General features: G+C 40.1%; 1 protein-coding gene across 5 annotated transcripts; it reads left to right on the plus strand.

The window, feature by feature from the left end:
* Positions 1-23,091: 23,091 nt before the first annotated feature.
* On the plus strand, positions 23,092-100,217 carry GK (glycerol kinase). Of its 5 annotated transcripts, XM_059156950.1 has the most exons (22): positions 23,092-23,342; positions 34,662-34,735; positions 36,804-36,910; positions 46,467-46,544; positions 55,658-55,741; positions 59,320-59,396; positions 61,456-61,593; positions 64,736-64,845; positions 65,303-65,369; positions 66,448-66,465; positions 68,175-68,210; positions 68,589-68,656; positions 73,271-73,313; positions 73,755-73,835; positions 86,485-86,563; positions 87,581-87,677; positions 88,199-88,283; positions 89,020-89,140; positions 89,252-89,395; positions 92,375-92,455; positions 96,224-96,310; positions 98,169-100,217. In XM_059156950.1, the coding sequence occupies exons 1-22, from the start codon at positions 23,265-23,267 to the stop codon at positions 98,177-98,179; spliced, it is 1,764 nt and encodes a 587-aa protein (XP_059012933.1). In that variant the 5' UTR covers positions 23,092-23,264; the 3' UTR covers positions 98,180-100,217. The 5 variants fall into 5 exon arrangements, with proteins under 5 accessions (XP_059012933.1, XP_059012934.1, XP_059012936.1 ...); XM_059156951.1 differs by lacking the exon at positions 66,448-66,465; XM_059156953.1 differs by lacking the exon at positions 96,224-96,310 and having other exon boundaries at positions 23,093-23,342.
* Positions 100,218-144,179: the final 43,962 nt, after the last annotated feature.

Genomic DNA, 144,179 nt, shown 5'->3' on the forward strand with positions numbered 1-144,179 from the left:
TCGCTATGTCCACGTCAGTTCCTTAAGTAGGTTACAGGTCATCCTGCACATAGACACCCCTTTTTTTATTGCCTATGTGAATGGCAGTGTGAACCTTTATTTCTTTTTAAGGATTTTATTGATTTTTAGACAGAGAGAGCATGGGTGAGGGAAGGGGAAGAGGGAGAGAAGATCCAAGCAGACTCCCCGCTAAGCACGGAGCCCACTGGGGGGCTCTATCCCTCAACCCATGAGTTCAGGACCTGAGCCAAAACCAAGAGTCTGGCGCTCAACCAACTGACTGAGCCATCCAGAGGCCCCAGCGGTGTGACCCTTTACAAGTACAGTCCATGGAAGGGATTAAGATACTCTGGTCTACCTGTTAGACACTGGATTTTGTATACTTCCCATAAGCAGAGGTAGTCTTGGGCAAAAATTGTGAAGGTTATGTCATTTATCCTCCAGCTTCTATCTTTTCTTCCAGATCCTCTCCTTGACCTTTTGCCCAGTTTTCTTCTATCGGCAGGAGCCAGATCTGAGAGGCAAGATTTAGAGCAAAGAGCACAGCTCTGGCATCAAAAAATCTCTGTCGTCATCCTTACTCTGCCACTTTGAATTTGATCGACCCCAGACTGACCTGGTTTCCTCACTTATAAACAGGGGTGAATGATCGCTTATTGAAGGCTGCCAGAAAATAAAACAAATAGGGAAGTATTTATGTAATTTATACATTTAGGTTATTAATGTATCAAGATCTGAACATAAATATTTTATGTATTACTCCTTACGGTAGTTTTTGAATAATCCCGGGGTCTTTGCATATGCTGCTGGCCATGCTGGAATGACTTTTGCCTTTTACCCTCAGGATTCAGATTCTAGAAGGCTGGTTCAAATTCCCATCTTAGAGGCTCCAGTAGTACTTATGTTTACTTCTGTTTGGTCTTTACCATGTGTCGCAATTCCCGTTTACCAGTCTGCATCTCCCTCTAGATAAACCAGAGGCTTTAAGAAGAAGATACTTGGAGGACATGCAGTTTCATAGGTCCAGATAAACTATAGGACGTCCAATAGATACTTGGTACCCAGGGGAGAAGAGGAGTAAGAATGGATAAAACAAATATGGGTAAAATGATAATACAAGACAGATGAGATGTACTCTGGAAGGTAAAGTAGGGACGGGTCATATTTGCTTGAGGAATCCACTTCATGGAAAAAGTGGAACCGGAGATAGTCTTTGAAAGATGAGAATAGTTTGACAGGCAAACATTGACAAGACAGCATCCTAGATGATGGGAGCAGCCCAGTCAACGGCACAGACAGAAACGGGGAAAGAGCAGACTGTCTTTGGAGGGAATGGAAAGCACACCCATTGGCAGGGGTAGAGTACAGATAGGGAAGTTGGGGGGGGGGGTGCGGCTGGAAAGGTAAACAAGAGCTTACTTTGAATTTGGAGATGAGGAAGTTGAAAGAGTTTGCACTGCTGTTTGGCCCTTGTCCATGCCTTCCCCTAAGTACTCAGAACAAGCTCCTCCCCCTTTTCTCCTAACACTTCCAGTCAGGCCCCAGGCTCCTGTCTGCCATCAGTAACTAGCTTACATCAGGAACCTCTTCTGGGACTATCAGAGTAAACCCCTGCCAGTGATTTACTCTCATTGCCTTTTCCTCCCACAATCTGTTTGGTGTCAAAAACAAACAAACAAACAAACAAGCAACCACCTCTGTGGTCATCCTTACCAGGTCTTCCAACTTTGTCACCCTGATTTAAACAATCAGAATCTACAGACATAGGACTGCTTTGAATTCACTTTTTTTAATGGTTACATGATTTCAATGTGATCCATACATGACAAACCACTAAGGTGAAACATGAGAAATCACCAAATGAGTCACTTGGACAAGTGGTGTGGTGGGCTGGGTGCAGGAGGCAGAGGGTTTACAAGACAAAAAAGACAGATGAGTTAGCAGGACCAGTCCATGGGTTTTTTGTTTTTGTTTTTGTTTTGCCATGCCCTGAAGACTTTCAATAACCTTGCATCTCTGACCCTAGCAAAGCCTGACCAAAGCAGGCATGGGGCCTGAAGTAATCTTGTCCTGTTAGCCTTGTGCCAGTGCTTACTGTCATGTTAACACCTTGCCTCTGACCTCTTACATGTTGGCCAGACATGACCATATATCTGTGTTGCCTTCTTGATGTGCACAGCTGTTTGCTCATTCCAGGGAGTACAGCACTTCCCTGACCAACCTGGCTGGCCCTTTCCACTGTAGGGCCCTGACATGGCCTAGAGATTGCAGCTGTGGCACTATATTGAATGTTCTGGAATGATAGTTTTGATCCAGAGCCAGTCACTATCCGGCATCTCTCTAACCTACCCTGCCGACTGCTGACAATCTCAGAAGCCATTCCCATAAGTAAGTGAGCTCCTCTAGCCCTTGGACTGCTCTCTTCCACCTCATCACCATTGGTCTCCACCACAACTATCTTTGCTGGGCCAAAGATAAGCATGTCAAAGACATGAAAAGGGACAAACATACTAGGTTGCATTGCTGGCCCCAATTTTTCACCCCTACCAGCAGGCAGGCACTTGCCATGGTCTCACCCTGGGTGTAGTGAATTTCCGTGCCACTTGACTTTGGCCTTGGCCATGTAACTTGCTTTGGTGAATAATATCTATATGGAAGTGCCACCATGACAATTTTGAGCCTAGGCCTCAAACGAGGAGCCAAGGCCTTGCACGTTGCTATTTGTTCTCTTGCACGTATGCCATCTCCAGAGGATGAACATGCCTAAGAACAAGCCACCTTGACCAAGGGAAAAAAAAACACACATGGAGCAGACCCACCCTATTCAGTATGTGACATGCGGTGAGAAAAAGGGCCACCCTAGCTGCTACATCCTGAAGCAGTGACATCCAGCTGAACCTAGCCTTGATCAGTAGAACCTCAGGCAAAGAGTAGATGCACAAAGACTTCTTGTCTACCCTATCTGTCCCATGTCACCACTGCTGACCAGATCAGGGTGACCACCTGATTAAAAGGAAGCAAAAGGTACATGAGATGAGCTAATCAAAGCATCTTTTCAAGGGTTTGTATGTGGAAACAAATTTTAATCGGTAAGGGACAGGGCCAGCTAGACTCGGAACTGGAGGTGTCATTCAGAGCCCTGAGCAACCTCATAAACAGAGAGGGAAAGCCAGTCTTGAGAATGAACTGAGAAAACAGGACACATGTTCAAAGAGTTTAAGAGAGGGGCACCTGGGTGGTTCAGTGGGTTAAAGCCTCTGCCTTTGGCTCAGGTCATGATCCCAGGGTCCTGGGATTGAGCCCTGTATCAGGCTCCCTGCTTGGCAGGGAGCCTGCTTCCCACCCCCCACCCCCCGCCTCTCTGCCTACTTGTGATCTCTGTCAAAAAAATAAAAAATAAAATCTTTTATAAAAATTAAGAGTTTAAGAGAAGAGTCCCAGAAAGACAAAAACAAAAAGATGACTAGAGTAAGCTCAGTTCCCAGAGGCCTCTAGCACCAGCATATACAGAGCCTCATTGAGCGGCAGGTCTTGTGTCTAAGAAGTTGTCAATCTTGTCATTAAAACCATCTGTCATCTCCCACTCAGTGTGTGCACGTGTGCACATGTGCCCATGTACACATGCACCTAGGTATACACAGCGTTTTATTTTTAGCTAGCTTAAGTGGGTTTTGTTCCTTGTAACTGAAGAACTGGACTAAGATATTTTCCATAGTGGAGGAAGAGGAAAGAAGAGCAGCCAGTTGTGTGGTTGGCATCCCGTCGCATGATAGAAAACCATACCAACATGACGTGTGTCATGTAGCTTTTGTTGCATAAGAAACCACCTTGAAGTTAAAGGGGGTTCAACAACAAAATATGGTGCTGGCAATTTTGTGGAATATGATGGCTCGGATCTTTGGGACATTCGTGATGGCTCTTCTGGTCTCGTCTGGCTGGGCTGATGCTGGTTGTTCTAGGATGGCCTCACATTTCTAGTGATTGCTAAGCCGTTTTTCTAGCAGGGCCTTAGTGACAATGACTTGTCACTCCTCTATGGGGGTCTCTCACCTCCCAACAGGCTAGCCGAGGCTTCCCCACATGGTGGTTTGAGGACTACCAAAGAGGAAACAAAAGAGGAGTAGCCCAAATGAGGAAGCTCATTTTAAGTTTCTGTTCACGTCATGGTTACTAGTGTCCCCTTAGCCAAGACAAATCATGGCATATAGACCCAGAGTGATGGAGACTAAGCAAGGGCCTACATGCAGAGTGGAGTGAACACTTTGGAAGCCCCTATTGCAACAATAGAGCAAAACTACAATGAACAGGGAGGGATAAAGGAATACTGCCAAGAAGCACCTGAGTACAAGGGCCAAAAGCCAAGGGTGTGGTATTTTTAAGGGAATGAGTCTAGGAAAACCTCCATTTTGCTATAACTCAACCTGTATACCTTTGGAAGGGTGCAAGACTTTAACTGGGGACTTGTCACTCTACAGTCATGGAAACATTGGTCTTAATAGTTATAAAATAAACTATAAGTATCTCTAGTGTTTTACCCTCGCTGGAATGCCTCATTTCCATTTCCTCCTTTAGAAAAGAAGCATTTCAGTAGAATTTTAACAAGGGCAGAAAATACAAAAGATTGAAAATAAAGTGTTCCCTGAGTATAGTTTACATAATAAGCTCTCTTATACTTGGTAGTAGAGAAGACTCCCAAATAATAAACATTATTATGGGGGGATACTGTTCTGTTGCAAACACTTCACTGGGGTACCACCAAAAGCCCCAAATCCTTACTTGAAATGGGGCTTGTCCCTTTAAGTATCATAACCACATAGCTGTGAATCATAAGTTAAATGTAGTCACTCTGTTCCCTATTCCTGAACACGTATGTCAGCCTGGGTATCCATATCTGCAAAGTTGGCAGATAGGAGGCTTCCAAAGGTCACAGCAGTATGGACTCTGTCACCTGTGGAATATGCAGGCATCCCAAAGTGTCTAGACATTGGCACTAGATTATAGCAAGTTCTCCTGAATAGGCAGAAATGTCATATCTCCCCATCCAGAAGAAGAGGGAGTCATGAAAGGAGAGCCATACAAATGTATGCTCTTCTCGTCATACAAATGCTAATTTACAAATAGAGGTTATTTCTCCTTTAACTATGTTCCTCTTGCTATGTTGCCTAACTACAAGTCAGCAATTGTGACATCACCATCATTGCCAGGCAGCCAGACACAGGCTACAAAGAGAAAATTTCCATTCGTAGACACACTGCAGTGTTACTAACAGCACTTAGGGAAAATGATATGAAGGGTAGTGGAGAAGTTAAGGTATACAGTATTTGAAAACATAAGTACAAAGTATGTAGGACAAATTTCTGAAGAGCAGGGATTTGTGGACCAACTGGTTTTGTTTAATGAAGATTTTATTTTTAAGTACTCTCCATACCCAGTATGGGGCTCAAACTTACAACCTAGAGATCAGGAGTCACATGTGTACTGACTGAGCCAATCAGGCACCCCAAGGGACCAAGTGTTTTTAAAAGAAGAAAAAAAACCCTCTGTTCCCCATAAGCCAGTGATTTCATGTGTGCCAATATTTTTGCAAAATTTTAAAATGACCTTTTAAAAAATTAAATGTCTAAGCTTATTTAAGTACAACCAGAATGAATTTTAATAGAATTTATTTTATCATAAGCAAGGAAATAGCCAACATAAGCAATGTGGTCAAAAATAAAGAAGGTCAAAATCAGAGAATTGAAATGGCAATGAAAGGGAAGCAGGAGATTTTTCAACCTAGGTAATGAATGCCCAGTAATGTGCAGTCAGCCAAGGAACATGAGTAGAGGGCAAAGCCATTCAAATATGTTGAAACTATCTCTACAGGTTTTTAAATAGACTTTATTTTTTAAAGACTTATTTATTTGTTTGAGAGACAGAGCACTAGCAGGAGAGATAGAGGGAGAAGGAGAGAGAATTCCAAGCAGACTCTGCACTGAGTGTGGAGGCCAGTGTGGGGTCTGATCTCACAACTCTGAGACCATGATCTGAGTTGAAACCAAGAGTTGGTGGCTGAACCAACTGCACCACCCAGGTGCCCTAAAATAGACTTTATTTTTTTAGAGAAGTTTTAGGTTCACAGGAAAGTTGAGCAGAAATAACAGAGATTTCATATATACCCCCTGCCCCCATATCCACAGCCTTCCCCATTATCACCATCCCCCACCAGAGTAGAACATTTGTTACAGCTGACGAAGCTACATTGACATATCATCACCCAGAGTCCATAGTTTACATTATGGTTCACTCTTAGTGTTTCCATTACACGGGTGTAGGCAAATGTATAATGACATGTATCCACCATTATAGTATCATAAAGAGTAGTTTCATTGCACTAAAAATCTCTGTACTTTTAGGGATGCCTATCCATCCCTAAGTCTCCCCCACACATGCCCAACAACCCCTGGCAAGCACTGATCTTGCTGTCTCTGTAGTTTTGCCTTGGTCAAATTGTCATTTAGTTAGAATCACACTGTAAGTAGGCTTTTTAGATTGGATTCTTGCACTTAGTTATACACATTTAACTTTCCTCCATGTCTTTTCATGGTTTGATAATTCATTTACTTTTGGTGCTGAATAATAGTCCATTGTCTGGATGGACTACAATTTATCCAGTCACCGACTAAAAAGCATCTTACTAGCTTGCAAGTTTGGCAATTATGAATGACGTTGCTATAAGCCTCGGGTGCAGGTTTTATGCGGACATAAGTTTTCACCTCTTTGGGGTGAATACTAAGGAGCATGATTGCTGTATCATACAGTAAGAGTATATTTAGTTTTGTAAGAAACTCCCAAACTGTCTTCCAAAGTGGCTGTACCATTTTGCATTCCCACCAGCAACGAATGAGTTCTAGTTGCTCCACATCCTTGCCAACGTTTGGTGTTTCTCTATAGCTTTTAATTCCTCATTCTCTAACATAAAGAGATTGATGACAGAAATAAAGACCTAAGTTTTATGCACAGTGGTGAGGAATGGAACCTGGGTGAATGGTAGAAAACTCTGAAAAAAGACCACAGGGTCACCTGGCTGGCTGGGTTGGTAGAGTATGCAATTCTTGATCTCAAGTCATGAGATCAAGATCATGGTCATGAGTTCAACCCCCATGTTGGGTGTAGTACTTACTTTAAAAAATAAAATTTAAAAGATTGTAGCTTTTTTTTTTCAGTGACGGCCTAATTATTTATATATATAATGTTTATATGTTTGCTTTCAGAAAAGAGCACAGTTGATTCATTGTAGGTTGGTTCATTGTAGGTTGCTTAAGCTCTGAGTTCTTTGGCTTATTCTCTGAGTCATCAGTAGCAGTAAATTCATAAGACATACATGTGTACCTCACCACTTGGTGCGCAATTTCCTACATTTAAGTGACCTTGCCAAGTAATTGAGATCATTGCCTTTATTTTCTTCAGCTCTAATAAATGGAGTTGAGCTAGACAATTTGAAAAATTCTTCCCAGTCCTTTAAGAAATTACATCCATATGTTTCTTCACAAATAAGAAGTGTCCCTGAAGATAAGTGCTTTCAGTGGAATGTTTCCTAAGAGAGGAGAGTTTCCCAGTAAAAAGGCTATGAATGTACTTAAATGAAGATCGTCATTCCTCTTTCCTTACATGTCATTCCTGTGTTTCTTCCAAAAATTCCAAAAATTCCATAGTTTCTTCCAAAAATTTTCCTAATCAGGTTTAAATATGGAGCCTAAACAACTAAACTATAGTAACCTTTGCTTTTCAAAAGCATACTTTTTAAAAAAGAATCAGCAAGGGGTGCATAGGTGACCCAGTCAGTTAAGTGTCTGACTCTTGATTCGGGCTTGAGTCATGATCTCAGAGTCCTGGGATCGAGGCCCATGTCAGGCTCCCTCCTCAGTGGTGAGTCTGTCTTCCTCTCCCTCTGCCCTTGTGCTCTCTCTCTCTCAAATAAATAAATCTTAAAAATTAAATTAAATAAAAAACATCTGCAAATGAATGATTATAATCCCATTGAGAATAGAGAATGCCCTCATTCAACATCTATTTTTGTGCTAAGAATAGCCCTTTATGATCTGTCATGATCTGTATACTAGCTGGGCTCAGCTGGGTGGTTTTTATGCTCTGGGTGATATTGACTAAGGTCACTCATTCAACTGGGTTGCTCATTCAGTAGCTGCAATCAGCTGGGAGCTCTACTGGGGCTGAAATATCCAAGATAGTTTCATTCACATTTCTGGAAGTTGGTGTTGGTCAGCTAGAGTGCATAGTTCTCCTCCATATGGGTTCCCATCTGCTGGTAGGTTCGATTGGCTCTCTTAAAGCATGGCAGCTGGGTTCCAAGAAGGAAAGACTCACTCCTATGCAAACACTTATCAAGTCTCTGCATCATGTTTGCTGATGTCCTGTTGGCGGTACAAGTCACATGGCCCAAGCCCAGTCTCCTCTGCACCTGTGAAGACATAGAAGTGACTTGTGATGACTGGGTAGAGATGGGAATTGTTGCAAGGAGATGGATATGTGTTTAAGATTATGGATGGGTTTTGTCCTGCTTATCAAAGGAAATATTACTATTTCATAATAATGTTATTAATATGGGCAACCTTTGATACAGTGTATGCCAAAGAACAAATTTGGGCTCTGTATATATATATACATATATATATGTATATATATATAAATTTGTTCTTTGGCATACACTGTGTCAAAGGCTGCCCATATTAATAACATTATATATATGTTATATATTAATAACATATATATTTATATATTAATATTATATTATATTATATATTAATAACACACATATATAAGTTTGTTCTTTGGCATATATATATATAAAAATTTGTTCTTTGGCATACATATATTTATACATATACATATGTTCTTTGGCATATATATATTTTTGGCATATATATAGTTAAAGATTTTATTTATTTATTTGACAGAGATCACAAGTAGGCAGAGAGAGAGAGGGAAGCAGGCTCCCCACAGAGCAGGGAGCCTGATGCAGGGCTTGATCCCAGGCCCCTGAAATCATGACCTGAGCTAAAGGCAGAGGCTTAACCACTGAGCCACCCAGGCACCCGCAAATTTATATTTTGAAATGGTTTCTACAGCTGAGATTCTGTGTGTACTGCCCTACTTGTGACAGTTGTCTGTGTTTATTTTATATCTACCAGCAAAGCCTAGAGTAGAACCTTAAAATAATGAAAGAAGTGTGGGAGGGTACAGCACAATGTTATTACCAGAAAGTATGATTCCATGATTATTCATTCATTCACTCATTCAACAGTCCCCTATAGAACACCCAGACCCTAGTGCTATAAACAATGATCAGGACAAAATCCCTGGCATCAAAGAGCCTAGGTCATTGCATTCTGAGGGGTCAGGTTAGGGAGAAGGTGGCAGGAATCTGCATCTCTAACAAGCACTTACATGACTCAGACTAACAGTTTTGAACCTCTGCCTTAAGCCTTTCTCTACCAATATTCTAAGTGTATTATTTGTTAGCAAAGAACCAAGATTTGGGAAAAATGTACTAACACAAGATAAAAGACAGATTTCTCTTAATACGGTTTTGTCGAATCCTAGAAAAATGGAAATTAGTGTATCCATAGTCCCGTGGTTCTCAACGTGTGATCTCTGTATCGGTAGTATCAGCATTACCTGGGAATTTGTTATAAATGCAAATTATCAGACCTCACCTACTATACCAGAAATTCTGGGCTTGGGATCTAGCAACCTGGGTTTTAACAAGTCCCATATGTGGTTCCGATATGGGTATAATTAGTAAATCATTGCCATATCCTAATTCTATTAGAGTTGCAACATTGCATAGAGTGATACATAGTTTTAGGTACCTACACTGAGATTATTAACTTCCATGTGAGTGGATTTTCTAATTTGCCTGAGAGGAGAGGAAGTCTCCTAATAGGGCTTTCTTAAATCAAGTATGTTTAAATTCTTAATGTCTTTAACTCCCTCTACTAGCTTGGGCAAATTACCTCTTACATCTGCTAAATCATCTCAGACCCATAAAATAAAGGAGTGTCTGAGCTATTTATCATAATCCTTTCCTACATTAACTTTCTCTCTTATGCTTTCCAGACCCATGTCAATCCCCATCCAAGTAATCATTGCTAGAATAGCAAGAAGAGATAAGAAAAGTCTAGCTTCCCAGATAGAATAGAAAAAGAGGGCAAATATGGGAAGACCAAGAAGCATTAGCATTACTGGACCTCCCCTCTCCATGGGAAAAAAAAAAGATTTTCAATGGAAATGGTGTCTTTCTTCTTATATAAATTAACAGCAGGAAATGCCAGAGGAGGAATCATTGAAACACCTAGAGACTCTCCAGTTGGAGTTGACTTTGATTTCTTGCCCAACCTGTCAGAAGTCATCACAATGAACTTGAGACAACTCAAGCTGCTTAAATCGTCTGTCTGAAGGAAGCCTCAGTGTTCACCTCTGGGTTTCTTTGGTGGAAACAGATTAGCCAGAGAAAGAGCATCTCGCCTTTCATGATTAAGGCTGCTTGCAGAACCCATTCACACAACCTCCCATCCAAGTCAACGACATTTGCCCTATTTGACAGATGAACAAAAGGAAGCCAGGGAAGAAAATTAGTTACTCAAGGTCAGGAAGATCAAGTGTTGAATTCAGGGCCAAGATCAGACCAAGATCCTTAGCATTTCAAACCAGTGTTTCCTCCACTGCTGTACTTTCAGATCTGGAATGGGTGGCGGGGTGAGCAAGGTGGACTAGCGTCCTACCTTCTTCCTTTTTATTTATTTTCCTGGCTTCCCTTCCCTCAGACTGCACTTTAAAACAGCAGTAGGCCTGATGTCAGGAGCTAGAAATTCTAGTCCTGGTTCTGCCACGGAAGGCTGGCTGGTCTCAGACAAGTCATATATGTTTCCTGGGCCTCACATGCCCCATTGTTACTCTGCCTCAGTAATAGTACAAAAAAGGAAATCGGAGTATGTATTGGCTGATTTTTATGTTTATATAAATTTGAGTTTTCAGACTGCAGCTAGGGTTTGAAGGGTTGAGAAAGAGCAGACAATGGGAGTAATTCCAACTGGATAAGAGGAAATAGGACTAGGAGGTTCAGAGTAAATATTTAAGGTGTGGAGATTAGATAAGGCGAGCTAGACTCTTCTGTTTAAGACCCTCCCCTTCGCCCTTCCCAGATCTCCAAGTGCGAGCTCAGGTATGTGTAACTCCTGAAACCTTAAGTCATCCTTTGTCCTCTCAGTTTTGTTTTGGTGAAAGGAATTGGGATGTGAAATACAGGGTGTTGTGGGAACCACAGGATCAATATATTGAAGAGTCTCTCATGTATACCTAGCCCCACTTATTCTGAAATGTTTGAGTTCTTTTTCTTAAAGATTTTATTTATTTATTTCACAGACAGAGATCACAAGGAGGCAGAGAGGCATGTGAGGGTTGGGGGGGAAAGCGGGCTCCCTGCTGAGCAGAGAGCCCGATGTGGGGCTCAATCCCAGGACCCTGAGACCATGACCCGAGCCAAAGGCAGAGGCTTAACCCACTGAGCCACCCAGGCGCCCCAAAATGTTTGAATTCTGATCCCACTATACTGGTAGGCAAATAATTTGCTGTCCTCTTAGAATCTCAAGAGTCAAAAGTATGTGAGAGTTGGAACATGGTCACTTTTTTTTTTAATGGATTGATATGGTATATTCAGTGGCTTTCTTTTTTATCGCCTTCTAGAATCAAGGAAATCCTTATCCATATCATTTAATGCCTTTTGTGGTGTTTAGAAGCAAGTTAGCCTACGTCCTGTATATTTGCCAGAAGGCCTGTCTGTGTCTTCTTCCAGGAAATTCAGAAATACTGATTCATCTGCCCTCCTCTCCTAAGCAGGCCAGTTTATCGGTAGTTATTAAGTCCAGCATTTCTGTAAGCAGGCCTCATGGGGAACACCAGAATCTGATAATTATACAGAGTGTAGGAAAATTTCTTTCCAGAGCAAGTGTGGTTAAACTATAAACACAGAGATGGACAAGAGAGTGTGGTGTAGGGACGCCTGGGTGGCTCAGTGGGTTCAAAGCCTCTGCCTTTGGCTCAGATCATGATCTCAGAGTTCTGGGATCGAGCCCTGCATTGGGCTCTCTGCTCAGCAGGAAGCCTGCTTCCCCCTCTCTCTCTGCCTGCCTCTCTGCCTATTTATGATCTCTGTCAAATAAATAAATAAAATCTTTAAAAGAGAGAGAGAGAGAGAGTGTATGTGGTATAGAGTAAGGGGTAGAGGGGGAAAAACAGAAATGATGTTCCAGAACCCGGATTAGGGAAAAGGATGGAAGGAAATGAAAAAGTAACAATAGTAGAGTCCTTTTGAAATTGACAGCATGGCAATTATTTTAGTGATTTTCAATCAGCATCTTTTAAAAATTGGGGGATTGTATACAATTTCTGGACACAAGAGACTTCCTTTTGAAGCTCCAGTTTTCTGTCCAACTAAGGAACTATCAAACTGGGCCAGAGGCAGCAATTCTTTTACAAGCAATTGCTCATAAAATTTCAACAGAACAAGTGGCATTCAGATTATATGAGGCCAATAAAGTGAATTAATACATACCAGGGACAGGTGTGTTTGAGGGCACCAATAAAATAATCAATAGTGTAGAAATCAGAAGCAGCTCCAGCAGTTGGCACCAAATTGCCAGGTTTTTTTTTTTTCTTTTTTTTGTCTAAATCATGTAATTACTGCTTGCTTCTTTCTCATAAGAACCCCTTGCTTTCCCCACATGAGCAGGACACCTTTCCCACTCCTCTGGAATTTGTGCACCTCAATTGCAATTCTGAGATCAACAAAGGCTTGTCTTCTTTTTCAGTTTTGCCTCCTTTTCTCAGTTGACATAAATGGTGTGAGAACAGCATGGAATCCGAAGGGATGCATCACTCTGACTCAGGATTCGAACATGGTACTTGCATAACCAAGCAGCTAAGGGTTCTGCTGGTGAGTTCTCTTAGGTCTAAACCTCCCTGTTTCCATAATTTTCTTTTTAAGTAAGCTCTATGCCCAAGGTGGAACTCGAACTCATAACCCCAAGATCAAGAGTCACACGCTGTACCAACTGTGCCAGCCCAGAGCACTCCACCCCTTATCCCCAAACTTCCTTTTTTTTTTTTTTTGGTTGAGGCTCAGACCCAGGTTTGGGGTATCTTTCCCATGTAGGCTTTTGTCTGTCTGAACTATAGTTACTCTCTTCTGTCTGGTGATTACTCAATGGAGTTTTCAGTTTGGAATATTGCTGCAGGAGGGCAGCCCTGCCCGGCTGGGTGTATGTTATAGGGACATTTCTTATAAGTTTCTGTCTTATTGGATCAATCCTACTTGTGTTACAGTGGCCACTCCTGGCATCTTCTGAGATTCCAAAATTAGTCTATTTGCATGCACAACTGGAAAGGGAAAAGAGACCAAGTAGCTTGAGTAGGAAGCATATTTTACTTAGTTTTTAGAGGCCTCTGAGAAATTAAATCATTCTAATTAAATCATTCTTCCTTACCCCCAAAATAACCTAACTTTCTAGAGCCAACTCTGACCTCCCTCAGAGATGATCTAAACCAAAAAAGTTTCTGAGAAACTGCCACAGATGTTGCTCTTTCTCTACCTTCTCCCTCCTGCTCTTCACCCATATATCCTAGGATTTTCTTAAACATTTATTGATTCATTTATTTTGAGAGAGAGAGCGAGAGAGCACATGCACTTGAGTGGAGAGGCAGAGGGAAAGAATCCCAAGCAGACTCACCACTGAGCATGGAGCCTGACACAGGACTTGATATGAGTCTCGATCTCAGGACCCCAAGATCACGACCTGAGCCAAAACTAAGAGTCAGACAGTTACCTGACTGCACCATCTAGGCTGTCCTGTATATCCTAGTTTTGTAGAACTTCCATTCTATAATATCAAGCTGGAGGTTCCTCTGGAGCTCCAGTCATTCAAACTCCTTCTAATCTTAAACCTAATGAAGGAGGTTCTAGGACTTCATCAATCAAATTATATTCCTTGGACCAAGGCAGAATTGTGAGCTGCTACAAAGGACCTTCCCAATGCCCTTGAAGACCTTCTAGGATTTGCTAAGGAATTACCTGGTAATTCTGACCTTTATCAACTTATACACATGCTTGTAAGTGAGGGGAATATAAGGGCATGAATGGGAAAAGTAGGCTGGACAAAGCCCTTTGATGATTTTTCTAAGTGAAAAGCTATAGGTAAAACAGAAGCTTTTAAGCTAGCTCAAGATTTACATAAAACTATCCCTAAGATTTTTCAAAAGACTATAGATTGGAGAAGCAAATCAACAACATACTCAATGGCCAAATGAATCTGGTTTTTGATTATTATACTTTAGAAAAAAACTTTTAAACAATACTTTGGTATTGACAAAAGTAATTGTGGAAACACTTTTCCAAAAAAATTTAACTCCACCTTTGCTACCTAAAAGACAAAGTTGGCCCCAACAGCCTAAGAGCACTCTCCCTCTAAGGACACAAACAACAGGGTGGGGAAACAATGCTCATATAACACAATAGGGCAGCTCTGAGGACAAGAGGGGATCTTTCCTTACTTCTACCCAATACCTTAGGGCAAATAGATGTTTTTGGGAATAGGGTGAGATGAGGTCTCTCTCTCTCTCTTTTTTTTTTTTTTTTTTGAGTGAAGTTGACACACAATATTACACTAGTTTCAGGTGTACAACATAGTGACTCAACAAGTTTATACATGACGCTACTACATTCACCATAAGTGTAGTTCCCATCTGTCACCACACACCACACAACTCTAATACAATACCATGGACTGAATTCTGTATACTGTGCCTTTTATTCCAGTGACTTACTTCTTTCCTTACCTAGAAGTCTATCTTCCACACCTCCCCTTCACCCTAAAGACATGGGAGCAACACTGCCAGTGTTAAGCCCCATCAACGTTCCTCTCCCCCTTCTTCGGAATACAGAAACACTGTAAGTGGTAGGAATGTCTCATATACCATGACAGTTTTGAAATTCGTACCTATTGCTTTTCAGCTGGGGCCCTTATAAGGCACTCATCAAGTCCTTCTCGTCCCTACAGACCCTATTTACCTGGCAAGAATGTTTAAAAAGCAGCTCTGTAGTCAAAAGTTGGCCAGATTAGAAGCTGGTATTCAGCACCTGATAGAAATTTTAAGGCCTCCCCCTAAGTTACAATTAGAGCTACATACCCAGAGGGAAAGAAGCAAACAGGATAACAGTGTCAGAAGGGTAGATCAACCTGTGATGTCATTTAAGCCGCAACACAGTTCCTCGAGGGATTAAAAGCTATGGTCTTTATCTATAAATCTTGGCAAAACTAGAAATATAGCCCCAGAAACAACTGAAAATCAATCAGCCTCTCCTTTTCACTAAGCGGAAAACATCCACTATTTAGCTCAAAAGTCTTGTGATATCTCTGGGAACTCATACGTAGATCAGCCTCTATTCCTAAAACTTGGTTGACGGGGGAGTTTTTTAAAATTACAAATGGCTCTAGAAGCACCTTTGCCCAAAATCCAGCCCAGAGTTTCCATAATGTTACTTGTCAAGGACAGATACAAATAGTAAGTGCCTTCTCCACAAATATTAACAGAAAAAGTTTAAGCTGAGCAGGAAGCCTTAACTGATTGATTCCATGTGCCAGAAAAACACTTTGGATCCAATTTTTCTTTTATAAACTAGTGAGTTCTGAATTATCCTACTTGTCTCATGGCTAAAAAAGTTATTCTACGTTTTTAAAAAAGATTTTATTTTTAAGTAACCTCTACCCCTAACCTGGGGCTCAAACTCGCAGCCAACTCCAAGAGTCCCATACTCTTCCGACTGACCATCCAGGCTAAAAAACTTAAAACAATAGCTTTAAGGTTACCATTTGTGTTTTATTGTTGTTGTTCATAGGTGTTATACACGTGTGGTATTTACTAACCTCTGGGTATGGCCAAATTTAATTTATAAAAGAGCTCTGTTTAATTGGCTTAAAGAACATTAGTGCTTATATAAAGTAAGTTCTCAGAGATGTAATAGAAATGAACCCAAATATGTTTCCAATTCATGTGATCTAAGATTAATCCTTAATATATAAAAGCTAATTGAAATTGGTTGGTTTAATTAAAACAGGTATGTTTTTAGAGTTGCCAGCATTAAATATAAAGCTTTTATTCTACCTAGGTTTGCCAAAAGTCAAATTAGCTCATATTATCTCTGTTACAGAATTTATGAGCAAGGAATATAACTTAAAAGGTGATGGCTAGCTGTTTGATGCCTTGTGAAATTTTCATGACTAATCTAAACATAATTATTAAGAACAAGTGAATTAAATAGATGTATAGATATTATGCTTAACTATGAATCATTGAACACTACGTCAAGAACTAATTATGTACTATACAGTGGCTAACTGAACATAATAAAAATATTTAAATAAATAGATGTAAGTAAGAGAAAAGTTTGTAAATGAGCTTTTCAGCAATATTTATGTCTACTTAAATAGTTTTTCCAAATCCTTTTTGGTAACTTAAAATCTTAGAGTTTTGTTAAGTTAAATTACATGATAGATAGTCTATATCATTTCCAAATCAGATAAAATAGTGAAACATTAATTGCTAAAACATAAGCTTATTTACTTTTGACAGTTACAGAGAAACTAAAGATACTTAGGTCTATTGGTAAATATGTTTTGTACTATACTGAGAAATTTACTCTAAGAAGGCATATGTTTTTAAAAATTATGAAATGTATTCATAAATTTGCCAGTCTAAAGAATGCTGGTATAGGGGCGCCTGGCTGGCTCAGTCAGTGGAGTGTGCAATTCTTGATCTCAGGGTTGTGAGTTCAAGACTCACATTGGGTGTAGAGATTGCTTAACAATAAAAATCCTAAAATAAAAGATGGGGACCTGGCTGGATAGATTGGTAGAGCATTTGACTCTTACTCTCAGGGTCATGGGTTCGAGCCCCACACTGGGAATAGAGATTGTGTTTAAAAATAAAAAAAATAAATAAAATCTTAAAAGAAAAAGTGTGCTAGTATCACAGTTCACAATTGCTTACTTCTTAGTTTTCATTAGAAATTAAGGTTTCCAGGGTCACCTATGTGGCTCATTTATCTGTCTGACTCTTGATTTCGGCTCAGGTCATTATCTCAGTTGAGAGATAGATCCGCATGTCCAGTTCTGCACTGGGTGTGGAAGCTACTCAAGATTCTCTCTGTCTGGGTGGCTCAGTTGTTAAGTGGCTGCTTTTGGCTTAGGTCATTATCCCAGGGTCCTGGGACTGAGACCAGCATCGGGCTCCCTGCTTTGTGGGGAGCCTGCCTCTCCCTCTCCCACACCCTCTACTTGTGTTCCCTCTTGCTGTGTCTCTATTAAATAAATAAATAAAATATTTTAAAAAAATCTTTTAAAAAAGGATTCTCTCTCCTCTCCCTCTTCCCCTCACCCCCTGCCCACCCCTCACTTGCACACTCTCTCTAAAAAAAAGGAAGAAAAGAAATTAAAGTTTCCTGGAGTGCCTGGATGGCTCAGTTCATAGAGCATGTACCTCTTGATCTCAGGATCATTTGAGCGCCATGTTGGGAGTAGAGATCACTTAAAAAAGAAAAACAAGGTTTCTAAAAGTTAAGAATTCTACTAAATATAATTTAGCCTACTAGAAATAATAAGGAAACATTTTCATATGCCAAGAAAGTAGGATGTTATGTGTTCCATAAGGAAAGATATGAGAAACAGAGTGTGTTTTTTGTTGAGGGAAAAGAAAGTTTTGTGCTAAAGCAAGGATGATTATTTAAAGAGGGAACACAGAGACAAAATCTGAATGTAAGAATGAACATTGTAGAAAGTTTGTGAAAAGGGAATATTTGAAAAAAAAATTATGCATGATCAGGACAACAATTGGAATGAATGAGTTTTTTTCAAGACCCAAAGAAAGTCGTTTGCTCTCCAGTCAGGTGCCCCTGGAATGAATGAGTTTTAATGTCAAAGGTACACTGGTACAAGATTAGAATTGATTTCCTCTCACTGTTAAAACAACAAAGTTTTCTTGGATTATTGGTCCACTCCCAATAAGAAAGTATAAACAAAGGTTTTTGTCTTTGACTTACTCCAGGTAAAAAAGTACTCTAGGTAAGAAAACTGAATTTTTTAAAAAATATTTTATTTATTTATTTGACAGAGAGAGATCACAAGTAGACAGAGAGGCAGGCAGAGAGAGAGAGGGAAGCAGGCTCCCTGCTGAGCAGAGAGCCCAACGTGGGACTCGATCCCAGGACCCTGGGACCATGACCTGAGCCGAAGGCAGTGGCTTAACCCACTGAGCCACCCAGGCGTCCCAAGAAAACTGAATTTTTGAGGTGTTTTGTCTTTATCTGGTCTTAGATTACTTAAGGAAACTGATCTTCTCAATATTAAAAGAGCTAAGTTTTGTTAACAACTACGTAACCTTCTCTATTTGCTTTTAGAATCTTTTATTGTCACCTTAGATAATAATTAAAAGAGTATTAAGTTTTATAATTATCTGTGATCCTATTTAGGCAGATGTTTTAAAAACTTATGTTATTTTTAACAAACTTCCCCCAATTAAAATTCTAAATGAAGTCTTTTTCGAATAAATTGTCAAATTGCCAAAGCACAGTCAGGTAAGTGATGATAAACCTTGGGTTATATTGTATGGGTGAATTGCTATTACTATAACTGCTCTAGAAATAATAGTAAATTCCGAAAGTTTTAATATGTCCTGGTACAATGTTTCACTTGTAATTCAAATGATTAAAGTGTTGTGTGCTGCAGAAATAACCACATTTCTTTGTCAGCTGCATTATAATGAACTCTCATGGAACTCTCCTTGGATCTTGAACCATGGCCATTCTGAATCTTTTGTCATTTACAGTTCTTGTTTTATACTTGATGCTCTTGCAAATGTGTTTCAGCTTCAAGGAGATTCATGGAAAGGACCTTTGATAAATACAGGTTTCTGATAGCAAGATGGAACAGGATACAGATTTCTGTAACTAGTGTGAAGTGTGGATTCAAACAAGAAGAATTAATAACATGCACCGGAATAAACTGAGGAAGATGATCACAGTTTTTATGAGTCTTGTTTGAAATGTTGCTGGTTTTCTAATGTTTGCTCTTCCAGCTTTAAGGAAACTTTCCCTCTTAAGCTATCTATGAACAGAAATTTGATTAAATATTCCTTTGTGAACAAATATGAAACATTTGTGTTTTTCTCCCTACACGACCCCTCCAGAGTTTAGAAACTCAGTGAATATTTGTTTTCATGGCAATTATAGTTATTGGCAGAATTTATTAAGAATCTGCTCTCCTTGTAACAGAACACCATTGTAAACATTGGTTATGTTACCAAGGCTTTGACTGGAATGTTGTATTTGAGAGAGAAGTGCATAGACTCAGATATGACCAAATAGCTTTAGGGAACTAAGGCTGACTTTATGGAGCCAATGAAGCCCCTTGGAACAATAAGCCTGATACCTTGCTTACAGGGTTCCCTGCAGCCTTACAAGATGAGTAAGGAAGGTCACTCCCTGGCAGGTGCAGGAACCTCAGGATATTTGGGGGACCTCAAAAAGGGAGGATTCACCCAAATCGATAGCTATTAATGATACAAAAGTCTAATGGCAAGTTATTGGCATTGGCTTCTTAGCCTGAGGAAGCTGCTGAAAAGTCAATCTAAAATTGCTTATGAAAAGTTTCAGCAAAGCAGATTTAAAACAAGCTATAGAATCCATCACTATTTTTGCTACACTTCAGAAAAGAATCAGGCCAAGGTGTTGAAATTGGACTTATTTTACAAATTAGTATTCATTTGGCTGTCTTTGGTGGAAATGAGGGTGATTTTAGAGACTGTTAAGAAACAAAACCCAACTGAATAAATCTAAAGATCTAATTGGTTTTATTAAATAATTCATGAATCTAGCAAAGAGAGGGAAGCTTTGAGAAATTGTACAAAATGGAGGGAAAGAAGGTGGGGCCTGAACATTATTAGTAAAAGAAAAGGATTGTTCTAGGTAGGGTCACTTTCCCTTGGGGGAAGAGCAGGAGGTCTTATCATGCAGATTACTTCTTCTTCCTTTGGGTGGGGGGAATGGAGAGGCCCCACAGGACAGACTCCTTGGCATTGAGGAAGAAAATTCCAGACTGACCCATCAGTTAAGATTACATTTCTGGATTTGCAATGAGGTGGAATGAACTAGAGGGTATTTTGCTAAGCGAAGTCAGTCAGTCAGAGAGAGAAAATTGTCATATGATCTTACTCATATGTGGAATTTAAGAACAAAACAGAGGATCATAGGGAAAGAGAGGGAGACAAATGGTTAAGAGGCTCTTTAATCATAGGAAACAACCTGAGGGTTTTTGGAGGGAAGGGGGGAAGCAGGATGGGGGTAACTGGGTGATGGGGACTAAGAGCAGGTGATATAATGAGCACTGGGCATCGTATAAGATGGATGAATCACTGACCCCTACCTCTGAAACTAATAATATATGTTAATTAATTGCATTTAAATTTAAAAAATTACATTTCTGGGGGAGATTGAAACTGAAATTACATTAGTTATTAGGTTCCAGTTTGGGAACTTGGCATAAGTCACACCATTTTGGGCCTGTGGTTTTCTTCTTAAAGAGGGAAAAAAAAAACTGCAGTAACATACATATTCAGATACTAGATTCTAGTTCTGATTGAGAGTTGTTGTTTCCCCATAAAACTGTACTGGATCCTGAATTCTTGTGTCCTTAAATATCTGGCTGTGATTCTCCAACTAAGGTTTCTAGTTTTCCTTCCTTCTTTTGACTTGGAATCACTGAGAACTAAAATTGCTGTTTTGGTAATACCTGAGTGGCTCAGTAGCTTAAGCGACTGCCTTTGGCTTTGGGTCCTGGGATCCAGACCTGCATTGGGATCCCGCTCAGCAGGAAGTCTGCTTCTCCCTCTGCCCCTCCCCCTTTTGCTTTCTCTGTCTAATAAATATTTAAAACCTTAAAAAAAAAATTGCCGTTCCTGAAGCCCTGCAAACTGGAGCTAGACAACTTGAGATAAACTTCAGAGAAACTGTCACAACAGCCCATGTTTAGATGGTCTTCATGCCTTTTGCTATATGGGCCATTCAGAAAGATCACCAGAGATACTCAGACTGCAAGCTAGGAAAATTTATCATTGTGCCACCGCCCGCTCTCTCTCCCTCTGAAGATGGTATGAACTTGACATCTAGAAATCCCACTGGCAGCACTCAGGACCACAATGGTTTTATAATTTGCTCCAACCAGTAACATTTTTTCCTTTGTTTTTCTTTTGTTTCCATAAAGAGGCTTTTAAAAAAATTACCTGATTGCTTGCACAGTATGGGCCTAACTTTGGGAACCCCCTTTCAAGACCACCTCCCTAAATGAGACACAACTGTTTAACTTAATATACCTATTTTCAAAAGACTAGTTCCTGAGATACAGAGCAGACCTCTTAAGGTCCAGAACAGAATATTTAAACTCCAGTTAATGGGGGATAATATTGATCTCTGATATTTTTCCAGAAAAAAAAAATCTTGATCAAAATGCTCCATTTTTCTTTCCACCTCATGAACTCTTGAAGTAGGCCAGGAGCAGCAACTGTTTTACATACAGTTAGTTGGTCATAAAGTTTAAACACAGGAACTGGCATTCAGATCCTAGGAACCCAGTCAAGTGAATTAATACATACCAGAGACAGTTTTGTTTGATGGCACCAATAAAACAATACGATAGTAATCAGAAGTGCCTCCACTGGTTAGCACCAAAGTAGCAGGTTTTTTTCACTTCCTTATCTAAATCATACAATCACCCCTTCCTTCTTGCTCATAAAAACCCCTTGCTCCTTTCATGACCAAGACCCTTTTTTGATTTCTCCAGAATCTGTGCACCTGAACCGCCATTCTGAGCCCCCAAATAAAGGCCTTTGTTGTTTTCAATTTTGCCTCCTTTACTCTGCTGATAAAATGATATGCAATAGAATAAGACAATGCAGAATGCGTAACATGGAAAGATAAATTGTTTTAGAAACATTTCTCAATAACGTAAATATGCATACAATATATTTATGTATAAATACATGTATTAAATATAAAATGTATGCGGACATGCGCGCGGACACACACACACACACACACACACACATCTGGAGTTGTCAACTATTTCTCACAGCAGGTTTTGATTCAAAGTTTGAAAAGCCCCTGAAACAGAAGACTCAAAAGGATCCTGGCAAGGTAAATTCAAGGTCAAATGAGAGAGCCCCTTTCCTCGCCCTTTGCAATGTAGAGCAGTTAATGCAGGGAGAGGAAATTGCGTGGGAGGGAGGGGACACCGGAGCGAGGTCAAGTGAGGAGCAAGGGCGCATCAGGACAGGGAGGTACTGGATTCCCGACTGTCAGCTCAAGTAACCAGGAGGTTGATGCTACAGGCTTCCCTTAAATGCTAAACTGAAAGAACTTCCGCGTTCCTTGTCCCTGAAAAGCGTACAAAGAATGGGAATTCGCTGTGCTCCGGGAGGCCACACTACATGGGGCCAGTTCCCGCACAGGGAATTATTATCCAGGGCAAGGAGAGGGGAGGTGGGCGGGGCGTGGGAAGAGCGGGAAGGCCTGACCAGTTCAGTCGAGAAGAACGACTCACGTCGTGCTCTGCACAGCCCACCAGAGGGACCAGCAGTTCTGCACTCTGGGACCCATTCGCGGAAGGAAGCCCCAGGAGGCGGGTTGGGAGTTGTGCCCTTTTCCAAGAGCCAGCGGCGCTCCCAGCCAAAGGGCAGCACCCGCCTCCGCCCCCGGCCCTGCAACAGAATGGCTGAGCCGCTGGGTCGCAGGAACCCACGTGACCTGCTGCGCGGGCCACCGCCTCCGCCGCGCCCAGGCCCCGCCCCCGTGACGTCTCACCGCCCTCTGATTGTCGGAGCGTTCCGACTCTTTCCGCGTTCGCTAATTGGCTCGCCCGGCAGGCAGCGCTCCCCCCGCCCTGCCACGCCCCCGGAGTCGTGGAGAACGCGTTTGGGGGCGGGGTCTGGGTCGGAGGGGCGGGGTGATAGGGTTCCGCGCGGGTAAAGGGGCTGCCTGGAGCACTGTCCGAGCGTTCTGTCGTGCACGCCGCCTCGCTTTCCCGGCTCGCCGTCTGCCCCTCCCCCGCCCGCCGCCGTCGCCGGGGAAACGGGCCGCGATAGCCCGCTGACCCGAAGCTGGTTTCATGGCAGCCGCGAAGAAAGCAGTTTTGGGGCCACTGGTGGGGGCAGTGGACCAGGGCACCAGCTCAACGCGCTTTTTGGTGAGCCTAGGGTGACATTTGAGGAGGCGCTGAGCCGAGGCGGGAGCCCCAGAGACCTCGGGGCTGGTATTCTAGTCCCCATCCCGCGCCTTCCCCGACCCCGGGCCCGGTCGCTAGGCACAGGGTGGAGGCCAAGGCCCCCAGACCGGGACCTGCCACGCTGGAGCTACCCTGCGTGGGCCTGGGGGACCTCGGCCTCTCGCAACCCCCGCGGTCGAGTTGAGCAGCTCTGGCCTTGGTGGTGGAGCCGGGTCACCTACTAATAGGGGACTCCACCCCCAAAGGGAGCTATGACTCGCCGAGCATCCGTGCAGAGCGGCCCGCCTGCAGCCAGGGACAGGTGGCCACATTGACCGCTAGTGCGGGCTTCCCCAGGAGCATTTGGCCTGCGGGGCGCAGGACGTCCTTGGATGGGGCGAAAGCTGTGTCACGGCTTTGGTAGACTAACACGGCGTCCTTTGGAGCAGTAGAACGAATATAGTATTGGCGTGGGGATGCGTTGTCATCCTCTCCCACAGAAATTGCAGAAGGTGGAATGACGACGTGGGGGGGTGGTGGGGGGCGCAGAACACCTTAGGAAAAAGTCACACTACACTGCTTTTACCGGCATCTTTACTTAATTTTGGAGACTGGAAAATTTCAATTTTTGATACTTTGCCAGTTACAGATGGTTTACTCCGTGCTTCACAGCGTAAAATGACGGGAGAATTCTGTTTCCCTTTTTATTTACCATGTATGACAGCAGTTTTATCACACGGAGTGCTAGTTAAGGGACTCTGCTTATTAATATGTTTTGTGTAATTAGGAAACTTGTTCTTAAAGTGATGCAAGACTGAGTTTAGTAAGATAAAAGTAATTGAAATAAGTGGTGGTTAAGAACTCAAGCTTTCAATGGACATTGGACTCATTTGACAGGTTGATGTAAATATTGAATGATTATTTAGCTCTGTCTTTACTTCAAATCATTTTTATGCGTTATTTTGTATGTGTGTATACTGTGTATATATGTAGACATTATATATGAAGTTTATATGTTTCTTCCCAGTTCTGTTAAGCTGACCACTTGACTAAAACCTGCATTTGTGCCTTCATTTTGATACTTGTCTCTCTTGTCTAAAGTGAAAAGCTTTCGGTACTATTTTAGTTTGAGTCTCCCTTAATGACTTACCCTGGTTTGAGTTACCAAGATGTAGTTCTACTGTCTCTTATATTGCTTATCTTTTGATCACCCAGGGCAGGTTTCACTTTGTCTTATTTTCATATCTTATTTTTACTTTATCTTATTTTCATATAAATGTAAAGTAATCCTGAATCATAAGTAAAATAATCTGTCTGACTGGATTTGATTAATATATAAAATACACAATCATCATTACCATCTCCCCAATTTTAGAAAGATCATTAAGACATGTGTGTTGGGGTGCCTGGGTGGCTCAGTTGGTTAGGAGTCTGCTTTTGGCTCAGGTCATGATCCCAGAGTCCTGGGATTAAGCCCCACAGGGAGCCTGCTTCTCCCTCTCCCATGGCTTGTGTTCCTTCTCTTCCTGTGTCTCTCTCTGTCAAATAAAATCTTTAAAAAAAAGACATGTTTGTTAACTGTGGGTTAATTTTTGAAATTATATTTAAGAATTACCCACACAATGCCTGCAGGGGCCAGCCAGGTAGAAGAGAGCAGACTCAGGCCAAAGGGGATAGCCTACAGCTGCCAACCAGGAACACCAGGCAATGTTGCCAGAGCTTCAGATTTTTTAAGAAAAGCTGATAGTCTAAAATTCTCAGTGAAATCTTTCTCTTAAATGTTGGCAACTAGTTCATAAAGCCCAGTCGGGGCCAGACTCAACATGGTGATTATTCTCAAGTTTATACAGCTTTTTCCCTCTGTGAATATGGGTAAAGAATTTCATAACTTTGTAGGCTTCCTTTTTAGCAGCCAGCCTTACTGTGCTTGTCTTCCTTTTGACTCTTTTGACGCTTCACTGTTGACATCGATGTAGCTCAGCAGTCTTACCTATTGTAGGTCATTCCTCAGATTCTGCTGCCCAAGAGGCATTTTTCTGCATTGGTGGGGAAAGAATTCATCAACTTCAAGTTATCACAATAATTTGTTCAGTGTGTGATATGAACAACCTAAGCCCCCGGAAGCTGGGTTCTCTCTACGGGGCTCTGTATGGCATGATCTCATTGAGTAAGCTAAGGTGCAAATTCAGATTCCCATCCTGCTTCTAGAATGATACATAAAAGTTGATCAGTTAAGTTTTCTGCTTCTTTGCTTCTTTAATAAGAAACAAATATGAAGGCATGCCTCACAGGTACATAAAAGATTTAGATATCATGTGTGAAGTCGAACAGAACTTAGGAACGGTTTAGCGAAGTGTTTTCTTCTTTGGTTATAAGGAAAGTGGTTGCTAAACCACTCCCTGCAAAATACAGATAATAGATTTGCTGAATAAGTGCTTCCATCCTAAGGTGATTCCCAGGAGTTGTTCCAGTCGTTTTGTTCCTTGTTGTAATTATGACTCAGAACTCATTGCTTAGCTTCTCAGGAAAGAATACAGTGGATGTGAACTGTCATAAGGAACCTTACAAAGTTAAAGGTGTTTGAACAACTTCCTGACCATTATTCATCAGATTTGCATACCTCATTCCACTTTTATAAGACCCAGAACCTCTGCAAGCTTTCTTCTTCCTTTTTCTGTAATAGGAATGTTAGCTTTCTCCAATGATGGACACAAGATTTCTTTATTCATGCTCTTTCATCCGAGCAAATTGCCTCCTCCTCTGTTCCTCATATCTGCTGCCTGAAATTCCAGTCTGCTTCCAAATGGTGCCTTAACTGCCATCTCCTAGCAGGTCTTCCTCAAACCTTTGGAATTTCTATCCCTTCCTATACTACTTTTCTTAAACCTCTCTTCCTAGCTCTTATCACCTGCTCTGTATTAAAATCATATACCTGCTCTGCTTCGGAGCAGGGACCTCTTTTGAAGTCTTGTTGGTCTCTGTGTTCCTTAAAACATCTTGGTCAACACCGCAAGTGAACGTGTGTTTTGTCTACAGGGAGCACTTGCTACATATTTATTGAAGAGATGTTTATTTCTCTTTAATAGGTAAACTGAAATTTGATTCCAGTTTTGTTGTCTTTTTTTTTTTTTTTTTACCTTGTCAAAAAAATCTTAAAACTTCTTGACTTGGGTATGTTTATTTAATTTCTTCTATTTTAATAGTAGACCTGCCTTTTTAGAACATGCTCACTTTTAGTTGTCAGAGTCCCCCCTGCGACCCTATGCATAGACTTTGTGCTAAAGGAAGAATTTCATACTTGTCTGATAGGAAAGTGAACTGAGGTTGGCACATATTTACTCAGATTACAGAATAGGAACTTCTTGGAAAGAGAATCAGTGTAACAGGTTTTAAGGAGAGGCCATTTCTTTAGAAGACTATAAAGTTTCAGCTGAAACAGTCAACTTCCTTCTTTAATTTGGTAACTTTGTTTTTCCCCCCGATTAAGTTGGATGTTACAAAAAGCAAAGACTTGGAATGTGTTGTGACTTGAAATGGTGTTAGATGCAGCAATTGAGGATTTTTCCAGCATTATCTCATTTAATCCTCCTAACAACCATGGTGTAGGTAGTATTATTAGGCTCCTTTCCTGTGCCCAAGGTCACAGAGTAACCTGTGGAACTAGGTAGGATTCAAGGCCAGCTCTGTCGCACTCAGAAGCCTGTCCTCCTAATTCCTGCCTTAGGCTTCCCGGCTGCCTGGAGCGCTGTGAAGGGGACATGAGAGCCTGGGGAAGCCCACTTACCCAGCTTTCAGGTGTCCATTCAGAGTACAATCACAGATGAGTCTTCACCAAGAAAAATATATGTACACATTTGTTTCGCAGTATGTAAAAACAAGACAAAACAAAACAAAAAACAAAGTTGCCTTTGAATAAGTCTTTCTGGTTTTGATCATCCGGTGACTCAGATTCAGTGGGTCCTGGGCAGGGCTCAGGTGTAGTCACCCTGCATAAGGGTTGCACAACCATTTTGTTCCAGTAGCCCGCATGTCCGAAACATGGCTAGATCTATAGTTTGTGCTTGTTTTGGCATGAACCATTGCCTTGGCCCCGGTTGTTCCATCAGACTTTGAGATCTCCTAAGGCTTAGGGACCTATTTCCACATTCCTTCTTTCATTCGACATATTTAATAAGCACCCATAAGGGGCTGGGAACTCATGAAATTTGGTAAAAACTAATCTGCTCCTAGGTAGGATGAGGCCACTGTTGTGGTAAGTTCTGTTTCTTTTGTGTTTTCTTTTTTCCACCAGGTTGGCTTATTTTCTTGCCTATCACCTTACACAAATGGCAAGAACAGGGTCTCATCACAGAGCTGCCACCCTCTTGTTCTCTTATCTCCCATAAGCATTGCATGTTAAGAGCTTTCAATTTTGAGCTCTTTAAAGGGCAGGATAGTATCTGTTTTTTTCCTCCCCAAAGCCCGACACAGCACTTCACATGTATGTATTGGGTGCTCCTTACATGATGACATCTGAGCCCTTCAGATGTGTTAACTAGATTTCTAGGATTGGATGACTAGGAAGGATAAAATTTGTGGAGTCTTGGAAAAAGTCTAATTTGGCAGCTAAGGCTATGTTAGATATAGTATATGATATTTAATATGGTTTCATTTTAAAGAAAAACATAATGTCATTTGCCGTCTTTTCCTTACTTCTGTGGCTTGTTGGAAGATGCCAGGATGCCTTTTGTGGTCAAGTTGGCAATGTGATAGGTTTGTAGCCAGTATTTTTATTTCAGGTCTTCTTTCAAGTTTATGTAGTATCACAGAGTTCTAGAGGGGGGAGTTTACATTCCTGAAAAATGTTTTATCACATAGTGAAGCTGCGTGTGGTGTAAAAGTGTAGTCTAGTGGGGAAATCACGTGAGGAGGGAAATGAATGTGCATGTTTATGATGGCTTAGTTAGTCATAGGATGAGTGAGCAAGAATAAGTGAATTCATCTTAGGACCCCAAGGGACAGTTGCTTTGTAAGGACAGCGTGTTGTCTCTTCACCGCTGTCCTTCTAAGATGAGGAATACCTGCATTGTTTCAGAAAGTCCTTCTTAGATAGTTTTTTATAAAAGTAATTGTCCTTGTGTCTTTACTTTTTAAGCCTCTCTCTCTCCTGCAAAGCTAGAATTGAGTCATGATTTATGCTTAGTGTTGACTAGAGTTGGTAACTTCTAATTCTACCACTTGAAGGCAATTAGTATCAGTAGCCCTAATAATAATAATAAGCATTAGTAGTAGCTGCAGCAGTAGTGGTGACATTTTGGGTGTGTATGCTATGTGCCTGCACTGCTAAATTTCTACATTCACTTCTTTCTTCAAATTTTTTTTTAATTTTTGAGATTTTTATGTCTTGAGAGAGCGAGCATACACACAGACACACGCATGTGTGTGCACACAGGAATGGGGGAGGAGCAAGGGGGAGGGAGAAGGGGGTGGAAAAAATCTCAAGCAGACTCCCAAGAGAAGAAGGGAGCTCCATCCCAGGACCCTGAGATCATGACTTGAGCTGAAGACTCCAGTGCTTAACTCACTGAGCCACCCAGGCATCCCTTAGTATCATTCAGGACTTAAATGGTCAGTATTCCTTTTATTTTCTTTAAACCTCTCTTCAGTTTGTAATTGAGCTCCCCATAAAACAGAATCTGGAACTGGCAAGTGATTTGGGCTTAGAGATGCATACGGTGGCTTTGAGTCCTCACCTCCACCGGTCAGTGGGGCTGCCAGCTGGTTGGCAGTAGTAGCTGCAGTAATAGTAATGAAAATAGTCATGGCAGTACCAGCGGAGGTCTCGCCATTTGGATGCGGAGGATGTGCCTGCCCTGTGTGAGATAATTTCCATAAACTCTTCCATTTGATCCTTTGATGGATGGAAAAGTCAAGGTTCAGAAAAAGTTAAAGTCAAACCACTGACGTGGGCAGAATTGGTGATTGACCCTGTACCCCCAGCGGTGTGTACTTCCCGGGCCAGTGCTCTTTGCCTCTGTGTTACACCAAGCATGAAGTTCTCATCCGCCTCTCTGACCAACCCAAAATTCTGAGAACAGATCCACCTCTTTCTCTCTCTTTCTTTCTAAATTAATATATAACCGACATGTAACCTAGTATCAGTGTAATGTGTACAAGTGTTGTTTGATCCATTTATGTATCATAATACAATGACCATGATAGCATTAGTACCTCTGTTATGCCACAGAATTATCATTTCTTTTTTTGTGGCGGGGACAATTAAGATCTAGTCTCCTGGCATCTTTGAAGCTTTTAATGCAACACTGTTGGCTCTAATCACTGTGGTGTGTGATAGAGCTCCAGGACTTACCTATCTATTAGTTCCAGGTTTGTAACCAGGTTTGTAATTCTTCAAGTTTACCACCTAAAATAGAAGCAACTGCCCACTGGGCATATCTCTGTCTATGCCCAAATAACACCCCAGACAACACATGATCCAAAATGAACTCTGCAATGTCGTTAACCCCTTTGTGTGCCACAATGACCCTTCCTACCCTATCCTGTGTCTTGTAAACATTGCCAAGGCTAACCTGTCCCATCATCCATGAGTTTCCCCATTTCCTTTACTCCTCCCCCTGCAAACCCTTGATGCATCTAATTGCTTGTATCGTAAATTAAATGAGTCTCAGCAATGCCCTTCAGTTTCTTTCAATCCTCACTGCTGCTCCCCCTCTGACAGGAGCCCTCTGCTGTCTCACCTGGATCCCCACGGACACATGGTAGCTGCTTTCCCCCCCTAGGTCTAGCCTCCTATCCCTTCCTAGGCCTACACACACTCCCTTCCAGTCCACCTTAAGTCCTAGCCTTGAAGTCACTTATTTTAATAGCCCCTCTCTCTGACCCCTATGGGTCTGAGTGAGGTGTCCTTTCTCCTTTTATGTCCTAAAACTTGGTGTTTGCTGACACTTAATGGAGGACAAAAGGGTCGTAATTCATATTAGCGTGATTTTGTACTGGAAAAGCACTGAATTGGCATTTAGAAAACTCAGAGTTTAGTCCTGTTGGTGATTATTATCCAATCTTCTGGAGCTTACTTTGTAAGTACATATTAGGGCCATGGGGTTCAGTTTGTGTCATACATTTGTTTTTTACCTTAGAACTTCATTGTTAAGCTTTTTTCTTTTTCTTTTTTTTTTAAGATTTTATTTATTTATTTGACAGGCAGAGATCACAAGTAGGCAGAGAGGCAGGCAGAGAGAGAGGGGAAAGCAGGTTCCCCACTGAGCAGAGATCCTAATGCGGGGCTCGATCCCAGGACCCTGGGATCATGACCTGAGCTGAAGGCAGAGGCTTTAACCCACTGAGCCACCCAGGTGCCCCTCTTTTTCTTTTTTTTTTTTTTTAAGGTTTTTATTTATTTATTTGACAGAGATCACAAGTAGGCAGAGAGCCAGGCGGAGGCGTTGGGTGGGGGTGGTGAGGGAAGCAGGCTCCCTGCTGAGCAGAGAGCCTGATATGGGGCTCAATTTCAGGACCCTGGGATCATGACCCGAATTGAAGGCAGAGGCCTTAACCCACTGAGCCACCCAGGCGCCCCGTTAAGTTTTTTTCTGAGAGGGCCTAAATCTGGAAGCTAATGTCGATAAAATGTGAAATCCGAGGTATGGCATGGCCCAGAGGCTCAGCTGGAGCTCCCTGTCCCTTCTTTTGAGCCTCTGAAGGGTCCTAGAGATGTAAGCGGCATATTTTGAAAATATGGACTCACAGGATCACAGCGATGTCTTCCAGGAAGTACAGATTCCTTGTGCCTTCAAATGTTCCTTTTAATTAATTTTCTTTTTTTTTTTAAGATTTAATTTATTTATTTGTTAGAGAGAGAGAGTTCAAGAGAGAGAGCACACACAAGCAGGCAGAGTGTCTGGCAGAGGTAGCGAGAGAAGCGGGCTCCCTGCTGAGCAAGGAGCCCGATGTGGGGCTCCATCCCAGGACCCTGGGACCATGACCTGAGCCGAAGGCAGCAGCTCAAACAACTGAGCCACCCAGGCATCCCAATTTTCTTAAAGAAAGCCTACGACTCTGTGCTGTTGTGCATCTGAAGTTTTTTTTTTTTTTTTAAGATTCTATTTATTTATTTGGTAGAGACAGAGCACAAGTAGGCAGAGAGCTGGATGTGGAGCTTAATCCCAGGATGCTGAGATATGACCTGAGCTGAAGGCAGAGGCTTAACCCACTGAGCCACCCAGGAGCCCCTGCATCTGAAGTTTTAACTGACTTTTAAATTCGGTGAATTTCAAATCTGAAAAGGGAGAAAAAAGTGAGGAATATCTGCAATTTTGAGGTTTTTCTCCTTTGCCACCTAATGAGTTTTAAACAATGACTATGCTAGAACTTTTATAAAACAAGCTATATAGCCACTGCCATCTTTGGTTGACAGTAGCTTTTGGGATCTGCTGGAAAACATCAGACTAGCATTCTTGCTCCTGGGCGTTGTGTTCTCATAGAGTTCATAACCCTCTAGGCAGAAAGTATTGTGAAACATCATTAGCCTTCTTCATACTTTTGTCTATCTGCAGACAAATGGACAGTCATTAAACATCTTCACGTGAACCTAGATGTATGAGAAAAATAGTACTGCAGAATTTCACCATCCTGTAAAATAGCCACTAGCCACATATGGCTATTGCCCACTTCCGATGTGGTGAGTCCAAATTGAGACGGACCATAAGCATAAAATATATACTAGATTTCAAAGACTTGGCTTTTAAAAAAGGTAGCAGGTCTCATTAATAGTTTTTGCTGTTGATCACTTGTCAGAATGATAATTTTTTAGCTCTAGTGACCTAAATGAAACATTAGTTAATTTTACCTGCCTCTTTTTACTGTTTTTTTTTTTAATGAAAAAACTTAAAATTACATAAGTGTTTGCATTGTATTTCTCTTGGACAATGCTGTAGTAAGCAAGTTGATGATTCTAAAAATAGGAAACCTAGAAAGTGTCCCACAAATATGGAAGTGTTCACAGGGTCAGCTCCTAAACCTCTACAGATGGTACCTCTATATTCTGCACAGTTTCAGAACTCTGAAAGAGTAAGGCGGTCCAGGCTCCATCCTGTTACATCCAGATGGTTTGTGATTACCAGCATCGCAGTCTAATAAGCCGGATGGAATGTCCCAAAATCCTTCCTTTTTCTCTGCCTATTCCAAAGGCCTACAAATCCATTCATGTGAGGGTCCTGAAGTTAGCCTAGTGAAAACTACTAGATGATTGAACAGGGATCCTACTCCATTCAGAGCCCCACAGGTGTGCTGTTGCGGTCTTTGTGAATCCAGCCAACCAGAAGGGACACCTTGTCTCCTAACCCAGAGTCCTTTGGGGATTTGTGAGTAGATCCTGGGAGTCATAGTAGTATGGATAAAAATAATACAACTGTGGTTCTCTATTAGAGATTTCCTACCACATAACCATTTCTTATTTGATTTGGTAATTTTCTTCCAATAAGTACTGGGTAGACCATATTTTTTCAGGCATTCAACAAATGTTTATTGTAAGCCCTATGCCAGGTACTACTCTAGGCCCTAGAGATAATTCCAAATAAAACAGAACAAATGGAGTGAACATCCTAGAGATACACCCTAATGCTAAGTTGAAATTAGAGGGATATTATTTGGGATTCTGTCAAGTGCCTTTTATTTATGACATGTCAAGTTAACCTTTGACTTGTAGGATATTTTATCTCTTCCAAGGACTTGAGAATTTACCTTCTTGCTTTCGTTGCATTTATGATGTCCTCCCAAAAGGAAGATAGTACGCTGGGGAGGGAGGGCCGCAGCTGCTCACAGTGTGTCTTCTCCTCTTACTTTCTCTTTCATAGACTGCATTGAGCAGGTAGTTTTCTCCCACAGGAAACCTAGGCATGGAAACGCTTTCTTAACTAATTGGATGTAACTTCTCCACTGTAATTACAGTGATTTCGGAAGTTGAGTTTAATTAAAATAGGAATCACGACTCTGAAAGCCTAAGGACTCTGGTACTCAAGTATAGGTTCAGGCATGTGAAAAAGAGTGTATAAGAGAAAAGGTGGCGGAGTTTTTTTCTTTTGAAGATTTTATTTATTCATGAGAGACAAGGGTTAGGTTGAGACAGAGGGAGAAGCAGGCTCCCTGCTAAGCAGAGAGTCCGACTTGGGGCTCGATCCCAGGACCCCGGGATCATGACCTGAGCCAAAGGCAGAGAAGCTTAACCGAGTGAGCCACGTAGGCACCCTAAGTTTTTTTTTTTTTTTCCCCTGAGTATTGTTTTAGCAGTAGTAAAATTGAGGAGGATTGTACAGCACTTCTTTGGTAGGTTTCATCCATTGGTTTAAATGATTTGTACCAAGGGGCGCCTGGGTGGCTCAGTGGGTTAAGCCTCTGCCTTTGGCTCAGTTTGTGATCTCAGGGTCCTGAGATCGAGTCCCACATCGTGCTCTCTGCTCGGCGGGGAGCCTGCTTCCCCCTCTCTCTCTGCCTGCTGCTCTGCCTACTTGGGATCTCTGTCAAATAAATAAAATCTTAAAAAGAAATTTAAATGTTTTTACCAAAGGTCAAAAACTCATGACAGGTATGTCACACGGAGCACTTTGCCAGATAGGCCAGGAAACACTTTTGCCCTGTTGATAGGGCTCTGTTTTTACCTTTATGAGAGCTAGATGCATTGCTGTGCTTCCCTTTGAAGGAATCTGTGCAGTGCCCTTCTCTGCGTGGGCATCAATGACTCTCAATCTCTGTATCCAAGATGGAAGCAGGATAGAACCTTACAACGTCATCATCAGCGTTTTATCGCCTCTCTCTTATTCTTGGTTTTCCTACTCTCTCTTGAGATCCATGCTCATTAATTGGTTGATGTATTCAGTTTCCTACATCTGGAGTGAATTTTGTTTTGTTTTAAGAGTAAGGAATTGTCCCTTTAGCTTCATGTCCAATCGATTTCTCTTTATCATGACTCTATCTGAAGAGAAGGTAGAACATCCTGTGTGGCCTTAAAACTGATGAGACTGAGGCACTGGGTGGCTCAGTGGGTTAAAGCTTCTGCCTTTGGCTCAGGTCATGATCCTGAGGTCCTGGGATTGAGCCCCGCATCAGGCTCTCTGCTAGGCAGGAAGCCTACTTCCTCCTGTCTCTCTGCCTACTTGTGATCTTTGTCTATCAAATAAATAAACAAAATCTTAAAAAAAACCTGAGCAGACTTTTTCTGTCAGTGACTGAGAACTTCTTGCTGAAAAGCTCTGAACACCTTTGCTCTCTACGTGCATTTTTACCCTAACATTGTAATATGTTTTTCAGGTTTTCAATTCAAAAACAGCTGAACTACTAAGTCATCATCAAGTGGAAATAAAACAAGAGTTTCCAAGAGAAGGGTATGTTTCCTGCTTTAATACATAAAGATACCTCATGTCTATTAATCCATCTCGCCTTCTAAACCTTCTGGCCTTGTAAAGCAAACTTGACCAAACCTCTCCTGGGAAGACTTGAGAGAGAGGTTTTAGTCAAGGAAAGAAGTAATACCTTGGTGGCCCAGCAATAATAGTGATTGATGACTTGGGAATTCAGTGACAGGAAAGGAAGGGATAATAAAGTAAAGGAGTATTAAATATCGGAAATCCCGCACTGACTTTGAAAGCATTTAGTTCTCCGTCCATCCTTGGTGAAGCACTGCTTTGCTGATTGCAGTGTAAGCATTCATATCTCTTACCATCTAATGGTGAAGTCATCCTTCTTGGGAATAATGTGCGTATGTAGTAGTTGTGATTAAATAGAATGTTAAGTGTATTATTTAGAATTTAGTGATGTTTATGATGTACCCACTTGGAAAAGCTGTGGCAGTTTCTTATGAAATCAGCCACATATCTGCAGATTCTGCTCTTAGGAATTTATCCAAGAGAAATGAAAGCAGAAAGCATATGGCTATAGAAAGGCATACATGAATGTTTATAGCAGCTTTATTCATAATACCCCAAGCTGGAAACAACCCAAATGTCTGTCATCTGTGGAATGAATAACAGTGAAATACCGTGAGGCAAATTTTAAAACACGAACTGATGCATGCAACAACATGGTTGATTTGTATTAATATCATGAAATATGAAAAAGGCTGAACGCAACGGAGTATGTACTACCTGCCTGTATCTAAGATACAAGAAGAGACTAAAGTAAGATGATAGAAACCCAGAAACTGGTTGTCTATGGAATATGTGATTGACTTGAAGGAGGCATGAAAGAACTTTCAGGAGTGACAGGAATAATTCTAGATCTTGACTGACCTGGGGTATTTGTTAGATGGATACATACATTTGTTAAAATTCAAGAAATTGTGAACTTTCTATCTATTTTACTTTAAAATTTAATGGATTTAAGAAAGTAAAAAAACTTGATGCCCTACCAAATTTTGGTATTTCCTTTCCATGAAAAATGTTCTCCTTTATTTTAGAAAATTACTTTAATAGTAAAAGCTATTGATACGGTACCAACATTAGAATGGCTATCCACAGGCCTAATTCCAGTGCAGTTTGAAGAGAGAGAATCTGGGTCTTAAAGAAACAGAAGTTAGAAATATGTGGAAGGAAGTTAGGTTTTTAGAAAAAGAATTTAGAGAATTCAAAGCTCAGGAAAGCATGGCAAGCTCAAGGAAGACCAAGAAAAAAGGCACTTGAAATTCCCTTGTACTTGCAGATTGGAGGGTAGGATTTTTAAAATTTGGGGTCCTTTTTACTTGTGGTTTTCCTTGTCATTTGTTTTTTCCACATTTCTCTCCTGTGTCATTTATTATGAGACTTTTATCTTTCCGAAGTCCTCGTACCTTACCAAAATGGTACTGGCATTGGGCCTGAAAACTGAAAGCAATCCCTTGTCTACATGAGATAATTACTGGAAGAAATTGAAATTTTTCCCCTAAATTCTCACAAAATAACTTGGGAGAAAAATGGCAAAGGAGATTAGTATACTTTTCCTTTTGCTTCATGAATAAATAAATAAGTACATACCCAAATAAATAAGTAGATCAATCAGTCCATCCATCCCAAGATTCATACATATATTTCACTCTACTTAGAAATAGCTAGTAACTAGTGAAAACATGTAGATGGTTTATTAAAATTCATCAGAGCCACAGGATATAAAGAATTGGGGAACTAATTTCTTACTGGATTTGAAAAAGTTATTTAAAGTAGGTAGAATGTCTGCTATTTGTGGTCATTACTTGCCGTCTTTCAGATGATTAATTACTATTTGAAGAATAAGGAAAACACAAGGGAATAGACTGGTGTTTACAATCATTTGTTTAGAATATTGGTGATGCTTTCCTTTCCTGATGTAATTTTTGTTGATTTATGCACCAGTCACACCCTCATACGTGCACAATTCTAGAGAAATAAATGACACATGTATTGCTTTCTTGTGGACTAACCAAATACATTCTTTTGTTCAAAGATGGGTGGAGCAAGATCCTAAGGAAATTCTGCAATCTGTCTATGAGTGTATAGAGAAAACATGTGAGAAACTTGGACAGCTCAATATTGATATTTCCAACATAAAAGGTATTTGAATAGAATATTTTTCTCCATGTATTATTATCTCAATCAAATTTGTACATTGCTTTATTCAGCACATAACCGAGTGCCTGTGCAGTGGCAAGCATCATCTCTGTGTGAACCTAGCATGCGACAGTAAATGAGAAGATGAGGTCCCTGTTCTTATGAAGCTTGTATTCCAGTGGGTGTGAGCCCAACAATAAGAGCAGACAACTACAAGCTGATCTCAGATACTAAGAAGTCCCATGCAGAAGCTCAAACTGGGTGATACAGTGGTGTGTGCCTGGAAAGGCTTACTTTAGTTTGGGTGGCTAGAGAAGACCTTTTTGAGGAGGGGACACATTTGCTAAGGTCTCAAAAGCCAAAAGGGGCCAACCATGCAAATAGCTGGGAGAAAAAAGTTTGAGGAAAAGGAAGCAGCACGTGCTGCAGTGGTCCTGAGGTGGGAATAGCTTAGTGTATTCCTGGGTCAGAAAAAGGCCAGTGTGTCAAAAGTGGAGTAAAAGAAGGATGAGGGCAGAGGTGCACCCGGGGTTTCAGTAGGAGCAGAAATTGGGGAAACAGATAGGGCCTTGTCAGCCATGGTTAGGAGTTTGGGTGTTACTCTTAGTATTATAGGGAGCTGGCCATGAGAAAGTTTTAAGCAAGGTGACAGAATGGCAGTTTGCAGACAGCTTCCTCACTACAATGTTGAGCTTTGTGGTTAAGTCGTGAAGGTCTGAGTATGGACACAGGGAGACCAGTGTAGGGGGTGCTGTGGAAGTCCTGAGAAAAGAGGATAGTGACTTGACTGACAGTGGTGGCAGGGGAGGCCGAGAGAGGGGGCAGAACTTGACAGTGTATTGGAAGTTAGGGTAATAGAGTAGTGCTGTGGAGGGAAATGATGGGTCAAAGATGATGCTTGGGGTTTTTGCTGGAGCCCCCAGATAGATTGGGGAACAGCTGGCGGTGGGGGATTGGAATCAAAACATTTTAAGAGACTCTCCCTGAAATAATTGAGAATATTAGATCACTACAGATCTCTATTAATTCCAAGTAGTTATATTGTTTTTAAAGATTTATTTATTTGAGAGAGAGAGCACACACAGCCAGGGGGAAGGGCAGAGGGAGAGGGAGAATCTCAAGCAGACTCCGCCCATTGAGCCGCCCATTCACCCCCTTAGCTAGTTGGACCTTATGTAAGTAAGGGCAGCCATCAGTTTGGAGTAATGGTGCCTTGATTCACATCACATTGGCTCTGAGATTTACTAACACTCCTGAGTCGAAACTTCAATTACTTATTTTGGTAGAGATGCTGAGGAGAACCTTTGAATTTTTTTTTCATACTTTCATCTATTTGTATAAATAAAACTTACTTTAAAAAGACTGGACGGGATGCCTGGGTGGCACAGTCGTTTAAGCATCCAGCTCTTGGTTTCAGCTTGGGTCGTGGTCTCAGGGTGGTAGGATCAAGCTCTGCTTTGGGCTCTGTGCTCAGTGGGGAGTCTGCTTCAGATTCTCCCTCTGCCCCTCCTGCTGGTGCTCTCCCTCTAAAATAAATGGATGCGTCTTAAAAAAAAAAAGACTAAATGTTATCAAAACCATTTATTGAGCAGACTCATGCACTGGATATGTTAGGGAAACAGTGGAGCACAAATGTCTTGTAGCTAAGAACCAAGTGAGGGAGACACATATTAATGCAATCACAAATTAATGGAATATCTGACCCTTGGTTGTCCCTACATCTGTGTGGAAGTGCTTCAGAATTCCTTTAGAGTTACCTTCACCAACTTGTAGATGAGATGTGCATCAAAGCAGTAGCTGGTTGTATCCTTGTTCTCATAGCTTTTACAACCTAAATGACCTAAACATACAGGAGGCATTCAGTAGCACACTCTATTGTCAAAATATCCATACCAAAGACATGAAGAATCTAGGTGACTTCTAAAGCCACGTTCAGGATGTGGATTCCAGGGTGATCAGCCTTGGTTTTGATGTCATTCTACCTTTCTCATAGGTAGGATCGGCTGCAACAGGGTGGCCTTCTAGACCTCGAGGCTTGGGTGCCATTCCTTTTCGTCCTCTTTTTTTTTCTTTTTTAAAAGATTTTATTTATTTATTTATTTGACAGAGATCACAAGTAGGCAGAGAGGCAGGCAGAGAGATAGAGGGGAAGCAGGCTCCCCGGTGAGCACAGAGCCTGATGTGGGGCTCCATCCCAGGACCCTGAGATCATGACCCAAGCTGAAGGCAGAGGTTTAACCCACTGAGCCACCCAGGTGCCCCTTTCTCTTGTTTTTGTGATATTTTTGAAGGTGATGCATACCTCCTATTAAGTGCCTTGCCTTCCCCTTGAGCTAATTACACTCTCTGTGTCTGGCCCTTGTGAAACCCATACCTGAGCCAAAGTGACCCGGCATTTCCTTCTCAATGAATACCAGAGGGTGGCCAAGATAGAGACTGTTCCACACACCCCCCATTCCAGGTCAGTTGTGCTAAATTTTATTTTAAGTTAGTTCATTGAATTGGCACTGCCAAGGGCCAGACTTTCGCTTGCCTACAAAGAAGTCTAGCTCGCGGAACACTGATGCTCTGAAAGATCTTCTGTCACCGAAACCTAGCTGCAAATGAGGGAAAAGAACTTTTTGGAGGTCATGTAGCTATTTATTAGTGTTAATATTAAAGCACAACTCCCCTGTCTTATGAGCCAGTGCTCATTTTCCTGAGCCATACTGCTAACTTCACAAACCACTTCTCTTTGTTTTTTAAACCACTTCACTTTTTAGTTCCCATGTAGCAAATAAATAGCTGAAGACCAATTTATTGATAGTCTTAGCTTTAATGTTAAGAGTGTAGGGGCGCTTGGGTGGTTCAGTCAGTTGAGTGTCTGCCTTTAGCTCAGGTCATGATCCCAGGGTCCTGGGGTTGAGCCCCCATATTGGGCTTCCTGCTCAGCGTCTCCCTCTGCCTCTCTCCCTTGCTAGTGCTCTCTCTCTCTCTCCCTCCCTCCCTCCAACAAATAAATCTTTTTTAAAAATCATTAAGCATTTATCATAGCTGGTTATATTTCTTTTTTTAAAAGATTTTACTTATTTTTTTAAAGATTTTATTTTTAAGCAATCTTTACATCCCTCTGCACCCAGCATGGGGCTCCAACTCACAACCCTGAGATCAAGAGTCGCATGCTCCCTGATCGAGCCAGCCAGGTGGCCCTAGCTGGTTGTATTTCTTTTGAAAATTCTCACTTGATTGGTGTTAGTTGTCCTCCACCAGAAACCTGGTGGATTTCAAGTCTGGATGAACAATGTCTCCCAAATTAAAGTTCCCTTTCCAGCTCAACAGCACGCAGGAGTCCAAGACAAGTAAATAGGCTGCTTCTTGAGGAGTTGGGAAGCTCTGTTTGCCTGTGACTAGACTGAAGGAGCTACAGAGTATATAAAGAATTCAAATATCAGATACTCTTCATTCATCTTCCTGTGATAGAAGCAAAACATAACATATACCGCTTTAGCCCTGAGAACATAGGGGTACCTGGCTGTTCTGGCTGGTAGAGCATACAGGTCTTGATCTTGGGGTCCTGAGTTTGAGCCTTAGCTTGAGTATGGAGATTACTTTAAAAAATAAATTTAGGGGCGCCTGGGTGGCTCGGTGGGTTAAAGCCTCTGCCTTCAGCTCAGGTCATGATCTCAGGGTTCTGGGATCAAGCCCCGCATCAGGCTCTCTGCTCAGCGGGGAGCCTGCTTCCCCCCTCCACCCCCCACCCCCCACCTGTCTCTCTGCCTACTTGTAATCTCTGTCAAATAAATACATAAAAATCTTTTAAAAATTTTCAAAAAATAAAAAAATCCGAGAGCATACAATTTTCAGTGATTAAATTCTCTTCTATCATATGTAGTTACCATATTGTTAGAGGAAAGAGAAACCCCACATCTGCTGCTCAGCCCTGCTGAACGTATCCACACTCACTTCTGTCTTCTCTCTACTCCGGGCGGGGACAGCGTCTTAGAACATCTAAGGTGTCTTAGAAAGGCACCTTGTTCTCCAAAATAGCTTCCCAGCTGTGGCTACATCTCATTTCCAAATGTTAAAACTTGTGTTAAGCACACATTTTTCAGAGGCTGTTTTTCTTACAAAGCTTTAGACCTTTTCCCACACAGCACTTTTTAGTGGCCCCAAAGCCTTCCTCCAGGGCTCTTACTATTTCACTTCTGGTCGTTTTTGCTTTGTTTTTTTCTTTCTTTTCCTAAAAATGTGTTCCAATTATAAATTAGGATTTTATTTTTAATAATTTTTAAGTGGGCTCTAGGGCCAGCATGGGGCTTGAACTGATGATCCTGATATCAAAGAGTTGCATGCTCTACCAACTGAGCCAGGCTGGTGCTCCTGATTTTATTTTATTTTATTTTTTTATTTTTTATACATTTTTAAAAAGATTTTATTTATTTGACAGACAGAGATCACAAGTAGGCAGAAAGTCAGGCGGGGTTGGGGGGGGTAGGGTCGCTGCTGAGCAGAGAGCCGGATGTGGGGCTCCATCCCAGGACCCTGAGATCATGACCTAAGCCAAAGGCAGAGGTTTTAACCCACTGAGCCACTCAGGTGCCCCTTTTTTATACATTTTTTAAAATATTTTTTATTATTCATTTGAGAGAGATAACAAGAGCACAAGCATGAACAGGGGGAGAGGCAGAGGGAGTGGCAGAGGAAGAGGGAGAAGGAAACTCCCCGCTGAGCAGGGAGCCTGATGTGGGACTCGATCCAAGGACCCCAGGATCATGACCTGAGCAAAAGGCCAACTGAGTGAGCCACCCAGGCGCCCCAGAAAATTTCCTTTAAAACAAAACAAAACAAAACAAAATAACAGGGGTGCCTAGCTGGCACAGTAGGTAGAGCATGTGACTCTTGATCTCAGAGTACAAAGACAAACACTGTAGGACTTAAAGTACAGAGGATTTTAGGGTAAAGTGACAGGAAGTTAGAACACTGAAAAAGTTCAGAGGTACTGCAGAAGGCCTGTGTGCCCTGAGTAGAAATCAGTAATGGAGATGTATTTATGGCTGTAGGAGAATTCCTGAGAAGCTTTTGCTGGACTTTGACTGTCTGCAAGAAAAGCAGTAGTTACTTGGCACAAAGGAATCAAGATAGAAGGGAAAGAAGGAATGGTCAGGGAGGAACCTGTGACCAATGAGTCAGATAGAATATAGCCCTAGATTGCATTCTGAATGTAAGTTAAGAGTGAGCCAATAAAGAAGGGTAGTCTAAAGGGCAGAGAATATTGACTCAGAGACTGTAGCTAAGTGAACAAGAATTAACCTAGTGGGGAGGAACAGGAGATTTTACTGGACCATGAATTCATTGTGACCCCACAGTGTAAAGTTGTCACTAAAACTATCATGTTCACAGTATTCCATTGCTGAGGTCCCACTGAGTTCTCTGGCCTCTGTTTTGTCCTCAGTACTGCTGGGCAATTCCTTTATGGGTCCTGCTCTACAATTATTAGTCCATTCTTTTCCTCAATAATATCGATGACAATGAGGGGCACTTGGGTGGTGCAGTCGATTAAGTGACCAAATCTTAGACGTCTCAGATGGGATCGACCCCTAAGTCAGGCTCCACGCTCAGTCTGGAGTCTGCCTGAGAGTCTCTCTCTCTCTCTGCCCCTCCTGCTTGTGCTTTCTCTATCTCTAAGATAAATTAATTACTTAAAAATAATAATATTGATGACAATGGAAGCAGTAAGGAGCATTTATTAAGCAGTTACTATGTGCTGGGCACTATCGTAATAAGCGTTAACCTAGGGGTTCCTCACTGTAACCCCATTTTGCAGAAGATGAAACAGATTGAGATCCAGGGTCATGCTGCTAGGAAACAGGAATTTGAATTTGAACCCCAGCAGTCTGGTTTCAGAGTCTGAGCTCTAATTAAATAGTGCCAGAAACCCTATGATCTTATTTTGCTTGAGCTCATTTGAGCAGATAACCTTGTGTTCTACTTCACAGAGAACATTGAGGCTATGGGGGCTTAATTCCTCATTTCCTATTCCTGTACGTAACCTAGAGCTCTTACCCACTTCCCCACATCCCAAGGAAAGCAACAGCCTTTTGTCTTCTTGAGGCTCCTCCCTCCACCTGTGCATTCATCTCATCCCCTCCTGTCACGACAAGAATCAAGACCATGTCCAAATGATTTCTAGCTCCCCTTCTCCCCCACCACATTCTCCTTTGTCTTCCATCTTTATTCCTACAAACATTAGTGTCTTCTGATACTAAGGAAATGCCCCCCAAATCTCTTCCTTTTACCCTATGCCTTGAAGTTTCTTGAAGTAAAGACTGTCAGTCATCTGTGCCTTTAGAAAAGTTGTTCTGGTAAGTAAATTTGCTTTGGATATAGGTTATTAAACTATTAGCTAAACTCTCTAAGAAAAAAAGGAAAGGGCTCAAATAAATAAGAAATAAAAGGGAGGAAGTTACAGCTGATACCAAAGAAACACAGCATCGTAAGAGAATGCTGTGAACAATTATAGGTCGGTAAGTTGGACAACCTAGAAGAAACTGATACATTCCTGGAAACCTACAGTCTTCCCAGACTGAATCATGAAGAAATAGAAAACCTGAATAGGCCAAACAAAAGCAAAGAACTTGAATCAGTAACCAAAAACTAAACAAAAAGGCCTCTGCCCAGCAAAGGAAACCATCAACAAAAGGCAATCTACTAAATGGGAAAATGTATTCGCAAATCATATTATCTGATAAGGGGTTAATATCCAAAATTACAAAGAATTACAACTCAATAATAGCAAACAAACAGTCTGATTAAAAAATGATCATGGGACCGAAATGTCATTTTTCCAGAGAAGTCCTACAGATGGCCCACAGCATCTGAAAAGATGCTCATCGTCACTCATTATCGGAAAGTACAGATCAAAACCACAGTGAAATATCCCATCACACCTATCAGAATGGCTGTTGTCAAAAACACCATGACAGCCATTAGGGAGCATGTGGAGGAAGGGGAACCATTGTGCTCTGTTGATGAGACTGCAAACTGGTACAGCCACTGTGGAAAACAGTATGCAGGTTCCTCAAAAAAGTAAAAAACAGAGCTACCATATAATCCAGCAATTCCACTTCTGGGTATTTACCCAAAGGAAATGAAAACACTAATTCGAAAAGATAAACACACCCCTCTGGTCATTGCAGTTATTCACAATAGCCAAGACAGGAGCGCCCACAGTGTCCATTGATGGATGAATGGGATATCCAGTGGAATATTAATCAGCTATGAAAAATGAACTCTTGTCATTTGTGACCACATGGATGGACCTTAAGTATAGGCTAAGTGAAATAAGTCAGAGAAAGACAAACACTGTAGGACTTTACTTTTATGTGGAATTCAAAAAACAACACAAAACTCATAGAGGCAGAGAACAGATCGGTGGTTGCTGGTGGAAGGGGGCAAAATGGGAGATGGGAGATGAAATACAAACTCTAGTCATAAAATTGGTAAGTCATGGGGATATATTGTACAGCCTGGTAACTATAGTTAGCAGTATTGTATTGCATATTATGTAACTTTGTATGCTGACAGGATACTAGATTTATTGTGATCTCTTCGCAATACATACACCTACCCAATTCTGTTGTATACCTGAAACTGTGTTCTGTGTCAGTTATAGACCTCAGTAAAGTACATACATTTTCATTTTACATATGCCAGTTTTCATTGCTGTTACAAAATCTCCTTAAAGTAAAATCTAAGTAATTACTTTCTAATTTAGATTTTAGTGTATTGTTTTAAAGATAAATAGTTGTTTTGAGCTTTAAAAAGATTATTTAACACAAGGGAAGTATTGGTCCTCCTCAGGTCTCTGCTGGTCAGAACATTCCTATTGTGTTTTTGTTTTTTTTGTTTGTTTGTTTGTTTTTTTAAATTTTTATTTATTTGACAGAGAGATCACAAGTAGTCAGAGAGGCAGGCAGGGAGAGAGAGAGGAGGAAGCAGGCCCCCTGCTGAGCAGAGAGCCCGATGTGGGCTCGATCCCAGGACCCTGGGATCACGACTTGAGCCGAAGGCAGAGGCTTTAACCCACTGAGCCACCCAGGCGCCCCTCCTATTGTGTTTTATTCTGGGTGTACAATTTAAACAGTACAGACAGCAAGTTGCATGTTCCTAGGGGTGGTGGCGAAGGGATTTTAAATGACGCCACATGGAAGGGTGCCCAGCTGGCTCTGTCAGGAGAGCATCTGACTCTTGATCTTGGGGTTGTGAGCTTGAGCCCCATGCTGGGCATAGGGATTACTTAAAATAAAAATAAATAAACCATGCCATACGGTGGGAGCAGTGGAAGGAAATTAGACTGTTTAGCTTACACAGGGAAAGGGAAGACCTGGGGTGGGGGGCAATATAGCTGCCTCAAGTTTGTGAAAAACTTGCACGTAGGAGAAGTATTAACCTTCTACCATATATCCCCAAAGCCTGTAGCAGAGATCTGTAGGTGGAAACTACAAGGAAGAGGATTTTTTTAAAATAACAAAGTTGAGAATAAAGACTGGTCTGCCTCAAGAGAGGTAGCATTTTATCACTAGAAGGGCTGTCCGAATGGTCACAGGATGAATGGTTTTCAGGGAAATTTAAGAGGAAGACCTGTTATTGATTATAGAGCCTTTAAAGTCAGTTCTCACCTTACACTCTAGAGAGTTCGATCCTTCAGCCTGATGTGTTCAACCCAGGCTGCGTGGTAGAATTGTTGTAAAGGAGAAATACTGATGTTCAGATCCTATCTCAGTCTGTTGAATTGAAATGTTTGGGTCATGGCCTGGGCACTGATATTTTTTTTTTTAAAAAGCTCTCTGATTGGTTCTGATGTACAGCCGAGTCTGAGAACCTCTGCTACAGCTGAATCAAGCTGAATTGAATAAAATGGCATGGGTTAGTATTTTTACCTAGAATAACTACGGACTACAGTGTTTGAGTTGTGCGAAGGTCAGTGTAATGTAAATGCCATCACATATTGTTGTATTTATGCCTTATTCAAATTCATATGTCTTTGAACATATTCCATTACAGAAACAAAACAATTTCTGAAGAACCACAGTAGGAGGTTGCCCAGTGTGAAGGATTTTAGCTGTAGCTGTTCTCTTAAATTGTAGGCGTGTGCGTGCCCCCAGAGAGAAATTGCCTATAGCAGTTTATCAGTAAATGGATGAGGTGATTATTGGTCTCCATAGAATAACGAATTGGGTATTATAAATCTGAAATTAGTGCATTCCCTTTTTTATAAGTTCACCTGGGAGCCTTTCGTTTGGATACAGACCTTGGTCCGTGTTGTCGTGTGCTCGTGAAGTGGGGAGCAGTCTTGCAGAAATATAGAGAAGCACTTGACAGTGGGTGTTTACTTCTCCCAGAGCGGCTCACAGACAGTATATTCATTGCCACTACAGAAGTGCCAAGTGTTTTTTCAAATAATTGAGTTTTGTTATGCTTGTTAAAAAAAAAAAAAAAAAAACACATGAGAACTATTCTCCTGAAGTAGTTTTCTGCTTGTTTAATTTATATTCCCTTCTGTTTAATCTTCTCTTTGAAGCTATTGGTGTCAGTAACCAGAGGGAGACCACTGTAGTCTGGGACAAGTTAACCGGAGAGCCTCTCTACAATGCTGTGGGTAAGCTGTTGTTCATGGATGTCAAATGCAAGGCCTTTCTCCACTTGCAAGCACTGTTCCCCTGAAATGTGTGGCTGAGAAAGCATGCAGCCGTGTTTCCTATAGTCGGATAGGATGACCAGAATAGTCCTCTAAGAAATGAGTTGTTCTCTTATTTGCCACTGTCAGGTATTTATTGACATCTTGAATCACATCTTTCTCCTTTTCCTGATTGTTTGTATTATACAAATGGTTCAGCGTTGCCACAAATGTTTTATAGTCCCTGCTGTTTCTGACGCCTAAAAGAGATCATGCCTCCTCCCCTGAAAAATCAAAATTACACATGTTCACAGTCCTCTCTCTGTGAGGTACTTGTGTACCTGTTCTTCCCGTCTAGTAATTGGAATTGACTCATCTGAGGTTATGAAAATAAAATGTCTACATTTTAGCTCCTTCTGCTACACATCAGGCTATTTCAGCAGGGGTTCAAGAACTCAAAATTGCAAATAACACCAACATTAGGTATCATATCTTACTTAAATGTGAATGACCATGAGTATAATATAGCATACTCTTGCATGTGACATTTGGGTGGTAAATGACACTGTCAGTTGCTAAAAGGAGAAGTTTGTTGTAAATATACTGTCACTGAAATGCATCATTCTGTTCACAAATAGCAAAACAAAAGTTTTTGTCAATAAAATACCAGGTTGTGAGGTAGGGAATGGAAGCAGAAGCAGAGATGGGATGATTTCTAGAGTGACCTGTTTTTACTTGATAGTTATCTGAGTAGTATAGTTACTTTAGTATTGATTGGGAGAAAGTGATATTCAAGCAGAAAATACACTAAAATGGTGCCTTGTAAGAATAGCATGAAACCTTTAGAAAAAACATTTATAAAAAATTAAGGCATTTAATGTTACTGTGTTATCAGAGACCATTTAGTTTGTCTTCTCTACTTGGTATAAAAAAATTAGAGGCTCAGAAATGTCAAAGAATTGCAACCATAGGTCTGTTACACAAAAGTACATGTTTTAAATCTTTATTTTGCTTTCATTCTCTTGAGCAAATCATGTTGAATACAAGCAAAGCAGGACATGACAATTTTCATGACTGATACCCAGGGGGTACCCTTTCACGGATCACTATTTTCCAACTTCTTGAACTAGTTAGGGTTTTACTCCCCCCCCCCCCCCTTAGGGAAAAGGAAGGACCTTCTCAAAGGAACCAGAAAGTTCCTGTTAAATTCTAACTTTGAATTTTAAAAATGCAACTTTGGACTTTGAGTTGTCATTTTAAAATAATGCAACTAGGTTAGTTGAAGTTATACTTAAAAGATTTAAGTAAAGCTTTTATCAGAAATACTTTCTTTTCTGATGTGCTTATGTACTCGTTTCCTTTTCTTCTACCATTGTCCCTTTGTGCCCCATCCTATGTGCTTTTCAGTACTAATTCCTACTGCATCTGTAGAATGTGAAGAACCTTTTTTCAATCCTGAGGCAGGCTCTTGTCTGAGAACTTAGGTGTTTGGTGCTATACTGGGTGTGTTATAGAGGCTATGAGTTATTGGCCGGTTTTACAAACATTTTGTAACCTAGTTTTGGTAAGAGACTAACAAAATTAGGGAATCATTGATAAACTATGCTGCTAAAATGAATAGGAATTAGAGCAAGTGCATGTTAGTATGGATTTTGAATTTGGACATACTGTTGGGGGAGCTTGAACTCCGTCCTAGACCTTGAAGAATGTGTTGGATTACATTAGGAAAAACAAAAAATGAAAGCTAATGTGAATAAGTTATGAAAATGAAAACATCTAAACATACCTCACCAGAGTCAAGAGACTGATCTGATTTGCAGATAGGATGACTTATTTATTAGTTTTAATAGAACTAACGGCGATGATAATGCTCAGTAAGTCCTAACATTACTGTGTACTACACATTGTGCTAAACACTTTGCCCATATTATTTAATCTCAGTGATCCCAAAGCAGATTTTACATGCCTTTTCTTACAAATGAATTATGGGGGAAACAGCTACATAACTTGTCCATGGCCATATAGCTGTAAGAAGAGGTAAAGGCACAGTTTGAACATAACTCTCTCCAACCCTCAAGCCTGTGTTCTCGTTTGGTGAGAAAGGGGTTGGTGAGGCTATGGAGGGCACTGAAAACCGTACACTGGGTAACATGGGACAAAATGAGTAATAAAAGAAAGTTACCTTCCCGTACGGTGGAATGGGCTATTTCCAATGCACCTCTCGAGAACAGCTCGAGAAGTTGTACAAAACAAAATAAAACTGTCTGAGGGACTGGAAGGCTCCCAAGGCAGTGAGGAATTATGGGACCAAAATCCAGGAGAGAGGGAAAGCCCAGAGAGATAAGCCTGGCATTTGTTGCTGCTTATTCCTTAGAAATACTTGTAGATTCTTAGAGCGGTATCTGAGGCTAAGTAGCGTTTTCATAGGTTCATGGAAATAGGGAGGCAAAAGGTAGGCTGGCAGGAGTAGAGATAAATGTGGGCAAAATCTTGCAACTGTGAAGGGCCACCCCTTGAAGTAAGGTAAAGTAGGAATATACTACCCATCACAGGACTTAGAGGCCAGATTCAAGTAAGTTAAAGCACTGAGTGGATTATGGTGATCTACAATTGTTAATGCGCTTAGCCTAACTTCCTTTCAGAAACAAAAATGAACCCTTCCTGGAGGAAAATTATCTCTCCAATTTTTCATATATGATTTCTAGTTTTCTATAAAAAATAATTAAGCATACAAAACAAGACACGGCTAAAAACCAACAGAAACAAATAATCTTAGAAACCAACCCATAAGAAATCCTGATATTAGAGTTACCAGTCTTTAATCATAATCAACATGTTCAAGGAATCCCTTGACAGGATTGATGATCTTAGCCAAGAGTTGGAAAATTAAACACAAATTCTGGAACTGTATTAAAACTCAGTTGATGAGTTTTACATTAGATTAGACACAGTTGAAGATGAATTAATTGATTTGGAAGAGAGATCAGAAGTAAATATCCAGACTAGAGCACAGGGAGACAAAGGTTTAGAAAACCGAAAAGAATCTGGGAGAAAGATGGGGTAAGGTGAGGAGGTCTAACATACTTGTAATTGGAGTCCCAAGAGAAGAGGAGAGAGAAACGGTAAGGTTTTTCAAAACTGATGCAAGAAACAGATTCAAGAAGCACTGTGATTCCCAGGCAAGATAAATAACACAGAAAGTTATATGTAAACATATGCGGAGACCTGAAGATAAAAAGAAAAACTATGTAGCCAGAGGTTATGACCTTCAGGAGAACCCACTTTGAGGAGAATCGACTTTCAGTTGATTTTTCAATGGTAGCCAAGTAAGTCTGAATACCGTAGAATGAAATCTCTAAAGTGCTAAATGAACATAACTTCATCTAGGATTCTGTACCCATGAAAATTAAGGTGAAATACAAAAGCAAAGACAAAAACTGCTAATTTGGTGGTATAAAACAGTAACATCTTAGGAGGTTCAAAATTTATTAAGAATTAAAAGACATGGCAACAGTTGTACATGAAAGGAACTTGGGGTAGATGAGTCTATAAACTGTTTTTGAGGTCCTTGTATTGTAAAGGATGCATGTTGTAATAATCTCCAGGGTAAGCAATGAGAGTAAAATAATGTATAATTAGCAAGTTGATAGCAGAGGAATATTGAATGATTTTTTTAAAAAAGGCAGGAAAGGAAAGAAAAAGGAATGTGAAACAGGAAGGAAGGAAGGAAGGACAAATAGAAGACATTTAAATCCAAATAAGTACGTAAGTACATTAAAAAGGACGAGATTCGTTGGGACTGGTAATCAGTGGATGGGATTAGTGCCAAGACAGTAGAGAGAAGGCAAACTGGAAAGACCTTTCTGAGGGAGTCACAACCTGTATGTTAGTAAATCAGACGGGGCATAAAGATAAGGGGTGGCGAGGGGTGGTGGGGGGCAGGGCTGCAAGATTTTTAGCCTCAGGAAACAGACAGAAATTAAGATTTAATGGCTGTCAGTCTGGGAGAAAAGTGGCTGGCTTCTTTGAACAAGGTAAATATTAGACTTGTAATCAAAGCTCATTTCTGAGAAATTAGGTTCGTGGCTCTTGGATAAAGAGATTGTTCAAATGTAAGATGGAGACTTCAAGTCATTAACAGAGAGGTGAAAGTCTCCTTTTTATTACAGATGACATCACTGTAGGAATGAAGGTAAATGACTCAACAAATTTCAAGTGCCCTTCTGTGTACATACAGGTTCTGTGAAAAGCTCTACTAGGCAGTTGGTGACGAACTGGGCAGTCACCATGCTTGCCTTTGAGACTCATGGCTCAGGAGAGGAATCTAGAAGTGAGAAGGGAAAGCGAATAGAAAAGGAGGAGAAGGAAGGAGTAATGAGCTGAGAAGGGGAGCCACTAAATTATGACAAGGATAGATTCTGCCTCACATTTCATGTCACCCAGGGAAACGCTCTGGTGTCATATCTCCATGCAAGTCTCAGTTGAGAATATCAACAGTAAATCTACAGCAGCTTTCTCTTAACACAGGGTGGGATTGGAAGAAACAGAATCAGATTGTCACCTATCTTTGTCTTTGAGCTTCGTCTTTGTTTATACCACAGTCTGTGCGTTTGATTCTCTCTCTCTCTCTCCCCCTCCCCTATGCCTTTCTCTTATAAATCTTTCACTCTAGGCCTGTCCTCTTCATCTCTCTTTACTTAATTATGTAACCTACGAGCAGTGTTTGTTATAGACAAGCCAACCAGAGAAGCAGTCTACACTTCTTTTTCTTAAAAATTGCATTTTTTATGTGGCCTGGTTTATGGTCCAGAGGTCCTTAATAAGCCATCAGCTTACTCACCCCCCAGTACCTGTTCTATCAGTGGACCTGAAATACATTTGATGAAGAAGCTGAAAGCTGAGAAAGGCTGTGTTTTTCTTGTTTGCAATAAAGGTGTATGTGTTTACTGATGTCTTTTGTAACAGATACAGTGACAGGCACAGAAAAAAAGCTTAAAAAATCAGTCCATGGAGGCACAGATGGCCTGTTTCATACAGTTTGAGAATGTATGTGTTAATTGTGAGGTAGACATTGGTGTCGTACCTGAAATGAGCAGTGTCACTGGGCATCACTGCTTTGCAGTTGCTGGGCCATGATGTAGCCATTGACTCCGATGGGCCGCCTGGCTGGATTGCAGGACCTTTGTGGCCCTTGTGTCCTTCGGCTTCTCTCCTCTGTCTTCACTCATCCTTGCCCCTGTGGTGCTTTCTTTCTCCCTCTTAGTGCTCCCTTCATCAGTATTCTTTTCCAAGGACTACCCTCTACCCCAACCCCTGCCATTTTTCCAAGCCTTTTTCTTCCAAAACCAACTTAAAAAAAAAAAAAAGATTTTATTTATTTATTTGACAGAGGGAGACACAGTGAGAGAGGGAACACAAACAAGGGGAGTAGGGGAGAGAGAAGCAGGCTTCCCACTAGGCAGGGACCCCAATGTGGGGCTCAGTCCCAGGACCCAGGGATCATGACCTGAGCCCAGGGCAGACACTTAATGACTGGGCCAGCCAGACACCCCCAAAACCAGCTTTTATTAGTGGTCTGCATACCTTGCTGGGTTTACAAATACACTGCAAATGAAACTGAGCACAACTACAATGGCACAGCCAAGCCCAGAACCACTGAAGTGGGGGGAATGGCTTGAATCAGTGGCGTTTAATATCTTCTTGTGCATATTTCACTGATGCTACCAGTGAAATATTCTGCCCTAATGAGAATGGCACAACTGTTTCCCTCCTTGGGCAGATGTTGTCATTCTCTGTTACAGTGGATAGGTGTGCACGGCACCATCCAGTAGCTTTCTATAGAGCACAGCTCATACTTTAATATTAAAGTATTATTCATATTAAAGACTTACATCCAGGGAGGCAAGAGCCACTGATTTAAGACCTTTAGTATATGAAAGAAAACCACTGACAAAAATCATTTCTCTCCAATCCATTTTTCTTTAGTTAAATGGTACGGCAAACATTTCTTTCCTAAGATGTTGGATTTAAAGTTTCCTATGGCTCAGCCGGAGAACATGTGACTCTTGATCTTGGGATTGTAATTTTGAGCCCCACATTGGGTATAGAGATTACTTCAAATAAAATCTTCAAAAAAATAAAAATAGGGGTGCCTGCATGGGCCCATTTTGTTGAGCATCAGACTCTTGATTTCGACTCATTTCATGATCTCAGGATCATGGGATCAAGCCCCATGTTGGGCTCTGCACTCAGCACAGCCCCGCTTGTCCCCGCCCCTCCAATAAATAAATAAAATCTTTAAAAAAAAATCAAGTTCCCTATGACATACAACTGTTCATGCAGTTATAAACATGGATCATCCTCTTTGCCTTTGTTACTTTTTATGTACTGGTTCACCCTGGGCCAGTGATTAAACCTGTGTAATCATTTGTCAAGCACTGAAGGACCTTGAGCTCAATTTTTTTAACCTTTTCTGGGATTGGTTTATATTTCAGAGGATCAGCATGAAAGAAAACCCTAAATGAGAAGCTACCTAAAACTTGGAAGCACACTTGTTTTAAACAACAAAAGTGTAGTTTTGTTTTTATTATTTTGCTTTGGAAAGGAGCAGATGTTTTTATTTTTGTAAGATCTAGAATATTCAGCTTGGTCAAGATATACTTAATTTCTCCTTATTTCAAGTTGTTTATTACCAGTCTTTGAATGTCTTACATTTCCTTCAGTCTGCGGTTAAAAAGAAATCTGTGTATTTTGCAATTAATGAATTCTTCAACTCTGGCCAATTTAAAAAGAAACTGGATTTGGTTTCAACTCAGAGGTTTCCGATCTTTGCTATTTCTTTATATTCCATTTAAGACTTTGAATTCATTCTGGCGGGCGCCTGGGTGGCTCAGTGGGTTAAGCCGCTGCCTTTGGCTCAGGTCATGATCTCAGGGTCCTGGGATCGAGTCCCGCATCGGGCTCTCTGCTCAGCAGGGAGCCTGCTTCCCTCTCTCTCTCTCTGCCTGCCTCTCCGTCTACTTGTAATTTCTCTCTGTCAAATAAATAAACAAAATCTTAAAAAAAAAAAAAATGAATTCATTCTGGCTTACCTGCATGGTAGGGGTTTCATGCTGGATTCAGACTCTGGGTTCAAATCCTGGCTTTTCCACTTACTACCATTCTGTGCCTGTTCCCTCGACAGTTAAAATGGAGACAATTTAACAATTTAAGTGTGGACCTCTTAGACATGAATTAAAAATGAGTGAGTTACTACATGTAGAGTATTTACGGTGCCTAGCAGATGAGAAGGTTTCAGTAAGTGGTAGCCATGGCTACTGTTCTGAATTGGCTGCGGGTCTTTTTAATCCAGAAATGCCAAATGGAATCATTGACTTATCCACGACAGGTGTTCTTGGGAAAAATGCAGAGTTTACCTGGGTCGCACACACTTGCGTGAGTCATTGGTATGTTGCCATGTATACACCTAGCAGCTGAAATAGTTTTTAGTGTCCCCCTTGTGGCGAATATATGTTTTAAATCACCTCCCTCCCTTACACTCCATTTTTCTTTTGGCCACTTGAGATTTCTGAAGATGTCATCAGGCGAGGGACAGTCATCAATTATAGTCTCTTGTCCTTTGCAAGTGACCTCTTACCCAGCTTAATTAATAGTTTAACTTTTGGCAAGTGATAACACAAAGCAGTTAAATCTGGTTGACTATTATGCTGTCTCTGGGGGGGGGAAGCGAGCTGATAACACTTTGTGTAACTGTCAGCAGTCCTTGCTTAGGGTGTGCCCCTTAACCTGGGGCCTCAGGGCAACTCCCTCCTAGTCCTCCCTGTAGCTCCTCCTCACAGTCAGTCCTCCCAGAGGAGATTTCGCTATTTGCCTTCGCTTCCAGTCCATTGAAAATAATTCTGATTATTTCTGGTTGATTTTAAATTTTTTTCTTAGGTACTTTTCCCTTTAATTGTTCTGACTAATCAGAACTGATACAAATTTCTGAATATTCTCAAAGTCCATTCTTCCCACCAAATTGACCCTGGTCCGTGGATGTTGAGGTGACTGCATTTCTCTTCACTCTTAAAACTTTGTTTCTCAGACTAGAAACAAAGGGACTTTAACACAATTGAGAGTTTATCACATCCTCCAAGTGGGTTTTTTTAAACTTACTCACTTCATGGTTTGAACCATTTAAAATGGTTTTTTTTTAAAGATTTTATTTATTTATTTGACAGAGAGATCCCACCTAAGCAGAGAGGCAGAGAGGGGGCGGGGTGTGTGTGTGGGGAGAAGCAGGCTCCCCGCTGAGCAGGGAGCCCCCATGTGGGCTTGATCCCAGGACCCTGAGATCATGGCCTGAGCTGAAGGCAGAGGCTTAACCCACAGAGCCACCCAGGTGCCCTGGTTGGAACCATATAAATCCAATCGACTGGGTCTAAATAAGGGACACGTGTTATGAAGGTAGGCTGTCTAGTGTTCAGGACTCCCTAGCATCGGTTTTCCTTACTTTTTCCCCCAAATTACTCTGGAACTTACCAGTTCCCTGCTCCCTTGGGACATGCTTCTCCTGTTTGTGGCAGTGGGCTTCACCTCCTGCCACCCTTATCAGGAAAACACTTTCTTGGGGCCATGCCTTCCCAGAGCAGCCTTCTCCCATCTTCTGTAAATCGCCCCAACAGACCGTGGCGCGCTCCTGGGTGCCCCTAGCCCAGGCAGTCTGGCTTGCTTCCGCACACAGCCGTTCCCCGTCTCGGCCTGGGCGAGCACTCAGTAACCCGCTGAGCCGCTTTGCTAGCCAGGGTGCAGCTCTGCGCCGAGGTAGGCCGAGGTAGGGATGAATCATCCAGAAGTGGAAGCCCGTATTCTGTACCTGCTCTTTGTCCACCCGGACGAAGTCGACCGAACCAGAGACTGACGTCAGGCCTGCCTTCGTGTCCCATCCACTCCCTGCCTCTTCCTCTGCTTTTTCTATGCTCACACGCGTAGAAAATGCTCATTCTGGGGAACTTGCCCACGTGGTCTGCCATTTTCCCAGTGGTCGACGACAGAACACACACCTTGAATCTGGCCACCTCTAGCATGAATTGCCATTATTTCTCCTAATGCTCCAGCCGCTCCAGTTTCTCCCGGCCCTTCCGACCCAGTTGCCGTTGTTCGCTCTGGCTCTTCGGTTCCGGCTGCTGGCACTTCCTCAGGTATTGGTGCTCCGGCTTCTGCTCACTCCCCGGCCTCCCGACTCAGACGTGCTGGGGGAGATTGACCACCACTGCTGGATGCGGATCTGGCGCTTCATTTGATTGTTCTCAGAAATTATCTACACAAGGGGCTTGGTCGTCCAGCTTGGGGTCTTCTCTTTAGCTTTTGGTCTCTCTTTCTGCAAATCTAATTCTGCCATCTTAGCTTCTTTAATGAGTTTTCTAATTGTTTTGTTCTTAATTCAATTAATTTTGAGCATTCGTGAATTGTTTGGTAGTATATCCACCACTGACCATTTTTCTCTTTGGCAGTCGTACTAATTCGTTCCATGTATTCTAATTGCCTTAAACTCTTGGGCTGTAAAAACAGTGAATCTGCCAGCCTTCTGTGATCACGGAGTAATGGCAGGAGAGGGACAACGGAGACCATCTAGTTCAACTGCCTTATTTTATTATATTCAGGAAATCTAAGCCACAAGGGGTCAAATAGACTTGCTTGAGTCACGTAGTTTGTTGGTGGCAAAATCAGAAGACCTAGAACTTGGCTCTCCTGATCTCACGTCCAGTGTCTTGACTCATTTCGGTGAGGGGTTAATTCTATGGATTCTGCTGTGGATACTTGCAAGCTCTCAAGTGAGGAGTAAAGTGCCCAGTTACGTAAATGGGCTTTGTCCAGGAGCAGTTAAGTCCCAGAGCCACTGGGACTTGAGAGCCATCTGGTCACCAGTTTGTCTGTCACTTGGTTTTTAAAGAAATGACTGGAACAAACTGCATATCCTAAAGTTCATGCCCTAGAAAAGAGCGTCTCAAGTTCTAGTATGTAATACTGAATAACTTGGGATGCTTATAGCAGAAGTAGAAAGACTCAGGCCTTCCTTGCCTAGACCTGCAGCTGGAATCGTGCAAGGTAGGGCTTGGAATGTGTGATTTCAAATTTTTCCAGGGGTTTCTGGTGTGCTTTTTGGGTAAGGGTTGCTGCTGTGGAGTCTGAACAGTGCTGCTTAGAAGATGGGCACCTATTTAAAAGGTGTGTTTCTGGGCTCCCTCCCTGGACCTACTTTTCTAGAATTTCAGGGAATGGGGTCCATCTTGAAGCTCCTTAGTGATTATTTACATTAAAATACAGAAAAGTCCTGATCTAGGAGGCTTTGAGTCATTAAACAGCCCAGAACAATGACTTTCAGGTCTTTTGTTCATGTTCCTTGATGAGGAACATATTTTACATCATGATTCATCAAATTCATATAACTAAAAAGTCCCACATACTTACAGAGTTCAGCAGACTCTGTTATTTTCCATTCTAATGCATCCTATTTCTTTTTTAAGAGTAGGTAGTCAAAACACACCCAGTTGATTTTTAACCCCCAGCCTGTTGTTGCTCGAAACATGAAGAATTGAGATGTGTTTGTTAATTCTATCACAGACTCAAAACTTCTCCGTTGAATTCCTCTCCTCTTCCCGATTACTTCTGTTAACATCTGCTGGGGTTGCCTGTGAGGAAAGTCTACTTTTGTTGCAGTCACGCCATATGGCCCCTCTGTGAAAAGCAGACTGCCTTGGTGCCCTTGACAGGGGAGTTCTTGCCAACTCCATGCAGCTGCTGCTAATGGCTCACATCAGTCACAGCGCAGCGCAAGTAATAGAAAACACAACCCTAATTAAGTAAAGTGAAAAATGTTTTAAAAAGTAATTCTTTTGTTCACGGAACCAGTAGTGAAACAGTAGCTTAGTTCAGATGCTGTTTGATTCTAGACTTGGACCATATGACCTGAATTCCCTGCAAGTCTTCTGGGATGGCTTCCGATGGAGCCAGTTCAGCTCTCTCTTCGTGGGGGCGGCAGGCCCAGCCACACACTGCCTAGTGGTGCTGAGGAGAGGGGCTCCCGAAGACGGAGCACAAATCTCCGTAGGGCTGCTTCGACCACACACTGTCTACTGAACCAGTCACTGGGAAGGGGACATGCATGGTCCTGGAGCTGGGGGTAGGGTCGAATCTCTGGCAAACCACGGGCCTGAGACTGAGGGAGGGACGATTTCCTGAAGAGAATTTGAGATACTGTTCCCAGGAGTAAGAGGAATACAGGCAGCAAATGCAGATGTGGGAGACAGACCACGGATTCCCCTGGCGTCCCTCTCTGCCGCCTCCTTCCTCAGCTGTGATGAGCCTTTTCTTGCCGCTTCTCACACCTGCAGAAACCACTCTTTTTTTTAAGATTGTATTTATTTATTTGAGAGAGACAGAGCATGAATGGGGGGAGAAGGGGGAGGAAGCAGATGGAGAGGGAGAAGTGGACTCCCCACTGAGCAGGGAGCCTGATGTCAGGCCCGATTCCAGGATCCCGGGACCACAGCCCAAGCCAAAGGCAGACGCCCAACCGACTGAGCCACCCAGGTGCCCCAGAAACCAGTCTCGGGTCTTGAAGTAGCCACTGTCAAAATAAGCTCAGGCAGCCCTCAGGGGAAATGACAATTTAAGTGATTACAAAGAACTGATTAAAAATCACTACCGAAAAGAACTGTTTTTTACATGAGTAAAAAACATGTAATAGTTGAAACATGAAATAGTCAAATAGTCAAAAGGGTGAAGCAAACTATGTGATTAAGTGGCCAGCATTCACGTGTATAAGTGGGCAAGCCTGTTTTATCTTCCCTGGGGCCCTTTAAATAAACTATGGGCCTGAGACTTTTCAGGAGGCATCTGAGCACAGTCACTGCCTAAAAATAACAACTGACCGCTAATAGATTAAAAGTGATTGAACTTAAGTACAAAACTTAAGTCTGACAAACAGAACTCCGCTGACCTATCGGTTACCTTCCACAGTTGCTTTATGTACTGTGTGATACCTTCTCTTTCTCAGGCCTTCTGTCAGGAAGCAGAAGAGAAATATTTTCACTGGAGGATCAGAAAGTGGAAGCTACTTGCTAGTGTAAATAATGTTGATCTCCCAAAATAGATTTTTTATGACCCAGCATGGAGCAAGAATGGCGACCTTTAAATAATTCTTTGAACAATTCTGGCTTCTAGCCTGCTTTTGAAATGGAGGAGTGTAATGTACGGAAGCATTTCATACATGGGAGACTGAATCTTACTTTTTCCTTCAATAAATAGTACCAGGTTCTGTGCTTTGTCACACATTGCTCCCAAGTTCTATAAGGCACCTGCTTTTACCTAGTACAGTGATCCTGACCTGTGTGTGACGCCCCTGGCAACTGGCCTATGGAGCATGGAGATTTTCTCTGTACTCCTGTATTCTTAGAAACTTCTTATCCAAAACATTTTTTTCATGGTTTTTTTTTTCCTATAAAAACAATACCAGATGAGTGCCCTCAGGTTTGTATTGTTCTCCTAACTTGGTCTGTAATTTGGCATAAAAGCTTTAAATTCTTCCTCATAAATTTATTCTTTTTTCTAACAATATGCCCATTCATTTCTAATTTTCTAATTTCAATCCTTTGAAAGCTCAGCATTTTAATTGCTTATGGAAACTAATCAGTCTCCTGTCCTTGACAGTGATTTCAGTAAGATCTGATTTTTTAAATGAAGTTTTTCATATATGTTGTTATATTTTGGTCTATAGTGTGGCTTGACCTAAGAACCCAGTCTACCGTTGAGAATCTTAGTAAAAGAATTCCAGGAAATAATAACTTTGTCAAGGTAAGAGATCTCTTCAGAAGTATACTATAAGAATGCTTATTTTTAAAAAAGATTTAGAGATTTCACCTGAAAGACTAATTGGGCCTTACATCGTGTTACACAGTAGTTATTTGATATGTTACACTATTCTCTGCAGACAGTTAAGGACAACTCAAGTATTTACCTTTCTGTCTTCTTGCCCTGTGGTGGATTAGAGGATTTGTATTCTGATGTTGATAGTCTGGAGGGGATTATAAAGTGTCTCAGTGGCTTAAACCATACTGCCACTTGTTTTCTAGAAAATTCTGGATGCTTTTGAGTTTTTAGGCATTGGGATTCAGGGAGAGAAAAGTCACTCCCAACTTCTCACGGAACTCCTTCCAGTTTTTTCATATGAAGAAGGCTGATAGAAAGTGCATAAAATTCAGTCCATATGTAGAGCTCTTGAATTAAGGGAGAGAGAATTTTTGGAATAGGCAAGGCATTTTTCTTACGAAGGTCAAGGCCCACTTCTCCTACCATTCAAAAGAAGTTCTGTTTTTTTGGCATATCCCCTTCATATTTGTCAGTGAGTCTCTTAAAACAGTGGCTCTTGGTTCCGAAACTAGGGTTCGAATCCCATTAATTGTAGCAATTTAACAAACCATTCCCTACCCTCACCCCCTGAATAACTTCAAGCTAGTCCTAAATATACCCCTACCCATTTCCTATTCTGTGCCGCATTGTCACCCTGCCCAACCCTCACCCCCACCTCCAGCTACACTTTGCTGCAAGTGATGCATGTTTTTCTCTTCTGTGCCATTTTTTTTCAATTTTTAAATTATTTTTATTAACATATAATGTATTATTTGCCCAAGGGGTACAGGTCTGTGAATTGTCAGGTTTACACACTACACAACACTCACCGTATCACAAACCCTCCCCAAAGTCCATAACCCAACCACCCTCTCCACCCCACCCCCCACGTCGTACCATTTTAGGCAACTTTTAAACTTGCTGCCTAAATCATTAAAAGGAGATAGTATCAACTACCTCACTGTTGACTTTGTGGGATGACCCTTGGTCCTTCAAATCAAAGAGGAATAATCTCATAACTTATTTCCTCTCCTTACTTTTGAGTACGGGTCTTACTTTTTTCTAGGAAAGCTAGAAAACCATGAGTTAAGAGTCATAACTTAGAGGGTGCATTGAAGTATTGGTCTGTTTTGTATTTTCTTACCAAACATATCCATAGCAGATAAGAAGGAAGAAGGTATCACTTAACTGTAATTAGGGGATAAATCAGGAAACTAAGGATTGGGGGAGGGGAAAGATAGTTGCATTATTTTGATGTATGTATCCTCCTAACCTCTTTCATCAGCTCTTATAAATAAATATGTTTGGTATTTAATGTACTAACAAAAACAAGAGTTGGATCTGATCTGTTCTCAAGGAAGACTGATAAGCCCATATGTATTTTATATTTAGCATTTATCCTTTTTTCAGTACACCCTCCCTTTGTTTAATGTACTCGCTGAGTTTTTAGGCAACTACTTTCTTAATACAGAGCGACTCAGTGTTGCTTTCTTCTAGCATGTCCTTGAGCTCTACTTTATTCTCCACTTATGCTATTTGAATATGTGTGTTTGTGTATATATTTATATTTTTTACACATACAAGTATATTGTTAATATGTGTTTTAAAACATAAAATTATCTGGTTACTGTTTAATATACTCTGATTTTTAATAGTTTAAATTTTCACTTTCATGAAATAAAAAATGAAAAGGCAGAATTTCAGACTAGGTTCTGTATATAATAATACAAAAGCTAACATCTACTTGCTCACCATCTAGATTATAGGGTGTTGTGTCATTTAATTTTCTCTTTACCTTGCAGCGTGGATGCTCTTTGAACTGCAAACATACCATGCTGATCTTTGTTCATGAACATGCTTTTCTGTGCCATGAGATAGGAAAATCATTTTTATCCATATTACCATGGGACTGACTTTAGGGCCATTGAATATTTTGCGATTTGTTGGGGTTCTTGGTTTGGTGTTTTATTTCAATTTGCTGGCTGAATTTCATGACTGTGTTTAGTCCAAGACAGGCCTTCCACTTAGCACTTACTTCAGTGCGGTGAAACTTCGTTGGCTCCTTGACAATGTGAGAAAAGTTCAAAGGGCTGTTGAAGAAGATAGAGCTCTTTTTGGGACCATTGATTCGTGGCTTATTTGGGTACGTTTAAATATAATGTTAAGTATGGAGAAAGTTTTGTAGAATTCTTTTAGATGGTATTGCCTTCTCTCTATTTTCTACTAAGAGTTCAAACTTTTTAAAAAAGGCTTTATTTATTTATTTATTTATTTATTTGAGAGAGAGAGAGAGAGATCGCAAGCGCGCGTGTGTGTTGTTTATGCATGAGCTGGGAGAGGGGCAGAGGGCAAGGGAAAGAGAATATTAAGCAGGCTCCATGCCCAGCTTGGAGCTGATGTGGATTCCCATGACCCTGAGATCATGACCTGAGCCAAAATCAATGTTTGTCACTCAACCAACTGAGCCATCCAGGCACCTCGAGTTGAAACTTGTTAGCTGGCAAAATTATTAAGAAAAGCCACTTGAGAGACAGCAGAACATTTCAGTCTCCGTTTGGGAGGCATTTTTGCAAAAAGAAAGTAGAATAGAAGTTGTAGGGGTCTGAAGGAAGGGGGTAATGGTTACTAATAGATAGAGTATACCCTTGCGGGGCTGGAAATATCTTGGAACTAGATAGAGGTGTGGGTGCACAACATCATGAGGGTGCTAAATGCCACTGAGTTGTCTTCTTTGAACTGATTAATGGTTAATCTAATGTGAATTTTTCCTCAAAAATTTTTAAATAGATGCTTTGAAAAAAAAAAAGGCGTTTTTGCCTACGTCTTCCTTACTTTTCTTCCTTTATTGCCATAAAAATGGATGGTGATTACCAAAACCACATCTCATATTTATTATCCTTAGAAAAGGTAATTTAGGTAATTAATTAGTAATTCATAGTTTAGGTAGTCTTTTTCCTCTTGCCTATCATATGCTCTTTTCCAGTGGTCATTTCTTAAAGGAAGTAGCTATTTAGCATAATAGAACACCTGTGTGACTAGCAGCTGCTTTCAGCATTACGCAGCTGTCTCTTATTAAGCCATAATATGAAAGAATCATAATGGAATTTTGAAGTATAATCTTTTTGCCTAAGCTGAACACAGATGAGTAGAAACTAACATTTTAGACATTTCCCAGAGTTATCTCAAAAGTACATGTTCTCTCTCCCCCTTTCTCTTTGTTTGTTCTTTTGTTATTTTTATTACGGGCATTTTCAACTGTACCCAAGAGAGGGAATAGTGTAATGGACCTGTGCAACAGTGTATCAGCTACGGCAATCAACTGTGGCCAGTCTTGTTTCAGCTACACTCACATACGCTTCTCCCCACGGATCATTGTAAAGCAAATCCCCACACGTATCATTTCATTTGTAATTACTTTAGTAAGGATGTGACTATCTTTTCAACATTCAGGAGAGCTTCAGAGGAATATTGTCCCCGTTTTCACTTGCCAGATCCACAGAGCAGATCTTCTAGAACCAGCACTAGGAAGAAGGGCATTCCCCAGCCCTCCCTGTGCTTGGCCAGGCCACACCGGGGTTGGTGCTCTCTTGGCCCGCAGTTTTCATACCTGCCACATTGAAATACTTCTGACAGTAGTTCTGACAGTCAGTTGTTTGAAACCAGAGTAAGGCAGGGTGGGGCCCCTGTGAGCTGAGGGGGAGAGCTCAGTTAGCTGCAGGGTGGGGGCATAGGTGCTGAGAAGCCTTATCTTTTTTTTTTTTTTTTTTTTTTCTGAGATGCCTTTTCTGCTCTGTTGTTCCTTTCTTACCTCTTACTGCTCCCACACAAAAGAAAGCAGCAGTGCTGGGGGGTATTAACACAGGAGATTTTAAAACTCTGCTTTCAGGATACATACTTGGGTAGGCACAACCCAGTGAGAATTGTTATTCCAAAAAACTAAATCACAAACAGAGAACAGTGGCACAGAGTTCTGTGAGATCCTGAAGAGGCAGACATACTGATGTATTTCATTTCGCCAAATGTGGTAAGACTGCCTTTTCCAAAGATAACAGATGAAAGCAAAACTGATGTTTTTTCGGTTTAACTACCAGTTTACTAGATTGCTGTTGTCTAATATGGTAGCGACTTAAGCACATGTGGCTACCAAACACTTCAAATATGAGAAAGCACTGCTTCCTAGCCATATCAAATATTAAATATCAAATAATCGATATGTTCAGTGAGTGTAAAATATATACTATGCTTAAGTAGGTGAAATGTTGGGGCGCCTGGCTGGCTCAGTCAGTAGAACATGCCACTCTTGATCTAGGGGTGTGAGTTCAAGCCCTGTGTTGGATGTAGACATTAATTAAAATAATAAAATAATATAAAATAGGGGTGCCTGGGTGGTTCAGATGGTTAAGCGTCTACCTTTAGCTCAGGTCCTGATCCTGGGGTTCTGGGATCGAGCCCCCACATCTGGCTTCTTGCTCAATGGGAAGCCTGCTTTCCCTCTCCCACTGCCTGTGTTCCTGTCCTTGCTGTTTGTCTCTCTGTCACATAAATAAATAAGATCTTTTAAAAATAATAAATGAATACATAGGTAAGTTGTCTCAGTAATAATTTTTCATATTAAAAGGATGTTTTGGGGGGTGCCTGGTCTCCTCAGCCACTGGAGCATACAACTATTGATTTCAGGGTTGTAATTTCATATTGGTTGTAAATTTGTATTTTCAAGTAATCTCTATCCAATATTGAGTAATTTGAAAAAACTTTTAAAAATAAAATCTTAAATAAATAAAAGGGTACTTCGGCTATATTGAACTAAAGAAAATATATAGTATTATTAAAATTAATTTTACCTTCTTTATATTTTAATGTAGCTATTAGAAAATTTAAAATTACGTATGTAGCTAGCATTGTATTTCTATTGGACACTGCTGAAAACTAGAAAATTAAATGACATATTCCATTCTCCTGCTTCATGCACTCTGCTACTGATTATGACCCTTGACAGTGTGTAAATTAAATTACAAACTAGGGGGTGCCTCTGTTGGTCGAGCATCTGACATTTGATATTGGCTCAGGTCACAGTCCCAGGGTCCTGATTTGGAGCTCTGCATTGGACTCTGTGCTCAGTGGGATTCTGCTTGAGGATTCTCTCCCTCTCCCTCTGCCCCTCTTCCTGCTCACATGCTCTCTCTCTCTCTCTCAACTAAATCTAAATATTTTTAAATCTTTTTAAAAATAAAAATAAATAAATAGCAAATTAGTACAAATCTAACCTGTCCTTTTATTCTGTCTAGAGTTTGACGGGAGGGGCCCATGGAGGGGTCCACTGTACGGATGTAACAAATGCAAGTAGGACAATGCTTTTCAACATTCACTCTCTGGAATGGGATAAAGAGCTCTGCGAGTGAGTTGTGTTTTGTCCTAAAAAGCATTTCCCATTACTATTTATAACCTAAATCTTACTATTTTCTTATGTTGATGGAGCACCAAACTTGGTCGATATCTCAATATAATATATAAGTCTATACTGTGTATTCAAAAAAGAGACTATTGTTGAATATATAGCAAACAGGCCAAATTGTCTTGATTAGGAAGTTAGGTTTCTTTAGAAAAGTACTTTGTAAAAAAAAAAAAGTACTTTGTTTTCTGTGTGCTTCTTATTTTTTACTGGCTTTGTATAAAGATAGAATGATAAATACCCAAACATACAACTATGTTCTGCTGGCTTATTATTTAACTCCACGCTCAAATATGTCCATTTCTAATGCTATTTACATTTTTGTCTTTAAAAACATATAAATGTTTCTAGATATTTATTTAAAATAGTGTTATATAACCAGTCTTGTCTTACTGTTTTTCAGATTTTTTGAAATTCCGATGAAGATTCTTCCAAATGTCCGGAGTTCTTCTGAGATCTATGGCCTAATGGTAAAAAAAAAAAAAAAAAAAAAAAAAAAAAAAAAAAAATTTCATTTAAAAAAATCTTTACTATTCAGAATTCAAAAGTCAGTTGTGTGACATTTTCTAGTTTGAGAGTTGTGACTTTTCTGTAAGTGTGATAGTATATAAAATAAGAATTTAGTGCTGCTTAAATAGTTATATAACTTAAAAATTTTAGAATCCTTTTTACCAGTTGGTTTCATATTTCATAAACTTTAATTGGCCGTTCTTTAAGTATTCTACTTTCAAAGTATTAATGGAATAATTAACTATAGAGGGTGGCATGGGAATGTTTGAGCCTGTTTATTCTTTTAGTTGAAGTAACTTTAGTAGTTTGTGCTTACAATTTAGAGGAAGGACTCTTCACATTTTATTGTTCTTTCTCCTGTTGTATGTCTTTTCATGGCCAGACCACATTTTTCTATTAGATTTTTTGTCAGCCTGAGCAAAACTTTAGCAAAGAAACTGAAAACAAAAGAGTCTGTTTTTGATTTGTGATTGCTAATGAAACTGGTTTCCATAAGGGACATTTTACTGTTGCTTTCACTAAAACTGGGAGAAAAAGTACTTTGAGCAAAAAGTGTGCTAAGCATCATTGAGTATCTCTGATTACACATCAGGGATGAAAACCTCCAGGAGGATTTGAACTGGTATTTGAGCACAAAAATCTAGAATTTACGATAAAATTTAAAAATATGTCTAAGGCCAGTTACCAGAAAAATACATTGTTTAGACATTTCATGACAAATAATAGAAACTGTACTTATAGAGTTAATAATAATAGAGTTGATTACTAAGTGCTCTGGATAAAGCTTGAGCAGAGTTCGTAAATATTTCATTTCTAAAAAAGCATCCTGGAAGTTTCTAAGAGAAGCACGGCGCAACTGCAGTAAAAGTGCTTGGATGACTTCATAGCTGTCTACAGACTGCGTTGGGTCAGAGAAAAAAACTTATCCTTGAGAAACAGTTTTAGAGAATGGTTGGAAAAGCATTTACTGGCCGAGTTTTTTTTTCTTGCATTTAAAATATTGTGCTTCTGTCCTCCTTTCCCCCTTGCTGACTATAGAAAATCTCTCATAGCCTGGTGAGTAGGTTGCCCACCAATTATGCTTCCCATTCATTTGGAAAAGATACAGTGCATTTCCGTTTAGTTTTAGACAAGAAGAAGTCCATTTACTAAGCAGATTTATCTAGAGTCTCCATGACCCTCCAAATTGCTAGAAGCTCTAGACAAGCTCTAGGTTTTCTTTAAACTCAGTCATGTCTGTTTTTAAGTTTCCCATAAGACTGAAAGCGGTGTTTCAAAGTAAAAGACTAAGCTAGTTTCCTGGAATGAGAAATTCTGATACTCCCATGACAAAGTACAGTTGTGATGTGCTTTGGGCTTTGGCGTTAACAGGGAAATTAGATGTGGTTTTTAAATGTCCTAAATGCCTATTGTGAGTGATACTTGACCAGCCTTTCAGACTAGTTAGTTGGAAATGCACTGTCACTTTTTCTGCATGCTTCACCAGAGGATATTCCCAGGAATCCTCCAGAGACCCCCCCCACCCCCCGTGAAGGAAAAGGAGCGCTTTATGTGCTGGAATGCACATGAGTAGATCCCGCTGGTAGTTTGATAATACCTCCATAGTGTCAGCAAAGCCTTCTCGTATTTATATGAAGATAGACAGCCTCTCGCTTTCCTACGGGTTCACTTTCAGTTCCTTATGAAGTGTACCCTTTGCTTATTATCCAGGTTCAGGTTTCCGAAGAGTATATCCAGCAAATAAAAAAGAGAGGTCTTGAATAAAACAGAAGGCATGAAAGAAATAAAATAATATCCACCATCTAGAAGATGTTTTCTATTTTGTACAAAGTTTCCACATATATGCTATTGCTTCCTTATCGTAGCTATGTGAGGCAGCTTCTGTTCTTCTAGCTAGGGAATCTGAAGCTCCTAGAGGCTCACCAGTGGGAGACCAAAGGGGCAGTCCATAGAAAGGTTTTTTTTGGCCCTGTTCCTAGTACATCACACTACTTCGTGGATCACGTTCCTTCCCCCTAATTCCTTAATACCAGTAGAAATTGCTTTGTATTAGAATTTTCAAAAAAAAAAAATGAAGTTTGGTAAAATACACAGCCACTTAAATCTCATTTTTTTCTCTGGAATGCTAGCCATATTTGATCTAAATAAAAACCACTATGTGTGACCTAAATTAACTCTTGCTTATCTAAATTTGAAAAATGATGTCGGCTATGAACAAATAATAGCCAATACCCAAATGCTCTTGGGTTTCTTACTTCTCTCAAAAGCAGTTTGGATAAGGAAGGATACTTGGTAAAATACAACCTTCCAAACTGAGGCTGTTCCATGCCAGTTTGATAGCTATTCATATGTTTGTTTTAAAGGATGTGTGTGTTTTCCTTATTAATGGCAACGATAACAAAGAGCTATCAGACCTAGGCATTCATGTTACCTAGACTCCATTTTATATATCAAGAAACTGAGACCTAGAGAGGTTTCAGCAGCCTGCTCAGGGACTTAACACTAACTAACCAAGAGTAGACCCCTTGTCTTCTGATTCCCAGCCCAGTGTTTGACGTCCATTCACCAATACCATGTGTTGTCTTGTCATTCTAGAAATATGTCTCGTATCTGTCCTTGAACCACATATGTAGTTGAAACACTTGCTTTTTCTTGTCTGCCCACATGCTCTGGCATGTTGTTGTTTGTGTTCATTCCTGTTGCAGTTGTGTTAGTAGAGATAATAGTTCGTGATTACTCATAATCCTTTTTTAAAATTTTATTAGAAAGCTGGGGCCTTGGAAGGTGTGCCAATATCTGGGGTAAGTTTCCTCTCCCTGCTACTTCCCCAACCCTACCTGCTTCCATGTGAGGGGACTTCTTCCTCTATCTTAATCAGTCTGCCCCTTCTGAAACTATGGAAGAAAGGTGAAAGCGGCAGAATTGGCTGATTTTTGTTCTTAGGTGACACAGTGTGGGCCACTGGGAACATTTTGACCAAATTCTAACTCTTCCTTCCCATACCTAATATCTTGTAGGGGATATTAGGAAATGGGGAAATGGCCAAATGGAATCAATGCATAAATCAAGACAGGTCATTCCTTGATAAAGAAGAAAAGGAAAAATAAATCCTATGGCTGCTCTAAAGGGGAAAGTAATGGCACTGTCTTAGTGTTCTTTATTGTCATTTATGCTTTCAGTGTTTGGGGGACCAGTCTGCTGCATTGGTGGGACAAATGTGCTTCCAGGATGGTCAAGCCAAAAATACGTGAGTTGAAGAAACAGACCCCAAAACTAGTAGTGATTTGTTTGTTTATCCCTTTGGTCCTTTGAATGAGGAAAACCTGTTGAAGTTCATCCAGGCTAAAAATCAATAGCTTAGGAGTTCCAGTAAGTTTTTTGCCATTTAGTTTTCCTTCTCTTCTTCAAATAAAATACATTATACCATATGTAAACACACTGCTGAGGCTTGAAAAGATCTTGATTCAATACATTTTTCATCCAGAAACTAAATTTTGGTTTAAAGGGTTAATGGTTTTGGTTGGGTGGGGATGGGGAGTGGAGGTGGGCAGAGCAGAGGGGAGGAAGAGCCATGATATAAACTACGTTTCAGGGGCGTCTGGCTGGCTCAGTCTGTACAACATGTGACTCATAATCTCAGGGTCGCGAGTTCAAGCCCCAGGTTGGGTGTAGAGAATACTTTAATAAATGTTTGGGGCACCTAGGTGGCTCAGGTGGTTAAGCATCTGTCTTCAGCTCAAGTCATGATCCCAGCGTCCTGCAGTCGAGCCCCACATCAGGTTCCCTGCTTGTTGGAGAGCCTGCTTCTCTCTCTCCCTCTGCCTGCCATTCTGCTTACTTGTGCTCTCTATCTCTCTGTCAAATAAATAAATTCTTTTTTTAAAAAAAGGTGTTCTGAAATAAGACATTGCAACATATGAAGTTTCCAATATTCATTATGAAAGTAATTTGGGAAAAATAAATATGGAGATAAAATATTCATAGCTTTCTCCAAATATTACAGAATACTGCTTACTAAGACTCCCATGTGCTTTGAGGTTTGAGGCTCCTTCTTAATTGTTAGAATAAAACAAAGTCATACAGTTTCCCTTTCATGAAAGGTGGAATGATCTTTCTTCCAAAGAAAGAAGTTTCTTTGGTGATGCTGTCATTATTGCTCAGGGTGGGGAGGCCGGAGATGGTCTGCTCTCCCCCTGCCTCTGGCCCTCAACCCCCACCACCCTTCCCCAGCTCATGCTCTCTCTTACTGGCTATCTCTCTCTCTCTCAAATAAATAAAATCTTTAATTTTTTTTTAACATAAAGAAAAAATTTCAAAATGAAGTATATTTCTCCACATACACTGTTCCTGCCCTAGTCTTTCTCACTAAATTGTAAAGGTATATTTTTGCGGGATTTTCGATGCAGTTTTCCTGGCATTGTTCTTTCTCCTCATTACCTAGAGTTTCTCCTTCTACAAGAAGTAGAAGGAGGGGTGCCTGGGTGGCTCAGTGGGTTAAGGCCTCTGCCTTTGGCTCGGGTCATGATCCCAGAGTCCTGGGATCAAGCCCCGCATCGGGCTCCCTGCTTAGTGGGGAGCCTGCTTCCTCCTCTCTTTCTGCCTGCCTCTCTGACTACTTGTGATCTCTGTCAAATAAATAAATAATATCTTAAAAAAAAAAAAAAGAAGTAGAAGGAATGATGGAAGTAGAGGTTTGGTGAATTGTTTCCTAATCTTGTCTCCTTACTACTCTAACTTGGGAATCTGTAACAAGCCCCATATCTAAGAGATAAGATTTCTTGCATTTTTCAGATAAGAAAACATGTTCAGAATAGTTAAGCTAGTAAGTGAAATAAGCGGTCTTGGCCCCCAGATCCATCTGATTGCACTTAGCTGGGGCTCTGAACCTCTCTTGTGTTACTGTACTCTCTGTAGGAGAGAAGCACATTGACCAAGCAGGAGACTATCTACATTTATTTTTTTCTAGAGGATTTCCTAATTCTGTCATCAATGTTAACAACAGTGATTAAATTCTTCTTTTGTGGATAATGGAATGTCTAACCTTTTTGATGAATTGCTCTTGTGGTCTGGCGTGCTCAGCGGTCCTCATGTGACAGTGTGACATCATCTGCGTGAGGTTTGGTCGGGGAGGAGGGGAGATTGGTAAAGTCTTTGCAGATCAAGGTATCCTGAGGTTATGACTGAGAGAGCTTGAACAAGCGTGAGCATAGGTCTGGGAACATCTCTTTCTTCTGGCTTCTAGGCAGCTGTACCAGGAGTCAACAGACACATTGGAAAACTAGGCTCTTTCCCCTCCGCCCTTTTTCCTTTGCCAGGCATGCTAGTGCTAGTAAATCAGAGGGTCTCTCTCCTCTGTCAAGTACCTAGCACGGTGTAGAGCACATGGGACGTTCCCTATAAAATTGTTGGTTTTTTCTCCTCTTTGGACTCCCTTCCTGTGGAAGTATTATCACAAGTCCTGGAAGGTTGGTCTAAGCCAGGGAGGGCTTACAAAGTACCTCCGCAGCCACTGTGCGTTGCATTTTTTGGAGTCTGAGTAGAGACCAGATGGGAGTTGTAAAATGAATGAGAGAGAAGCGATGGTCAAGATGAAGTCCAAAGAGGTTGCAGAGGGTGGGGCTGAGAATTGACTCAGTCTCTTCAAACCTCAGCAGGGAGCACAAGACAGGTAGCTCAAAATTCACTGGAAAGCCCATCTCTGTTTTGGTGCCGAGGAACGGATTATGGGTGATTCTCATTTTTCTTTCTGCTTTTCTGTATTTCCTGATTTTTCATGAATGAATGTGGATTATTTGAACATTTAGTTTTGCTTTGAAGGACAAGAACCTAAGATAGATGACCTCTCTCCCCAGAGGCATTAAGTATTCTAAAGGAAGCCTCGACCATCATGGCTTCGGCTGGGGCCATTCACCCTCTTCCTGTGGTCCAGCTTTGGCTGGTTCCTCCATGAGGGAGAGTGGGCAGCCTTCGCTGCCACAGAGGTTCGAAAAGTCAGACATCTCTCTGGGATGTTTAAACACAGTACCGTCTTGAGGGCGCCTGGGTGGCTCAGTGGGTTGGGCTGCTGCCTTCGGCTCAGGTCATGATCTCAGGGTCCTGGGATCGAGTCCCGCATCGGGCTCTCTGCTCTGCGGGGAGCCTGCTTCCTCCTCTCTCTCTGCCTGCCTCTCTGCCTACTTGTGATCTCTCTCTGTCAAATAAATAAATAAAAAAAAATCTTTTAAAAAATAAAAAATAAAATAAAAATAAAAATAAAAAAAATAAACACAGTACCGTCTTGAGAAAGGATAGGCAGCCCATATAAATGCTGAAAGCTCCATGTATGTTTGATGTCTGGGAAGAAGAAAATCATAAAATTTCAGAGGAAAATAATTGCCTGTGTACTGCTTTGCAGATTGTGGCCTATAGGTAGCAGTGCTCATTAATTACATATGAAGTATACTCACTTAAGAATTCAGTTTTATTAAATTCCTTGAGCCTCTGTGTCAGTTTGGTACTTTCAGATTTATATACTATTGTTCGGTGTGCAGGGTGTTAATATGGGGGCTAAATTGGTACAGACTTCTCCTTTAAAAATGTGAAATAGGTAATTAACTTTTTAAGGTTTGAAACAGATAATCATTTTTAAGAATATTTATTAAAGGAGATTAACTTAAATTCATAGCTTTTCCAGCATTGTGGAAATAAAAGGGTATTGTGATTTGTGTGTTTTCCTTCATAAATGTATTATTACCCATACATAATCTTAGTTGACTGGTGTCTTTAAAAATGTAGATACTCATTCATCACATGCTCCCTGAATGTGTTGGCTGTTTGTCTATAGGCAAAGAATATATTTGAGTGAAAAGAGATAGACCGACTTTGGTTACTTCTTATTCACAACAGTGGTGCCGGGAAAAATGTTTGCTAGAAAAAAAAAATTGCCCTTTGTTTCTATTTGCTTTATACGCACATGATGGGGCCTGCTGACTTAGTGCTTACTAGTGGTGGTTTCTGCTGTGATCCTTCTGCCTGGCACTGAACTGAGTGCTCCCTGTTTTCCCACCTGCTGGAATATCAAATTGCACAACAGCAAGGCTCATGAGGAGGGATCCCAAGCCTTGGCAGAATGGTTTGTAGAGTGCCAAGGGTGACAGTCACAGCCAGCTCCATGGAAGTGACCCTTACTGGTATCACTTTGGATTACTTCTCTGCCTGGCACAGGTCAAAACTACTCACTCACGTCCAAATGCCAGACTTGTTGCAGAGTCCAAAGCTTATACTTTATATGGCTGCCGTAAAATAAATTCACTTCTTCCAGGGCGGCCACGTTCCATTCTCGCTCTGACCCTCCCACCTGTTAGAATGGCCTACCCTGCAGAGAGAATGGGAAAGTGAGGCCTTTAGTAGCTTTCTTCTCTATGCCACTCTGGTCCCAGAGGTCCATCTCCACTTTCCCGCATTCTGGTCCTAGCCTCCCCCCTCTAGGGCAGAAGATAGCAGAAGATAGCAGTTCAGGATTGTACTAAGGACAGAGCTAAGCAGCCAGCCCCAACGTGGGTTAGAAGCAATGTCACTGGAACTGGGATGTAGAATTTGTTGTCATTTGGTGATATTTTATACACAGCTCTGGATTGTGACTAGGCACTAAATGCTATGCTTGTATTTTTCCATTAGGATTGCACGAAGTACATTTTCTTCTAGACTTAGTCTTCAGAACGTTATTCCAAAAGGAATATGTAATGCTTGTAAACTTTTGGAAATTGTCCAAAACTTGAAGATAATGACTTACTGTATGTCAGTTTAAATGATTTGTATTATTGATGTTTCATGATTTATTTTTAATAACCTTGTCACACTGTTCTTCTTCCCCCAACTATAGATATGGAACGGGCTGTTTCTTACTATGTAATACAGGCCGCAAGGTTGGTTTTGAAAGTCTTTTCTAACTTCATATAAATAATGCTCGAGTATAATTTGCTATTAAGTTACTTATTCTGCAGATTTTATTTAATCTTTATTAGGGTTTAATTTAGAGCTCAATAAAAATTACGAAAATCAGGAAATTTAAGTGGCTCTAGTAAGAACTATTTTAGGTTCTTTGAAATTTTTATGTGTGTTTTTGATTGTTGGTGAGATATCTATACTAAGGCTATGTCAGATTCTTAATGCAAATCTAATTTGGATCAAGGAATAAACATTTTGTACTGTTTAAATATGTTCTTAAGACTGGTAATTTTGACTCTTTTAAATTGTTACATATTTATTGAATTATTTTTGTACTTAGGTCATCTTAGCTTTAAAAAATACTATTCTGCTATCTTTTTATTTTCCTGGCTACTGAAATATTTTTCTCTTTCCTACAGTGTGTATTTTCTGAGCATGGCCTTCTGACCACAGTGGCTTATAAGCTTGGCAGAGACAAACCAGTGTATTATGCCTTGGAAGTAAGTAGTTTTCAATCAATATGGGTAGTATGGCAAACAATCAAAGCCAGTGAAAATCATGATGCTTTCTAACACCTTTTCTGGTTAATCTTAATATGTAGGACTAAAAAAAATTAAGCTTTTTTTTTCTTGGCATTTGGTTGAGTGGAAGGAACTTGGAATTGAGCTGGGGACAGGACTCCAAGGAGATCTTGAGTATATGGGCTCCTTGGTTCTTTCTCCAGTCCTTGTGGCACCTTGTAGCTGCTTGACTTGCTCTCCAAGTATTTCTGTTAGCTGGAAAATTCTGTGTTTTATAACTACAGTGCCCCAGTGTTCCAAAGAGAACCACTGGGTGCAAAACCAGAGGAACTCTATTCACGTGTCTCCCCATAAAAATAGGTTTTGTGTCCAATTTTGATTTGGAAAAGAAAGTGAGGAGATTTTATGCCATGTTTCATGAAGTAGAAGTATTTGTTTTAAACACGTTTGTAAATTCTAGTAGGAATAGATCAGTCTAAGTCTGTAGGAAATGTTGAATTTATATTAGAGCCATTACTTTTATTGGTAAGGTGAAAGAAGCAGTATTCTTTTTATCAAATCACATATATATTCTTTTTTTTAAGATTTTATTGTTAAGTAATCTCTATACCCAGTGTGGGGCTCAAACTCACCCCCAAGTCACATGCTCTACTGACCGAGCCAGCCAGGCACACCCCCTAGTCTTTTGTTGTTGTTGCTGAATATAGCGGACACACGATGTTACATTAGATTCAGGAGTACAGCTTAGTGATTTAGCAAGCTTACGCATTTGTGCTCACCACAGCTATAGCTCCCATGTGTCCCATATGGCGCTATTACAGTATCATTACCTGCATTCCTTATGCTGTGCCTCTTATTCCTGTGACTTACTGATTCCGTCACTGGAAGCCTCTGTCTCCTCCCCCTTCACCCATTTAGCCCTTTCCCCACTCCTCCCCTTAGATACATTTCTCAAAGCCATCTCTTTACAATTCATTTTAAATCATTCCCTTGAAATGTACAAATATACAGTTGATCTGAAGGCTTACTGAGGCTTGTTTCTTAAAGTGTCCGATGATAATTTGGCCATAAGTGTTAAGACTTCTGTTTATAGTTCATAACTGGAATTGAAACCTCTTGACTCCCTTCATTCATTTCACTTGACCGCCCCCCCCCCCTCTCCTCTGGCAACCACCCTTCTGGTTCTCTGTATCCATGAGTTTTGTTTGGTTTTGTTCATTTGTTTTGTTTTTTAGGTTCCACATAAAAGTAATACATAAATTTCTCTTTCTCTTTCTGACTTATTTCACATGGCCTAATACCCTCAAGCTTCATCCATGTTGTTGCAGATAGTAAGATTTCATTCTTTTTATGTCTGAGTAGGATTCCTAAACACCTCCGGATCTATCCATAGATCTATAGTATGTATATGCATATTCTTAATATTCCTTATATATATATTCCTATATATATAAAACACAGTATTCATTTATATATAATGTATATGTATATATGTATTATAGATGTATATATGTGTACACACACACACACACACCTTTACATAATCCCTATGCATTCATCCATTGATGAATACTCAGGTTGTTTCATATCTTGGTTACTACAAATAATGCTGCAGTAAACATGGGGGTACATATGTCTTTTTGAAATTAGTGGTTTTTTTTTTATTAGTTGCTCTGCCTAGAGCATGAAGAATTTATTTCCATTTTTTTCTTGCCCTCCTCCTGACATTAAGCACTGTGCTCTCTCCCCTACCCCCTTCTCTATGGATAATAGAAGCACTTCAGAAACACTTGGTCATGTAATAATGGTATCATATCATTTCTCAAAAGTTGAATTCCTATAAGCCCTGAAATCCTATAAGCCCTGTCCTGCTCTGTTTCCCCATGTGGAAAGTGCTTGGTACAGAGCTGGGCACATCAAGTATGTACTATCTGTTAAAAGTTACCTATGGCAATTGAGTAAGCTGCTCTCTTTTTTCCTTATACTGGACATAGTCTTTTAGAATTACAGATGCCTTAGACTTGGAAAGGGCCCCTGGATAGGGCTTACCTGATCTTTACTTCCTCTCAACATGAAGAGCCTTCTCTTCTTTTCTTCACCAGCCCTCCATCTTCTGTTTGAAGATAGCACCAAAGACTGCTTCTTACCAACACCTGTACCACTGGACCTGGATCAATTGCCAAGAGCATTCAAATACTAGGGGGTGGCTTTTGTTTTTTTGGGTCTTTCTACTCCTAGATAAACTTCTCCAGTGCCCTGATGTCATATGGTTTCTGGATGCTTTCTAGTTCTGGACTGCATTACATGTATTCCAATTTGTTAGAATCTTCCAGAATGGAATAGAATACTCTACATGTAATCTGACTTGTACTCACTAGTGTGATTTATTTCTCTCTGACCTTAAACACTGCTTCTGCTACTCTAGCCTGAGAGTTCATTAATTTAGTCTAAAAACCCCATCATATCATTGGCTCCAGGAGCAGATGTTAAAATATCTGGCTCTTTTTCAAATGACTCATTGTCATGTCACATCCTCTCCATTCTGTATTGGTGTGGATCTTTATTTTCCCCCTTAAGTAATCTCTACACTCAAGCTGAAGCTTGAACTCATGACCCCGAGATCAAGAGTCACATGCTCTACCAACCGAGCAAGCCAGGTTCCCCTGCAGATCTTTTGTTAATCTATATTCAAGTCTTTGCTTCTTCCTGTCAAATTTAACGATATTGATTTCAGCCTACGGTGACACAGTCTAGATTCTTTGACACTCTTTAATCTGTTACTTGTCCAGTTTTGCCTCATCTGGAAACTTAACATGTATATGCTTTAAGGTTTTGTTTCGGTTCATGTAATTTTTTAAAATATTCATAGAATCTTTTCACACCACTGGGTGTGGTATATAAACAATGAATCTTGGAACACTGAAAAAATAAAATAAACAAAGAAATAAATGAATACAAGATTCATAGAATTTTAAAGCTGAAGGGGATGGTAGATTAGACTGACAACAGGCTTTGTTATGTCCTCACAAGGCATTTGAGAGTAGGAAGTGAAATTGGAGTCACTTGGCCATGGTAACTTTCGACAGCTAGTTAGCCGCAGATCCAGGATGCAAATTCAGGTTATTGGACATCAAAATCTAGACACCTGGCTACTCCTCTGCCATCTCCAGTCTCCTGAGTCCATCTCTTTTCAGTGCATCTCGGATATGTCCCTCACTTTGTCTGCTAACCCCGCAGCCTGCCTAAGCCACAACATACGCACTTGCACTTACACACACACACACGTTCGCAGTAGGAAATAGGATTTTTTCTTTTTTTCCCCTGTATCTTCTTTTTGTTTCAAGTAACAGACATGTAAAAAAATTGTACCAAACCAAAGCTATACTGGTAAAACTGTTCCTCAGTCAATTCCTGCTAATCCCACTTGGTCACACCACTTCCATTTTTGGTAAGTGCTTACAAAGTGTGTATTTAATAATCATTTATTTAATTTGACAGATTGGTAGGGTTGGCAGTCTGAGGTATTAAAAACTTCCCCTCCGTTCTTTAAAAGTAGCTGCCCATCTTAAGTCTTTTAATCTTGCATTCTCCCTCTGCTGATTTGAAAGCAGCAGCATGCATTTCCTATCGTCATTGTTTTGGGTTTCTTTTCTTTTCTGGGTACCTTTATATTTTGTAGATACTATTTTAACCTTAGTCCGTAGTCCGTAGAGTATCCGACTCAATCTCAGGATTGTGAGTTCAAGCCTCACACTGGGTGTGGAGCCAACTTTAAAAAAGTGTATTGCTTAACTGTATATTTTCTTAGCAGTGTTGATAGTTGTTTAATAATTTGAATGTCCCACCCATGATGATGACTTAGAATGCTTTTCCTGTCACCTCTACCAGCAATCCTGTCACTGAGTTTAAAGTTTTCATTTCCACCCCGCCCCTGCCTTTTTTTTTTTTTTTTTTTTAAGCAGGCTCCTTGCCCAGCCCAGAGCTCACAGGGCTCCAACTCTGAGATCAAGATTTGAGCTGAGATCAGGAGGAATGTCAGCACCAGATGCTTGAACCATCTGAGCGCCCCTGGGTGCCCCTCTGTTTTTCTTAAGCAGGCAGTATTTCTCTTTTCTTATCAGTAGATAGCAAATCATACCTAAGGGCTTATTTTATCATTTTTTGTGTCCAGTATCATTTTGGGGGGGGGTCAGACCTTTTATGGCACTCCCCCTATTTCTTCTTGCAGAAGGGCCTCCTTTTGTGGTTCTAAGAGCCTCAGGCAGTAAGCCTGTTCATTTTAGGTTTGTTGTTATTTTGCCCTCTCTCTGGGGTGGGTATAAAATCTTAGGTGATAATGGTGTGTTCTTCTACATACCTACATACTTTTCATCCCCTTGCTTCTCTGTGCTGCATCCCTGGCTAGTCCTCCCTCCCTACCTTACATTCCAAATTCTTTCTTTTTATTTTTTAAAGATTTTATTTATTTATTTGACAGACAGAGATCACAAGTAGGTAAAGAGGCGGGCAGAGAGAGAGAGAGAGGAAGGGAAGCAGGCTCCCCGCTGAGCAGAGAGCCCGACGAGGGGCTGGATCCTGGGACCCTGAGACCATGACCCGAGCCGAAGGCAGAGGCTTAACCCACTGAGCCACCCAGGCACCCCCCAAATTCTTTCTTTAAAACAAACAAAGCAGGGATGCCTGGGTAGCTCAGTTGTTTAAGTGCCCGTCATTGGCTCAGGTCACGATCCAAAGATTTTGGGATCGAGTCCCGCATGGAGCTCCCTGCTTGTGCTTGCTTGCTCTCTCTCTCTGACAAATAAATCAATAAAACCTTTAAAAAATAAAGCAAATCAAAACTTTTTTATTGTGAAGTATAAAACACATACAGAAAGATGCATAAAATAACCGCTTGTACAGCTTGACGAATGATGATAAAGGGAAGACCCATGTATCCTCTACCCAGGGCAGGACACAGAACACTGCCAACAGCCAGGAACCTGTGTGCCCCTCCGACTCCCAGCCTCTCCCTCTCCCCTAAGGTCACCAGTGCTCTGGCTCTTATTACAGTCACTTCCTTACTTTTCTTTACAGTTCCAGCACTTAAGAGTACAACCCTCAGGGCGCCTGGGTGGCTCAGTCAGTCAAGGACCTGCCTTCTGCTCAGGTCATGATCTCGGGCCCTGGGATTGAGCCCTGAGTTGGGGCTCCCTGCTCAGGGGGGAGTCGCTTTTCCCTCTCCCTCCTCCCACTTGCCTGTGTGTGCTCTCTCTCAAATAAATAAATAAAATCTTTATTTAAAAATACATGTAACCCTTAAAACCAGAGTTGAGTTTTCATGTTTTTAATACTTTGTACATTAAAAAGAGAAAAGAGAAAGATAAAAGAGAGACTGAGTTACACAGTATATATTCTTTCATGGGGCTTCTCTCACTCAGCATCACATCTGTGAGATTCTCTGTGGTATTACCTAGAGCTTTGACATCATTCCTTTTCATCCCCATATGAAAATGCCATGGTCTAGTGTTTATCCAACTGTTGATGACCTTTTAGTTGTTTTCTCTTTTCGTCTCTGATGAAAAGTACTGCTGTGAACATTTCTGTATACCTCTGCTATATCCATCTTGCTGTGGGAATAGAATATGTGTATCTTCCTTTTGGGTAGAGGACTGCAGACTGTTTTTCTCAGTGGAGGCAGCAAGTTAACTACCACCTGCCGTGTATTGGAATGCCATCTCCTCATCTTGTTCCTTCTAGAGTTGACCCCACCTATTATACTCTTAAATTTGACTCAGTAACTTCATTTCCACCATTTTTAACTGGTATTTGTTCATACCCACCTTATCTTGTTTTATTTCTCTCTTCTTTTGCTTCATAATTTCATGGCCGTTTTTCAAAAATGGAAATCATGCCTCAATTTATCTCTTTGAATTCTTCTAGCACGGACTTATTTAAAGTCCTTGTCAGATTAAAGTGACTTCTCTTCCAGCTATTAAGGCTTGTCGACTGATTTCGTGATAATTTCTTCATGTGTTTTGGACTTTTTACTTCCCGTCTCATCTTCTATTAAGCCATAGCCTTTGTCAGCAAATAGTTCTCCGTAGGCAAGCAGGAGAGCGCCACCTAGCACCTGGCTTCGAGCACTGAAGCTGATACTATTCCTGGTCTTTCGCAAGCAAGCCACACTCTTTGGAGGAGCTGGCTCCTGGCCCCCGCTCCTGCTTCCTGATGCATACAGAAAACCGAAGCAGAACCTCCTATGCTTGTGGTCTCAAGCCCTGCTCAGTTGTGCATTTCTGTTTCTGTACCCCTCGACCGCTGCTCTGCGTTTGAGTCAGCATGTGTTGTTTTAGTGTTCCCTTTTTACATTTTGCCCTGTTATCCTGTGTCTATAACAGAGAGAGGGGATTTTTAAAGTGCAAACTCACCGTTTCTGATGTGGACATCACCAAGAGAATTCTTTTTTTTTTCCTCCCTCCTCCCTGGCATGTGATTCATCTGGTCCTGATGCGTTAACCTCTGTAGGTTCCTATTTTCATTATCAGTAAAAAGGAATTGGGACACATGATTCTTGAGTTGTTCTAAGTCTTTAAAACTCCTCTTAAACTGCTTCAGTTTGTCCCACTCATTCACTAGAAAATTTCCCTTTTTATTCTTTTTTCCCCCTTTTTATTCTTTTTTTTTTTTTAAAGATTTTATTTATTTATTTGTCAGAGAGAGAGAGCGAGTGAGAGCAAGCACAGGCAGACAGAGTGGCAGGCAGAGTCAGAGGGAGAAGCAGGCTCCCTGCGGAACAAGGAGCCCGATGTGGGACTCGATCCCATGACGCCGGGATGATGACCTGAGCCGAAGGCAGCTGCCCAACCAACTGAGCCACCCAGGCGTCCCGTTCCCCCTTTTTATTCTTTAAAGACTTTTTCAAATAGTCTCTGCACCCAACATGGGGCTCGAACTCAAAATCCTGTGATCAAGAGTCACACGCTCCACCAACTGAGCCAGCTGGATGCCCCTGCCGGAAAATCTTTCTTAGTGGTGGAAGAGGTTGACGCAAAATAGAGCAGTTGAGTAGGTCTGCCTTTTCTCTGCCATCTGTTAATAGGATGCTATCTTCCTTAAGCTGTGCTTCTCCCTTCTGTTGTTTATCTTTTTCTAAATATTATTTCACAAAACAGAAATGCTTTAGGGGCCTTTAATATTTATGACGTTGAGATTACTTGGGATTTGAGACTTGCATATTCTGTATTGTGTCACTGAGATGCAAGTTCCCTGAGGCCACGGTACTTGTCTGTCTGCTACACGACTGTTGGAACAGGCTGGCATGGAATAGGTACTCAGTAAATGCTGTTTACATGCCAAATCCTAATGCCATTTTTGTCTTTATTAGAATTGCAAAGAGGACTTCTGTATAGTCGCCCTTGGTTTCTTACGTCCTTTCTCCCATCTCTTCTTTGATATGATTGATGATGATAGTGTGTTGAGATTTCCTTTTTAGAGTTTTTCATCCTTTTTTAAAAAAAAGATTTTATTTATTTATTTGAGAGAGAGAGAGAGAGAAAACAGGCGGGGGATGGGAGGGAGTAGAGGGAGAAGCAGACTCCCCAGTGAGTGGAGAGCCTGACACAGCTCCTGATCCCAGGACCCGGGGATCATGAACTGAGCGCCACCCAAGTGCCCTGAGTTTTTCATCCTTCTTAAGCCAGATACTCCATTTTTGGTATAAGCCTGTATGTCAGTTACCTGTTGCTTTGTAACAGTCTTACCACAAAGGTAAGTGGCTTACAACCACTTGACTCAACAAAGCTGCAGTCAAGGTGTTGGCTAAGGCTGTGGTCTCATCTAATGTTCCGTCTCCTCCTAGGCCCTCTCACTCAGATATTGACTGAGTTCAGTTCCTTGTGGTTGTAGCACTGAGGGCTTCGGTTTCTTGGTTGTCTTCCAAAGGCTGCCCTCATCTCCTAGAGGCCACCCAGTTTCATCTCACATGAAGATCCCAACAGAGGACCCCTGTACTTTTTCTCAAAGCCAACAGGAAAGGGAGAGAGTCCGTATAACAGCCGTGGTAATCTTTGTAGCTTAATCGTGTATCCTGCATCATGGGTCCCCCATCGCCATTGATGTACTGTTGATTGGAAGCAAGTCCTAAGTCCCACTGCGCTCAAGGAGAGAGGATCCCCCGTGGGCAGGAGGTGGGGACCGTGGAAGCCACCTTAATTAAGGATCTGTCTGCCATAGCCTGTAAACGTTCATGGACTTCTGTAATGTAATATCCTGGAAAGTATACTTTCTGAGCGGTAAATCCTTTTTATCTTAATTTCCTAACTTGTTACTGAAGTATTAATAATACAGATTACATTTTAAAAGTAATGGTCCCCCGGTTTAACTCTAGGTTTCAGTTCTCTCTTCTGTGTAATTAAAAATGCTATGGAGTTAGATTTTGCATTTGTAATCCTAAACACAAATTAAGTACAGTATAAATTATATACACAGATGCATATTACTGTCGCATGCACAAAGCTATGTTTACTGTGCCTAATGGATGATTTTAAGCAATTTGAGGATAATCTTAATTTTACGTAATTTTTCCTCCATACCCAGTGATTTTAACCATAACTGCCTTGTATCATACAACTAAGCCGTATCCTGAGACGTTTCCTTTATGTGGATACTGTTCATGGCAAAGAGGTCTTGAGGAAAAGTATATTTGTCTGCTATGACATTACGTCAGATGTACTTCATTACCTTTTGTTGTTGTTGTTAGAGAACACGCACAAGCATAAGCAAGGGTTTGGGGGAGGAGCAGAGGGAGAGGGAGAAAGAGAGTCTTTTTATTATTGTATAAAGATTTTTATTTATTTGTGTGTGAAAGAGAGAGGGTGCACAAGTAGGAGGAGCAGGCAGAAGGAGAGAAGCAGGCTCCCCACCGATGCAGGACTGGATCCCAGGACCCTGAGATCATGACCTGAGCTGAAGGCAGAGGCTTAACCCACTGAGCCACCCAGGTGCCCCCTACTTCATTATTTTTAATCTGCTTTTCTGATAGCCTGTTTCTTAGCCTTCCAATTAACAGGCTATGTATTTAGTTGTTTTTTACAAGATTTTATTTATTTATTTAAGAGAGAGAGAAAGAGAGAGAGAGAGAGAGAGAGAGCGAGCACCCGAGTAGGGTGGGGAAGGGCAAAGGGAGAGGGACAAGCAGACTCCTCACGAGCGCGGAGCCCTGTGTGTCCCTCACCCCAGGACCCTGAGATCACAACCTGAGCTGAAGACAGATGCATAACCAACTGAGCCACCCAGGCACCCCTAGCTTCTAAATTATTTATTCCTCTTGTCCTATTCATCATTTCATTTATTTTTCTTTACACCTTCTCGTTTCTATTATGTCTTTCTTCGAGTACAGCTATTCATTTTTTATGCACCTTTCCCTGGGTCAAGCCTTCAAATGAGAGTTCATTCATGTTTGTAGACAAGACACTGAAGTATTGGGTCTTAATATTTAGGATGTAGTCGATGGTAACTTATTTGATAGCAAGTAGACTGTCACCATCTGTCATTTTAGGCTTCTGTTCCTGTACCCTTTTTTCCTTCTTGAAAACATTATACCGTCTTCCACTTTATCCCCTGCCTCTGAATTCAGAAGACCACATCTTTTGTGAATTTGGAGGTTTCTTTCAGTTTTATTAATTGTTTAGAAGGCTAGCTAATACCATGTATTATGTCCAGGTACCAAAATTACATTCTTACTTCAGATGACTGTTCTTAATCTACCTTTTATCTTCTTATATTGAGTTTATTTTTTCGCTTACAGGAAAACACTCCTATCTATATACTCCTGATAACCAAATTTAAAATAATTTCTTCTGGAGCCTTGAGAGTGGCTTTAATTTTTTTCTTTTGTTTCAATCAAAGTGATGCCCTCTGGCTCATGACCAGTTACTTTTCATGAAAACCTTGATACTCCTTTTGCCAAAACAAATTACTTCCTCTCCAAAAAAAAAAAAAAAAAGTATCTAAGCATATAGCGTACTGCCTTTTCAGTGGAAATGAGGTTTATCAGTATTTGGTTTCCCAAAGTATAAAGTTCCACTAGCTGATAACCACAAAACCAATACACTAGACTTGTAGCCCAGCAGCTGTTTGAAGTTCATTAGTTTACTCGCCTAAAAATATTGAAAATATTTGCATTTCTTGGTTAGATACAGTTTAGGCCCAGTGTCTTTTGAGAGTATAAGGAGAAAGGGACACCTGTTTTTAGAATTATATCTAGAATCGTGCTGTCCAATACAGTAAGCCACTAGGATTATGTGTCTAGTCCAAACTGAGATGTGGTGTTAAGTGTAAATGTATTCCTGATTTCAAAGACTTAGTATCAAAAAATCAAATACCTCAATAATTTTTATATTGATTACATGTTGCAGTGATGGTATTGTTAGTATATTGGAGTAAACACAATATATTACTATTTAACTTGTCTCATTTTACTTTATTAACATGGTAGGTACAAAATTTAAATGACATATGTAGTTGATATTTCTATTGAACAATGCTGGTCTAGAAAATCTTACACATTTATTTGTTTTTAACAGCTACTATCACTGAATTGTTTGCTTCCAAAAGAAATTTGAGAGGAAAATTCTAAAGTCTTTAGTTTTCCTTGATGGTTCCACTAAGTACACACATATATGACATATCAAAGTTAGGGAGTGTATTGAAAACTTCTCCACAGAGACAGTGGGTTAGAGTCTTTTCAAGGTATTTGTTGAATTGGGCTCTTTTCCCCATTTTTAAAGCCTCGTTAAATTTGCCCAGTGATGTCAGATCTCTTCCTCAGTAATTTTTTTTATAGCTAAAACAAAACGCTGCTGTATAAAGAGAAAGACTGTGGCAGTCTGCCGCTTTGCAGTAACATATAGCTTCTCACAGAAACTATGAATGCTGGAACCAGTCATCGTGTTCCACGTCTAGTTTGTTTATGGTCTGGAAGTTGACAGCAAGGAGGGGTGGCCATCTGTAATTTAGTTAATTGAATTGGAGGCAGGGAGGTAGGCAACAGATTAGAAACATTCTGCTTTCTGTACTTAACCTCACCTGATGTTTGGTTTGGGATGACTCTGGAAGTAATTGACATTAATAATCTGTATGAATGAAACATCAGAAACAAAAAACCTTTTTTGAAATTCCTAATGGTTTGTTCTGGTACTTTTTTTTAAGCTTTTTTTTTTAGAGATTTTATTTATTTATTTGACAGAAATCACAAGTAGGCAGAGAGACAGGCAGAGAGAGAGGAGGAAGCAGGCTCCCTGCCGAGCAGAGAGCCCAATGCAGAGCTCGATCCCAGGACTCTGGGATCATGACCCAAGCCGAAGGCAGAGGCTTTAACCCACTGAGCCACCTGGGTGCCCTTGGTACTTTTTTTTTTTTGGCCCCACCCAGGATCTTTTTATAATAGCTTTATTGAGATACGGTTCACATATCACATGATTCACCCTTTTAAAGCCTACAGTTCAGTGGTTTTCAGTATACAGAGTCATGCAACCATCACCACAGTCTAACATTAGAACATTTTTATCACCCCAAAGAATAACTGCACCACCCCAACTCTAAGCACCCACTAATCTATTCTTTGTCTCTGTGGTATCTTATTACAGACATTTTCATATAAATGGAATTGAGTACCTTACGGATCTTTTGTGACTAGCTCCTTTCACTTGGCGTAATATTTTCAAGGTTCATGTTACAGCAGAGCTGCTTTCCTTCTCATGACCAAATGATATTCCATTGGGTGAATATACTAGATTTATTTGTCCATTGTTCAGTCAGTGGAATTTGGATTATACTTTTTTAACATAGAAAACTAATGAAGCTAATACTTACATTCACTTATAACCTTCTTCCCCTGTCTGCTCATATTGAGTGTCATAGTAGTTTAAGTACGTGTTCTGATAGTCACCACCATTTTAGAGGTTATAAAATGGAGGCTCACTAAGCCTAACTAATTGGCCTAAGATCACATAGCAGTTAAAAACTAGCGTTTGGACTCAAAACCTGTTCATCTGACACCAAATCGTATGTTTTCTTCCTTATTGCCACAGCCTCCTCCCCCACCTTCCCATCCCTTAGTGATTTTGTTGAATAATTACTTTGTAGTTAGCTTTTTTGCTCACTTTTTTTTTGTTGCTGTTGCTTGATTTAGAAACACTGGGTGTTACACACAAACAATGAATCATGGAAAACTACATCAAAGTTTAGTGATGTAGTGTATGATGAATAATATATCATCATCATCATTATGTACTGTTAGAGGAAATGTTTTTGAAAAAAACTTTTAATATGGCCTCTTCTGATAACTCAGGAGATGAGGCAGAAGTGTTTTTTGGGTGATAATCTACTTCATAGTTCGGCAGCAGTCCATAGAACAGCAGATTGAATAGGTTCAAGGGTGTGCTGGAGGGCTCACTTCCTTGCCCTCTCTCATGAAAAAACTTCTCTAATGACCTTGGTAAAACTATGTTTGCAGTAGTAGACTTCATTTATGATACTTGTCAAGGCACCAGAGTTCACATTTTTAAATGATATCCATCTTGGAGTGTAACATACATGTAATGTTACAGTGGTAACATACATTCTCTCTGGGCTTCCTTTTCTTTTGTAGGGTTCTGTAGCTATAGCTGGTGCTGTTATTCGCTGGCTAAGAGACAATCTTGGAATTATAAAGACCTCAGAGGAAATCGGTGAGTATGTTCTAACAAAACGTTAGAATCTGAAGAATGAAAATTTTTAATATTTTACCTTTGCACTCTGTTAGTACTTGTACTTTGAGCCGTGTGTGACATTAAATGATACGGATTCCTATTATGAGTTGGATTTATACATAAAAGACTATTTTGTGAAGATTTAGGAAACAACAGATTGATATAATTAGTGGTGACTCTTAATAAACTGGCAAGGTAGGGCATAAAAATTACTCACGTAATTTGAACAGCGAAGATGGCCAGAGTTTGCAGGTAAAGTAGTCCAGTTACATTTTCCTGATGAGAAAGAACTTTAAGTTTCAGACTGAGCAGTAAAACCCTGGTGCCTATCGTTTAACTATTAATATGACTATTTTTGGTATGGATAATTATTTTTGAACTCCTCCCCCCACTCTTTCATCTAGTTCTTTACGACGGCTTGAAGGTAAAACAGTCAGAAACACACTTCTCACTGGGGCTGCACTGGAGGCTACTTCACGTCGTAGTCAGCCAGTTAGAAATACTGGAAATGAGTTAAAATACCTGAATGAAATGAGTCCAGTTCCTTTATTTCTTCGCCTGGGTTACACTGTAGTGGGAGGTGTTCAACGTGGGGAAGTTTGTTTCTGTTGCTCCTAGCTTACGTCTTTCTTTCTTTCTTTTTTTTTTTTTTAAAGATATTATTTATTTATTTATTTGACAGAGAGAGAGAGTGCACAAGTAGGCAGAGAGACAGGCAGAGGGGGAGAGGGAAGCAGGCTTCCTGCCAAGCAGAGAGCCCAATGTGGGGCTCGATCCCAGGACCCTGGGATCATGACCTGAGCCAAAGGCAGAGACTTAACCCACTGAGCCACCCAGGTGCCCCTAGCTTATGTCTTTCATTTGGAACATTTTGCTGTACTAGTGAATAAGAAATCAAAAGCCCGATCCTAATTTTTTATGCAGATGTGTTTATTGACTAAAGTAATAGAATATTTTAGAGTGACTTTTATTTCTCTCTCTCTTTTTTAATACTAGAAAAACTTGCAAAAGAAGTAGGTACCTCTTACGGCTGCTACTTCGTCCCCGCGTTTTCGGGGTTGTACGCGCCTTACTGGGAGCCGAGTGCAAGAGGGTAAGAATTGAATATGAGGTGTCCTTTTACAGGTCTTGATTTATTTACTAAATGAGCTAATTGGCTACTAGTTTCCTGTCTATTTTCAAAAGATTCTGAAGTGTTGAGGAAACCTTTTCTGTTTGGAGAGCATTAATTTCAGAACCTTTAAATTGCGAGAAGCTAGAAATCCTCTGACAATAAGCCCCTGCCACAGCCATGTTAGTGTTAACGATCTTTTTTCTTCAAGGCCTCTGCCAGTCATGTGTCCAGAAGACATCATCTAGATGAATTTTAATTTGGTGTTACGTTATTGTCTTATGTTCATTTGGATCCTGGACTTTTTCCTGTGTGGATGCAAGATCGTGGACCAGAAGAACTTTCTAAGCTGCTCAGTGTTTATGTCCAGTTTTTTTTTTAATGTGCATTTTCCCCCTGACCTTGTCTGTCTACCAATGTCAACCTTTCCATATTCAGGACATTTCAGATTGATGACTCGTGTGCTCCACTCTAATCTTAAAAATCTTTGTGTGTATTTTTAGGATCATCTGTGGGCTTACTCAGTTCACCAATAAATGCCATATTGCTTTTGCTGCATTGGAAGCTGTTTGTTTCCAAACCCGGGAGGTAATAAAGGCTTTTTTTTCTTGTACTTCATCCACTTTTATCACTTTCAAACGAATTCTATATTAATGCTGGAAATTTATTACATGTTTCATTATTAAATACCTAATCAAAAATTAAGCCTTCCTAAGGTCTCTTCTAATAAATACAAGTTTCTCACCTTTTTCATAGCTGTCACGACCTTCTGAGTTCCTGTCGTCCTCCAGGCGCTGAGTGTTCTACAGTTGGGGGGATATTGAGTAGAAAATGTTCGGTAAAGGAAATAGTAGCACAAACATAGGCAAGAAACCAGGGTGCAAAGTTGGGGTTTTGGGCATGGCTGGCTCTTCGGGTGGGTGTAGAGGTGTAGTGAAGAAGAAAGGTGGTATAATGTATGAAGGAAGGCTTGGAAGACCAGAATAAGACACCGAAATTTGAGGAGTGCCTGGGTGGCTCAGTTGCTTAAGCGGCTGCCTTTGGCTCAGGTTGTGATCGAGCTGTGTGTTGGGTTCCCTGCTCAGTGGAGAGCCTGCTTCTTCCTCTCCCTTTGCCCAGCGCCCTATTGTATTCTCTCTTTCTTTCTCTCTGTGTCAAATAAATAAATACATAACGTTTATTAAAATTTTTTTTTAAAAAATCTAAATTAGATTCTATAGGCTTTGGGAAGCTCTTCAGGGTTTTGGGGTAGAAGACTGCCATTTTCGGAGATGTCACCATGGAGGAGTAGTTTAATTACATTTATTGCATCGTTTTATTTAAGATTTTGGATGCCATGAACCGCGACTGTGGAATTCCACTCAGTCATTTGCAGGTAGACGGAGGAATGACCAACAACAAAATTCTTATGCAGCTGCAGGCAGACATTCTGTATATTCCAGTAGGTTAGTAAGCCTTCATTCCTTTACATTCTGAGAGTAATGTTTCTTTCAGAAGAACTGGTATTTTTAGGCATATGTAACTGCGAAGATGTTGATGTCGCTGTCTTCCCTCAGTGAAGCCTTCAATGCCGGAAACAACTGCCCTGGGAGCGGCCATGGCGGCAGGGGCCGCGGAAGGAGTTGGCGTTTGGAGTCTCGAACCCGAGGATCTGTCAGCAGTCACAATGGAGCGGTTTGAACCACAGATCAATGCTGAAGGTATGTTTAAAAAATGAAAACGTGGGAGTGCCCGGCTGACTCAGCCAGTAGAGAAACACGCACCTCTTGATCTGGCGGTCATTGGTTTGAATTCCATGTTGGGTGGAGAGATGACTTAAAATTTCTTCTAAATTTAAATGTAATGGTATACCATGGAAAGGAGAGAGAGTTTGCCTTTCTGTTTATACATGAGTTCAGAAACTAAGTAAAATAGCAAATGCTACTGTTTTAGATAGGTTACTAAGAATATTGGGGTACACTGCATATGAATAGTTCCTTCTTATTAAAAAAACATCCAAAATCCCATTTTTTGCCATTCACTTCTATTTACAGTCATTTCATGCAGGAAGATAACACTGTTTCTAGCTTGCTAACACAGCCTTTTTTGAAAGTAAGAAGGGAGATAGATGAGCCATGGAGCTGAATGTCTTTGGTGTCTGCCAGGGGTTTTTTTTGTTTGTTTGTTTGGTTTTGTTTGTTTGTTTTGTTTTTGAGGAGCCCTTGGTTTTTTGTATTTTCTTTAATTCTTTCTTTTTAAAATTATTTTTATTAACATATAATGTATTATTTGTTTCAGGGGTACAGGTCTATGATTCATCAGTCTAAGACAATTCACAGCACTCATTATAGCACATACCCTCCCCAATGTCCATTTCCCAGCCACCCCATTCCCTCCTCCACCGCCCCAGCAACCCTCAGTTTGTTTTGTGAGATTAAGAGTCTCTTATGGTTTGTCTCCCTCCCAATCCCACCGTTTCATTTTCCCCTCCCTTCCCTATGATTCTCTGTCTTATTTCTCAACTTCCTCATATCAGAGAGATCATATGTTAATTGTCTTTCTCTGATTGACTTATTTTGCTCAACATAATATCCTCCAGTTCGATCCTCGTCATTGCAAACGGCAAGATTTCATGGAGTTTTGTTGACGGCTGCATAGTATTCCATTGTAGCTATATACCACATCTTTTTTTTTTTTTTTTTTAATACCACATCTTCTTTATCCATTCATCTGGTGATGGACATCTAGGTTCTTTCCATAGTTTGGCTATTGTGGACATTGCTGCTATAAACATTCGGTGCACGTGCCCCTTCGGATCACTACATTTGTATCTTTAGGGTAAATACCCAGTAGTGCAATTCCTGGGTCATAGGGTAGCTCTATTTTCAACTTTTTGAGGAACCTCCATGCTGTTTTCCACAGTGACTGCGCCAGCTTGCATTCCCACCAACAGTGTAGGAGGGCTCCCCTAGATACCACCTCACGCCAGTCAGAATGACTAAAATTAACAAATCAGGAAATGACGGATGTTGGGGAGGCTGCCAGCTAGTTTTCACACATGATTAGCTGGGCCTAAGTGGCAACAGTGTAAATAAATGAGCCTCAAATACCTGATTCACTGCCCTAACCAGCTAAGCTAAGCCACAGGCTCTGACCAATACCTTATTAAAATATGGTGGTGCATGTTTTCCCCCCAGTGGTGCGTTTCTTAAATGGAAATAAACATGAATACAAAAATAAGGCTTTATATATATTGAATTTGATTTTATAACTTTTTAAAAACCTATGTATAAAATTGCATCAAAGTAGATTTTGCACTACTGGCAAATAAGATTTCAAATGCATTTCTCTTTAATTTTTTGGAAGACTAAGCCAGCACTGCTTAATTTTAGTCCTTCCCACATGCAAGAAAGTAAATTGTAACACTAGTAATTTTACAGTCAGAGAGTATACCATGTAACTTGATGTAGAAATGTATTTCAAAATCTGATACTCTATCTGTAAGTAATTTTTACTTTTTAATATTGGATTAAATGGGGCTCCAAAAATTTTCTACCACTGGAAAAAAGAATTTTTTTAAAAATAAACAACATTTAGAGTGAGTATATGGTCTTGCGATGCTAATCCTATTCTTAAAGCAAGGAAATTTTGTGCAGAAGCGTTTCCTGATTTCTGAGGATAGCCTTCTTTGCCTTTTTTTAAAGGCCTTAGCCCAGAGTTGGTCAGTCACGTCATCTGTCCTTCCCTTCAACTGCCCCACTCCTCTCCGCACAACACACACACACACACACACACACACACACACACACACGTGTGAGAGGGGTACCTAGGTATAAATAATTCATTCTCTAGCAAACTTCTTTTAGAGCCCCATACAGGCCAGAAATTGACCTGATGTGGGAATATAGAGATGCCCTTCAGGAGACTCGAGTATGTTGGGAGAGGCAGATAAAGACATGACAGTTCACTGCAGTGGCTCATAGCCTCAGATGTGTGGGAAGTGCTGTGGGAAGACCAAGGAGGGACATAAGTGGGGCCCTGGAAAGCTTTCTGAAGTGAGTAATGCTGGAGCAGTATTGCCCAGGTGTCACAGACTTCAGGTGCTCTGGAAAGACCAGGAAGCCTCATGGGGATACCTTTCTGCATGCCTCGCTGTTACTAGGAGGAGTACATGTGGATGGACACACCAGTGGTACCCATTTTTATTTAGTCCTCTTACTATGGATTTCCATGGTAAAAAAAAAAAAATCCTGTCTCGCAGGAATGCAGTTTGAATCCTGTGAGCAATCAATACTTGCTAAGTCCTTTGACTAGACCGACTAATAATTCTTCTTCTAGTCTTTCCACATTATAGTATACCCCTTCCCTGTACCCCAGGCTTCCCCTGCTTCCTCCCCACAAGAAAGAGCAAACAGATCCAATGGGAATCCCTTTCCAATCCATCACCCCTTCTTTGTGAATGGCCTGCCTGGTCTTCATAGGTAGCCCGGCTCCCAGTCTTCCTTTACCCTGCGCGCAACGTTGAATTTCCCCTCCATTTTCCAGCAGGTATCTCTCCCAAACCCGAGTTCTGGTAAAGCCCCATGCCAGTTGAATGCATCACAATTTGTTGAAGATGCTGAGTGAACATAAGTACGGTGCTTAGACTATCTCTGTAAACTACTTTTCAGATGTGTGTTTTTCCTACCTTCTATTTCTAGAAAGTGAAATTCGTTACTCTACATGGAAGAAAGCTGTGATGAAGTCAGTGGGCTGGGTTACAACTCAGTCTTCAGAAAGTGGTAAAAATGTTTTTATTATTCTTGCACTTTGCCCTAGTATGTTAATTAATATCTTTAAGTATCTAACCATTTACACTTAGTAAGGCTGCTCTGAAGAAAAGTATTATCATATGTCCAGAGTTTCTAACATTTTGAAAACATTTTAAAGTTCTAAACATAAAATGTAAATTATGAGATAGATACATACTTAATTCTATCCTGCCCTCTCTTTTCCTTATTAGTTTCCTGGTACTTCAGTGGGTAACTGAGCTTTCTAAAAGTAAAATTATTTCTTTCTTCTCAATGAAAAAGAAAATCAATTAGAGTTTTCCTTTTTTTATTTTTATTTTTTCACTTAAGTGTCTCCTTTTACCTTTTTGGGGGGCTGTCTTCATAGCCTGAACCAACCAAAACTTAGGTTAATTTCAGAATATATTTCTCTACCTCCTAGGCTGATTCCAAGTTCTTAGTGAATGTACATTATGAGAACTCATTGGAGTCAAGAGGAAGAAATGTACCGAATAGTAAATTAGAAGTATCATAATAGATTGGGAAATATTCTTGGCAGAAAATAGAAAACTATTTTTTTCAGTCACTTAAGTAGGAAGGTATTGGGCTTAAGTAAACCATTCAGTCATAGACAGCCTTAAGCTGCCTTTACTATGTACTTGATAATTAAACAGATTTAAACGTTCCTTTAATATGCCATAATATTTAAATTTTTCGCTAAGTGAAGTTTTAGAATGTAATAAATAGAACAATGTCCAATAATGTACTGAAACATAGACTTTAATGGAGAAGAGTTTATAAAGGAAATATTACCTGCCTTCCAACCCAGAATTGCATATAGAATTACTTTTAATGTATTTGGCTTTTGGGAGATACTTCTGGAACCATCCATTACCACAGATCACTGATCTGTATTTTTAGTCCTGGATGTTCCTACCTGAAGCTTTTTTCCCTCCGAAATAAGCTTAATATCTTTTTTCTTTAAATCTTTTGTTCTGTGTAGTTTTCTTTCCAAGTTGGCGGCAAAGCTTTTCTTACTAAGCTTTTTGTGATTTTGAGACCCTTTATAACAAAACTGCTTGATCATAAGTTCTCCTAGCTTGGTGCTAGTTGGCTTGCAAGATACAACATGGACCCTGATTTATTTTCTAGTTGCCCTTAATCAGTGGCTAATGAGCAGTGGAGTCCTGTTTTCGTTGACTTGGAGGATTTTTTAAATGGCACAGTCATCCCTTTGTCCCTCCCTGCACCCAGTGTGACTGACACACACACACACACACACACACACACACACACACACACTTCTTACTAGCTAGCAGTTGAAGATCAAATTTTAATTGAAAAATTCCCATAAAACCAATTGGTCATTTTCAATTTGTCTGCCTTACTCTCAATGAATTTAAAACATAAGAAAAAATTAATGAAAGGAAATTGCACGATTTCTTTAGTTTCTGCTGTTGAGTTGTAGATTTTTCACATTTGTTTTTGTTTCAGACTGCAGTGCATTTAAGAGTTTGAAGACATTTTTAGTAGATTTTTGAAACACGCTGTATAATATTGAGTCTCTAGGCTCTATAATAAACTCAGAATTATATTCAATTAGTGACATGCTTATTGTATTTCTTCAAGCAGTGTAAACTATATATAACAGTAGCAGTACAGATAGAATCCTATTTTAATAATCTTGAAAGGATATTAGAATTGCTGTCTGGTCTTTCCATGCTCCTTAAATTGCTTTAATTTTTAAGGAAAATACTATGTTAGCTTAATTTCCAAAACAGTTCACCACTTTTAAATCAGTCATATTTATTTTCTTATTTCTAATTATATTTGAATATTTTGTAAACAATTTTTAATACACATTTTGACACGTGTTTAAAATGTTGTAGAAGTGATTGAGAGTCTGATACGTTTTAGAGAGAGCTCATCATAAATGATAAGCTTGGCTTTGCACTCCAGACACACTAAAACAACATTTTGGAAACAGATCAAATTGGTTTAAAATGCACAGCTATCAAATAACGTGTGTGTGTGTATGTGTGTGTGACCAAAAGGGGTATATTTTCATTAAATAAATGCCACCTGTTGCCTAACTGAAAAAAAAAAATATATATATATATAGTACAACACCAATTTAAAATTAATAATTAATTAATACCACCTAATTTGGTAAGGACTTGTGAATGCAGGGTCTTCTTTGCAAACTAAAACTCGCTGTAGCCATATGAGGAAATTAGTGATTAGAACTTAGCCTAACTGTAAAAAAACAAAAACAAAGAACTTAGCGTAACAGATACCTTGCTCTGAAGGAGCAAGAATATATGTTCCTTTCTGAAAATCAAATCGAAATGTGGTCTCTACAAATACGGAAACAAAAAGAAACTTTGGTTTTATCTGAAAAATAATAAAAGCAGTGATAAAATGGAGGAAAATGGTTTATATGCCTCTTTTAATCTGCCTTCTAAGGCAAAGAAATATGTGGTGAAGGGAAAAAAAAAGCCTCTCCTGAAAAGGCAGATAAATGACTATCATCAGTTTATATAAAAAACTATGCCCATAGCAAATAACTAGCTGCATTTCAGTGAAGCCTTTTCATCTAGTGGTTGTATATTCTTAAAACTTGGAGGTTAATTTTGAATATGCTTCTTTTTTAAAGAACATTAAATAATATAAACATATAATTTTTAAATTCAAGAATACCATATGTGTATAAAGAATATTCTTTAAAGGAAGAGATTTTGACAGAAGTTAGGTTAGAAAATATCAGCACAACCATATTCTCAGGCAGTTTTTTTTTAAATTTGGATTCATGGGCTCCTGGCTAGCTTAGTCCGTAGAGCTTGCAGTTCTTGACCTTGGGGTCATGAGTTTGAGCCCCATGTTGGGTGTAGAGTTTACATACATACATTTATGGATTTAAAAAAATTCGGGTCTGCCTAGGTGGCTCAGTCAGTTCAGTGCTTACCTTCAGTTCAGGTCATGATCTCAGGGTTCTGGGATCAGAGCCCTTCATGGGGCTCCACACTCAGCGAGGAGTCTGCTTCTTCCTCTCCCTCTGCCCCTCCCCCTGCTTGTGCTCTGTCTGTCTCTCAAATACATATATAAAATCTTTTTAAAAATACATGGATTCATACAGTTTAGTTTTTAAGATTTTATTTTTAAGTAATCCCTGCACTCAGCATGGGACTCAAACCCACAACCCTGAGATCAAGAATTGGACACTCCACAGACTGAGCCAGTCAGGCACCCCTGTAATGGGGGGGGGCAGTAATAGTAATTGTGAGGTGCCTTTCCTTACATAGCACATTCTGGTTAAAAAAGAAAAAAACCCAATATTTTAGCAAAAATAGCCTTTGAAGTTCATTTTCACTAGACCAGTATAACTCTAATATGATAGCTAAAGGATCTCTACTTTGAATTGGGTTGCTCATTTAGTAACTTTGGGGTGAGAATTAAAAAAAGAGAAAATCAACAGCCTCCCAAAAAGTTCTCCATCAGCTCTCTTCAGCTTTGCCAGTGGAAGGCTTATGTGGGTTTATATATGTATTATGTTCTTGGCTACCTGTGGCATGCTATCTGTATTGTTTGTTAACTGTCATAAGCCTTCAAGATTGATTATATTTTTGATTTGAAGTAATAACTCTGCTAGCTTTTATGAATATACTATTTTTATAACTTATTTTGTTTTGCTGTCATGTGATTCTTAACACAAATATTGTAATTATGTGTCTCTCTTTTGGTTTGCTTGACTGGAATTCCCTTCTACTTGGATGACCACAGGTGACCCTAGTATCTTCTGTAGTCTACCCTTGGGCTTTTTTATAGTGAGTAGCATGGTAATGTTAATCGGAGCAAGGTACATCTCAGGTCAGTTACTCTTTAAATTAGACAATTTTATTAGTTAGCACTAATGTATTTGTGTATAACTTGGCAGAAAATGTTTAGTGTTTTTCATTCTCCCTGTGCTTAGGAACCTGGAAAATCCATGAAAGGTCTAATTTGTTAGACCAATTAATCTTTCAGGACAGTCAGAATTGAGGACTGTGGCTCTGCTTAATTCTTTTATTGTTAGTAAATGACAGTTTCTTTGAGGGGCTACCTTCTGCTGTCAGCTGTGGCAGGAAGCAGAAGTGAAAGTAGTGCTGTGAAAGCTTACATGAAAGAATTTCAGAGTGACAGATGAATGTTCAAATATAATTTTCTGACAGTTTAATTGGCTCTCAAACGTACGTATTTTCTCTAAACTCAAGAAAACTTGCTATGCGAGTCTAAGTATTTCAGTTCTGGTTAAGAGTTTCCAAGAGTATGTTAGCAGAGTCTCTGGAAAACTCTAAAATCGTGGAACATATATAGTCTCTTTTATTTTAGTTAAAAGAGTATATTTTCTGAGATGAAGTTTTAAAAATGATTGCTAAAATAGTAAGAGTTAGACTTAAAACTGAAGTATTTTTTGCACATTAATTTCTGCTCATTAGAAAAATAAAACTACTTAGCATGTTATGAAATTCATTGCATAACCTGTGATAATTTAAATGTAATAATTGTTCTGGGGAGCTTTTCCTGATGATAGCTCAATTTTTCTTCCAATTGAGGCTTAAGAGCTTATGTGGCAATGACTTGTCCCATATGTTACCAAGAAAGTGAAATGTTTTTTTTCATAATTATAGAAAGAGCTCAATTATTTCTCATAATTAATTAGATGTTGACCTGGGTTTAACATGTAAAATGTAAACTTTATTGATAACGGAAGGAACATCTGATTGTAGAAATCTGGCAAGCATTAACTTGACGTCATTACTTTAGAGCTATATGTAAATTTGGAATGAAAAGTACTTACAGTAGCAGAACATTAGATTATCTTTTAATGATAAAATATGAGTTACTTGCCTGAGAACTTAAAACTAGACTACCATTTTCCATATCCTTCATATTTGGGATCAGTTTATTCAAATCTGCTTTCGTAAAAACAGTACCTTATATTGGTATTAGTGCTTTCACCTTATGAAGGACTTCTGGATGCATAAGTCTATACAGAATTTATAGATGTCTTTTTTCTTTCTGCTTCTTGGGAATGTTTGGTGGAAAAGTACAAATATTGTAATCTTCCAAAATCTCCAAAATGAATATCCAAAAATATTTTCCAAATATTGTGATAATCCAAAAATAAGTAATTTAGGTTTACAAAGAAACTTATGACTTGTTTCAGGAAATGCTATATCATTTTTTCATAATCCCGAGTTTTGTTTTGTTTTTTTTTTTTTGCTACATAATGATGGTCTGGAAAGGGGGGAAAATATTGCAACTGAATGTTTTCAGTGATTTTTTTCCTCCTGTTTCCTCCTTGGTACCATGAGGATGAAAAGTCCTACTCTCTATCAGAATTGAGCCATATAGCTTATCTCTAAGCTAAGGGATACATTATGTGTCTAAATTCCTAGGCTCCCAAATGGATATGATTACCATCTTTAGGTTCTCTCTCTTGGTAACATATGCTGAGATTTGAGAACAGTGGCAATCGCTTGCCTTGATAAACAATTAACAATAGTGTTAATATTTGCTAATTTTGGAATTGGCCTAGTTACATTTGTTTGCATTTTAACTGAAGCCAGTATTTAGAAATAATGTGGAATGTGTAGCTCAAATGATTGAATAGTCTTCATTGCCTCAACTCCTAAATTGCATGTATGTCGTTACTGATACATGTGGTTTTTGTCCCTCGTTTTAGGTATCCCATAAATGATACCAACTCAACGGATTCCAAAGATGCGAGCTCTTTGCCTAGTGAGAGAATTCAGCGATTGTCTCTTAATGTGGTGACACTATTCATAGACTCTGATTTTATTTATAAGCCACTTGCTGCATGACCCTCCAAGTAGTCCTGTGGCTTGAAATAAAGAAAATGCAGCAGAAAGAATGCTATAGAAACATTTGGTGTGTTTTTTAACATCAAGAGTTAAGATTGGACCAGCCACCTTGGAGGCTGACCCCTCCTTTGCCATCGTGTCCTGCCCCATTCCCTCTGAGATCTAGGAAGAATTCAGGTCCTTCATTTCATTGGAATCTTTCATCAAACACACTCAAACGCTGATGATGGTCTTAGGATTTGGTTCTCTGCACTACACACACTTGACTAAGGGGTGATGACTAACCAGCTAAAAATGAGTGGCTTTTTGTTCCGTTTCTTTTTAACAGACCCTAAAAGTTCTCTTTTCTGCATATTAAGGAGGCCACAACATCTTCCCCAAATGTTTAAATGGACACCTCTATGGAATTCTTAAAATGCAAATTGAGTACTCTCATAGCTTAGACATTTTCCAGAAAGGTATTTGCCAAAACTGAAATTCTTCAGATACTTGACGTGGTCTCACTCATTCACTGAATTGCCGTCTGGATCTTCTAGGGAAAGACACTTTTTCCTTTCTTTTTTCATCTCTCCTTTTTGTATTTCTTACTTTGTATGGTAACATACATGCCTATATATATTTTATATAGTGAGGGCAGCCCATTTATAAATCAAGAGTACATTTTACATGATCTCACTAATACAGTGAATATCTGTCTGGATCTTACAGGGAAGAACACTTTTTCTTTTCATCTCTCCTTTTTATATTTCTTGTGTGTCTAACATACATGCCTATATATTTTATATACAGAGGGTAGCCCATTTATAAATTCAGAGCACATTGTATTCAGTAGGTTATAATGGGGCTGGTCTTAAGTGGACCACTGTGTGTATAAATATTTTGGGGAAATCACTGTATACTTTTTGGGCAACGGTTATGCATATTTACCAGGAGAAACTTTTTCTTAAGAGAGCCAGCATTTAAAGTTTAAGTATATGTTCTTAGTCAATAAAAGAAAATGTACTTTATTGTGACTTCAGCTATATTTCTTATACCTTGCCTTTTTATTTAATTGTTTGAGCTGGATATATATCTTTAAAAAAAAAGGAAAAAGACAAAACTGTGGAATACTATGGTAAATATTGTTTTCAGACAAGCACTAGTCCATATACGGTTATCTTCCTTTGACATAATTTTAGAAATATTTGGGATTGTTTAGACGGGATAGCAAAAAACACTGAAGTAGAAGAAAACCTTAGGAATAAAGCCAAGAATCTCTTTGTATCCAAATGTGTTATTAGTTGCTTGTAAGCAAGTATAATTTCTATTTGGGATCACGAGACGTATCTCCAGTTACTGTCCTAATACAACTGAAGAAAGGTTTGCAATTAGAAATGGCTTCCAGTGAAACCAAGAATTTCTCAAAATAGTATTACATGTTATAAAAACCTACCTAATCCAGCATCTTACTGTCAATTTTATAAAATCCTAAAATTAATTTCTGTTTACTACAAATAAAATACTATCTCCTAATATTTTTTTCAACCAGTGCTGAAAATGGGGAAATATTTATATATTAGTATAAAAGGTCTTGTTTTGTTTGGCATTAATGGTGGCTTGCATTTGCAATTCTGATAATGCTATTTCTAAATTATTCAATCTACTTGGGTTTTATTGCTACAGCTGCCACTTGAGTGACAAAAATATTATAGAAAGGTACTGTGAAATTATTATTTTGTGATGAGGGTACTTTTAAACATAATTATGTTTCTACAAAATCAGTTAATTGTAAATAATTGTTAAATCACTGTGCAGATAATTTTAAGATTCCATTAATTTTCTATAAATTGAAATATTTATAAATGTTTGAAACTGTGCATATTGGTATTTAATGATAAAATGACTTAAAATAAATTGACCCCTCATTCTTACTTGCATTTCTCATTTATAGACTAGAACTTAAAATTAAGGTTAAACCCAGAAGGATGTTTCAGGAAACATAAAGCTCAGCTGTTAGCACTTGATCAGGCACACTCTGAAGAACTAACCAAGAGCCTAAGAAGTAGTTTCTGAAATGGTGAGCACCTTAATCATTCTATTGGAAAAGACTACACTGTCATCTCAGCATCCAGAAAAGAACCAGTGAGGTCAGAAATCATGATCACTTAGGGCCTCTTGTGCTAGCCATGCCTTTCTACTGGTTTCTTTCTGTTCTATCTGGGTTTGCTGATGGAGTCAAGTGTGCCATGATTCTCTCAACCCGATGGCCAAAACTTCAACCTTTTTTTCTTTAGTTAATCTGTAAAACAAGTAAATGCATCTTTGCTTCTGTAACAATATATTCGAATTTTTAGTGTTTCTTTTGAAACGCCCAATATTCTTTGCTTTCTGAGTGTTTTGTATCATGTTGGGAATGAAGAATGCTAGGTATTTATGAGAAACCAGCAGAAAAAGATGTTAACTAACAGCACTGATGGTAGAGTAGGTAGCATTTAACTCATAGTGTCTACCTAATGGTAAATAGAAGTACAAATATTATTTTTACAGCTTCAATGAGCTATAAAATTGATACACAGAGAACTGCACATATATAATGTATACACTTTGAGGAGTTGGGACATATGCCAACACCCATTATACCATCACCACAATCATGGTAATAAACAAATCCATGCCCTCCACACGTTTCCTTGTGTCCCTTTGTTTTGTGTGTATGTGTGTGGTAAAAATGCTTAACATGAGATCTACCCTCCTAATGCATTTTTAAGTGCACAGTACCATGTTGTTAACTGTAGACGGCACATTAGACAGCACATCTCTTGAATTTTCTCTTCTTTCATAACTAACTAAAGCTATTGAACAGCAACTCTGCTTTCATCCAATCCCTGGTAACCACCAACCTATCCTCTGTTAACTGTGAGTTTGACATTTTTGTTTCCTTTTTTGATTCCACACATAAGTGAGATTATGTGTATCTGGCTTATTTCACTTAGCATAATGTCGTACAGGTCTAGTGATGTTGTTGCAAATGGTAGGGTTTCCTCCTTTTTTTGAGGCTAAATAATATTTCAGTGTGTGTGTGTACATTTTTTGTACATTTTTTTATCCATTCATCTGTTGATGGACCTTTGTGCTATTTCCATGTCTTAGATGTGAATACTGTTGTAGTGAACATGGGAGTGTAGATAGTTCTTCGAGATCCCGATTTCCATTCTTCTGTGTAAATACCCTGAAGTGGGATTATTGAATCCTATAGTAATTCTTTTAGTTTTCCATAGTGACTGTACCATTTTACGTTCCTACCAACTGTGTAGAAGGATTCCAGAAATTATTTTTGACTAACTTGAATAGCGTATTTTAACTAAAAATACTGAAATAATGAAGTCTGCTTGATCTTTGTTTTTGCAACCTAGTAACTTTTTTTTTTTCCTGACAACTTTCATGAGGTCACGTAATAGTGGGAAAACTGAGTGAGGGCACCTGGCTGGCTCACTTGGCAGAGCCTGCAGCTCTTGATCTCAGGCTTGTGAGTTTGAGCCCCATGTTGGACATAGAGCTTACTATAATAAGGAATAATAATTAATAATAACTGTTAAAAGCCTCTAAAGATTTCATTTTTTTAAGGAATCTCTAAACTCAGTGTGGGGCCCATACTCACAACCCTGAGATCAAGAGTCACATACTTCGACTGAGCTGGCCAGGCACCCTGAAAACTTAATTTTTAAATCAACTCGATTACTACTTGGCCTGTACTTTATATAGGCACTTAACTTAATTCCTGTTTTATGATAAAATACTAGCTATGCTAAACACCACAGAGGGAAAAAACTCTCAAAAATATTTCCTGAGGTTTTCTTTTAAATCCCATTTAGTGAAAATGACCCATTAAATTACGTGTGGGGACTGCAAAAATACTCTGAGAAGCAGAAGGTAGGTTCAAAACAGGTTGCTCAAGGGGTGCCTGGCTGACTCACTTGGTGGAGTGTGCTGCTCTTACAATGTTAGGGTTGTGAATTCAAGCCCCATGTTGGGTATAAAAATTACATAAAAATAAAATGTTAAAAAATAAATAAATTGGTATAATCACAGAACAGAATATGTGTAGCTTTAGAAAAGAATGATACTGTAGAAACATGGAAACTATCCAGGAAAAAATGAAAGAGTAAGGTGCAGAGGAGTGCATAAGTGTGCTCTTTCTATTAAAAGAAAAGCTAGGATGTTTGCCTATGCTGTGAGGACATCTTAAGGAGCTGTTAATAGTGTTTACTTAGTAGGACAGAAAGTAGTGATAATTGGACATGTGGGAGACAAGGGTGAGAAAAACCTTTTCACTTTATATCTATTTGAACTGCATTAATTGTTAGCATATGTAATCTTGAACCATGTTAATGTATTAGTTGTTTATAAACCTAATTTAAGGGGTGCCTGATCTCAGCCCAGGTCTTGATCTCCAGATGGTGAGGTTAAGCCCTGTGTTGGGCTCCATGCTGGGCATGAAGCCTACCTAAAAAAAAAAATCTAACTTAAATTTCTGAATTTAAATTCAGAAGTCATTGTACATGAGTGTTCATGGCATCATTATTCATAATCGCCAAAAAAGAGGAAACAAGCTGTTGATGAATGGACAAATCAAAGGTGGTATAGCCATACAGTGGAATATTAATTCAGCCAAAAGAATGAATAAAGCACTGATACATCCATGTTGTAATATGATTGAGCCTTAGAAACTATACAAAGTGAAAAAAAGGACACAAAAGCCACATATCGTGTGATCCCACTTATAGGAAATGCCCAAAATAAGGAAATTCATAGAGGGACAAATGGTTATTAGTTGCCTGAGTCTGGGCTGGCGGGGAAGGGAACAGAGAAGAAATTGCTAATGGGTATGAGCTTTTGGCGGGGGGCGGGTGTGTGATGAAAACATTCTAGAATTAGTGGTAAAGGTTGTACAACTCGGTGAATATACTAAAACCCACTGAATTACACACTTTTAAAGGGGTGCATTTATGGCATATGTATTATATCAATGAAATATATAATGTTACGAATTCAGACGTTGTAAGTTAGTTACCCACAGGCAAATTCAGCCCACAGGCTTGTTTAAAATAACAAAATTGTTTTTAATTTGCATTAATGTAAAGTCAGCCTATGACCAGTCCCTGATGGGATGTGAGTTTGTAATCTCTGAAATGAGCCCTCAGAAGGAAGGCTCCTTGGAAAAATGGAGGTTAGTAAATTTAACTTTTTTTCTTCCGTTTCCATTAACTTTTTCAAGTACCTAATATTGGAAATATGGGAAATGATTTAGTCACTAATACATAAAAGATTGTGATGAAACGGAAGATCTGGCCTTCTATTCACCTTCCCAGAGGTTTCCATGGATGTCTGTCCAATAGAATGTATTCTATACTAATATTATAGGATGCATTTAACCTGCTTCCCCAAAAGCCTTGATAAATAAAGAGGCAGTCTTCCAAAAGTGTTACCTAAAATACATTGCCATAATTACCAGTAACTTGATTTTTCTCTAACTGGAGTCCTTCAACGGTGTCATGTCTTAAGATTCTAAACAGTTGTTTTTTTTTTTTTAAAGATTTATTTTAGAGAAAGAGTGCAGAGGGAAGTGGAAGAGGAAAGGGAAAGAATCATTTTTTTTAATTTATTTGCCAGAGAGAGAGAGAGCGAGCGAGCACAGGCAGGCAGAGGGGCAGCAGAGGCAGAGGAAGAAACAGGCTCCCCGCCAAGCAAGGAGCCCGATGTGGGACTCGATCCCAGGATGCTGGGATCATGACCTGAGCCGAAGGCAGCCGCCTAACCAACTGAGCCACCCAGGCGTCCCAGGGAAAGAATCTTTTTTTTTTTTTTTTTAAGATTTTATTTATTTATTTGACACAGAGAGATCACAAGTAGGCATAGAGGCAGGCAGAGAGAGAGAGAGGGGGAAGCAGGCTCCCTGCTGAGCAGAGAGCCCGATGAGGAACTCGATCCCAGGACCCTGAGATAATGACCTGAGCCGAAGGCAGCGGCCCAACCCACTGAGCCACCCAGGCACCCCCAGGGAAAGAATCTTAAGCAGACTCCTCACTGAGCAAGATCATGTCCTAAGCAGAAACTAAGTGGGACACTCAACCGATTGGCACCACCCACAAGACCCCAGTTCTAAACAGTTTAATATCATATGTTCATTATCTCCCCAAACTGTTTAAACCTTCAGCCCTTTGCTGATTTACCACCACAGCTTCTTAAAGGAAGAAACAATAGGTCCGTTTGTAATATACCTGTTCAGCTCATTGTAAATTGAATTCAAAGAACAGTGAATATTTGCAGGTTCACAGTCTACATCACTGGTTTCTCAGCTCAGGAAGCTTTTTTCTTTTTTTCTTTGTTTTTAAACTAAACTCTGCCCAGTGTGAGGCTTGAACTCATGACCCCTGAGATCAAGAGTCCTGTGCGCTATTGATGGAGCTGGTCAGGTACTTCCCAGGGAGCTCTCTTTAAAATGACCATTTTTAGGGCTCTGTGGTGGCTCAGTGGGTTAAGCCTCTGCCTTTGGCTCCGGTAATGATCTCAGGGTCCTGGAATCGAGCCCCACATTGGGATCTCTGCTCAGCGGGGAGCCTGCTTCCCCCTCTCTGCCTGCTGCTCTGCCAACTTACGATCTCTCTCTGTCAAATAAGTAAAATGACCATTTCTTTGGGTTCCTGGCTGACTCAGTTGGTAGAGCATGTGATTCTCAATCTCAGAGTCCCAAGTTCAAGCCCAAAGTTAAACCTCGTACTTGCTTTAAAAAAAAAAGAAAAGAAAAGAAAAATGGGTGCCTGGATAGCTCAGAAAAAAATAAAAAAGACTTCTTTTCCTATTGTTCCTATAGTAAGCATCTGCCTTTGGCTAAGGTGGTGATCCCGAGGTGGTGATCGAGCCCTGCGTCAGGCTGTCCAGCTCCCTGCTCAGTGGAGAGCCTGCTTCTCCATCCACCCCCTTCCTCTGCCACTCACCCTGCTTGTGCTCGCTCATGCATGCTCTCAACCCCTCTCCTCAAATATATAAATGAAATCTTAAAATCTGAGCATTCCTGTGCTGTTTTTTTTTTTTTGATCAAATAGTTATTTTGGAAATAGGTAAGAATAATACTGCTCTTAGGAAAATTGGAAAATGGGTTAGAAGAGTAGAAAATAATCCACAATCCTAAAATGATGTCTGTGGTTATTTTTTTCCCCAAAGTTTAAGGCAGTGTTTTCAGAGATCTTGAATGTTCATAAACTTGATGTACAAGTGTTAATACAAAACAACACGAGGTGTCATGTGTATGGACACATGCAGGTGAACCAGAAGAATAACAACTTGCATAGGGATGCTAAATACCGAGTTTAGGAGGGTGGTTACCTCTGAAAGGGAGAAGGTGGAATCAGAGAATCTGAAAAGTTGTGATTCTTCAAAAAATTAAAAGAGCTAAAGCCATTACAGCAAAATCTTAAGCTCTGATGCTTCCGAGCAGTGAGTACACATGTATTTACTATCTTCTCTGTACTTAAAATACTTCATAATAAAGATAAGGCATATCGCTCTCCTAATCATACATGCTCAACCCATTCCTTGGTGTGCATTAGTGCAGTTTTGCTTATCCTGAAAGCCTTCCCATTAAAAGGGCTGAAGTCTCACTGATCTTCTGGCACAAATACCCAAAGCCCTTTTCTTCCCTCAGAGAGAGGCACAAATACATGCCAGGCCTGGACAGGGCCGTGGGTATGGTACACAGGGCTTTGCATGCTCTGAAGCTCGTTACTGCTTATTACTGCTTCCTGGTTAGCTTCAGTGACTCTGGCTAATTGAATTGCACTCCCTGGTAACTGCCCGGGCGTCCCAGAAGGTTGCCTTTCAAAACCGAGGAAAGAAAATCCTGTCTTCATAGGCATCCCCACGTTCTTTGGTTGAGCCAAGCAGCTGTTTGTTCAAGCCAAAGATTTGTTTCCCACAACTGGAAGAATTGCTGAGGCTACAAGTGTTAACAGAGACTTCTTTCACCTGATCATAGTAGGCGGGCTTTCAAATATAGAATTATTTTAGACATGCATAATGCAAACATTAAGTGATTCTGACATGGACAGAGGCTCAACCATTTCTGCTGAGTTGTTTCAAACATCCAGTCACAATTTACAAAGCCATGTGCACCATACAAGATTCCTTTAACTCCTCCAAGTTCATCCCCTGTAGCCAGATCTTTTATCGCCTTGCTAAAAGCCCTGTAGATAGAACAGGATCCAGTGACTGGGCTATTAAAAGCAGGTTTCTTGTTAGAAACAAATTTAACCCCTAGGTGGCGCTGCTCTCCACAGTTAGGCTTTCCTGTCTTCTCCGCTTCGTCAGCTGTCATGTACTGACCAAGTTCGGGTACTCATTGTTCGTAATCCTAGTTAAATAAAAGCAGTGTGGTGGCCACGGGAGATATCCATGATGCCTTCATGTGAGGATCATAAAAATCAAAGGCTTAAGCAAAGCCATAAATCCATTTACACGTCCCTGCAGCCTTGAATTTCCTTAGTTTTTTCAGGTCATTATAAAATTAGATTTATAATTCCCTTCACAATCTATACTTTAACATTTATCCATTATTTAAAAAGTGGAATATCTCTGGTAATTACACATTATATGCTTTCCTAAATGTGTTCACAAAGGTCTTAGTTATAGCCTGTTTTCTTTAAAGGTCTTTTTGTATTTTTTTATATTTATTTTAGAGCCCAAGCTCAAGGCAGGGGGTCTGGTGGCGGGGGGGTGGGGGGGTGGGGGGGTGTGGATAGGGAGAGAGAGCTGAGCTGCAGCCAACACGGGGCTCAGTCTCAGGACCCTAAGATCATGACCTGAGCAGAAATCAAGGGTTGGTGGCCTGACTGAGCCACACAGGTACCCCTGAAAGCTATTTTTAAACACATGGGTTCATAATTGACATTTGGGATGACATGTTAGAATCAATCAATTCCCAGAGCACCTGGTGTCTCAGTCGGTTAAGCATCTGTCTTCAGCTGGGGTCGTGATCTCAGGGTTCTGGTATTGAGCCCCACATCTGGCTCCCTGCTTGGCAGGGAGTCTGCTTCTCCCTCTCCTGCCGTTACCCCTGCTTGTGCGTTCTCTCTCTCCCAAATAAATAAAAATTTAAAAAAAATAACCAATTCCTAAACAAAATTGTGCCCCCTTTCCCGGTACCAAATTACTTTTTTTCCTATTGTTTTTGTTTTACACCTGTTTGGTTCTAGAAAATTATAAAGAAATAATCTTACAACAATCCACAAACATGGTAAAATCAAGACAAAATTTTGTTCATTGTACCATATGTTGATATGATTATTGTCTCAATACCAAACTAATCTTGTTTAACTCTTAATGGTTGTCATTAGCTTTTTACATATTGAGCTTTACAAAGTTAAGAAGAAAATATTCTTACAATCCATCAGCTTTTAGATCATATGTTCTAAGCACCATAAGCACTTTAGGATCCAAATAAAATAAAATTTAATTTAGAAAATGATGAGAAATCTAATTTATGGAATATTTTGTAGCAAAAACAAAAACATTCCCCAGTTGTACGGGACAAAGGGTTTACTTTGAAAAAAATCACAGTAATCATATTAATGTTATTCAGGATTTAATTTAAATTTAAATTTAAGGAATTTAAATTAAATTCATTTAATCACAAAACAATTTTGAGCCAACGATTATAACACCCTAATTCCTTGGTATCTTTTGAGTAGACTATTTTATTTGTTTGTTTTTGTTTTAAATTTTGTTCATTTATTTAAGTAATTTCTGCACCCAGTTTGAGCCTTGAACTCATGTCCGTGAGATTAAGAGTCACATGTTCCACTGACTGAGCCAGTTAGGTGCCCTAAGTAATGTATATTTGAAATTGAATTCTTTTTATATAAAATAAAGCATTTTAAATTTTATTTTAAATAGGCTCCACACCCAGCATGGGGCTTGAACTCACAACTATGAGATTAAAAGTCTAATTCTTAAAAAAAAAAAAAAAAAAAAGTCACATGCTATAGTGACTGAGCCAGCCAGGTGCCCCTAAAATAAGACATTTTAAAAAGAAATTTCTGTGCATATACTACTCTAAGAAGAAACATAAACAACTTTGGAATCATACAATCTGAATGAATTTTTAGCTTTGAGAAGTAATGGTATTTTGCTTTGTATTGTCCTGTTAGAAGCTTAGTTGGGTGTGTATGGATGATAAAAATGTATAAGCAGGAAAACATAGTGAAAGACTGTCTTACACCAGCACTCTTTTTGGAGCTCTGCTGTAGAAAGATATTAACAATGTTTTTATCCAAACCAGGTAAGTAGATGTTAACTTGAAATAGAGTGAATGGCCTTAGAGCTATATTATTCTTGTCTCTGCATGCAGGTTTCTAGGTTAAGGAATGATGAGTTTTGTTCCTAAAATTGTTTTTAGTGGAGCTCACTTTAGTCCCCTTGGAAAAAGGTGTGGAGAAAGGCAGGTATGGTTTTTCCTACCAGCTTGTTATTTATTGACTTTAGAATATGCAGATGAACTTGGCCATTCTAACCACATAGGCTTAAAGATATTTCTGAAATCAAAGGGAAAAAAATTCAAATCCAATTCTGCCATTAAATATTTGATTACTAATGTAAAATATACTTATATTATTACCAAAATATACATGAATATCTTCTCAAAATCATGAATAACGGACGATTCAGTTAGTGATGTCTTCAGTGTGAGCATTTCACTTAGGGTAGTTGCAGGTCTGATAGCTGGGTGTATCAGTTACCCATTGCTGCATGAAAGGCTACTGAAGAGGAAATCCAAAAAGCTATACTCTGTTTTAGGGAAGCATACATAGGTACTAAAACTGTTAAAAATGCTAAGGAATTATAACCAAGGAAGTCAAAATAGTGGTTACTTCTGGGAGCGTGTGGAGAGGGTATGGTTGAGTAATGCCTATTGTTCATTCGGCCGCCACAACAAAAAATACCATAGACTGGGGACTTCAACAACAAACATCTATTTCTCACAGTTCTGGAGGCCGGGAAGTCCAAGATGAAGGCACCCATGACAGAATTGATGTCTGGAGAAGACCTGGTTTCTAGACACTTCTTGCTGTGTCTTCATAAGGCAGAAGGAGCAAGGAAGCTCCCATAACACTTTTTTTTTTTTTAAAGATTTTATTTATTTTATTTGACAGAGAGAGATCACAAGTAGGCAGAGAGGCAGGCAGAGACAGAGGGGGAAGCAGGCTCCCTGCTGAGCAGAGAGCCCGATGCGGGGCTCGATCCCAGGACTCTGAGATCATGACCTGTGCCGAAGGCAGCGGCTTAATCCACTGAGCCACCCAGGCGCCCCAGCCCATAACACTTTTCTTAGGGCACTAACCCTATTCATGATGGCTCCACCCTCATGACCTAATCACTTTTCCCAAAGCCCCTCCTCCAAACACCATCATACTGGGGATTAGGCTTCAACTTAGGAATTTGGGAGGGATACAAGCATTCAGTGTACGGCAGATGGTATAATATGGGAAGCTTACAGGATGATGGCCATTCTAGCTCGTGATGTGTACATGGAAGTTCACCTTATAACAATACATAGCCTCTTCAACTATATACTCTATTATATACTATATTGTATACTATATAGACAGAGTATACGTTCTATTATATATACTCCTTCTGCATCTATATCATATCTCACAATAAAAAGGGCTAAACATACAAAATATTTAACAGAGACCATGGATGAAAGTATCTTAAATGAGGAAAAAAAGCACGAGAGCAAAATCGCAAGCCTATCCAAAACTCTTACTCTCTTCCTTGCTATGTTTTGTCCATAGCACTTACCACCATCTGACACATGGATTTTATGAAATGACTTTGTCATCTACTTCCCTTACCTACATTTTTCATGAACAGGGGATTTTTTGTTGTTGTTTTTAATCCTCCATGCCTAGGAGTAGCACATGTAGCACATGGTGGGTGCTGACTATGCATGTGTTGGATCAAGGAATGAGTGAATAGCATTTTAAAAATTAACCTTTTGCTGCAAGAGAGACTGGTCTGGTGGTTTGCTGCTTTATGAATGATGGGCCTCCTGGTGGCTTAGATAATGATTTTCCATCATGTATCTGGTGATCAGTCACTGGAGTGTTGAGCTTCCCACAGAGTTTGGTGGGAAGGAAGGCCCACTGGCCATTTTATCTTCTAGGAGTTGCCTTTTCTGTCACTTTTAAGCTTATGCATTTTCCTTAAAGTTGAGGTAAAGTGAGAAAGGTTAACAGAAATTACCACAACTCAGAGCAATTCTAGGACATAGCTCCTGCATATTACAGTCATCCTGTTATAAACTCCATGATACTGAATTTCTCCTGCTGTGACCATGTTAGGTCAGAGAATACTATTGAGGTTCCTAAGAAAGGTCTACACTAAACTATTTTTTAAAATAAATTTTTAAGGAGTTTGTTTATTTTTGAGGAAGGGGGCATGAGCAGAGGTGGAGCCAGAAGAAGAAGCAGACTTCCGGCTGATCAGGGAGCCCGATGTGGGACTTGATGCCAGGACCCCAGGATCATGACCTAATCTGAAGGCAGATGCTTAAGGACTGAGCCACCCAGGTCCCCTACACTACACTATTAACAGTGCTTTCCTACTGGACCGTGGGGACGGGGACTTTTAACTTCTCCTGGATATATATATATATATATACATATATATATATATATATATATATATATATATAGTTTGACTTTTTAAAAAAGTTTAGTAATGAATTGAAACTACAGAGAACAAATTGAAAGCAAATTCAAAATGAAAATACATTTGAAAACATTGGAGGAAGGCAATGGGGGAAAGAACATAGCACCTAAAGTCTCGGGCTCTGCCTGGATTTGACACACAGTAATGAGTCGTGCGGCCTCCGTCTGATTGTTTAACTTGTTTGCCTCAGTCCCTCATCTAGAACATAAAGATAACAATCCCCCCTTCTTAGAGTTATGAGGAGTAAATTAAATAATGCATACACATTGCTCAGAACAAGGGTGTCAGAACAACTGCACAATAAACGTCTGTAGGGAAAATAGTAATGATACAATGTTATAAAAGCAAAAGGATCTACAAAAGAAGAGGGTCCCTTCATGCCCTATGCCCATCTCAAAATGTCAAATGTCCTCAAAGGCCAGGCAAGAAATGTAAAAAGGGAAGAAAGAAAGCAATCTGGGAGACACACAGGTCTGTAGAAAGACTGCATACGTTGCCTGAATGGCGGAGTATGTTTTCTCGGTGCTGTATACTTTTTTCCTTTTAACGATTGGAGGGCGTTAGGCTTGGGAGGAGGAGAAAGATATAAGTGCTTCTGAGGCCAGTGAGGAAAGAAAGGGAACATAGGAAGTGGGTCCCAAGTTTCCACAAGAGGAGAGTCTCAGGCTCTTCTCCCTACCAAGAATTAGGGAGTGGGGAGAAAACTTGAGAAGCCTTGTAGGAGAACAGGTGTGGCAAGGAACAGGTAGTGAGATGGTGCTCAGGGACGCTGAGCCTGTGACTAGAATCTTCCTCCGGAAGAGACAAACATCTCAAATCCCTAGGGGTAGCCAGAGATGTTGAATGCTTTGCCCAAGGTCAAAGAGCAAGTGTGTAACAGAACTGAGATTCAGGGGACGCTAGGCGTTTGCCTTCTGCTCAGGTCGTGATCCCAGAGTTCTGGGATCGAGTCCTGCATCGGACTGCTTCCTCAGCGCGGACACTGCTTTTCCCTCTGCCCCTCCCCCTCCCCCTGCTCGTGCTCTTTCTCTCTCTGTCTTTGATAAATAAATAAATAAAATTTAAAAGAAATGCCTTCACTTCTAAAAAAAGAAAAAAAAAAGAGAGAACTGAGATTCAAGGCCAAATGTGTCAGACTGCCAAGGCGAAGCTCTTCACCACTGTACCAGACTTCTTAGCATCATTGACTCTCTTCCGGTCATGATGAACTGTTGTCCTGCCATATGCGTTTCTGGACCCCAAAACTGGTTAATGTATACATTCAGAAATGGTACCAAGAAATGGTAGTGGGACAGGAGACAGTCATTTAACTGCCCTGAAATCCTACTGGGTTAGCTTTGATTCCACATTCTAGTCTATGACACAGGCTTACTTCTACTTTCACTCTATGAAGTCGCCATGATGACTATTCGCAAGTGTATTTACTTGCAAGCCCTTATTTTCTACTTCAGTAACCTCTGCCATTAATATTTATTATTAATCCATAAAGCACACATAATTGGATCTAAGTAGGTGACCCTAATTTAGCAAAGTCCTAGCCCATCAACTGCAGAAGATTTATTGGTTCCAGGAGTAATTCATTTTTTTAAATCACTGATTCTCTGGGGGGATTTCAGAGCCTCTTTTCATGGCCACTGCTTCTCAGATAACTGACAAAATAGCCTGAGCAGACTTTGAAAGTGCTGGATATTTGATAAATGTCCAGAACTTTCATTTAAGGTTACGGACAGAAGGTGATCATTCCTCTGTGAATAATATCAGAAAAGGAAAGACTGTCTTGATATACCCAGGATAAAAAGGGCACAGTGAGTGATACACTTGATAACTTAATTTGGTGTACAAATTTCTTTTTTGTTGTTGGTTATTTTGGACTTTGAAGATTTTATTTATTTATTTGATGCAGAGAGAGAGAGAAAGAGAGCGCGAGCACACAAAAGCAGGGGGAGCAGCAAGCAAAGGGAGAGGGAGAAGCAGGCTCCTCGCTGAACAAGGATCCCCATCTGGGCTTCCATCCTAGGACCCTGGGATCATGACCTGAGTCGAAGGCAGACACTTAACTGAACCACCCAGATACCCCTAGGCATACAAATTCTTTCCCCACCTCTCTGGCAGTGATGAGTGTGGAAATAATAAGCTAAAATATCTCTATTAATTTCACAAACAAAAGAATGGATCCAAAAAGGCTCAGATAAACAAAAATCATTCAGGGAAAAAATTGAAAATAAAAAGCCAAGGAAATCATTTACTGTGGATGAAGATTTTAAAGACCACATTTTCAACACAGAAGGAGAGAGAGAGAATGCAGGGGAAGGAGAGACAGAGATTGAGAAAGAAAGTGGGGGATAGAGAAGCAAATGAAAAAAAATCCAAAGGGCACCTGAGAGGCTCAGTCAGCTGAGCCTCGGACTCTATTTTTTTTTTTAAGATTTTATTTTATTTCAGAGAGAGAGAGACAGCAGGTGAAGAGGCAGAGGGAGAGAGAGAAGCAGTCTTCCCATTGAGCAGGGAGACCGACATGGACTTGACCTCAGGACCCTGGACCATAACCCAAGCCAGAGGCAGGCGCTTAACTGACGGAGTCACCCAGCACCCCTTGATTATTTTTAGTAAAACTTACTGAAGAGAAAACCTATACAGAAAGGACGCTCAGAGCCTCCCCTATCCCAGGAAAGCAGGAAATAAGTCTCCCATGTGGAAGGAGCTGCCCCTGTCCCAGGAAGTAAAGAGACATCCTTATCACCAGGTGTGGGGAATTTAGAGGCCAGAGGCTTTCTAAACAACCCTGGTTACTTTTTACTAATTTACTACCGCAATCCAAATTCTGTCTAGAATTCCTGGCTAATTGACACTCCCAAAGTTAAGTTTTCTTTGTTCTGTCAATTTCTCACAGATTTATTATGTCTTTCTCTACAAAGGATAAAAACTGTGTGCCTTGGTCATTTATTCAGGTCTCAATTTCATTATTGGACCTCCATGCACACTTAATAAACCTTTGGGTTTCTTCCCTTGTGAATGAGTCGTATAAATTTAATTCCTACTGCAGCTGGAAGGCCTTGAAAAGAATTTCTCATTCCCCTCAAAACCATGTGTGGCTGGCTGTTTGATTAATTGCTGCTGGCTTGATTCCAGCTCCCTATATCCAGCCCCTGAGTGATTCTCTTGGACGAAGACTCTGGGCTTGATTATGTGACTTCTTTTACCAATAAGACAACAGTAAATGGGAAGCAAGCAAAAGCTTCCAAAGTCGTAGCACGTTGGGATATCATTTTTCATTTTTGCTTGATGCCCTGAGACTACCATGTCAACAAGGCCAGCTCGCCTGCAGAAGAGGAGAGCCCGTGGAACAGTTAGGAAGTCACCTCAGCTGAGGGCTCATAGTTCACTGACCAGTGCATGAAAGCCCAGATGCCAGCAGCAGAAGAAGCACCCATCTGAGCATAGCCCAGACTGCCAAAGTTCAGAACTGTGAGTCCATGAATGATTGTTGTTTTAAGCCATTATGATTGGGGGGATGGTTATGACCCAGTAAAAAGTGATACACCATGTCAGCCGCCTCCCGGATTGTCTTATATAAAAGAATCTTGTTTCCCTCTCTCACAAGTCAGTAGTGTGGTGTTGTGATTTATAGTAAGACAAATATATTTGGTCCTTGGCACAGAGCTTCTAAAACCCTTGGAGTTTCCTGTGAGGAGAGTGGTAAAGGGGTCTTTTGTTTATGTTAATGAGGTGAGTTTGAGGAAAACACTTGAAGATGGAGTTGCCGGTGGACCCAATCATGTTCTTAAAGGGCTGCGGACTGGAGATCACGCTCAATCACCAAGGGTCAATGATTTAATCAGTCACACCTGGGTCCTGAAGCCTCCACAAAAACCCAAAAGGAAGGCGTTCAGAGAGCTTCTGAGACAGTGGAGCGCTGGAGGTGCAGGGAGACGGGAGGGCTCCAAGAGCTTGGCGGCCCTGTGCCCCTTCCCACTTAGCCAGTCCTGTCTGTCTCCTACATATGGCTCTTCCTGAGTTCCATCCTCTTCTGATTCACCAGGGACCTGGTAAGTAAATGGTTTCTGTGTGTTTTGTGAGCTGCTCCAGCAAATGAATTGAACCTGGGGAGGGGATTCTAGAAACTTCTGATCTATAGCTGATCCGTGAGAAGCTCGGTGATGACTTGGATTTGTGACTGGCATGTGAAGGGGGGGTTGGGGGTGGCAGTCCAGTGGGATTGAGCCCTTTACCTGGGGTATGTCACGCTATCTGCAGGTAAATGGTGTCAGAATCCAGTTGAATTGTAGGACGCCTGGCTGGTTTTGCCGAGCTGCTTGGTGGTGTGTTGGGGCGGGAGATAACCCGCGCATGGCAACTGGGTGCAGGATCACAGGTAGAATCCTTATTACAGGTATTATGGAGCCATTTGGGGAGCTATGCATCAGCTTTGATGCCTTCCTCTCTATCAGCCTGCACATATACATCACCAAACTCTCTTGTTTTTACTTCCTAGAAATCCAAAATGCTTCCCTTGTTATTCACTTATAGAGGCAGCATCCTAGTCCAGGCTTGCTCTGAGAGTTGAACGGGGATTGCTCTTTCTCCTCTTCCGGCATCACCCCTGGCCCCATTCGGATCTGCTGACGGGTGTAACAGAATGAGCATTTTCAGGCAAATGTGACGATGCACAGCTCCCCCTTCTGTGTCCACTCCTTCAGTCGCTCTCATTGACCCAAACAGGAAAGTCCCTGTTTTTCCCTTTCCCGGCCTTTGCCGCCCCATCCCCCACTTCTGGCCTCACCTCCACAGGCCTCTCTCTCTGCCCAAGCTCTTCCTTCAGGTCGGCTAATGGGCTGTGCCACAGCCACAGAGCCTTTTGTGGCATGCTGTCGCTTTGACCACGAATTTTTCTGTTTTTTTTTTTAAAAGATTTTATTTTAATTTATTTGTCAAAGAGAGAGCACAGAGGCAGGCAGAGAGGCAGAGGGAGAAGCAGGCTCCCTGCCATGCAGGGAGCCCGATGTGAGACTTGATCCCAGGACATGGGGATCATGACCGGAGCCAGGCAGCCGCTTAACTGACTGAGCCACCCAGGCATCCCGAATTTTTCTGTTTTGCCCCCACAGACTTTTTTTTTTTTCCAACCTTCTTCTGTCCCCCCCCCCCCCCCCCGGCATCATCTGCTGAGGGAAGCCTTTCCTGATGACCTAGGGCAGGTTCTAGCCTCCTGGACTGTACTGACGTCCTGTCTCATTCGACGGTTGAGTGTGCTCCTGTTGGTGTGGTGCCTAGGATGAATGTCTGTATCCCCAGCTATACTATACACTCTGGAGGGTAAGAAGTATGGAACTTTGCTCCCCCCTTGGCACCCTAATCCCTTAGCATAGTACCTGACACAAAACGGATACCCAGAATATGACTGGATAACTTTGATGGGCAGAATTATGATTGCACTTGGCATGCGAAATAAATTCAACAGCTAGTTCCTGAGTTAAGAACTGCTGAATGCATAAGCCTGGGATAGGAAGGAGATAGTGAATGAAAAATTCATATCCGAATTGCACTGCATTTTTTGCACATCATATACTAGGTATTTCTGGAATGAGTGAGTAATTTAATTAGAGGATTTTGAAGGGGTAAATAAGACTGTATACAAAAAACCAACAACATTTCCTTTATTCTTGCAATAATCAATTACGTGGTTTCCTTTGTGTAGCTACGGCACTAATTTGTAAACAAAATTTAAATGAGTACTTCCGTGGCTATCCATCTGTGAACAGTGGTGAAGTTCTGTGGGATAATACCTTGTGATCATAATTACTGAATATCTCTACAGTCCACAAAAAGATCTCTCTCGGTTTGTGCAACACTAAACTCTTACCAGTAGAGAAATGAGCATAAATTCAAGTCCCCTTTTCTTAAGCATAAGTAGCAATCAGAACAGAAGATAAATATTATTTTGACCCCTGATCATCCTCGTTATTAACCTTCTCGAAAGCCTCTTCATCTCTCAAATGTATACAAGTATAAAAAAAAAAAGTGGTGTCCTAGAAAAGCCACACGTTCAGAAGTACCTCACAGACCTCCCGCATGAGTGGTCCCCGAGCTACTCACACCTTTCTGTCTTCACACCTGTGATTCCTGGGTGCCACGTGGGGAGGGGTGCACTGAGTGAGTGCTTGGCTATGTAACTTGCTTTGCCTACAGAATGATGAGTATAAAATGATGGCTTATTTAGGCCTGTGTTAGGAGGTTATTTTATTTTATTTTTTAATTTTCTTTATTTTTTAATAATTTTTTATTTTTTATAAACATATATTTTTATCCCCAGGGGTACAGGTCTGTGAATCGCCAGGTTTACACACTTCACAGCACTCACCAAAGCACATACCCTCCCCGGTTATTTTATTTTATTTTATTTTATTTTTTTACCCAGCTAAAGCTAGTGCCCCAGTCTTGCTACTCTACCAGTTTTCTAAACACAAACCTGATCTCTGAGTCCATTACTTACAGGCCTTCAAGATTCAGAAGTGGCCTTAGGGTACCTGGCTGGATCAGTTGGACGAGCAGGCTGCTCTTGATCTCAGGGTCATGAGTTGGAGCCCCATGCTGGGTACAAAGAGAACTTAAATAAAACTTAAAAAAAAAAAAAATCAGGAACGCCTGGGTGGCTCAGTTGGTTAAGTGTCTGCCTTTGGCTCAGGTCATGATCCCAGGGTCCTGGGGTGTATTTCCACATCAGGCTCCCTGCTCATTAGGAAATCTGTTTCTCCCTTTCCCTCTGCCCCTCCCCTCAACTCATGTGCTTGCTTGATCGCTTGCTATCAAATAAAAAAATCTTTAAAACAAAAATTCAGGAGTGGGTGTATGTGTTTAACTTTCAATGGGTCTGAAAAAGGCCCAGTGTCCATGGAATTACATATGCTTCTGTAGAGTCTAATCTAGGAGCCACTTCTCAGTGTATTTTGAAATTGCAGCCTCTAAAATTAGGGATCCTGCATAGGGGATCTTTGGCCACACATGACACTGACTTAGGGCTCTAAGTCTTAGGGAAGGAGAGATGTCAGCAGTGATTTCCCGTTGAATTTCTAGTGCATACTCATCGTCTTCATGCAGTACTCTGGCTGGGATGCAACCCTCTTGACATTGTTAAACAGTGATAAATAGGTCCAGATGCTTTACTTTAAAAGGACGTTTTAGTTAATGTTCCTTGAGGAGAAGTAATAGTAACCAGTGTTGCCATTTGTCTGGTCATTCTGGGCTCCAGATGGCCTTATCCGTGCTTGAGGAAATACGAATGTTTTATTGAGCTGGAAGATTAAATAATACGAGCTGAGCCACTTCTATCACTATGGGAGGGGTTTTAAATTGAAGCCGCAGGCATTTCTGGTGAAACGCACACATGTAGTGTAACCAAGTAATCAAAACTGCTCTCTTTTGCAACAGGAGGAGTGCGCTGTGTCTTTTCCACAAACAATTTTAACTCCCTCCCTGCCTCCTAGTAGAAAAGCACTTGGGAATATTATTGACTAAATTTACAAAAGAAGGAGGTTCAGGACTATGTATCTCTAAGTCTCTAAGATAATTAAAGATTTTGAAAGTGCGATTACCTGGATAAAATGCTAGTAGGTGATTGCTTAGAAGTCATTGTTGGTTCTTTAACTTCAAATACACTTCCTCCAAAGGTTGTCAGATTAGTTATGTGATGGTTGCGTCAAGGAGATAAGATTGTAACCCTTATTCCACATTAACACTTAATAAAAATGAGCTGCTATTAGTACTTGATCACTAGTGATCGCTGGGAACCCAGTTTAGATGCTGGAAACAATGGGAACTAGCCTCGAGAGATGGCAAACATGGCCAAAATCTTTGCCTTTGTTCCCAGTGTGGTTGATTTATCCGCCTCGACTGGCAATTGGCCATGTGACTTGCCTTGGCCAATGAGACACCAAAAATGTGATGCAACCACAGGTTTGAGAAGTGTTTGTACAGTTTGGGTTTGCCCTCTCTTGCGCCTCTCCAGTGAACACCTTGTGAAGAACCCCCGGCTGTCCTGCAGAGGACAAGGAGCCATGTGGCCCTGTCACTAACAGCACTCCAGCCAACAGCCACCAACCTGCCAGGCATAAGGGAGTCATCGTCTACATCATCCAGGTGGCAGCTGAGTTGGCCATGAACGAAAGCAAGTGAAATCAACACAAGTAGCCTTGCTAAGAATCTGCCCACTGACCCGCAGTCCTGGGAGCTAAATAAATGCTGGGTTTTAGCTGCTGACTTTTATAGAAGTTAAGCAGTAAAAGCTAACTGCTACATAGCTTCAGCCAAAACAGAAGATTGATTGGAAGACCCTTGTGTGTTTTGAGGCTGAAGGAAGTGGAGGAAAGGACAAGATAAACTTGAACCTAAGGAGCAACCCATACCAGGGACTTGAACATGAGCACTAAATAAAACTGATGGCCATCTGGGATGAAGAGAACTTTTAAAGGTGCACGTAGCTAGTGAGCAATATTAATTTTTTAAAAACCTGTCCAGTGTTCACCTAAATAGAATTCCAAATCCACCTTTAAAAACATTTCCTGCCTGGGGTGTCTGGGTGATTCAGTCCATTAAGCTCAGAGGCTTGGCTCCTGATCTCAGCATCCTGGGATCCAGCCCTGAGTCCAGCCCCTCGCCAGGTTCCCTGCTCAGCAGGGACTTTGCTTCTCCCTCTCCCCACCTGGCTCATGCTTGCTCTCAAATAAATAAATAAATAAATAAAATCTTTAAAAACATGTACTGCTTCGCTACAGCGAAACAAACACTTTGCTTTAATGCAGGGACCGCCTGAGAATAGCAAGCAAGCATTTGCAACTTTAACCGCCCTGGAGTTCTGATGCTAGTCTGGGCTTTCATCAAAGGCGAATGGGTAGTAGCTGCAGAAGCTGTTGGTCCATCAGAATGTTTCCTCTGGATCTTCTTTACTAGATATCAATCACTACACGTGCCACATAGGATAAAAAAAAAAAAAAAAAAAAAAGTATTACCCTTTCCAGCACTGTGTCAGAATGGAAAAATAAAACCTGCTAATAAGAAACGAATAAATATGAAGAGTGAGGGCTTCTGTATTTTTAAAATATATTTTTATTGAGATATATACAGCAGTGTGTGTTTAAGGTATACAACATATTGATTTCATATGTTTATATATTGCAGTATGAAAAACACCATAATAGCTAACCTCTTGATCATGTCACATAACTGTTCTTGATGGTGGGAGCAATGGAGAGCTAGTCTAGAAGTTTAGAAAATGACGTGGGTGACTTGTAATCATTATGCTGTGCATAGGACCCACTTACCTATCAGTTGCCTTGGACCTTTAAATACCATCTCCCAGATTCCACTCCCCCACCCCTACCCCTGATAAATACTATTCTACTCTGGTTTTACAAGGTAGGCTTTTTTAGATTTCTTACACAAGTGATAGTATACATCATTTGTTTTTATCTGACTTACTCTGTATAACATCCTCAAAGTCTGTGTTGTCATAAGTGGTAGGATTTCTTCATTTGTCATGGCTGAATAAGCTGTTGTGTATGTATACATCACATCATCTTTATGCGTTCATCCCATTATAGAAAGATAAGGTGTAGCCAAGTTTTGGTTATCTTGAATAGTGCTGCAATGAACGAGAATACAGATAATTCTTAAATGCTACTTTCATGTCTTTTTTTTTTTCTTAAGAAAAAGTGTATTTACTTTGCCTCCAGTTTGAACAATGGGGGCTGGTAAACTCTGTGAGAAACATGGGGCTTAAACTCTGGACCCTGAGATCAAGAATTATATGCTCTACTGACTAAGCTAGCTGGGCATCCCTTCAATGTTCATTTCTACTGAATATATTTGACCTACATCAATGTGTATATTTAATGTGTAAACATGGTAATTTGATAAATTTATATATTGAAATTAGACTCTAATTGTAGCAATAATGAACACTTCTGCCACATTACATACTTTTTAGTGGTCAGAACAGTTCTAGTCTCTTAGCAAGACATTCTCATTTTCCTTGGATTTTTACTCAGGAGTGGGATGGCTAGATGGTGTGTTAGTTGTATTTTTAACTTTCTGAGGAATTACCATATGGTTTTCTACAGCGGTTGCACCAGTTTATGCTTCCAGCAATTGTGTGCAAGGCTTCCCTTTTCTGCAAATGTTTGCCAACATCTGTTTCTTATCGATGATCACCATTCCAGCAGGTGTGAGGTGAAAGCTCATCACAATGAGCTGGTTTGCATTTCCCTGATGATGGGTGATATTCTTTCATGTATCTGTGGGCCACCTGTACATCTTTGGAAAAATGTCTCTTAGGTCCTCTACCCATTTTTAAAATTTTGTATTTTAATTATTTTTTAAGTAGGCTGCACAACCAGCAGGGTGTGAACTCAAGACCCCGACCTCAGGACCTGAGCTAATAACAAGAGTCAGACCCTTACCTGATTGAGCCACCCAGGCACCCCTCCATTTTTGAAATCAAATTTTTTTGGGGGGTGGTGGTGTTCAGTTATATGAGTTCTGGATGCATTTTGGATATCCAATCCTAATTTGATAAATGGTTTGCAAATATTTTCTACCATTCAGTAAGTTGCCTTGTTTTGTTGTTCAAGTGTAATTAACATAAAGTATTGTTAGTTGCAGGTATACAGTATAAGAATTCAGCGATTCCATACGTTTCTCAGTGTTCATCAAAATAAATGTGCTCTTTATCCCCTTGACTAATCTCACCCACTCCTCTATCCATCTCCCCTCTGGCAACCACCAGTTTATTTTCTGTATTTAAAAATCTCGTGTGGCACCTGGGTGGCTCAGTCAGTTAAGTGTCTGCCTTTGGCTCAGGTCATGATCCCAGGGTTCTGGGATGGAGCCTAAGGTTGGGGGGCATCCCTGCTCAGCGGGAAGTCTGCTTCTCCCTCTCCGTTTGCTGCTCTCCCTGCTCGTCCTCTCTCACTTGTTCTCTTTCATTCTGTCTCTCAAATAGATAAATAAATAAAATCTTTTAAAAAATCTCTTGGGACCCCCAGGTGGCTCACTCGGTTAAGCATCTGCCTTTGGCTCAGGTCATGTTCCCAGGGTTCTGGGATCAAGTCCCACGTCAGGCTCCCTGCTCAGTGGGAGAAGCCTGCTTCTCCCTCTATCTCTGCCTGCCACTTTGCCTGCTTGTGCTCTCTCTCTTTCTGACAAACAAATAAATAATCTTTAAAAAATCTCTTAATGGGTTTGCCTTTCTTTGCTCAATTTCACAATGAGTGAAATCATATGGTATTTATCTTTCTCTGACTGATTTATTTCACTCAGCCTAATAATCTCTAGCTCAGTGGCCAAGATACAAAGCCACTTAAGTGTCTATCAAGATGAATGGATTAGGGAGAGAAACCATAAGAGACTCTTAATCTCACAAAACAAACTGAGGGTTGCCAGGGGGAGGGGGGTAGGGAGAGGGTGGTGGGATTATGGACATTGGGGAGGGTATGTGCTATGGTGAGTGCTGTGAAGTGTGTAAACCTGGCAATTCACAGACCTGTATCCCTGGGGCTAATAATACATTATATGTTTATAAAAAAATAAAAAATTGTTAAAAATAAATAAAATGTTTAAAAAAGATGAATGGATTAAGATTTATTGTGTATGTGTGTATATATAACATACATACTGTGTGTGCATATATATAACATATACTGTGTGTATATATATAACATGCTGTGTGTATATTTTGTGTGTGTATATAATAATGGACATATATATACACACACACAATGAAATATTACTAAGCCATAAAACATTAAATCTTGCCATTTGCCACAAAGTGGATGGACATAGAGGATACAATGCTAAGCATAGTTTGCCTTTCCATTTTTTTACTTTTGCTATGCTGAAATGTTTTAATTTGCTAAAGTCCCACTCGGTGGTAGTAGTGCTTATGCCTTTTGGCGCCTTACCTGAAAAAAACACTGCCAAAACCAGTGTTGAGAAGCATCTTCCTTGTTTTCTTATAGTAGTTTTACGTATCTAGTCTTAGTTTTGAGTTCGTAATCCATTTTGAGTTAATTTTCATGACTAGTGTAAGACAGGCGTCCAACTTAAACTTCTGACGTGTGGATATCTGGTTTTCCTAATACTGTTTGTTGAAGAAACCACTGAGTGTTCTTGGCTTCCTTGTGAAGTATTAGTAGGCTGATAAATAGAACCCAGAAGTATTAGTAGGCTGATAAATAGAACCTTGTTTATCATGTATCTTTTTTTTAATGCTGATAAAACAACTCTAGCTTTATAGTATAGTAAGAAATGAGGACATGTGAAGTCTGCAGCTGGGTTCTTCGGCATGATTGCTTTACTACTTGGGGTCTTTTGTGGCTCTTTGCAAATTTTAGCTAAGTTAACTTTGTTTTTTGAAAAATGCCACTGCAATTTTAATAGGGATTATACTGATTTTATAGGTGGCTTGTGGTAGTGACACTGTGGTCATATATTTCCAATCCATGAACTTCTGGTATCTTTCTTGGCATTCACTTATCTTCGGTTTCTTTGTTCAAAGTCTTAACATTGCACAGATCTTTAACTTCCTTTGTGGGGTGTATTCCTAAGTATTGTTTTTGATGCTATTGTAAATAGATTAGTTTTATTTTCAGAGGTTTCATTGTTAGTCTATGGAAACATGACTGATTTTTAAAATGATATAGATAAATAATATGTATCACATAATATTATATAGATGTGTTGTGTAGTTCTGCTGAAATCATGGATTAGTTCCAACCATTTTCTGTTGCATCTTGAAAGTTTTCTGGTCTCTCATCTGCAATAATGACCATTTTACTTACTTTGCTATTTAAACAATTTTTTTTAATTTCCTTTTATAATTGAAGTATAGTTCAATTAGTTTTGGCTGTATGTCATAGTGATTGAACATTGCTATACATTACAAAGTACTCATCATGGTAAGGACTGCTATCCTGTGCAGTTGGAACAACATTATCAACTGTATTCTCTGTGCTGTATTTTTCATCCCTGTGACTGACTTTATAACTGGAAGCTTGTACCTCTTATTCTCCTTCACCTATCTGACCTATTCCCCCACCCTCCATCCCTCTGAAAAACCACCAGTTTGTCCTTTGTGTTGGACTCTGTTTCTGTGTGGGTGTGTGTGTATGTATGTGTGTGTTTTAGATCTCACAGAGAAGGTAAATCATACAGTATTTGTCTTTCTCTGGCTTACTTTGTTCAGTATAATACTCTCCAAGTCCACCTATGTTGTAGCAAATGACAAGATTCCATTCTTATTTTTTATGTTTGAGTAATCCCACATTCTGTATAAATACTACATCTTTACTCGTCTGTTGATAAACACTTGGGTTGCTTCCATAATCTTGGCTATTGTCAATAGTTCTGCTGCTAAAATAAGGGTCCATAATTCTTTTCAAATTGTTAGGTTTATTTTAGGTAAATACCTAGAAGTGGAATTGCTGAGTTATGTTGTATTTATGTCTTTAACTTTTGAGATGGTCCATACTGTTTTCCACAGTGGCCATACCAGTTTACATTCCCACCAACAGGGCATGAGCGCTCCCTTTTGTCTATATCCTTGTTGCCCTTGTTATTTCTTGTCTCTTTGATAGTAGCCATTTTGATGGATATATGGTGATCCCTTATCATGATTTTTTATTTTTTTAAATTTTTATTTATTTTTTAAATTTCTTTTCAGTGTTTCAGAATTCATTGTTTATGCACCACACCCAGTGCTCCATGCAATATGTGCCCTCCTTAATACCCATCACTGGGCTCACCCATCCCCCCACCCCCTTCCCCTCCAAAACCCTCTGTTTTTCAGAGTCCACAGTTTCTCATGGTTCATCTTCCCCTCCGATTTCCCCCAACTCCCTTCTCCTCATCATGAGTTTTTAAAAGATTTATTTATTTGAGAGAGAGTGCACATGCATGCATCTAGGGGGCAGAGGGGAAGAGAGAATCCCAAGCAGTATCGCTTGGGAATCGCTAAGGAAATGTTGAAAAACAAAAATAAAACTGGCGGCATCACGTTACCTGATTTCAAGCTTTACTACAAAGCTGTGATCACCAAGACAGCATGGTACTGGCAAAAAAACAGACACATAGAACAGTGGAACAGAGTAGAGAGCCCAGATATGGACCCTCAACTCTATGGTCAAATAATCTTCAACAAAACAGGAAAAAATACCCGGTGGAAATAAGACAGTCTCTTCAATAAATGGTGCTGGGAAAACTGGGCAGCTATATGTAGAAGAATGAAACTCGACCATTCTCTTACACCGTACACAAAGATAAACTCAAAATGGATAAAAGACCTCAACGTGAGGCAGGAATCCATCAGAATCCTAGAGGAGAACATAGGCAGTAACCTCTTTGACATTGGCCACAGCAACTTCTTTCAAGATATGTCTCCAAAGGCAAAGGAAACAAAAGCGAAAATGAACTTTTGGGACTTCATCAAGATCAAAAGCTTCTGCTTAGCTAAGGAAACAGTCTTTTCCTTTTCTTTAAGTCTCTTGTATTTCCACTCTGATCTTTGTTATTTCCTTCCTTCTGCTAACTTTGGTCTTTGTTCTTTATCTAGTTTCTTGAGGTATAAAGTTAGGTTTTTCAAGGTCTTCCTATTTTCTTAATATGAACATTTAGCCCTATTAACTTCACTCTGAAAACAGTTTTTGCAACATCTCATTTTTGTTATGCTTTGCTTCTGTTTGGATTTGTTTTGTTTAAATGTATAAGTTTTTAAAAGTATTCTTTGCTCTCCATGGCTTTGCTGTTAAGTGTGGTTAATTTGCTCATACTGGTCGATTTTTTTTTTTTTTTTAGCTTTCCTTTCATGATTTCTAGTTTCATACCATTGTGGTTGGAAGAGATAGCCTGTATGACTTGACTTTACTTAAATTTGGTACACTTGTTTTTGACATTCTACAGTTTATCATGGAGAAGGTTATGTATGTACTTGGGAAGAATGTATTCTGCTGTTGGATGTAATGTTCTGTAAATGTCACATTAATTTGGCCTAATGGATCATTCGGGTCTAGTATTCATTTTGTTTTCTGTCTAGATGATCTATCCATTGCTGAAAATAGCCTATTGAAATCCCCTACTATTACTGTACATTTATTTCTCCCTTCAGATGTGTTAGTATTTGTGTAATAGACTTCTGTGGTCTGATGTTGGATGTCTATATACTTCAGATCTCTCTCTCTCTTTTTTTTGGGGGGGGGGTGATTGACCCTTTCTTTGTCTCTTTTTAGCATTTCTGGCTGATAAACGTATAGTCATTTGTACTCTGATTTTTAGTTTCTACTTGAATGGAATATCCTTTTTATCTCTTCCTTTGGGCCTTTGTATGTCCTTAAAGCTGAAGGGATTTTCTAGTAGGCAGCATATAGTTGGGTCTTTGTTTTTTTAATAATATATCTAGCCACTCTGCCTTTTGATTGGTGAATTCCATAATTAGTGATTCATAAAAATTTTAATAGTGCTCTAAGTGTTTTCTGGTTATGTCATATTTCCATTGTTTTTTGTTTTTTTTACTTCTGTCTACATTTGTAAATAAGTGATGTTTTTCCCCTTCGGTGGTAAGGTTGTTTGCTCTTTATCTTGTATGAATCCACTCTAAGTCTTTGTGCTTACCTTGAGGCTTACAGAACATATAAATAAAACAGTTCATCTCAAGCTGACAGCAAGTTTCTACAAAAGTTTCACTTTTTTGCTCCCCTTCTTTATATTCTTGATGTCCTTGTTCATCTCTTCTATAGTGTTTATTCATTAACAATTTTTAAAAGATTTTATTTATTTGACAGAGAGCATGAGCAGGGGCATGGGGCAGAGAGAGAGAGGGAGAAGCAGGCTCCCCGCTGTCCGATGCGAGGCTCGATTCCAGGACCCTGGGATCATGTTCCAAACCAAAGGTAGATGCTTCATCGACTGAGCCACCCAGGTACCCCCATTAACAAATTTTAATTCTTATAAATTTTAATACTTAGACCTTTTAATACCATTAAGTGCACCGTCCTTTTACGTAGAGGTTTTTAAGTCTTACCAGTGTGTTAGATACTTCCATATGTTCTAATGTCACTGATGAGTGTCTTCATTGCACCTCGAAGAACTCCTTTCAATATTTCTTGCAAGGCATGGTTAGTGGTGATGAACTCCCTTGGCTTTTGTTTGTCTAGGAGACTGGTTATTTCTCTTATATATCTGAAGAATAACTTTGCAAGGTAGAGTATTCTCAGCTGATTATTTTTCCTTTGAACACTTTCAATATATAGTTATATTTTCTTCCGTTCTGGAGGGTTTTCTTCCAAGACATTCACTAGTAGCCTAGTGGGAGTTCCTCTGGAGATGACAATCTGCTTTTCCCTGGCTGCTTTTAGGATTCCCTATCTTTGATTTTTAACAATTTCATTACAATATATTAGGAGAAGTCTTTTGCATTGAGATAAAGGGGTCATCTATTAGCTTCATAAACTTGAATGTCCGTTCTCACCCTAGCTTTGGAAAGTTCTCAGCTACCATTTCTTTAAACTTTGTGCCTTCTTCTCTCCCTCTCTACTCCTTCTCAAACTCTGATTACTCTCATATGTTTTTTTGATGGAATTCCACAGATTACATAGGCTTTCCCCCCATTTCAAGATTTTTCTGAGTGGCTCAGTGGGTTAAATGTCTGCCTTTGGCTCAGGTCGTGATCCCAGAGACCTGGGATAGAGCCCTGTGTCAGGTTCCCTGCTCAGTGGGGAACTTGCTTCTCCCTCTGCCTGCTGCTCCCCCTGCTTGTGTTCTCTGTCTCTCTCTCTCTCACTCTAGCTCTATCTCAAATATCTTTTAAAAATGATAAAATTGTTTTTGTTACTTCAAAAATCCCATTTTCTCCACTATTCTGTCTTGAATTTGCTGTACTCTACTGCAGATGTTTTACATTGTGTCTTTTGCTTAATTCATTAAGTTCTTCAGCTTCAGAATTTTTGATTGTTCTTTCCTTATGATTTCTTTCTGGTAAATACTTCATTTTGAACATGTTTATTTTTGTGATTTCGTTGTCTGAGTTTTCTTGTAGCACGAGTTTCTTCACAAGCAGCCATTGTGCGTTCCTGATCATCTAGATGATAAAATCCCTTGCTCCAAAACTTTACTATTGAACAATTACCTTGTGGCAAGGACCTGTTTTCTTAATTTCTTGATGCTTCCTGTAGTTTTATATCCCTGCTTTCACATTTGAAGTAGCAGATACCTTAAATCCTTGCTAGTTGCCTTTGGATGGGTTATTCTGTCTGCCGGTGCTGTTACCTGGCCTTTTCTCTGCTTTGATAGGAATCTACCTGATCTTTCCTTGCTCCTTTTTACAGCAGAATTGTTAAGTTTTTCTCTGTTCGGTTCTGAGAACTCCCTGGGCTGGCTGTTAGTAATCTCTCTCGTTTCCCAGAAGGTGGCATCATAGTTCAGGTTCGTGGTTTCTCCCTTACCCATTGATGCGGGCCTGTTTTTCCGAGCACACTCCGTATCTACCCCAGCTCTCTTGCACGACTGCACTCAGGACTGTACACAAAGCCAGTTGCAGAGTGGGTGCAAGTGTGTGTTTGGTTCTCAGGACATTGGGGGCATTCTGACCTGGTAGGGAGACCCCCAGGTGTGATAACCCCAGAGGCTCAATAGTGGACTTCTGATGAATGTAGTCTGTAAACACAGTATCACTTTCATACTTTTGGGTATTCTTATCTGCTTTTTAAAAAAGATTTTATTTATTTGACACAGAGAGAGCACAAGCAGGGGAGCAATAGGCAGAGGGAGAGGGAGAAGCAGACTCCCCACTGAGCAGGGAGCTCAATGTGGGGCTTGATCCCAGGACTCTAGGATCATGACCTGAGCCAAAGGCAGACACTTAACCCACTGAGCCACCCAGGCGCCCCTCTTAGCTGCTGCTTTTCTCTATTTACCTTGCTGTCAATCAGGGGGGTTCCACTTGTGTACCCTCAGTACTGCTGGAGAGCAACTGGTTTCTCCATTTACCACCCACCTTGGTCCTCTGGAATATTCCATCACCATTCTCCTCCACCATGAGAGAGGTTAGGGGAGGAAGGCTTTGCCTCCTAGCTCAGCCTGTGGAGTGTTGCCTTGGAGCAGCCGGAGGTCAATGGTGAGGGATGGGCCTGGTAAAGCTCTTACTGTTTCCCTGCATCCAGACTGATATTGTGTGTGTTTTCCTTCCTAGTGGCTGGAATCTCCCTCTGGGAAGACTAGACTTAAACAAGTCCTCTCTTGCCTGTAGGAATCTGCCTAGGTCAGCATTCTCTGTGTTTTTTTCTGAACTGCAATGACAGGAATTGTGGCAACTTGGCTGCTCCCCTTGTTCTTCAGCCAGTACTGAGGTGTCTCCCACTCCAGGATGTTCAGGTGGGGGAGACTTGGCCTCAGCCCTGTGGTGTGTGGTGCCAGATCGCGCAGCTTGCACAATGGCACAGTGTGTCTGTGGATACACATTGACTTCTTGGAAAGGGGGAACATCTTAGCTAGTTGTCATGCTTTGAAATCTTTTAGTAAAATTAGTCTTCCCAGGGAGAAAAGAGAATTGCATCTGTCAGGCACCTGCCTGGCTCAGTCCATAGAGCATGCAATTCTTGATCTGGGGGTTGTACATTTGAGCCCCACTTTGGGAGCGCTGAATCCTAACCACTAGACCACCAGGGAGGTTTGAGCCCCACTTTGGGTACAGAGAGGACTTAAAAGTAAAATCTGAAGAAAAGGCATTTGTCTTTAGTTTTGAGATAGACAAGTCTAGGTTAGGTTGAGATTTAGAAAACCATAATTCAAGTTTAGGTTCTAAAGTCTGGTAAGGCTGAAGATGACCTATGCCACTGTCAAATTCTGTGACACTGGGCCTTGTACTTAACTAGCTATAGGCTCACTTGGCAGAAGGCCTGAAATAGTAGATACTCAGAACATTGAGCTACTATTGTAACTAGGGCATTAATAAAGGAAGTTTTAGTCTTCAAAATTAAGTGGCAGAAAAACCTCCTAGTCTACAAGAATATACATTAAAGTGTTTTGGAGAAAAAGGTATCTACATCTCTATGTGATTTATTTCCTTTGGAGTGAAATGACCATGTATACCTTAGTAACTGACCCGCCTGGACCTGGGGTAGCAGATTAGGAGACCCTTGGACTCGGTGTGAAAGCTTTTGGTTTTAAGCAATAGAAACAGGCTGTTGGCAAAGGGAAAAATGTATTTATTGAACAAACCTTAAGTTTTATCTTTGACCCCAAGGACTGGAAGTGACTTCAGCCTTTGGATTATATCATCGCCAAATCTGGATCACCCTAAGCAGATGGTTGCTCTTTCATACCGCTGTAGTCAAAGCATATATTCTGTGTCATCGTTTCTAATTCATGGGGTATAAATAAGAACAGCCAACACTGCCCAGGTTTTATGTTATGGTGTCTACCACCGGCCATTAAATGAATCGCTCTTTCCCCCTGCTCTAGTGATCGTAGAACCAAGTGTCCTGAAGAAACATACCTCAATCTCAGCCCCAGAGGTGGCCACTGGGAGTAGAGGCCGGAAGTAAATTTGGATTGTGTTGACCTGCTACAGCATAGGTGTGGTCAGCACGTCATAACCTAAGCCATAATTGCTCATAATACCTTTGAGATTCGCAGCCTTTGTAGATCCTCTCCTTAGCCCTTTTTTTTTTATATTTTATTTATTTATTTGACTGAGAAAGAGATCACAAGCAGGCAGAAAGAGAGAAGGGGAAGCAGGCTCCCCGCCAAGCAGAGAGCCCAATGTGGGACTTGATCCCAGGACCCTGAGATCATGACCTGAGCCAAAGGCAGCAACTTAACCCACTGAGCCACCCAGGCGCCCTCTCCTTAGCCTTTGATGATAGAAGTGCATGAGCAGGTTTGGAAAGAGAACTTAGGCCAGAAAAAATTAGTGTCCTTTATTTCAAAGCTTGCTTTCTTACTGATCTCAATGCCGTCAATAGCAAACACACAAGTAGAATTAGCTAAAACCTGCTAAAAGGAAATATGACCTCTTGTGGAAAGTGAGTTTTCTTGTTGGTTGTAGGATACTATTTCTAGACCATTTTCTCACCTATTAAAAAACACAGTACAGGCATACCTCAGGTACTGTGGGTTTATTTATAGACCTCTGCAATAAAGCAAATACTAGAATAGATCTAGGTGAATTTTTTTTTTGTTTCTCAGTGCATATGAAAGTTACATTTATACTATGTGGTCATCTGTTACATGTGTAATAGCATTAGGCCTAAAAAAAACTATGTGCATACTTAATTATTGCTAAAAAATGCCGGACATTATCTGAAATTTGTAATTACTCATGACAGACGACCATAACAAAAATCTAATTGTGGAAGTTAAAAATACTGATACAATTACCAAAACCGACACAAACAGAAAAATACTGTTGGAAAAATGGTACTGATAAGCTTGATTCATGGAGGGTTGCCACAAAATTGCAGGTTGTAGGGGAAAAAAAGCAGTTTCTGCAAAATGAAATAAAGTGAAACACAATAAAACAAGGTGTAGCTAGGGTGCCTGGTTGGCTCAGTTGGTCTAGCATGTGACTCTTGATCTTGGGGTTATGAGTTCAAGCCCCTTGCTGGGCATAGAGCTTACTTTAAAAAAAAAAAAAAAAGTGTGCCTGTATCTGAAAGCTCACAAAAAGAGAAAGAAAATGAAGTTTGATTTCATTATGTTCGAGATTTGAATAACTTAATGCAGGTGGGCTATAAATAACAAATTACATGTATTTCAGTGGCTTGAGTTTACTTCAAAGGACTCATGATGCGCAAACTAAACAGATGGAAATGACCAGGTAGAAGCCGTTCCAGGTCACATATTTGATTAATTTCAAAGCAGTACTCCACTACAGCTCTAGTCCGACAACTTGCTTCTCTTGATCCCCTTTCTCTTGCATCGAGATAAAATAGAAGGCTCCTCGGGGCACCTGGGTGGCTCAGTGGGTTAAGCTGCTGCCTTCAGCTCAGGTCATGATCTCAGGGTCCTGGGATCGAGTCCCGCATCGGGCTCTCTGCTCAGCAGGGAGCCTGATTCCTCCTCTTTCTCTCTCTGCCTGCCTCTCTGCCTACTTGTGATCTCTGTCTGTCGAATAAATAAATAAATAAAATATTTTAAAAAAAAATAGAAGGCTCCTCAAAAAAGGATAGAGAGAATGGGATTATAAGCAAGAATCATTAGAATATTAAAACCAAGCTCACAAATCTGTGATCATGTACCATGACCGTAGATAAGAAGAAAATATCTTTACCACATATTTCCAAGGAGTCTTCTTTACTCCCTTTAGGAACTTACTCTTGATTTCGTTATTGTGTGTTTAAAAGAAAAATCTTTTTAAAAAATATGTTATTTATTGATCTAGAGGGAGTGTGTTTGTGCTTTAGCTTGGGGTGGGGGTAGTACAGATAGAGAGGAAGGAAAAGAATCCCAAGCTGATTGTGCACTGAGCGTGGAGCCCCACAAACTACCTTATTGTTGGGGGTGGGGGTCAAATGGGGATGGGGAGCAAAAATGTATCTCCTGTAACCAACAAACAGTGGAGCTAGATTCATGGACCTGTAGACACAATGGAGGTGGGCCTTCCCACTGCCGCGCACATGCGCACATGCACGCCATAACATTCCTGCTCTCTGCTGGCTTGTCTTGTTCTCTGCTCTAAGAATGAAGTCTCCACAGAAGGAACGACCCCACCTGGTAGCCCTAGGCACCCATCTGTCCAGTGTTCTGACTAGCAGGGAAGGAAACTTCCTCTTCCAAGAAGTGTGGAGAGGACCTTTACTCCAAGTGCGGACAAGCGGAAGGAGATACTACAGTTGGCAGTTTGAGAAACACCTGAATTTACTGAAGGAGGAGCAGCTCCTCAAAAAGATCCTTATTTTAGCAATATAGATTTGATTTGGAGAATATTTATTTACTATGGTCTAGTTGTGAGCCAACAGATCTAAACACACAGAACAGAGTACAATCCAAAAAAACAATTTCCAAAGATCTGTTTTTATTTTTTCTTAAGTGGGCTCCATACCCAAGGTGGAGCTTGAACTCTTGACCTTGAGATCAAGAGTCACACGGTCAACCAACTAAGCCAGCCCTCTACCCTGCAAATTTTTTTTTCCTAATGATCTTTATAAGTTTTAGTATGGTAAGAAATCATTGCTATAATTTATACACATTTATTAATAGAATCCAAATGCATAAAGCAAAAGTTCACAGAAATGAAAGACTCATAGCCAAATCCACGTGCATAGTGGAAGATACTAACTTATTCTAGTTTAATGTATGAAGAAGATAAAAATCATTAAGGATACAGACAATTTGAACCATGCCATCACATCTGATCTAATAGAAATACCACACTCAGTAGGGGTAAGGCACATATTTTTTTAAAACACAAAATTTATAAAAATTGGTCTGAAGAAAATTGGTCCATAAAACAAATATCAACATACCCGCAAAATCAGTATCATACAAGTCCTGGTTTTTGAGCAAGTGTAGTTGAGCAGGAGTTCAAGTCTCCTGTCACTAAGGAGGCCCCTCAGAAAGTGACCCTTCAACAGAGCACTAAAAGCTCAGGGCAAAATTGTGGGGGGGGGGAAAGCCTACCAAAAAGCCCCAGAGAGTGAACCAAACCAGGTATATTTTGTATGGGATTAAAACTTGGAAGAAGGAAATAGCTTTAGGTTTTTCACTTCAAACTGGTTTTTAAAAACAGCAATGCACAAAAACTTGTTTTGGGCAATGGTCCTCACTTATTCATAGATACTTTGGGGGAAATCGATTAACTTAAAGCCAAGATTTGGTGACTATTTGGCAAATGTCTTTGTGTTATGGAAGTTTATGCCTAACTTTGCCCCATCCAAATAATACATATGGTAGCCACCCCCTTTACCCCCAATTTCTTCTCCATGCCTTCTAAAATCAATCTTGACCTATGATCCTACACCCTAGCCTGTCTGAACTCCTTGGACTCATTCTATCATGATTATTACACTGAAATTAAGTATTCTTCGCGTACTGGCTTACCTTTGAGAACTGAAAGCAAAAAGGTGCTTATTGACACAGACAATGTAGACAGATGACCTGAACTTTCATGATAAAAGATAAATTTGAAAACCTTTCATATTAGACATTTAAGGGTCCAGATTAAAACCACGGTTTAAGAAGTTGCTTTGGGAGGGAAAGCTCAAAGGAAATGAAAGTCTCGTAAAAAATGGAAATGTTGAACCACAGTTCCCCATTCTTGTTCCTCTGTTCACCTACTGATTAATGCTGGGGAACAATAACAATCAGGAAGGAAGACAAGGACTTTGTGTAGTGAGGGACAAGGGAGACAGGAGAACTATATGGGTATGGATTTGGGCTTCTTTTTGATAACCTACAGAAACAGGACTAAGGAGCATAATAAAATTGGACCTGGTGGTCTCAAGGCTAATAATCATGTCCAAGACACAAGGAAGCCCTTTGATGAACAGTTTCTTGTCTTTTTAGTCTCTCCTCTTTTCCAGTAACTTGTGAGAGCTCATTTGTTTCTTCTATTCTTGGCCAGTACCGGCCCCATCGCACTACTTATTGGGAGCAATACTTTCTGTTCCTGAACTTTTCTGTGTAATGCACTGCTGTAAAGATTGTAGAAAGGTAGGGATTTTACACTAGAGGCTAACAATTTAGCCTGCTATAGTTTTATAGATGGTGGCAGAAAACCCAAGACTCCCGAGCCAGAAAGAAAGAACTGTATTATTCCTGGCCTAGCAGGAAACACAGTGTAGTTAGGATGCGAGAGCTGGCAAACCTGCTTTACCTTTTCCCCAAAAGGAGGCATTATCTTGAGTAACCTAGCAGAGAAATGTATCTGCCTCTACCCTGGAAAGAGACACTGACTCTTTCTTCTAAGGCTGTTTTCTGTATGAAACTTGGAAGTGACAGTTGAGAACAAAAGCTGTCAACAGCTCTTCATGAGATGTGTAGAGTCACGGAAGACCTGTAGAGGATTGTTTCCTCACCAGCTTCTTAGCTGATCGGCAACATTACAAGTGCCAAGACTTGCATGTTACCATTGAGATTTGTAATCCTGACTACTTTTCTCTTAGCCATCATGTCTTAATTTCTGACTGCTTCCCTAATTCTATGGAGCTTTTAAATCCAGGATTCTGTATGTTATTTTATAATAAAATTTAATTAAAATTATATTAAAATACAACTGACCTGCATCTTACAGAAATTTGATGAATCGTAAGTTCGACTCAGTCAAAGCTTCTTCTGTAATATTTTGGAGTAGAATATGTTTTATCTATTTTCTTGCCTTAAGGAAGGATTGTGAAAAGTAATTTATTTTAGTGTGTTAATAATTGATAATGGATTGAATTAATTACCCCTGCAAGGACATTTGTGTTTTAACAAGTGTATAGTCATAACAAAAGGAACTGTCATTATTTATACTAGGCATAATGGTTAATGGAAAAGCTATCTTTTCAGAAAGATAAAATGGATCTCTGCATCTTATGGATAAGAGGGATAGATAGAGCCTTTTGTGACCTATCTATGGGACTCCATCTAAGTTAGAAAAAGACTTCATCATGTAAGTATAGTGTGTGACCTTAACAGGCTAAAGCAGGCCCCAGTGACCCAGAGCTGCTTTATCCAGAGCTGCTCTGCTTTCTTTGTTATGTGGTGGATCCCCACAAAAGATTTCTTTGAATTAAGAGCTTTCCAGATCACAAAAGGACAACAGCTACAGCAACAACAAAAAAAAAAACATTTGAAGGTCACTGGCCTAATTTATTGATGATTTTGAGCTGTCTATAGCTGAGTTCTTGCCTTTTCTCTTTTAAACATCCGTGAGGTGAGGAGGCAGTATTTGGAACAGATTATTTCTACCTTTGTTTCCTATTAACCACAGGACTAAGTTTTTAAATCCAAACCTATCACATTAACATCTGGAAAAAATACATTAATTCATGGTGATGCAGTAACTCTATATTCTAAAGAACAGATGTTTGATAGAATGTGTAAAAACATTTAAAAATATTCAGATCACCTGGGGAAAACGTGTCTTTCAATTTACTTAAGGGGCATTTACTGCTAATTTCTACTACACATATTCAAAGAAGACATATTTTCTTTCTGCTATATTTGGTGTGACGGAATGCAGTGTCCATGAGTACTGGAAACTTTGCAACAATCTAAGAATGTGACTTTTAGGTTGTAGAGTCGAGCCAAGTAGAATGTGCATAATTGGTGGATATTTGCCTTATGACTTTCTAGAAAAATTGGTTCTTCCTTCTATGACTATATTCCCAGAATACCCAATTATTTCAACTCCGTGAGGTATATACCAAAGGCTCTGTTCTAGTGACTCAATTGTTAAAACTGCATGACAGAAAGAAACTTGATTATAATATCCAGTAGAGTTAAAATTAAAATTAAAATTTAACAGATGTTGTGCTTTCTTCAGCAGCACATATACACAGGACAAAAAATATTGTCATAAAATATTAAATAACAGGTATTTATACCATCAAGTTCTCCAAATGTTTTACCTGCATTTGACTCTCTGGTTCTTGGCTTCCTACAAATTCAGTGGACAGTAAATCAACACCAGAAATCCAAGACCTTGATCCCTTATGTTACTGTTGCCTTGACAATTAAAAGAACACTTCAACTAACAGATGATTTATTTTAATTTTATTTATTTATTTATTTATTTATTTTTAATTTTTAATTCTCAGAATTAAAAAAATGTTTTTTTTCCTTGAGCTATTACTTTTCTTATGGAAAAAAAAGCATTAAAGAACAGGCTTTCCTTTTTCTTTTTTTCTTTTTTTTGTGTATTTTTTAAATACAAATGTTACTACAGATTAAATGGGGATATTAAAAAAAAAAACTACATACTCACAGGAATTCTTATAGATGGGCTCTATTCTCTAAAAAGTAAATAGCATTTTGTCTTTTGTCTCATTGAGTTTTCTGATAATTTAGTCTGCAAATCTCTATGATCGCTCTTCAAACACTTGTAGTGAAATTATTTCAATTTTTTATTTCCTTTTATTGCCTGTATTTCAACCTTATAGAGTATTGAAGTTATTAACTTTGCAACTCTTCACTCAGTTTTGGCATTTATATCTATCTAAAATTGTCTTTTTATTTTATTTCATTTATTTATTTATTTATTTATTTTAAATTTATTTTTTATTTATTTTCAGCATAACAGTATTCATTATTTTTGCAGCACACTCAGTGCTCCATGCAATCCGTGCCCTCTATAATACCCACCACCTGGTTCCCCGAGCTCCCCCCACTGCCCCTTCAAAACCCTCAGATTGTTTTTCAGAGTCCATAGTCTCTCACGGTTCACCTCCCCTTGTTTCTCTTCAGATCGCATAAATCTTTCGCCTTTTAAAATTGTCTTTTATATTTATACTTTCAAATTTACTAGGTTAAAATTTATATATAAACATGTTAATTAAAAAAATAACTTCTCAATTTAGAATGTTGTTCAGCTGGGTTTCCTGTTTTTTTTTTTTTTTTTTTTTTTTTTATCAGCACTTTGCCAAAGAGGTAATGTTTTTCTTTTTTTAAATAGATGCTATGGTTGATTACTCTTTCCTAGTTGATTAACATATTGCTGTTTTTGTTTTTTTTTTTTTTAATTTTACACTAAATAATTAATTTAATTTTTCTAAAGATTTTATTTGACAGAGAGAGAGAAATCACAAGTAGGCAGAAAGGCAGGCAGAGAGAGAGAAAGGAGGAAGCAGGCTCACTGCAGAGCAGAGAGCCCGACATGGGGCTCAATCCCAGGACCCTGGGATCATGACCCGAGATGAAGGCAGAGGCTTTAACCCACTGAGCCACCCAGGTGCCCCAATAATTAATGTTAAAACTGTAAAATAATCCAGACTTGGAGGGAAAATTGTAGCTTTAAATTCCTATGTTAAAAAAAATAAATACTGGAACTAAGATATGTATTTTATAATAAAAGAAAGCAAACTAAAAAATTAAAGAAAATCAAAGATATAGATGGTGGTTAATGATACTGAAAACAAAACAAAAAAAAGAATGGACAAGTCAATTAAAAGACTGATTTTTCAAAATGACTAATTGAGAAAAATAAAACTAAAATCAAAATATTTAAAAGATATTTTACTACCTATCACACATACTTAAAGAATGAGAAAATATTATGAATAACTTCCTGCCAATAATTTTAAAAAGCCAGGCCATGTACCAAAAACTCCTAGGAAAATAAAGCTCATCAAAACTACATCAATAAAATTTGAAATCTAGGGGGGAGACAAGATGGTGGGGAAGTAGGAGGAGGCGCCATTTCAACCTGTACCCTGAAGTGAGCTGATTACCTACCAAAGAACTCCGATCACCCATGAAATCAGCCTGAGATCAGAATTATACACGTCTGGATCTCTCCAGGGGCAGAAGACACCAGTGGGCAGGTCAAACGGAGTGGGAACGCTGGACTGATATCAGAAGATAAACAAAAGAGGGGGAGGGATCCACCAGAGGCCACCCATTGGAAAGTAATACCCCAGTATGAGAGTACCCTGCGACTGGGGACCAGCATTAACTTGGAGTCTGGTTGAAAGCACTCAAAAAGAGCAAAGGATTACGGGGTGGAAATTGTGGGAATCCGGGCGGTTAGGGACAGGGGCTTAAGTCTTCAGACCCAGGACAGCCACCCCTGGCACTGAGCCAGAGAGAGTGCAGTGGAGAAACCAGGTCTTGGTCCCGGAGCCACCAGCGCACCTGAGAGCGCGTGGGGTCCCGTGAGGGCCTGGGAACCTCACCAGCCGGCAGAAGCACAGCCTTTTTGCAGTCTCCACGCGTGTGCTGCACCATGCTATCAGAGCCTGAGATGCGCACACCCCACACCCTCCCCTGAGAGAGGTGCGTGCAAGCCTAGCACTCTCGGTCCCAGAAAGACCTGGCACTCCCAGCCTGGGCCAGCGGGAAAACCTCAATGTGCGATCGCTACTTGGGACCTCTCTGGTTGTCTGGAGCTGCCCAGACAGCCGCTGCTCTTGTGGTTTTGGGTACAAGCAGGAGTTCCTGCGTCCCCAGGCACCATGACTCAGTACGTGCTCTGCCAGTGGCAGAGGGGGAACTTATGTGCTCTGCAGCACACAGAGAGGAACAGACTGAGGCTTCTCTCTGAGAGGGAGGTCGGGGTGCAGTTTGCTTTCCTCTAAACCTACAAAAACCATCAAAAGCCGTCAAGGCGAGAGAAAACAAACAAACATAAAAACCTCCAGAGAACAAAAGCCTGAAAAACTGGTTTCCTCAGAGCCCATCCCCTTGAGTGGGATGGAAGGACTTACCTCAGGGAACACTGACTGACAACCCATGTGGCAGGCCCCTCCCTCAGAAAACCAACCAGGAAAAAAAAGAAAAAAAGACAACAAGGGAACAACCACCACTACTTCATAGATACAACTTTTATTTTTAATTTGTTCCCACTATTCTGGTTCATTTTTTTTATATATACATAATTTTTGTAACCTATTTACCATCACAGTGAGATGTCCAGTACATCAAATTCCATAATAACCTTTTAAACTGAAATTTTTGATACATATACCCATGTTTTTCTTTTGCTTTTCTATTTTTCAATTTTTTTTAATTTTAGTTTAGTTTAGTTTTTTAATTTTTATTTTTTAATATTCATATAGAGTTAAACTTCAAGGTAATCCCCTTTCCCCAATCAATGCTACCCCTATAGGTAAACCAATTTTTAATCCCCCTTTATCTTAGGAAAGTTGAGTCCTTTAACAAAGAGATTGAGATACATCCAGGAAGAATCAAAATAACCTTCCTCGCACACACTGAGAATTTATAACGACTCTCCATCTTTTTCTTCCACCAGTGCTTCTGTGTATTTGTGTTTGTCTTGATAGTATATAAATCTTATACTTGGGGTTCTTTTTGATGAGGTTCTTCTTTTTTTTGCTTATATATATATATTTTTTTTTTCTCTCATCATATACTTTTATCAGTCTTTTTGTTTGTTTTTGTTTGTATACTTCATAAATCTTAACTTGGGGCCCATTTGGGCTGAGCCTTCTCTTTTATCTTCCCTTTTTTTCCTGTCTCTCTCTCTCTCTTTCTTTGTTTCTTTTTCTTTTCTTTTTTCTTTCGTTTGGGTGGGGACTCTTGATTGTTCAGAAGCATTCCAGGGTGCACCTTGTCTGCACCATGGTTGATACATCCAGCTACATCTGTTCAGCCATCTCTTACCAAAAAGACTAGGAGGAGGAATGCCCAACAGAAGAAAAATACAGAGGATGGAACTTCTGCAACAGAGCTAATGGCTACCGACATAGACAATATGTCAGAAAGGGAATTCAGGCTAACAATTATCCAGGCAATAGCTAGGTTGGAGAAAGCCATGGATGACCAAACGCAATTGATTAGGGAAGAACTGAAAGCCACCAGGGTTGATGTTCAAAATGCTCTCAATGAGTTCCAATCTAATCTAAATTCTCTCAAAGCTAGGGTAACTGAGACAGAAGATAGAATTAGTGATCTGGAGGACAAACAGAAATGATCAGGAGGAAGCCTGGAACAAACAGCTTAGAAGCCATGAAAACAGAATCAGGGAAATAAATGATGCCATGAAACATTCCAACATCAGAATTATTGGAATCCCTGAAGGGGAGGAGAAAGAAAAAAGTCTAGAAGATATAGTGGAACAAGTTCGCCATGAAAATTTTCCCAATCTTGCTAATGGAACCAGCATTCATGTACTAGAGGCAGAACGGTTTCCCCACAAAATTAGATTCTCGAAAGCCCTCGAGACACCTAATATCAAGAATGAAGAATTATAATTGTAGGCAGACCCTCTTGAAGGCAGCTAGGACAAAGAAGCTCCTTGCATACAGAGGAATGCCCATCAGAATAACGTCAGACCAGTCCACAGAAACCTGGCAAGCCAGAAAGGGCTGGCAAGATATATTCGGGGCACTAAATGAGAAGATTACTATATCCAGCAAGACTGACACTCAAAATGGTTGGAGAGATAAAGAGTTTCCAAGACCAGCAAGGCTTAAAAGACTATGCAACCACCAATCCGACACTGCAGGAAATATTAAGGGGGGGTTCTATAAAAGAGGAACAATCCTAAGAATATCCTTGAACAGAAATATAGAGACAATCTACAGAAAGAAAGACTCCAAAGGTAACACGATGTCAATAAAAACGTATCTATCAATAATCACTCTCAATGTGAATGGCCTAAATGCACTCATAAAATGACACAGGTTGTAGATTGGATAAAATGACAGGACCCATCCATATGTTGTCTACAAGAGTCCCATTTTGAACCTAAGGATACACCCAGACTGAAAGTGAAGGGATGGAGAAGCATCTTTCATATCAATGGGCCTCAAAAGAAGGCTGGGGTAGCGATTCTCATATCAGATAAATTAGATTTTAAAGTAAAGACTGTAGTCAGAGATACAGAAGGACACTATGTAATTCCTAAAGGGACTATCCACCAAGATGATCTAACAATTATAAATATCTACACCCCTAATATGGGAGCAGCCAATTACATAAGAAAACTATTAATCAAGATAAAGAGTCCTATTGATCCAAATACTTTAATAGTAGGAGATCTTAACATGCCTCTCTCAGGAATAGATCATCCAAGCAGAAAATCAATAAAGAAACAAGAACATTGAATGACACATTGGACCAGATGGACCTCATAGATATATACAGAACATTCCACCCTAAAACAACAGAATACTCATTCTTCTCAAGTGCACACGGAACCTTCTCCAGAGTAGACCACATATTGGGTCACAAATCAGGACTCAACCGATTCCAAAAGACTGAGATTATTCCCTGCATATTCTCAGATCACAATGCTTTGAAACTGGAGCTCAGCCACAAGGAAAAGTTCAGAAGGAACTCAAACCCCTGGAAGCTAAAGGCCACCTTGCTTAAGAATGCTTGGATCAACCAGGAGATCAAGGAAGAACTGAAACAATTCATGGAAACCAATGAGAATGAAGACACTTCGGCCCAAAACCTATGGGATACAGCAAAGGTGGTCCTAAGGGGAAAATACATAGCCATCCAAGCCTCCCTCAAAAAAATGGAAAAATCCAGAATACACCAGGTATCTCTGTACCTTAAAGAACTGGAGAATCAACAACAAATCAAACCAACTCCACATGTAAGAAGGGGAATAATCAAGATTAGAGCAGAGATCAATGAGGTAGAAACCAGAGATACAGTAGAATGTATCAATGAAACTAGAAGCTGGTTTTTTGAAAGAATCAATAAGATCGATAAACCATTGGCCACACTAATCCAAAAGAAAAGAGAGAAAGCTCAAATTAATAAAATTATGAATAAAAAGGGAGAGATCACAACTAACACCAAAGAAGTAGAAACAATCATCAGAAGTTATTATGAACAGTTATATGCCAATAAGCTTAGCAACCTAGATGAAATGGATGCATTCCTGGAAAATTATAAACTCCAAAAATTGAACCAGGAAGAAATTGATAACCTGAATAGACCGATATCTAGTAACAAGACTGAAGCCATGATCAAAAACCTCCCAAAAAACAAAAGCCCAGGACCTGATGGATTCCCTGGGGAATTCTACCAAACTTTCAAAGAAGAAATAACACCTATTCTCCTGAAGCTGTTTCAAAAAATTGAAGCAGAAGGAAAACTTCCCGACTCTTTATGAAGCCAGCATTACCCTGATCCCCAAACCAGGCAAAGACCCCACCAAAAAGGAGAATTTCAGACCAATATCACTGATGAATATAGATGCTAAGATTCTTAACAAGATCCTAGCAAATAGGAGCCAACAGCACATTAAAATGACTATCCACCATGACCAGGTGGGATTTATCCATGGGATGCAAGGGTGAGTCAACATTCACAAATCAATCAATGTGGTAGAACAAATCAATAAGAGAATAACGACATGGTCCTCTCAATTGATGCAGAAAAAACATTGGACAAGATATACCATCCGTTCCTGATTAAAACGCTTCAAAGTATACGGATCGAGGGAACATTCCTCAACTTCATAAAATCTATCAAAAAACCCCAAAGCGAATATCATCCTCAGAGAGGAAAAGCTGACAGCCTTTCCTTTGATATCAGGCACACTCTTGCCACTTTTGTTCAACATAGTATTAGAAGTCCTAGCAACAGCAATCAGACTTTTTACTGTCTTCATAGTTGATAAAAAAAAAGTTCTTACTTCTACTATGATCCCTTAATGGTTAACACTTTTTGCATCCAGTACAGAAATTTTGATCTTCTCTAGTGTCATCAAAGTGCAACTTTTGTTTCCTCTTCAGACCTGTCATCATATTCCCTATTTAATCTTGATATTCCCTATTTAATCTTTGTTATTTTTCCTTTGCATCTTTTATTTTTCTTGAACAAATGATTAAGGGGTTTATTTAGTTATTACATTATACTATTTAAAAAGTAAGGTTTGTTTTGTTTAAATTTCATATTATACCTTTGTTTTTTAATTTAATTTCCTAAAAATACTCAACTTTTATTTTTACTATGTTCAATTATCCAACATATAGGACATCATTAGTTTTTGATACAGTGTTCAATGATTGATTAGTTACGTATAACACCCAGTCCTCAACACCACATGTGACTTTTAAAATTAGGACAAAAATTTTTAAACTTCTTACTTTTAGGAATCATAAGTGGATTTAGTCACTCTAGTATTTCTTACAACTTATTTTTCATTTCTGCGGTATGTTTTTCATTTAACTCTTTCCTACTTATTCTCACCTGATTTCTGAGATTTTCATTTTCAAATAGTAAATAATTGCTTTTATGTGCTTTGTGACCATGAACCTAGGTCAGATTTTAATTGTGTGTAAGGTGTTACTTTGCTCTTTTCTCAGTGATAACTTCACGTGGTGTTTGACCTCTATGTTGAGTTGTTCATTTTGATATGATATTAGTTGTCCGAAAGCCTTAAAAATGACACAGAAATTGGGATAATTTTTGTGAGTCAACAAAGTAGTTACTCATTTTTTATATTCTTGGAATTTTAGTGG

The sequence above is a fragment of the Mustela lutreola genome, chromosome X, assembly GCF_030435805.1.
Source record: "Mustela lutreola isolate mMusLut2 chromosome X, mMusLut2.pri, whole genome shotgun sequence".
Classification (NCBI taxonomy): Eukaryota; Metazoa; Chordata; class Mammalia; order Carnivora; family Mustelidae; genus Mustela; species Mustela lutreola.

Excerpts from the sequence above, each read along its gene's own strand:
- GK (XM_059156950.1), top strand. The coding sequence starts at position 23,265 with ATGGCAGCCGCGAAGAAAGCAGTTTTGGGGCCACTGGTGGGGGCAGTG. Across the intron at positions 87,678-88,198 it reads TGGGAGCCGAGTGCAAGAGG|GATCATCTGTGGGCTTACTC; the intron begins GTAAGAATTGAA and ends GTGTATTTTTAG. Across the intron at positions 92,456-96,223 it reads AACTCAGTCTTCAGAAAGTG|GTGACCCTAGTATCTTCTGT; the intron begins GTAAAAATGTTT and ends GGATGACCACAG.